Consider the following 101034-nt stretch of genomic DNA (forward strand, 5'->3'; position numbering starts at 1 on the left):
GACAGTCCACTTGTAGCCAACAGAGCCCAGCTTCACTGCCAGCTGAGCCAGGCATTTCGGAACTGGACGAGAAAGACCCCATGGCATGCAGGTGAGCTAATCTTTCTCCACCTCCTTGTGCTTGGTGAGGTCTGTGAGCAATGTACCTGCATTCAGAATAGTGTGCGAAGCCTGTGTGTGTATGTGCATCACTTAGCACCTCTGCTGGAAACATGCTGGCAGGAGGAGAGAAAACAGCCACAGATAGAAGGAACAAGAAAAAACCCTGCAGGTAATAGCGACTGCAGTGTTCATTAGTGGAAAGGGACAGCAGTGCTGTCAGAAGGCAGGCTGCTTTGGGAAAGTTTGCAGGGGAACAAAAGGTTTTCTGGGAAACAAAGCATGAAACAGTGCAACCTGACTGCTGGGCAGCAGTAGGGAAGGAAAAGGAAGGCAGGGGATGAAGACAACATGTGAGGGACTGTGGGATTACTGTTGGAGAACCATTGACCAGACTGTTTTCACAGAGCCCAAAACTGCTTCAGGACAAAAGTATTACAGATAGTAAAAACAGACCAGTACGGATTTTACATGCTGGCCTGGGATTCTCAAATTTATAGAGAGCTGTAAAAGCTCCAGTCTCAAGTTAGTCACAAGTCAATGTGACCCTCTTCCTACATCAGGATTGTTTTTTAGGCTTCCTTTTGGCCATCATGAGCCTCATCCCACCAAAGATACGCTATTCCCCTTTCCCTGTGGCAAATTTTCCACAGGAGAGTCATAAACATTAGAGATCTGCATTCATATCCACTTCTCCCCTTCCCCATTTCTAGTTCCCATAGGAAACCCACCCCCTGAGTCAGGGACATAAAGATCTGCAGAACATTTATAGTCCTAGTGCAAGTCCCCTCAGCTGCTCCATATGTCCAGTAGCATCTGTTATGGCTCAAAATAGGTTTTTGCAGTCTACAGGCTTTGAAAACATTGTCTCGGTCTCCACAACGTTCCCACTGCTTTGCCTGCAGCATGAGAACAGATCTCAACTAAGAGCAGGGAGACTATCAGAAGACACTCTTAGACAGATTGTTGATACATGATGTAACAGGGCATACCCCAGAAAGACAACGTATCTTGTCATGGGGAGGAAGTTGTCAATTTCTCCTCTGCGGGGAAATCAAGGCAAAGCTAAGCATCTGGTAAAAGATTTGCCAAAAGCTGGGAAACTGAAAAACCTCTGAGATTTTGTGGTTCAAAACCTGGCCAGGAGAAGGGCAATTGAATACTGCCAATCTGGGCACACATACCAGAGAGGACAAGGGCTCTGTAAGATGTCATCAAGCCAAACAGTCAAAATGTAGAGCAAAGGGAGAGGGAAATCTTTCACTTAGTTTGCCATCTCCAGGTGGATGGCTGGGCTGCACTAGACACCTCCCCGCGACACACAAGACAGAGGAAAGCAGCTCAGTCTCAAGAGGAAGCAGAGAGATTCAGAGAGATTCCCACTGACCCAGGGACTACTGGAGTCAGTGGGAAAAAAGAAACACAGTGCTCAAGCGGTATCGCCAAATGTTCTGGAAGGATGAGAGCAAAAACCAGCCCCCTGCATCCACCGGAAATGATTAACAAAGTCTGAAAGAATATGACAATTTTCTCTAATAAGAAAATTTCCCTGGAGAAACAGAGCAGGCACAGCAGTCCTGTTTATCTATTTGTACACAGGGGCCCGGCCACATATTTGCAAAATTGGCCTCACCTCCCAGCCACACCCAGGGTGTTAAACCTCAAATGATCCACCATGTGAAAGCCTCTTAGCTTGGCTGATGGTGGGAGAACCTAGAAATCCTTAACTGGAAAGATGTCACAAGCCAGACCCTGCTGTAAGATCCCATACTAGACAACACTGTCTGTACAAGTATCTTTATGTTAAAGTGTCTTAAAAGCAGCACCCTTGTTGCTCAGATTGGGAGGCCCCTCCACAAGACAGTTTAGCACTACTTGCTGTTTCCAGTCAACCCAGCAGGTGCTTATCCTTTTGTTTTCATGTCAACACCATACTTCAGCTTAAAAAGGCTTGGTTTCTTTAAGTCCTCTCAGTTACAGACTGCAATCAGATGTCCTACATGACATGCTGACTAGTTCTTCCCTTTCCCCTGAAGGAAACAGTTGCTAGAAAATTACCACACTTGGGATAAAGCAAGGTGTTGCTACCAGCCTTTAAAACCACAGTGATTACCTGGGTGGGGAAATTCAAAAAGCATGGGAGTAGAAAATCTTTCCGCAGCAGGAAGGAGAAGAGAATTAATTAAACCGTTAATTAGATCCAGAACTGAAAGTCTTAGCGATTTGCAGGGCATGATGTAACCTGTAAAGGAAGCCCTTTTGGGAAGTCTAAGCCCAAAGAACTACATGGAAGCTGGCAAATATGAACAGCTCTGTAGTCCTCAGCATAAGAAGGATGTGGACCTGTTGGAATGGGTCCAGCAGAGGGCCACGAAGCCGATCAGAGGGCTGGAGCACCTATGCTGTGAGGGCAGGCTGAGAGAGTTGGGGTTGTTCAGCCTGGAGAAGAGAAGGCTCCAGGAGACCTTATAGCAGCCTTCCAGTACCTAAAGGGGGCCTACAGGAAAGATGGGGAGGGACTCTTTATCAGAGAGTGTACTGATAGGACAAGGGGTAACAGTTTTAAACTGAAAGAGGGGAGATTCAGATTAGATACTAGGAAGAATTTCTTTACTGTGAGGGTGGTGAGGCACTAGAACAGGTTGCCCAGAGAGATTGTGGATGCCCCATCGCTGGAAGTGTTCAAGACGAAGCTGGATGGGGCTTTGAGTAACCTGGTCGAGTGGGAGGTGTCCCTGCGCAGGGCAGGGGGGCTGGAACTAGATGATCCTTAAGATCCCTTCTAACCCAAACCATTCTATGATTCTATAATAAAAGTTTATTATTTTATCCAGATCATATTATCTGGATCTGGTATAAAAGGGGTCTGTACACTGCATACAAAAGGGTCACTCATTTCAGACCCCTGCACGCTCTGTATACTCAGCACTTGCTGTAACGCCAGCCCCAAGTCCCTGAAGAGCTATGTGGTTAGACTAATGTAAGCATGGAAACTGAATGCTTTCAGTCACTGGAAATGAGTGTAAAGAAGGGTCAGGCTGTATGCGTGGGTGGGGAGGACACAGAAAGAAATAATCTGGACAGTAAAACTCTAGCTCCACAGGAGGTATGCAGAAATGGAGCTTGTGTTCATGCAAATCAAGCCCAGGAAGAAGCCAGGGCTGCAGCCAACAGAAGCCAAAGGAAATGCAAAGAATACACACTCTCCAACAGGAAAGGATACAGCGCTTGTATTCAGTGGCTAGGAGGGTACCCTGCAAATCTGTGACCATAAGCATCCATAGCATCCCCTAGAAAGGACAACCCCATCACCCTCAGATGTCCACCAGTACCTGTTGCTGCCAGCCCAAGAGCAGAACCCGTCTCATCAACTTTCTAAGTTACCAGTGGGACAGAACAGGTGCAGAGTTGGGGGTTTTGGTTGGTTTGTTGGTTGGTGTTTTGGGTTTTTTTGTTGTTTTTTTTTTTTTTAAGAGGAAAAAATCCTAGAGAGAACAAATTCTTGAACATTGTCAAGCATACACAGGGGAATTTCAATTCCCAGATATAAGACAATAGTCTTGGGGGAAAAAAGATGTGCCATCACAGGCTATTCCTCTGTAGGCCTCAGTTCCCTTAAGTTTTTTAAGGTTACATGGTAAGAATAGAAACACACATGCCATCCAATTTTCACCATGTGAACTGACATTCAGTCTTTGAAGAACAGGGCTGTGACTTACTAACATGGAGTATTAGGCCGAAAAGCAAACAGACAATCAGTCCATCAGGAAGATGGTGAAAAGTCCCAAGAGAGAGGCACGCCATTGTCTTTCCTGGCCCAAAGGGCTTGTTGAGGGTAAGAGATGGAGGGAAAGCAACATCTCATTTGAATCATCAAGACAAAAGGATCCCATAAAGATAGAGTTCCTGGAATCAGCCAAGCAATGCTCACATAAGCTCCATACAGCAGGAAGACCTTGAAACACATGTTTATTTACTCTTTTTTTAATCCCAATATCTCTTTTTTTTTCCCCAAGGGGGATTTTGGACCATGGGGGTACAAAACTGGCTAAGTACACATTGCAGTTAGAGTCAAAGTGCAAGAAGAAATCCAAACCAAGTCTCTAACCTAAGTGCCAAACCGGAAGCCATATTTGCTCCTTTAAAAATCTACGTCTTTCCCTTAAGTTTTGCACTCAAAATGGCCATAAAGTGCATGGATGGCTTCTACGACAGAGGCAGAGAGCAAGATCACGAGGCACAGTTATATAAGTATGACCGTCCTGTGAGTGAACATGGTGGAATGTCCCAAGTCATGAGCTTGTCTTGACTCAACTACTTCCCCATGCTGCCACCAGCACTCTCTCCCTTCCATCTGATACTGTAAAAAGGCCACAGAATCACAGAACGGCTGAGGTTGGAAGGGACCTCTGGAGGTCATCTGGCTCACCTCACCTGCTCATGAAGGGTCACCTAGAGCTGGCTGTGCAGGTCATCTTTATGTTCCTAAGCAGCAGTGGTAGGATAAGGAGAAAGTGCCAAAGCACCATGTGCCTGTACTTGTTATCCAACACCTTCACCTCATGACACTTAACCAGGAATGCTAAACCCATCTTTTCCAAATCTTGTTTCAAGGCAAATTATCTGCACAGGTGGAAGACGAAGCAACTTATTACACTGTCTTCCCCTTTCCCTCAGAAATAATATTTTCAGGCTGTGCCCGCATGTACCATTCCACCCAGGCCCCATCGTACACAGCAACATCTGGTTTGCCACAGAGGTATGCCCCCAGAGCCACATGGCAGGCAGTGACTCCAGAGCCACATGTGGCTACCAAGGGCTTTAACAGGTCCACCTTCTTCTCCTGGAACAAACTGCGGATCTGCTCAGGGGTCTTCTCTAAGCCAGACTCTGTGAGGAAATCAGTGAAGGGGATGTTCATCGACCCAGGGACATGACCAGGCTCAATTCCTGGAGGAAAAGCAATACAGATAGGAATTAACCTCTACTGTCTTGGACAAATCCATTGCAAAACCTGTTCTCTATTTCACTGGGGATATTTATGATTTATTGTATGTGTATGGTGTTAAAACAAATACATTTATTTTTGTTAAACTTTGCTTTACTAGATTATTGGTTACTCAGAAAGGATGGCTCTAACCTTTAGGTTACCACATGGATACAATCCTGTCAAGTTCTGTTCCTCCTCCCAGTTCCCTCCACATCTTCCCCGCATCAGAGCAACCCACTCTGATGAGGCACTGACTGAAGCACTTCCACAGGCCCTTCCGAGCAGAAGAGCAGCACCAGTACATGAAGAGACCGATGATTATCTTTGAGGCGTATGAAAGCTACATTCCTCATCCCAGCCCCTCATGAGAAAAAAATAATAAACTGCTTCCCCACTCCTAAATTTTCAAAGAGCTGCACTTGCTAGTCAAAAGGAGAGGAGGACAGGTGGATACACTGTCTCAAGTCGCATCCCATAAAGAACAACCATATTTCCCTTTGTTACCTCTACAGGAGTCAAACTGATGGGCACCTTAAATGAAGCCCCTTTTTATTATGCCATTGTCTCAGGTGGCACATTACCATCTCGGGGCTCTGGCTCTACTCCCCGGAACCGTCCTGCAGCACGTGCATCCACTAGTTGGAAGCGGTGGGAATCCAAGTTATCTAAGACATCCTCATACGTTTTCACCAAGGACTTGTCCAAGGAGGCATGGAACTCGGAGGGAGCGACCTGGCTTTTCCCAGAGCTCAGTGCATTCCCCTCTCGCTGCCAGTTCTTCAAGCCGCCATCCAGAAGGGAGACGGCTTCATGTCCGAAGGCCCGGAACATCCACCACACCCGGGGGGCTGAGAAGAGACCTTGGTCGCTGCCATCATATACAACAACATGGGAATCATTCCCCACACCCAGCTTTCCCACATACTCAGCAAAGTCATCAGCCCTGGGCAGCATGTGATCATAAGGTGAAGTGCGGTCACTGCACTGGTCGATGTCGAAGAAAACTGCGCCCGGGATATGGCGCTCCTCAAACTCCCGCTTTGGGTCACGCTTCATCTTCGGCAAGTACCAGGATGCATCCACGACTTTCAAGGCCAGACCAGGTTGCTGGGATTTGATGGCTTCTGAAAGCCATTTCGCAGACACCAGAGCACGGTAGAGGAGTTGTTGCGACATTGTTTCCAATTCCTGGCCAAGACTATCTGGTTCCTGGGGTTTGCCTGATTCTGCCTGACTGCAAAAGGAAGAAAATCGCAAATTAGCACCCAGCCTTATGGAGAGCAACTGGACAAAGGTGCATTTTGGGACCAAAGACCTGCTGACCGCTGGACCACTGCGACTGACCAAAGACCACTGAGGTGCTGGCTAAGCCTACAGTGATGGGGTTCTGAAATGCGCCAGCCTTGAAAATAAGGAGAGCTCAGCCCAAACCCTGTCCTGAGCGTGACAGCCATGGCAGAGTCCTGCCCTGTGCCCAGCCTGGCCCCTCCACCTCCAGCAACCACCACCCAGCGCTGACAGCAGCAAGAGGGGAGCGGGGCAGCCTCAGGGACCCTGAGCAGAGGGGATCCAGCGCCCCGGGGTGAGGCGCGGCCCCACGACAAGGGGCTCTGCCCCACCGCTCTCACCGCCCCGGAGCCCACCTGCAGCCGAGGCCTTACCGGGGCCCTGCCGCCCCTCCCGCGGGCTGAACTCCCGCCGCGAACCCTCCCGCCCCGGAAGCCCCCAGCCCCGGCGGCGGGGCCGCGGTTCCCTCCGCGCAGCAGCGGGGGAAGGAGCGGGGACGACCCGCCGCGCCCCCCCCCGTACCTCCGTGCTGGGCCTCAGCCGAGCTGCCCTCGCCCTCAGTCGCCGCCAGCCATGGCCGTCGCTAGGGGGCGGGAGCCGGGTCCCTCCCAGCGGGCCGGTCCCGGGCGGTGCCGCCCGCCCCCGCACCGCCCCCTCGGGCTGCTTCCCCCCGCCCCCGCCGCCGCCGCCATTTTGTGTGTGGGGAGGGGGTGTGTGTGCGTGTGTCTGTGTCTCCCCGGCAGCGGCGCCCCCTCCCGGCCTCGGCCCTCCGAGATGGCGCCGCAGGTGCTCGGCAGGGCCCTGGTCACCGCCAAATGGCTCTCGGAGGCCGTGCGGGCCGGGCGGGTAGGGCCGAGCCTGCGGATACTGGACGCCTCCTGGTACCCGCCGCAAGAGCGAAACGCCCGGCAGGAGTTCAAGGAGAGGCACATCCCCGGGGCGTCCTTCTTCGACATTGAGGAGTGCCGAGACCAGTCTTCCCCCTACGACTTCATGCTGCCCAGCGAGTCCCACTTTGCCGACTATGTGGGGCGCCTGGGGGTCAGCAATGACACCCATGTGGTGGTGTACGACGGGGACAAGCTGGGCACCTTCTACGCCCCCCGCGCCTGGTGGATGTTCCGGGCCTTCGGGCACAAGGAGGTCTCCGTCCTGAACGGCGGCTTCAAGAACTGGGTGAAGGAGGGCCACCCTGTCACGGCGGAGGTCAGCCAGCCCGCCCCGGCCGTCTTTAAGGCCAGGCTGAACACGGTCCTGGTGAAGACCTTTGAGGAGATGATCCAGAACGTGGGGTCCCTGCGGTTCCAGGTGGTGGATTCCCGCCCAGAGGGCCGGTTCCGGGGGACCGAGCTGGACCAAGGTAATGGAGGTGGGAACAGCACCCGCCCCCCGCACCAGAGCGTCAATACTAGTCCAGGAGTAACAACTCCTCCCAGCCAGCAAACAGATTTTCCTAATGCACAGGCATGCCTCAGCCTAACTCGTTGATTTACCTTAGGGGATCCACAGTTGAGCGTTCAGATCCCAGTGCCCTCACAGGCAGCTTTTCTTGGAGTGGGTTGTAAAGCTGCAGGAGGAAATAGCAGAAAAGGTCTGCAGTCAGTTGGCTCCGGGATCCCTCATCCCAGGCCCTGCAGAAGTTAATCAGGCAGAGTACAAACACAGGAGGTGAGAGCTCCCATGGGTTTTGTTCAGGGTCCTATCCAACACCACCAGACTTGCGCAAGCTATTAGTATTCATACAGGCACCTCTCACCATAATGAGTGCACCAGCAAAAGCTAAGGTTTTAGGCAATACAGTAACCCAAGGGATGTTTTCCTTCTTGCTCTGATTCCCAGCAAATAGAGAACTAGCTTGAGCTGATCTTTGTCCTTTTGCTCTCTGCCGTTAAATCTAACAAGCTTAAGGAAGAAAAGCCCCAAAACCTTCCCAAATGTATGGGCTGTCAACCTCTGTGTTTTGCATGCCCCAAGTAACAGGAACAAAAATGGATTTTGTTACCTTGGTCAAAAACTGGACACAGAAGCAGCAGGGGTAGAAGAAGTCCTGTGCAACGGGGACAGGTGCAGCCATGTGCCTAGAATGAAATTCAAGTTGTTAAAGGAGGCCCTTGCTGTGTAATTTAAGCCTTGGTATACCCCAGAATAACCTGTCCTTAGAAAGGGAATCACAGAAATGGTTTAAAAAGAAATGCAGAGTTTCAAAAACAGCCGAGAAAAGCACAGCAACAGTTGTTGGGTCTGAGTCGAGCTCCACGCTGCAGGAGTGAGCATGTGGCAAGGCTTCTGTGATCCTGAGACAGTGCTGCACTGCTGCCTCACCTGCAGGTTGTCATTCTGTTCTGGCTGTTTTCTGATGTGCGGGCTGCTGTACAGCCACTGAGTGTGACATCGTGCCCTGAAATAAATTCCTGCGTCCAGATCTCAGGAGCGTTTGGCAGTAAGTGGCTTTGTACGCGTAGTTTGCTGAAATGTCTACAGTGACACCCCTCCCCAAACACACTCAACCTGTACAAGACAGCATACAGGAGAGAGGAAACTGTTGCAGGGAGAGAGGGGGAGTTAGGCTTGTCGATCATTGTGTTTCTTCGCCTACTGCAGCCCATCAAAGTGAAGGTTGAATTTTAACCTCAAGACGTGAATAAAATGCTTCTCGCTGGGAGCTGGTTGGATTTTGTGTTCTCTTTCCCAAAGTGGGAGTTGTCATCAGGTGACAAATACCGCAGCCCCTGACAGCATCTTGAAAACAGATTTTTCCTTTGAAATGAGTCAGCATGGAACAGTTTATTTGTGGTGGTCCAGTTTTGCTTCCCACAGCAGATCCAGCAGGATAAGCACTCCAGCTGCAGCTGCTCATTCCACAGGAGCTTGACAGCCTTCTGAACCAGGCTAGCCAGTAGCTATGCTACAGCCAGCAGTGGGTAAAAGGCAGCACTTACACCTAAAAGAGCAATTTGAAATCAATGCTGATTAATTACAGGGGTCACCCAATCAGGGAAGAGAAAAGTTGCCTGCAATTTAGAGAAGAAAAATGGTCTTGAGGTTAAGGAACTAGCTACATTCTCAGGTGTTTTCAGTTTAATTATTGCCTCAGCTCTTGACTTCCTAATTAAGTCAATTAATCTCTCCAGTTCCATGAACTCCGTCTCTAGAAGAGGCTAATTTCAGCTGACTTTTGCCTCTTTAGTTTTTCAGTTCCTTGTGGTAAGAATTAGTTGTCCCTGTTTTATTTTTATGCAGTAGCTACCTTGCTGGGATTTAGATCTCTGTAGTGTTTAAGATAAGTCATAATATGTGGCTAATTTTTAGTTGCTGGGAGAAGTTTACCCGGGTTGCCAGGACGGAGAAAGATGGATGGTGTTTCTATAAGCCAGGTGTCATAGGTCTTAAATGCAGATATTGCTTTGGATTAAAAAGCTTGGATGTTCATGCGTGGTGTGCAGGATAAGCCCATGGAATGTGCAGCCCTGACCTAGTCACTGAGTGGTTAAAGGTGTCTCTGCACAGTGTTTCTGGAGGAACTAGCAGCTCAGGTCTGCTCACTAGCTGTGATTCAGCAATGGTCCAGCCAAGTTCTGTAAGGGCCTGCTTAGGTGCTGTTAGGGTGCAGGTCTATGAAACCAGCCTGAGCTGAGACAATCCCAGGCAATCCAGGGGCAGAGGGTCAAAATAATTACATGATGGTTACCAGTGCTGACTCTCTCTGAGTATTGGATACTGAAAACTGAGGAACAAGAATTATAGCTGAAAAAAAGCACACGAAGAAGTTGCAAATTTCTGATTTCTTTTGCAGACACCTGAGAAAAGAGGGGAAAGTTGTCAGTTAAGAAATCCGTCATCTAAAAAAGAAAGCAAACCCAAAGTTGTTTTGTGAGCTTCCAACCATTTTTCTTCTCATTCTCAGCCCTTGGGTAGTCCTTGTCTCCCTTGCGCGTACACATCTCTTAAGGTTTTGACCATTTTCCCAGCTCTTGGTCTTCCATGTCCCAAATATACAGCTTTTGCTCAGGTTGAATGTTTAGTGGTAGTGAGAATTAAATGTTGCTCAAGGCATGACATGGAGAGTGAGAGACTTTATCAAAGTCTGTTTCAACCCACAGGAACCTACATTCTAAAGCTGTCCATCGCTGTGATGAGGTTGATAAACATCGGGTGCCAGAATTAGCACCATGGGGCCTTGCTGGTTCTTAGAGTTGACTCTTCTGGCTGTAGATGCACGCAGTATTTTGACATTGGTGGCAAAGGCCTATTGATCTGACTGCTCAGAGGACTTCTCAGGGAACTGGCCAGGACCAAGCTTAAAGTGTTCCTTCAGTGGGTTCATGTAGGTTGGGTGAGATCACTAGTGGTCCCTTCCGAGGCATACAATTTGAACGAAGAGAGAGATAAAAAAGGAGGCAATAGAGGAAACGTTTGGAAAGGAATGGCTATCTGCAGCCTGCCAGCTCCAAGACCACAGGGAGTTAAATGTAGACAAGGCACATCTTTTATCTTTTTGACATTAAGAAATTCCATCTGGAGCTTTCATCAGAAAGGGAAGGGTCTGTAGTTTTAGTTAGATAAATAGCCAACGAAAAAATACATATTTAAGCAGAGAATATTAACAGATGTGGAAAAGGGGATTAAGCAGTGAAGAAGATAACATATTACAGGTTACAAATTTTGAGGGAGGATTGCCAGAAGCCAAGCTGAGTGAGACTTGGCAAAAGGACTTAAAACAAATAACAAAAACTGCTGGAGCAAAGTGAATAAAAAGAGAACAAGGAGAGAAAGAGTAAATAGGGTTGCTATGCAGTTAGCAGGGGTTCCAGATGAAAGATTATTTGTGTACAGCCCTAGAATTATACTGAGTCTATGCTACCGTTTTGTTTTATTCTCCTGAGGACAAGTCTGCAGAGTAGGGGGAGGGGTAGCAAGAAGAAGGGGAAAGAAGCAGAAATGATCACTTCTAAAGAGGGAGTATAACTAAAAGATATCTGTGTACTCAGATTTGTGAGGCAGATGATCTCCATCCCAAGTATGTGTCAAAAATCAGTTATGTGACATTGCAACTCCATAAGGCAAGAATTTAAGAAATTTAATCAGAGCATGGTTCTGTAGGACAGAAACACTAGCAAAGTTTGTATTTGTATTTAGGATAGCAGGTGCAGCACAACCTAGGCAGCTCTTGATCTATTATAACATGGAGATACTGTAAGGCTTTCAAAAAAGTCTTCAATAAAAATTATTTGAAATGAAGGCAAAATTGAATAAAATACCTTGGTAAACTTGCGCTGCAGCCGAGGGCTCTTATTTCCTTGCCAACAGAATTGATTTGCCAGATAAGACAAATGGGAACATGCATACCTTGAAGTTATGTCTGATCTTTTCTTCTAGCCATTGGAAGCACCTACGAGGTAGACTTGTTCCATTTGGACTTCATTAATACTTTGGACATAATATTAGAGGCAATTATTAGTGCAGTGTGAGAAGAGGGCAAATAGCACAAGTACTGTTAGATTCCCAAAAATACTAACTTAAAGGACGATAAGAATAGCTTGTGCGGAAAGCAGATCTGTGGGGCTGGAAGTTGCCATCATGGTCCCATCGTTATGCTTCTGTGTTTTATTTCTTATTTTTCCGAATCATTGTGGCACTAAAAATAGGGAGTTGCTACCGAAACGTGCTGCTGGCGTAGCCTTGGGAAGGTTTAAGTGATCACACTGGGAGTATTATGTGAGGTACCATCTGCAGAGATAGAAGTGATGGGAAATATAACGCTACAGAGAGCAAGGTTGGATGCTTAGTAGCCTGAAACATGTAATTGCTTGTGTTTCTCTTACAAGATGAAGACCCAGCAATAGAGTAGGACAAGACTTGGATGAATTAGTTGGGTGCAAGAACCTCAGATATGATTTGGCCTTGACAACAGCAATTATTAACCTCCTGTCTACTAACCGAGATGCTAGGAAGTGCCGCTTCCTTATCCAGAAGCCTGGTGGTCACCTAGAACTGTTTCTAAGGTGGCCGAGGCAGTGAAAGCGTGTCTAACGAGCTCTTCCTGGGTTTGAGGCCATTGGGAGTGCTGAGTGCTCGCCGTCAGCATGTTGGAGCAATAGCAGAAAGGAAGGAAAGCTATTTCAGCCGCAGGGCAATGTTAGCTCAAGGTTAAATGGTGTACAAACTGACTCTGACAAACTTAACGCTGGAGAATAATATTCCTCCTCATGTGAGCAAGGAGGTGCCTCAGCAGAAAGTCTTATGGCAAGAATCCAAACTGGTTCTGAGATGGATACTTTTATGAGAGGAAGCCTATAAAGTGAAAGCTGTAGTAGCTGGGAGCCGGGCTCTGTAATCCTAGGGTTCCTTCCTGGAATTTCTAAGGGTCTCTGCGTAAATCTGGTGTGGAGTATGCTCTGTGTCATATGAGGCAGGGCAGATGTATCCTCTCCACTGTTCAGATCACAGCTGCGTCTAGCCTTGCCTTCCCGTCCTGCGTTTCTCTGCTCTTGTCCTAGCACTGAGAGAGCTGATAAAACTTCCTCAACCACTCAAGAGCACGTCTTAGGCAGTCCAAGGGATTGTGGTTGTGCAGTGTCAGCTCTTTCTTTCAGTTGAACACCCACGTACATGCATAAATGCAGTTTCTACAGAATTCCCTATCTTTCACTCGCAGAGTCTGGTCTCTGACTCCAACAGACTTTTGAATCTCTGGACCAAGGAAGTCTCCCTATAGATCAAAGTCAAAAATGCTCTAAAATGAGAATGTTCTTTTCAAATCTGCGCAGCTCCTAACTGAACAGTTAAGGATGGTGAGAATATGTCACGGCAGTCTCCAATAAGAGAGGGGTACGAACCTACCTATTCTAACATGTGTGAACAGTCTAGAAAAGCGATCATGACCACAGGGCCTGGGACGCCTAAGAACTGAATCGATGGCCCAGCAAGCTTGTTTGAGCAAGAGCTGGGTCTTCTAGTTCAGCCCCCGGGACTTCTTGATCTCAGTACACTTCCCAGTGCCCCAGGATGCTGTGAGAGTGTTGTTCTGTGGCTCACAGACTTGTCTGTATTGGGGTGATCACCAGTACCGCAGCAGAGCCTTGCAGAAATCCCTTGCCAAATGACAGGGACAGGACCATTCCCTCTGCGGGAAAGCTGTAGCCCAACCCAGGCGTGTAACTTTCTCCAGTAAGAAGATCTGCAGTCTGAGAACTACAAACGAGGTTTGCTCACGCTCATTTTTTGCATTAATTTTATTTCATCTTTGTCATACAGACACTATATTAAGGAGCGTGGGTTTTGCATTTCTCTGTACTGAAGTGGTGAACTGTTGTTTTCTGGAACTGGAAAAGATGCGGGGAAAGCATCAGTCCAAAACACTGTCTTTTTTTAAAAAAAATAAAAAAAGTTAGTCCCTCCAGAAGTCAGCAGTTTTTCTCCTGACTTCTCCCTGTAATGCTAAACACTTCTGAAGGATGCATGAGGTGACGACTAGACAACAATGCCAGATTTCTAAGGCACTCGGGGAGTGAGAAACAAAGAGGGTCCATCTGGAACAGGGAGAGATCTTGTGAAGCTGACTCAGGGCAGCTTTGGCTGTCTTTAGGCTCTCACTCTTCATCCAGCAGAGCAAAGTTCCCCTCCTCAACACCCTGCTAAAACCCCGTTTTCCCATTATGACATGTCTCATCACATCATGACATCACTCTGCACGAGCGATAAAACTGCAGTGTGTGCAGTTGTGTGACGTCAGTCTCTGACTAGGTATACTTTAATCATTTGACCGTGACAAGGGTTCCCTGCCCCAGTCTCTCCCATCTCCTGAGATCAGTTACCCTGATGACTTAGGCAAGTGGAAAGCTGTCAGTGAAACAGATTACTATTTTTGTGACTTTCCTGGGGCTGTTTCATTAAAAGTTCAAACCTAGCAAGGAACTATTCCCTGAAATGCATTTTCAACATAACATATAGTTTCCTGCTCCAATGAGGCTTGATCCAAAACCTCTCAAAGTCATTGGAAAAGCTTCCTCTGGGTGTAACGGACTTTGATTAAGCCTATAGCGATAGAGTTTGAATTTCAAGGGCCTGATGAAAATCTTACCCATCCTATTTTTATATCTGTTTCTCTCTAAAGACCTTGTTCTTGAGATGCAACTTTCAGTTTGCCTGAAGTGGTCAGTTATACCAGTAGAAAAACAGAACCCATGCTGATTTCATCTGTGGAGTGGATAAAAACTGATACAAAATCTAAATTGTCACTTCTTTGACCGGATTGCCCCAGGATAGCTGCCTAAGCAGTAATGTGGCTGAATTTGAGGTTGCTTTACTTTTCTGAAATATGATTTTAAGGTGACACGGGAATAAACTGTGAACAGATAACTAATTTCAAAATTCCACGTACAAGCTATGCTTCTTACTTCTGAAAGCTCTGTCACTACACGCTGCTGGCATGCTTGGGGAAGGTCAGAAATGCACTGCTGCATTCCTCTGCACAAATCCCCTTAACGCCTTTGTTAGGATCTTTTCTGTGGTGGTTCTTTGATTCTTGTCACGTCTAGGGCTTCTTCAGATTCCTACTTCTCATTGCTTTCAGTAGGAAATAGTTTGCTAAACATTCTGGAAGTTTTCACTTCAGCAAAATTGAATAACCTTTGTCCTCCTCGTTTTAGCTTCATATTGCTTTGCCTCTTCATCATCACCTGAAAAAAATTACTATCTTGGAGAGAGTTGCAGTATCTGCAGTGATGTCTCTTTAATGTCTCTTTTGTAGGTGTCTTTCATCACCTACATTAATGTCTCCTTACTCATGTTTCCTTTTCTTGTTCACTCTTGCAGGGCTGGAATCTGGTCATATCCCTGGTGCTGTGAACATACCCTTCCACTCATTCCTAACAGAAACTGGCCATGAGAAGAGTATTGAGGAGATCCAAGAAATATTCCGTGACAAGAAAGTGGATCTCTCAAAGCCGCTGGCGGCCACATGCCGCAAAGGTGTCACAGCATGTCACATTGCCCTGGCAGCCTACCTGTGTGGCAAGCGTGATGTGGCTGTTTATGATGGTTCCTGGTCAGAGTGGTTCCACCGTGCCCCACCTCGCTACAAGGTCTCTGAGTTGAAGCGCAACAAGGCCTAGAGGGAGATTTGTTTCTCGGGCAATGAGATCTAGCAGCTGCCTCCAGCCCAGGTTACAGGGAAAGGGAAGAGGTGGAAGTAAAGAAAAAACGTACTGATTTGTATTTTGCCAATTTTTCTAAGAATGATGAGTAGCTTTCTGTCTATCTTTCAGTTTCTCACAATGAATAAAATCTGCTTCTAAGATGATGCATCTGTGAATATTTCTAATTCTTCTCTGTTGCCTATGACCTGCTTGTGTTGGGTGGGAAAAGCAGCTTTGCAACATGAAGGAGAGTTGCAGTCTTCCCTGGAGACTAGCAGAAATTCCAGTGGTCTGGTGAAAGCTCAGATCCATGGTGGAGCAGAACGGGTGAAAAGTCTGGGGCTAAAATACAGCATTGGGTACTGGACACAGGAGGGCCAAGCTGTGGTTCTGTCATTGACTCAATGTAAGACCTTTTGCCAGCCCACCATCTCCTCTTTTCTAATGTGGAAAATGGGGGCACCTTCCGCTACCTCTCTGATGAGGATCCATGAGTTCATGTGGAGCATTTGGAGATACTAGAGGATCCAGTTCTGGTGAATTGCAGTCTTGTTGATTATCATGACTCCAAGAAACACTATGTATCTGATGAGATCTTCTGGGCACAGGTGTTTCATGAGACATAAGACTTTTACTCTCCTCCTTGTTTGTTTGTTTTTTTACAATCAGCTAGGATGACCCTGATCTCTGCCATGTTTCTTCTGGTTCCCATGGAGACCACAGCTCACAGAGGGAGGGTTGTTCCCTAGCAACCATCTCTGCTCTTCAGCCTTCATCCCACCTCTATTCCTGGACTTCAGGCTTGCCTGGCTTGTACAAAGCACTGTGCCACCACATCAGGGATCATGGACAAGGTGAGAGAGGTAGTTATGGAAAAGGATGGAAAAGGCTTTGCCTCTTGTTAAATCCTGTATCTTTTCTTTGGAGAAAAAGAAAAAGATCCAATGTCATTTTGGCACCCAAGGGGGCTTCTCAGGTCTGGAAAGGCACTGAAATCTTCTCATATTTTGAGGGTCCAGCCAGATGTGGAAAGTATATAAGACCATTCTTGACCATATCTGGTGGCTGGTGAGAATGGCATACCAATTGTTACACCTGTCTGAGGAGGTTAATTTTCTGCCTGGGAAAGACATCTCCTCTTTCTCTCCATGGCTGCGTGTCAGGAAAGTCAGAGTTTTAGTCTATGCTAAACATACATTTTTTGGTTTTTTTTCATTCAGAAAGAAAGACCAAGTTTAATCCTTTTTAGCTCTTTGATCATTTGGCTTAGCAAAGCAATAAGTAGACATAGTTCTGTGGCTTCTGTTATCCTGGAAGATGGTCAAATGGCCTTAAAGTCCTTCTTGGTGTCAAGATGTAGGAGTCTTAGAGTGGTGCTTTGACTTTGGATCTTCAGGCTCAGAAGTAAAATGAACAAAAAGCAATAACAATAACATCATATACATTTACAAACTAGAAAGTCAGAACAGTTGCAGGCTTCAGCATCATTTTGTCCAGGAGGAAATGTGGAAATGAAAGTTACCCATGAACAGGATTTGGGAAATGAGCACATTGCCTCATTACACAGAAATTGTGCTTCACTGGAAGAAATGGGAGGGGAGGAATTTATACAACAGCAAACTGGAAAGTTCTTTCCACTGAATATAGTAATAATAACAAACAGACATGTTTTTGTTTTAAGTAGGAGGTGGGAGTTAACACAGGAGTTTATTTAGCAGCCCAGATTCCTGCACTTTGATCATGAGTAAATGTTTGGCTCTTCTTCAAAAAGAATGAAAAGGAATACAGAAAATCAGCAGATCCTGCCCAGTGAGCCAGGACTGGCTTCCTCTCTTCATCTCTTGTGGCCCTGTTCTTTTTGTGGGAGAGGTTCTGTCCCTTAATACATGTGCAGAGCACACAGCACTGGCTCCTGGAGTCTGATTGATACAGTAACTTTGGCTTCAGGATCCCAGTATTGTACCAGAAATGCTGCTGCAAAGTACTGGGACAGTGTGAAACACAAGCTGCTGGTTCAAGTCAGGCCTGGTGAGTTAGCTTTGAAGCTGTAGGCTTCCTGCCCCGTTGGCAGTTGTGACTTCATTCCAATAACTAGCCTCAAGAGCAGAAAGAAAGCATATGTGTCACGTCGTGAGCTGATTCGACAAATGCAAACATATATCCCTACCTGATCTAGATGCCATTTGCACTGCTGCTAGTGCCAGCAGACTCCAATTGCCATACTCACCACTGTGCGCCATGGCTTCAGTTGTGACCTGTGACGTTTCACATGGGCTAAGCCTGTAGGGTCCCGCTGGAAAGAGGGACACAGACTATCAGCAGGACATGACTGAGGGTTACACAGACATTCCCTCTGCAGGAAAGATACGGGCTTCCTCCTAGTGCAGGAGGCAGTTTGCAAAGGCTGGGTGTTGGATCAATCACATCAGCAGGGCTAGCAAAGCAAACCAGGGGATAGTCTGTCCCAGAATCAGGGGAAAAACCCTGTCTCCAGCCTGTCTCCCTTTCTTTGCATAGCCAGCACTGCACAGACATTTTATGTTTATCACCTCCTGTCCCTATTTTTCTGGCCTTACTTTAATGTGCCCAAGGAAGGAGGTGTTGTAATTGTACAGCACATGACAGGTCTGACATCTCTAGGTGCTTCAGAATAAAAAAAGACATTTTCACTGAAGTTTTTTTTTGGCCATTTTGGCTCGTGTCTGCACCACTGCCTGTAAAAACTCTTGCAGCTCAGTATTCCCCAGAGGCACTCGTTGGCCATGTCCTAGGCAGGCTGTCCCATGTGAGCTGTTAATGTGACATCCTGTACAACGTCTGTGCTTTTTTAACCTGAGAGGATAATGGGTTGTAGGACCAACCATGCAGGCAGGCAGGGACAGCTCTGTCTTGATCTGGGAAGGCGTAGAATGCATTTGTGTGGGAATAATCTATGTCATCTAAAGATGAGCAGAGCCACCTTCCCCTCCCTTCCCATCTCTGAGCCTGACGCAGCCTTTGTTTCTCTTCCAAGGGTGTGGTGGAGGTTCCAGCTTCCCTTACACCTGATGTGGCAGAAAGTCACTATGTGCTGTCCAACAGTACTTCAGGTAAGCAAGATGGAAGAGAAGATGCCTGTCTTCCCTCCTTCAGATGTCCCTCCTCTAGAGCTTGCTTTGCAGCACAGCTTGTGAGGCTGTGTGTCATTCCCTCCCTCCCTTCACACCGTCCAGACTTGCATGTGCCTCTGTGAGTGAAAACTACTCAGACAGGGATCTCCTGTGCCATGGGCTGATGGGTTAAAATCACGCTGCCACAAGCGTGTCTTCCTCCACTGGTGGACTTGTCTCACTACCTTCCTGCTCTAGCACAATAAGCCGCTGATGGGCTGTGAACTCATCAGCAAATACTGATGAGCGACAGAGACTATACGTGCATGTTCACGAAAGTGAGAGTGATCATGGGTTGGATGGGCCCCTAAACATAAGAAAACACAGACCTTTGTGTGCGTGTTTGACCACAAGATTTTTATTTCCACACTTCTGTGCATGTTCATCTCTGAAGAACATTTAAGACTCCTCAGGAACCTTCACCTAGTTCAGCAGGAAGATTGATATAATGCCGCTAGGTTGTTGAGTTTTTTTTCTTTCCCCTTTTGAGACTTTTAATGTTTCTTTTGTTGTCTGACAATGACACAATGACATGTCTGGTTGTTTCCAGCTCCATTTATGGTACCACCTGTCATCAAAACAGTATCAAATTCATTTAGCTATTTTTTTTGTCTTTAAGTGGAACCTGAGAAAGGGGAACAGGAGCATCTTCCAGAAGAATGTCCCAGCAGTCAGAGAACATCCCAAAGGAGCCCCAGCAGTGCCTCCTGGAAGATCTCCAAGAGCCCAGTGGCTCAGGGAACAGCAAAGAATTCCACATCTATTAAATCCCAAGCATCTGCTTCTGCAAAGTGTGTTCAAACTAAAAAACAAAGCAAACAGACTCTCCAGGCCAAAACTCCTCCCACACAGAGTCTTCATTCAATAAGTCTTGAAGAGGAAGGAGAAGAAACTTCTACTACCGAAGACCCGATAGAGGGGCATGAGCCAAGAGGGAGGAACAGCACTTACCACCGATGTGCAATATCTAGGCAGAGGAAGGCAGAAGACACCAAATACATCTCAAATGTCAAACCAGTAGCAGGCCAGCACCAAACACTGAGGTCTAGAGGGCCTGGATCTTCCCAGAAGACCATCAAAGCCAGCTGCAAAAAAGCCAAGGAGACCTGTGGCAGATTAAGTGCAAGAGCATCCTTAGCATCATTAGGGCCAGATGGGAAAGCAGAATGGAAGCTTGTTCTGGAGGAGGGAGACAGCTTGGTCTCTGCCAACAGCAAATATAAATTTGCCAGTGCACGTGAACTTACCAGTGATAAAGAGGTATCAGAGGAAGCTGTTTCTTGTGTCCTTTGTGGCAGGTTGAAGGCTGGTTTTATGGTGTAGCAGGGGACTGAGTGGGTGGGATATTAGCAGTATATTAGCAGTTTCTAGAAGACATGTAGGGGGATGTATTTGGGCTTCACACTACAGGGCAGTGACACATTCCACAGACAGCCTTTCCCATCTCTTTTTTAGTTTTGTTTTTCCATCCCCCTTTCATTTATAAGGTTCCTGTAGCCAGGCCGAGTCCCAGGTCAGCAAGGCAAAACAATGTGGTATCAGGACCCAGTCCAGGGCCCAACACCATAATCCCTTTCTAATTCCCCCCCTTTTTACCAGTCCTAGTTGTCCCATGCAATTGCAATGCCTACAGAAGCCGCTGAGGGAGACTCAAGGACAGAGCCAGGTCCCAGGGATTAGTCATAGCTCAAAGACCTATGCAGGGGTGGAAATGCCAGGAGTCTGCTGCACTTAGGGAGTGTGGAGTAACAGTGGTTTCTTGTTGTTCGTGTTTTCAGGAACGGCGAGCTCTGTGCGAGGCAGCATTAATCATGGGACAGAAAAGACTCAGCGACCATACTGAAATGCTAAACACGTTGAACTCTACATCTTTTGCTGATTACAACCAACTGGGTTTTAACCTAAGATCGAATATCTTCCAAGGTGAGGGGCACTTCTTTGGGTAGAGATCTGACTGTAGGTGATCGTCACTTTCCCCTCTTATTCCTCCTTCTTTCAGAGGTCTCTGAAATGTCTTCCCCAAACCTCTGTTTCCAACATGCCCAGGGATCCCTCTATCTAAACAACTATTGGGAAGTAAGCATTCATCCCATTCTTGTTACTGTCATATCCAAGAAACTCTGAAATAATTGTCTTTGATTCCAGTTTCTCATATACCAACATGAGACAGATTCTTTTCCTTGTACAGTACATTTCATGACAAGACCTTGCTGTATTGAAGACTGCATTGTCCTGGGTTTGTGCAGTCACACAAAAAGGAAAGACGTCTTTCCCCAGGGAGCTGAAAATCATTATTACCAAGGAAAGGGTACAATAAAAAGGAAGGTGAAGAGGAAAGGATGAGAGATTAAAATAAAGCCCCCTCTAATGGCTAAAAGTCAAGAGGGGATAAAAAGAGAAGTCACAGTTGGGAACTATTTGTTAAGTATGGTGGCAGAAAAGGACCTCAAGAAGGCCTGGAGTGGTAAGATGGTGCTTTTTGTGGAGCTGTGCTGCTGGATAGGAGGTTACTCACATGAATGAGAGGATTCAACAGGAGATAAGTGGGCACTTGACTAAAGAAAGGGCCCTGGGATACAAACAGAGATGGTACCTTGTGGCACTTTCTGTGCGTGTCTCATACTTGAGGATGAAAAGCAGATAAATTGGCAAAGACGAGCTCCCTCCTGGGTGATGATGAAGCTATTACTCAGCACCTAGCCACACACCTGATCAAAGGTATTGCAGTCAACGTGTGCCTTTTCTTGAGCCCTTGAAACTGCTGGTGTTGCTCTCCTGTTCAAGTCCAGGACTGCAGTAGGGTGATTTCTCTGTACAGTTCATTATTTGCCGTTCCTTGCAGGTGGCCCACTGGAGAGCCGAAGCTTGATGAAAGATTCCTATACTCCTGATATAATTCAGAAGGCAGCCAGGGACCCCAAGAACTGGCACGGAAGGAGGACAGATGAGCTAGGTATGGCTTCTGCCAGGAAAAGTACATTGCTGAATTCCTGAGATGGGTGCTGCTTCTGTCAAGGACAATGCATGGGTTTGGGCGAAGGTGCGGGGAGACTAGAAGTTGTCATTTTCACAAGAGCGGAGCTAGAAAAATCCTTGAGGGATAATAGCATTAGAAGGGAGGCTGTAACTGAACTATGATTTGCGTTCTTTTCAGGGAAATGGCATCAGAAAAATGCCCTAAATCTTAACTTGCAGAAAGCTCTGGAGGACAAATATGGTAAGAAAAAAGGCAAGCCTTAGAAGATGAAGGCTGAGGATTGGAGGGCATTCAACGAGGGATCTTTTTCCTCAGCCATCTAATAAACCTCCAGATAAAGCACAAACCCATTGCATGCTAGCTGTCAATAGCAGATTCGTTGCTGGTGCTGTCTTCCCCTCTCAATTAGAGTGTCTCTGGGGAGAGCAATGCAAGATACAGCTGAATGTGAATACAAATCATATTGCTTTGTCGGTGCGTGCCTCACACACTAATCAGACCCTTGCAGAGGGAAGTGGTGGTGAGTGGAGGCCATATAGAAATTCATCTGTTCAGCATACGAGGTGGAGCAGGACCTGTGAGTGGTTCAAGAGGGTAACGGTGGGGGGCAGGGGGGGTGCGTGTGTACGTGTGTTTGTGTGCAAACCCCTGTGTGCCAGAAGATTCATGATACTTGAAGGTTGATACTTGAAAGGAGGGTTCTCTGCTCACCACTCTAGTTTTGTTGTTACATCTGCCACATGGAGCATTTCAGGGAAAGCTCTTACCCTGGCAGGGAGCGGCAGTAATGTGCGAAAACAGCTGCCCCAGCAGTCCAGAGAGAAGTACAGAGGATGCACGGGGAATATACCACAGTTGCCCAAGGACCTGAATGCTGGCTACTTCTCCCCACACTGAAGGCTGTAAAACTCCCACTCAGGGAAGCTTCAGAGCTGTATGTACGTAGCAGCTGGGCACACCAGGCAAAGAACCAGCTCCCTGTTGATGCTTCTGAGGTGAATTCAGGCTCTCTTGCCAGAAAAGCAATGTCCACTCAGTAATCTGGGCACAATTTAGTATGATTGGCACCAGATGCCTACGTGGCGGTAGGAAAGGAGGGTTCTCTGCTCACCACTCTAGTTTTGTTGTTACATCTGCCACATGGAGGATTTCAGGGAAAGCTCTTACCCTGGCAGGGAGCAGCAGTAATGTGCGAAAACAATCAAAAACTCACCTGAGAAGAGGAGGCATCAGGGTATTTCACTAAAGCCCATACTATTTACAGGCCAAGCCAATGCAAAAACACACAACTTATCCCACCTAAAGGGAACAGGAAAGCTTCAAGAAGCCCCAGGACTTCTCCAGTCTTCAAATTACCCCACAAGGTGAATGGTCCCTTACTGAAGCTCTCATAAGCCACACTTGCCTGGTCAGTCCTTCCCCTAACTCAAAGATAAATGTCTTTCAGAGAGAAGCACCTGTGTCCACCATACAATCTGCATAATTGGAAGCTCAGAAGGGTTTATCTGGACAAGTAACCAAAGACCACCCAAGGGCTTGAACGATGCAGGACATGCAGGGTCTTTAGGGCTTCCTGATGTGTTTTTCTCACAGTGTTTAATGGCCCTTATTTGCAGGATCCTGCCCTCCAGCTCCAAAGTGTAGTGGTTTGGTGCAGCAATCACAAAGTACGTGTCTGGGAATAGCAGTGCCCTGATCTTTCCCATCTGGTCCCAAGCTTTCACCATTTTAAAAGATTGATGCTTTGCTTCCTGATGTGAACTGTTTGGGGGCAGAATTAGGGTTGTCACTTCACCCTTCATCGGCTGGGGATTAGATAACAATATGCTGACTTCATAAAAGTAGTGAAGTTAAAATGTAACTAATGATAATCAAGTGATAATTGTTTTCCACCAGCAATAATTAACCATTTGGAATTCAGATGTTCCAGGCATGTGTCCAAGTCTTTCAAATTAAGGAGACTGGCCAAATGGCAGCTTGTAGAAACCTCCCTGTGGGTTTTCCTTGTGCATCAGTACCAAGCGGCTCCTGTCTGAGCACACACCACTCTAGCTTCAGCTGAAAACAGCGCAGCTCGCTAGGAACACCCTGTTCTCTGTGTTGCATCCAGCACTGATGACCAACGTGACCCCAGGTACATAATAAATGCTGTCTTCTGAGACCACAACAAGTCCTAATCTGGAAAATATGGGCCCAAAGAGAAATCTACTGACATTGGCATACTGGAAGCAGGCAGTTCAGGGCACAGTCAGCTAGCACACAAAACATAACATGTGGGCTGAATCAGTGTACAAATTTACAAATCTATCTCCAATAGACATTAGAAATAGACATTAGGGCAGGCAGACTGCAGGATTATGGTACAGCTTGGAGCAAATACCCTTTGCTATTTCTGAACGTCTCCTGAAGACACTGATCAGAAGGGAAACAGACTGAAAGGTCTTGCTGGTGCACCACCATACCAAGCCACAAACTGTGGTATTTGCTTCCTGCAGTGGAGTAAAGTAACTCCGTACACTTTTTATGAATTAAAATAATATGTTTATAAGCATTTAAATAATACAAAATATTTGGCATTGTATAATGCACTTAAATGTGTGACAGCTGTTTGATGCCAAGGGGATGTACACGTGACAACCCCCCTTCATCTTCTTCTTTGCTTTGCCAAATGTTACAGCACAGCCAGGGGCAAACGCTTTTTGATGGGCGACACAGTGAAGGCTGCGGAGGCAACTGAGATAGCTTTCAGTGAGACAGCTCAGCTACAGGGAGCAATCAATACCTGAAGTCTCTGAGTGCTGAACAGACTAATTTAGCCAGAACCTTGGCAAGATTACCCTGTGTGGCACTCCAGGTTGACTAGACTGCTTTGGGTACCTAAACATGTGTATTTAAAGCCAGCTTTGGAATCTCCAAATAGCACATCAGATGCAGTTAGACAAGACCAAGGCTGAAATCAGTGCTCACTGCAGCTGAAGTCTCCCTTCTACCTATTCCTCTGCTCTCGGCTTCGTGCTTGTTTGTGCTGGTGCTGACACATACCCACACTTTGAACTGATTCAACCTGGTAAAACAGCAGAAAAATCCATACAGAAGAAAAAAGCAAAGTTAACAGGTTAATAAATTACATTTTCTAAGCAAAACACCTTGTTGCAGACAAGGCAATGAGTGATGGGGTATGCAGATATTGGGGAAGAGGATTGGAAAGGGAGGGGAGGGGGGAAATGGCCTTTCGCTGCCTTTTTTTTCCAATGAGAAATTAGTTGGTCTCCGCTATATTGTCTCACTGAACTCAGCACTTTGCAACATAGGTACCCTGTATTTAAGTGATTTTACAAGGTCTGATCATTGGGTGGCAGCTCTGAGCCAATGTTTTTATCTGGCAGGGCAGAACTTGGGGAAAAAAAATGGGTTGGCTTAGCTAAATCATTCACCAAAATAGCTATTTAAGAACGGGTTTAGTCATCTATAAACAGTCAATGCACTTGAAAAATAGATAATCATACTACAGCAATTTGAAATAGAAGAGACCAATTACATCCAAGCTCTGCAGCGCTCACCTCATAACTTCTGGTATTTCTGGCAGAAATGGGTGATTCCCAGTTTATGCACGGAGACATAACCCTGCAGTTGAGGCACAGATCATTCTGCAGGATGTCACTTTTAGTAAAGATTTCCTGTTCTCCTCCCAATCTTTTTTTTTTTTTTCTTTTCATTTAACCTCCTGACTTCTGCCTATCTCGTGCTATCCTGAACGATTACAGCCTTTGGTATCTCCATCGCAAATGATTTTGAATGGCTCATTTTGAAATGGTAAAAACTGTAAGAACAGTAGATAGCCACTGCAAGAACTCTTATCAGAGTCTTCAGCCTGCTATTAAATTCAATCCTTTATGCTGTAAAGCTTGCACTGAAATAAAACTTAAATTCAGAGCTGCATCTATCCTGAGGTAAACCCAGTATTCCTAGAAGAATGGAGTACTTACTGCTGATCCTGCCTATAATAGGATAAAAGAGAAATCCAGAACTACTTGAAGTGGCTAGAGATCACAAAAGAGAGGGAGCAAGAGAATTTGCTTCAGTGGATTTCACTTTCAGGCACTGGAGTTGAAATATAACTGTGTCTTATGTTTAAGGGTATTTAAAGCACTTATCCATCAAGAGAGAATGGTGTTTTGAGGGTTAGGAATTACCTGTGGTGTTCCGCTTGATAGTGGTAGAGCATAGGAGCCATGGAGCAAGAAAGTGAAAAAAACCAAAACCAAAACCAAAATTCAAATGGTGTGTTCCTCAGGGTTCTCTGGGTTTTGTTTGCCACAGGCTCCTCTCTGAGGATCCTGCTTTGTTGATGTGGGGCGAGCGGTGGACATTGTCTACCTGGATTTCTCCAAGGCTTTTAATATGGTTTCCCACGGTCTCCTCCTAGACAAACCGATGTGTTACAGTCTAGACAAGTGGTGGGTGGGGAACTGTCTAACAGGCTGCACCCAGAGGGTGGTGATGAATAGCTACTGTGCAAACTGGCAGCCTGTCACAAGTGGGGTCCCCCAGGGATCAATATTGTGCCCAATGCTGTTTAATGTCTTCATAAGTGATGTAGATGGTGGGATCAAGTGTGGCCTGATGAAGTTTGCTGGTGGTACCAAACTGAGTGGGGAAGTGGACTCTTCAGAAGGGAGACCCACCCTGCAGGGAGACCCACCCTGCAGGAAGACCTGGATAGGCTGGAAAAGTGGGCTAACAAGAATGAAGTTAAACAAGGACAAGTGTAAGGTCTTGCACCTGGGAAAACATAACCCAGGAGTGCAGCACAGGCTGGGATCTACCCGCTTGGGGAGCAGCTCCGTGGAAAGGGATCTGGGGGTCCTGGTGGACAACAAGCTCAATATGAGTGAACAGTGGGTTGCTGCGGCCAAGAAAGACAACAGGATGCTGGGTTGCATCAACAAGGGCATCACCAGCAGAGATAAAGAAGTCATTGTCCCACTCTACTCAGCGCTTGTCAGGCCACACCTGCAATACTGTTTTCAGCTTTGATCCCCACTACACAAAAAAAGATGTGGACAGGCTGGAGAGGGTCCAGAGAAGGGCCACAAAGACAATCAAAGGACTGGGAAGCCTGCCATATGAGGAAAGGCTGAGAGGATTGAGTTTGTTCAGCCTTTAGAAAAGGAGGCTTAGGGTAGACCTTATCACCACATTCCAGTATTTAAAGCGTGGCTACAAAGAAGATGGAGACTCCCTTTTTACAAGGAGTCGCATGGAAAAGAGGAGGGGTAATGGGTACAAGTTACTCCTGGGAAGATTCCGATTGGACACAAGAGGAAAATTTTTCACAATGAGAACAATCAGCCATTGGAATAATCTCCCCAGGGAAGTGGTGGATTCCCCAACATTGGACACGTTGAAGATTCAGCTGGCCGGGGTTCTATGAGGTCCCTTCCAACCTGGTATTCTCTGATTCTCTGATCTGAAATGTTGAGGGGGCAATGAGGGACTGCAGACAAAACCAAGGCTTTTTGAGCTGAAGCTGCCAAGAGCAGCCACCCAGTATCAGAGGTGGGATCACTGCACTTGGAAACAGTAAGAGAGGTTTAAGAGCAACATCTCCTTGCAGATGGACAAGACTCTCTCAGCTCTGGCCAAAACAGTGGAGTAGGCTACATTACCAAGAACCTTTCAGGTTCTATTGCTGATTTTAGTAGACAGGCCTACCAGTGTTTATGCTGAGTTGCCACTTTATCCCTTTTAATAAAATTCCTTTTCTTTTAAACCCTTGGATTCATTGCTCTCGAGCAGGAAAACTGATTATCCAAGCTCATTATGTGCCCAAGCAAAATAATTTTCTTTTCCTATAACCTGAGAGGCTTGAACTGAAATTGATTACCTATTTTTAGAAAGGAGCCCTAGCTAAATCTGGCTTCTTCCCTTGCCAATCACACCTATCAGGGGAATGCAAAGCAAGCCTATCTAAATGCAGGTACATAGGAATTATGGCCTGTCCCTTTTACCAAATACATTAATATAACTAAGAGAGGGGAAGGGTTGCTTGAGGTCTTTCAGCATGTTGGACTAGAAGCTGAGGAAGAGAGGTGGCATTTGTGGAAAGAAGACGGGATTATCATTTTTCAAGGTTTTGTCTTGGTTATCTAAGACCCCTACTACTCCAGCAGGCTTTTCTGAATCTCGAAGCTGGCTACTTTCGTTGCCACAACAACTTTCTTCAGCATTCTGAAGATCTGAATGACTTCAATATTCTGTGCATTGTCTTCCTTGCCACTGATGGATCCACCATCATGTGCAAGCTATTTGACAATTTTAATGGATTTCCATAACTTATTTGCTCAGTGTGGTTAGTTGACCTTGACTGGCTGCCAGGTGCCCACCAAGCCACACTATCACTTCCTCTCAACTGGACAGGGGGAGAAAAATGTGATGAAAGACTCATGGGTCAAGACAAGGACAAGGAGATCACTCAGCAATTACTGTCACAGCCAAAAAAAAGACTTGACTTGGAGAAATTAATTTAATTTATTGCTGTTGTGGTTTAATGTCACCTGGCAACTAAGCACCACACAACCACTCACTCACTTCCCCCCCGGTGGGATAGGGATGAGAATCAGAAGAGTAAAAGTGAGAAAACTCATGGGTTGCGATAAAGACAGTTCAATAAGTAAAGCAAAAGCTGCGCACACAAGTAAAGCAAAACAAGGAATTCATTCACTGGTTCCCATTGGTGGCCAGGTGTTCAGCCATCTCCAGGAAAGCAGGGCTCCATCACACATAATGATTACTTGGTAAGACAAATGCCATCACTCCTAACGTCCCTCCCTTCCTTCTTCCCCCAGCTTTATATGCTGAACATGACATCACATGGCATAGAATATCCCTTTGATCAGTTGGGGTCAGCTGTCCTGGCTGTGTCCCCTCCCAACTTTTTGTGAGCTCCCAGCCTACTTGCAGGTGGGGCGGTGTGAGGAGCAGAAAAAGCCTTGACTCTGCGTAAGCGCTGCTCAGCAGTAAGTAAAACATCCCTGCATTATCAACGCTGTTTTCAGCACAAATCCAAAACATATCCCCATACTAGCTACCATGAAGAAAATTAACTCTGTCCCAGCAAAAGCAGCACAATTGCCAATCAATTCAGAGTAGGATAATGAGAAATAAAACCAAATTTTAAAAAAACACCTTGCCCCCATGCCTCCCTTTTTCCCAGTCTCTACTTCACTCCCAATTTCTCTACCTCCTCCCCATGAGTGGCGCTGGGGGATGGAGAATGGGGGTTGCAGTCAGTTCATCACGCATTGTCTCTGATGTTCCTTCCTTCTCATGCTCTTCTCCTGCTCCAGCATAGGTTGCCACCCATGGGAGGCAGTTCTTCATGAACTTCTCCAACATGCATCCTTACTATGGGCTGCAGTTCTTCACAAACTTCTCCAGGATGGGTCCGTTTCATGGGATTCACTCCTTCAGGAAGCAACTGCTCCAGCATGGGTTCCCTGCGGGGTCACAGGTCCTGCCAGAAGACTTGCTCCAGCGTGGGTCCCTCTCTTCATGGGTCCACAAGTCCTGCCAGGAACATGCTCCAGTGTGGGCTTCCCACAGGGTCACAGCCTCCTTTGGGGCACATCCACCTGCTCTGGTATGGGGTCCTCCACGGGCTGCAGGGTGCATATCTGGTCCACAGTGGACCTCCATGGGCTTCAGGGGGCAACCTGCTTCACCATGGTCTTCAGCATGGGCTGCAGGGGAATCTCTGCTCCGGTGCCTGGAGCACCTCCCCCCTGGGCTTTGTCACTGACCTTGGTGTCTGCAGAGTTGTTTCTCATATTCACACTCCTCTCTCTCAGCTGCTGTTGCGCAGCAGTTTGTACCCTCTCTTAAATATGTTATCACAGAGGTGCTACCAATGTTGTCGATTGGCTCAGCTTTGGCCAGCAGTGTGTCTGTCTTGCAGCTAGCTGGAACTGCCTCTGTCGGACAGGGGGGAAGTTTCTGGCATCTACTCACAGAAGCCACCCCTGTAGCTCCCGGCTACCAAAACCTTGCCACACAAACCCAATACATTTGGGGATATTTCTGACTCATCTGCACCTTCTTACTGGGTTTTAGGTTGAGGATAGGATAGAAATTGCCCATGGTAGAGGAAAACGGTTATGGTGCTGCCAGGATTAAATATTACTATGTAGTTCTTCAACACAGGTTCTTCAGGAAAAAAACCACTTCCTTTCAAAAAATTTGTAAGGACATTTTTGTGTGTTCTGAATTTCCATGGAGACCTGAAGGGTCTCCAAATGTATCCTGGTGCAATTCAGGAGATGAGGTTGGTGCTTGACCTGATACTGGAACCATGACACCAGTCTTCCCAGGAGAAAACTCATGGCAAGAGTGGTCACTGGAGGGCTGGGGCTCCTGTGAGTCACAAGGTAACTCCCTAGCGGTGACAAGTGGCAGATGGGTGGAGTCGCTGGCTGATGGCAGTGACAGGCTCTCTGTGGTGATGTACTCCAAGGGGCACTGCTGAGGAGATGTGATACAGCTAAGAGCCTTTGGAGATTTCTGCTCTTCTCTTCTCACATTTGTGCCTTTCCCCGAGACTGGTGGGGCCAGTGAGACTTCTTGCTCATGGTCTATGTGACGCATCATTTCCTTCTGATCTGGGGGCAGGAAGGGCTGTGAAGGATCTGCTCCTGGCTGTTCTTGCTTCTGTGGAGCCTGGGGACAGTCTTCTTTTGGGAGGGTCACATACTGAAGGGAAACTGATTTCTCACGGACTCCCACTGGGTCCACTTCCAGGGTCTGATGCACATCAGGCTGGGAGGACATCACTGGGCTATACAAGTATGGACCATTGAAAGCAAAGCAAGTCTTGGGAGCAGTACTTGCGTGAACAGCACTCTTGCTTGGAAGCCTGGCAAACAAGCAGGTTGGACCAGCAGTCTGATTCAATGGGCAGACAAGTGTGGATGATGAAACTGAGCATTTATGTGGCCCTTCAGAAGTCCAACAGGAGTTTTGTGGAGCCAGTGTGGCATGGGAAACTTGCACTGTCTTTGCCTCAGCTCCACGGTACTCTGCTGGACTGCTTTTTGTCATCCTGTTCAGGTGAAAAAACACAGGACTTAGCTGCTTAAATGACAGTTTACTAAGGTGATAACTGCATAAAAACAGGAGATGCTCTAAGGGGGTACACTGTCTTCCAGGAAGCTAGAAGGAACCTTTGGCAACATCTCTTGTACCTTCCTCGGAAGATGCAAGCCTCAGCTTTTTCTGTGACACAGCAAGTGATCAACTGGTTATTGCCAACTCCAACTCGTCTCAATGCCAAGACGTGCAAGCACAAATCAGCTATTGAGAAAAGCTATGTTTTTGCTGTAAATAAAACAGAGCCAGGGGCCATTCTTTGGCCCTCTGGTAAAATGGCATAGAGTGGCTGTGTCCACACTGTATAGCCATGGCAGCCTTCTGGGTGTCCCACAGTGTCTCTGCAGTCTAAAGCACAGCTAAGGTTTTGTGTCTGTTTTTTCGGATCAAAGTGCATGACATAATGTGATGGGTGGGTTACAGCTGTATTGATAGTGTGAAAAAGTTGTGTGTTGTATGGCCTGGGTGCAAAGCCTGCTTGAATACCGTTGAAGGACACTGGACAAAGCCTAACCTGGTACGGTCATGTCCATGTTGCCCCTTGGGAATGGCTGCTACCCTTTGCTATCTCCCAGACTGTTCCAGGATGTTGTCTTGGAGAGCACTAGTTGGCACAGGCCAAATCATGGCAGGAAGAGTGCTGACAACAAAGCAGTATGAGCAGTTACAAGGCAGTGCCTGATACTACATCTTGGCCCTGATTTATTTAGCAGTATGGACTCAGGCAATGTGACTGCTAGCATCAGCGTTTATGCAGGGCTCGAGCTTTCCGTGATACTTTGCAGTTACTTCTTCAAAATGAAGGGCCCCTGTCTCTTACAAGCACTGAATGTGAAGCTAGATAAAGGGAGAAGACAAAGATTACAAAGAACCAACAACATAATCCAACTTCCCTTCACATGACTTACAAAAATATTTATTAAAAAGAGCTGACTCTCCTAAGAGGCAGATAATGATCATGAAACCCAAGAGCCAATTTAATTTGTGTCAGCCTCCCCGACCGCTCTGCAACCCAGGGTATTTTCCTGAACAGAGCACTATGGTCATCTCCCTGCTCTGTCTTTGAAGATCTGACATAAATTTGAGGCTATAGGGACAATTTGGAGCTGTTTCTGATCAGCCACACACTGGCCGGGACCACCGCAGCTCTTCTTTTTTCGCATCCCCCTTTCAAAGTCAGACTTTGCTTCAAGGGGCAAAAAGTATGTCATTTCCAGAGGATGAAGAGATAAGGGAGTATGTGTATTTTCTGAGAGGGAGGTTGTGTTCAGGCAGTCTGGGAGGAATTTAACCAACAAGATTTCCATTCTATTAGGTCATTGCCTTTTATTCAAACCTATTTCCAAAGGAAATGCAGAGAAAGAAAGGGATCAGGTTTCTAGCCTCAAACTTTCAGCCAAGGAAGGCAAGGTTGGCAGCTGCAGCAATTCATTACAATTTCCATAGATGTTTGGAAGGTGTACACAAACTTAGGAAAATTCTTTGTCCTCCCTATCATAATGGGTAACATCCATGCACAGCCTGTTCTTGCACCATGATTAGTAAAGAACCTTTCCAGAAAGGAGTCAGGAGTGGGCTGCTTACTTACCCATCCAGCACTTGAAGGCAGTTAACCTGCTCCACCTCCTCGGAAGCGTTCTGCCCATTGAAGCCCACCTGGCTGGCTGGCTGTTGGCTGACAGCTTCCTGAAGAGAGAAAATTAAGATTGTTACACTTCTGAGAAAAGAGAGATCATGTTGAGGCCAGAAAGAGCCAGGATCCATGGGCACAAAAACGCTAGTGGCACTTTTGTGATAGACAGTGCAAGAACAAGCTTCCAGGCATTCACATTGTATAATTAGTTTTACCAGTATATCAGCCTATGTTTTGGAAGTAATCTTTTCTAAATAACTTTTGTCCCAACAACCTTGCTGTTCCCATTTTTAGGGCCATGCTGTTTCCCCACCTAAACACAGTAGTAATATCGCTACAGGCAATCTTTAATAGATTGACACAGGTTTAAAAAAACTGCCAGTCTGAATCTGTTCCTGGCACCTCCATACCACTTCGATTTGTTCTAACATCTTCTATCAGCTTTTCCCTCCTTCTTCCTTGCTCCAGTCTGCAGATCTCTTCACATTTCAACCTTCATTCTCTAGTCAGAGCAAGCTGAGATCCATTTCCCTTCAATCTTCCAGTTACAGTGGATGGTAACGTGGAAGCAATCCCATGGCTGTGGGTACAAAGTATGTCCTGTTCTCTAGAAGACTATTCTTTCACTTCCACATTGTCTACCCCTGACCTGTCTTTATGCAGCACAGGAGTCAGGGGCTGCTGCAGCTGCAGGTTCCCATCACAATAAACTTCAAACCTGCTGTTTTGTGCGATGCCCACCCTGATTCAGCAGTATAAAAGGATACTCCGGGCAACATTCCACTTGTAGAGCTAAAATGTCTGTCCTTCTGTGCTGACTGACCAGATAAACAGTATTTCCAAAGTTTAGGATAAGGGAATTTGCTACAAGGATGAAAACTCTCAAAACCACAAGACTAAGAACAGAGAGCACTTGTGGATGGAGAGCTGGGTATGACATAGGCAACAAAGCTACTGTGATGCTTTTTAGAGTGGTGAATGGCCTTGTTGATTATTGTGCGTGGACAGAAAAAGAAGTTCATGAAGATTGTCAACAGCCAAATTAATCAGAAGGAACTTCAGAACAATGCCTGATCTGCACGGGGGATTTATCAGAGCCTGCAAAACATGCAGGTGTGCATCATGTAAAGCAGTCTGGTGTTTCACATTTCCCCTATATCAACCAATGACTGGCTGATTGAGAGGAAATATGAGAGACATTGTTCGCTGACTGAATAAGAGGCTCAGAAATACTGAGTGCCAGATGAACAGTTAGCTGAGGACCATGACAGCCCACCATGTGCAGCACCCTTAAGGGCAATGCTAAGACCAGGCATTCCACTTAAAGTGAAAATATAAAATGAGACAAAAGGACTTGCAAGGTAGAGGGTGAGACTGATAGGGAAAACAGGGGTGGAAAGCTAAAAATGTTGCAACTCAAGAAGTAACTGTTAAGTTAATCTTTGTAAAGACCACTCTTCCCTGGCGTCGTGCATCACTGGCTAGCACTGCAGGGAGCCAGAGATGAGATGGAAGTCATTTAGCTTAAGTAGCAGATAAAACACAGTGGCAAAAATAGTATGAGCTCTCTGTCTGTAGAATGGAGATTAGCAGCGTTGCCTTAAGGAGATAGAGACATTAGAGATGTGAGATCAAATACAAATCCAACGGTTCCAGGGGAGACTCACAGATAGATAAGGCTGTGGAATTATGATAGTGAGAAACTGAAACACGCAAGAGTCAGCGCCAGGAAGGAACCTAGCCGCTCTTGTCATAAAACTCCAAGTATGCTCCATGCAGTCCTTCTTTTGGTGATATCAACCTACTGGGATATAATTTCTATGTATCACAAGGTTTCAATGGCCCTTGCAGATTAAATCAGGAAATGGGTGAGGGAGAGAGATGGAAGAAAAAAGAAGCCACTTACTTTTTAAAATGCCTCCAAAGATATGACTGTGCAAATTATACATTTCCTTTTCTTTGCCCTCTCCTTTCTTATACGGAGGAAAATGTCTATGTCCAGGAAGGGTAGCATGTAGAAGGAAGTGTAGCTCTCACACTATGAAGTCAACCTCCAGTGACTGCAGAGGAGTATACAGGGAGGTAATCATGCAAAGACTACTGAAGGTGGCACTCAGGCAACATCCTGGCCAGGAACAGAGAAAGGTCAAGTCTCTCTAGGGACAACAGATTACATGTATGAGGAGTCTGGGAGGCATTTTGGAGGCAAGAGATGGCAAAACTGACCAGATGCATCAGAGGGGAGAGTTGGTTTTCTTTTTCAACTCTGAGACCCTGGACACCAAGGTAGGAAAATAGACAGAAGACCAAAGTCTGTAGTGAAGGGTTTCATGAGGCTCAGACAGGCTTCATAATCCTCCTAGACAGGTCAGCAGTCTGCCCAGTGACAGTCCAGACCCTGAGTTGGCAGCTCTCCCTCAACCAGACATCCCAACACACCCCTCCCTTCTTTCTTTTCACCCTGGAATAACTCCATGTTGTACTTCTCCAGAAGCACCCTTCAAGGTACAATTCTCTCTTACCCGCTGGTAGCTCTGAATCAGGAGACTCTTGCTGGGGTTTGGAATCTTTTCCTCCCACATTTGCTTCTTCCTGCAACAACAACACAGAGTTTTCAAGATTTGCTTCTCACCGTGACTGCAACCAAAACAGACTGCACCTCACACACTGCACTGCCACGAACGGCGAGGCACCACCAAGGCCACGGCACGTCACCATCCAACTCTCCCCCTTGCACAGACACGCACAAGGCTGCCCATCGCACACCAAGGCTCATCTCCACATAGACCTCTCTCTCATGGGGGACAAGGAGTGCCTCAGCCTTTATGCCGCCCACGTGGCCAACACGCTGCCATATCTCCTAGTCACAACACAGACCTACCTGAGGAAATACCTATAGCTGCAATAAGCAGCTATTAGGAAGATGATGATGAGAGCTGGGAGCATCGCTGGGAGAACCACTGGTGGCAGAACTGAAACACAGAAAAGAGCAAAAGGTATCCACCTGCACAGTGGCTGCTTCCCGTAACAGGTTTTTCTCTCTGGTTTCTCTTCATGCAAGCAGATCAGGGAAGCGTAGGTATCATGTCACGGGACAGGATCATGAGGCCTTCAAACTGTTGGGATACCTTCCAAAGTGGGTGTGACCAAGTGTGGCCTGTAACAGATTGCTGCCAAAATGGTTCATCATTTCCTTTCCTGATTCTTTTTTACTTTCCATTGACAGCTTTCCACTCCAATAGAGCTCAGCCTCCTATAGTTTCTGAATATGTCCATAAACACTCCTACCTCTGACCCGATCCACAAATTTCTCTGATTTCACATTGACCCCATTTAATCCTCACAGCATTTAAGTTTCAGTATACTTCAGGCTTGAGATACACAGATTGTGTGTGTGTGTGTGTGTGAGCGTACATACACAGCCAGGAACATTAAAATCAAGTGAGTCACCACAAATTTCTGATAAATCTTGAAGCCAAAAATATTATCAGATATTTTCAAAAATGATAGAACTTTTGGTTTTTAAGCCACTATGTGAAAACTCCTCTATCCTCAGCTTGCTCACACATTTCCAGGCCCTGATCTTGACGCTGACTTCGTGAAGGTTTTCTCTCCCACAGTTTTGAGAACAGAGGGCAGACCCAGCCAACGGGAAGACTCTGGGAGGAAACTTGGCTTGAGTCTACCTGCCACATTCTCACCTGAAAGGATTCTTTTCCTAAGAAACAGACTACTTTTCCGGTCACGCCCTTACAGCCTAGGAGAGAATCCAAACTGAAATATACCACTCTTAGTTTCCCAGGTGAACTCCTTGCTCCATTCACTCCAAGGCCCCTTGGGATAATTTGGGATATTCACCCTTGCACGCATTTTTATGGTATAAGATGTGGATGGCTCCAGGTTCTGCAGGAAGTAGTAAGGCTCATCATTTGTAATGTCTATGGAAAACTGAGGAATAAAAAGAAGAAACCATGAAAGAGAAGAAATAACTTTCCCACCCATACTGCTCACAGGACACCCACAGTCCCATGCATTACATCACCTACCTTTGGCATTTGGCTGGTTTTCCAGTATAGAGCTTGATATGTCTGTTTTATAAAATATTTATCGAATGTATGCTTTGTCCATCTCAGCTTATACTCTTGATCCTCTGTCATTGTCACTGTTACATTTTTAGGGGGTGGCACCTGGACTGGAACACGCAATTTTGAGAAGAGGCATCAACACAACTATGTTCCTGAGTACTCCTTTCCTTCTTATGCATCTTTTTTAGCTTTCCTGCACTAGGTTGTTCAATAATACCTAAAACGTAAAAGATGCAAGAGAAGTGTGCTTCAACTAGCACTTCACAAGAGCATCTTTTCCCTGAAGTTATCTTGCTAATCAAGTGTAACAGCCAGCTCCGCTGAGTTCTTGAGAAAGCTACTGCTTTTCATAACTGTCTTCCTCAGCCAAATCTAACCACCATGCATCATAATTGAAGTATTAAAACAATTTCAGATACATTTAAAAATGTACTAACAAGGACAAAAAAAACATTGATGAACCCGGGCAGTCTGGGGGGCGGGGGGCACCGGGATGTTCAGAGGGGGCTGGACCACATGGTGGATGCTGGGAGGCAGAGGGAACTGGGCTTGTTTAGCCTGAAAAAGAAAAGACTAAGAAGTATCTAATTGTTATTTTCAACTAATAGGAAGTTGTAGAGAAGATGGAGCCAGACTCCTCTCAGAGGTACTTAGTGAAAGGACAGGAGACAATGGATACAAGTTGCAAGTCAAGGTAGTGGACGGGGTGGGGGTGGTGGTGCGCAGAAATTGCCATGAAATTGGCCAAACACTGGGACAGCAACCCAGATAGGGGGTGAAATCTCTGTCCCTGGAAACATTCAAAACTTACATGATAAGACTCTGAGCAACCCAACCTCAATGATCTGCTCTGAGCAGGAGTCTGAACTAAATGTCCTCTGTTCTATGGATGAGTTTACGAGTCTATGATTCGAAGCAAAGCTCTGTAAAATCTGCATATAATCTGTTGCACCCTGAGGATTTCTTTAATGTATCACCATCTCCCTACGCAGATTGCAGCTATACCCCAAATCATTTCAGTCTGACTACTGTAAGGCTGCTGACTTCCTCGGATTTTCTGAGACGCCGAGAACCTGTGCTGTAAGAGATCTTACACCTGGAAGGAAAGACACACTGGACAGCTCTTAAGTGTGGGGTTTTTTTTTCCTGTGATAGTTACTTGTCAGCTTCGTCTAGTCTTCATATTGTAAATTTTTTTTACAAAAGCCATGTCAGTATGTGCAGTTGCTGTCTCTATTCCTAGAGAAGTTCTTGGTCATACTTTGCTATCATGGTCTTTCAAAGAGAAGTATAGGCACAGGATCATCAATGGATGGATCAAAAACATGCTCTCCCAAGGAGATAAAAGCTGCTATGAGGAGACAAATAGGGTGCCTTTTTCCATAGGAAGCAGTAGAAACATTAAACTAAGTGAAACACATGAGAGATAAGACTGGTGGATACTAGAGTCCTATGCCATGGGGCAAAAGGGTTTTTGAGAGACTTTTCAGCCTGGCAGTAAATATGGTCTTTGCAGTGTGGGTGTGATTTGCTCAAGAACTTGTTAGCCATGAGTAGTGAAGACATTAACCAGTCCCTTCAACACCAGTTGTTACCAGTTTAAACAAAATCTATCTTCCAAGATCTGGAGTTTTCAAACGGATTTATTCATCTTTTGATACACCTTTGTTTCTTCTAAAAATTTGCTGAAGTGTGGTGTTAGGGTAATTCTTTCATTAACAACTATATAATCTATACATGCTTGTAAACTCCACTAATGCTCAAGGGTTTTTTCCAGTTCTTTTGGATATTCTTGGTAAGTTACTTACAGACCATGCTCACCTTCAAGGGCACTTATGTGGACTTAAGTGCACAGTGTTTTCTGTTTCAAATTTCTATTCTTATTGCACTATAGGTATGTGTAGCCGGCACACTTGCAGAGCACTGCAAGAGTGCTCACCTCAGCTTCTTTTGGATAGGGCAGCTTTCTCTGCTTTATTAAAAATTGCAGAACTTCAAAAATTATCAGAATTAGTAGACCTTCCCATGCTATGACTCCTCCAAAAGAATAACTGGTTTATCATGTTCCTGTTCTGGACTACTATTACAGGTTTTGCTAACTTCACTTTGACAACTTTCATATGAGACCGTGTAATAAACTAAATAAGTGAAATTATCTGAATATCACAAACAATCAAACAAAACCAAACTGTGTTCTGTTCAAGGAAAGCTTATTCCCTCATCACCAGAAAATATTTCAGTTATGAGCTGGAAATCCTGATGAAAATTCCCAACTTGCACCTGACTTTCCTGGTGCAGATTGTAATCAATATCTCATTGCATATCATAGACTCTCTATGCATTTTATTTTGGTACATGGTTAAATAAAAATCTCTAAAGTGTTTTTAAGGAGTGAGTACCTGGTATTTTCTTCCTTCCACACACTTTTCCTCACCCCCGCTGTCCTCAGCCCCACTTCCCAGACAGGCATTTCTCCAAGAAACAACCAGCAACTCACTGTTCTCACAGGCTTTAATCATTTTCTCCTCCGTCTTGGCCCGGACAGACACATGGTACTGGCTCTGGCTGCTGGAGTTGTTAACAGGGATCTCACAGCTCTGAATCACATATGGGACACGGGGCAAAGCCTTCTCACGCACAGGAGAGCACTCCTCTTCTCTGAAAGGAGAAAAAAGAGGTTGAGCTGAGATCAGGGAAAATGGGAGAAATTCCATGGGAGAGGCGCGGGCATGCTGCCACAGGCAGAGCACATACGCTGATGCTGGAGTGGCCCTGAAGAACAAGCCAAAGAGGACAGAGGTGGTGATCGCTTTCTTCACTTCCCAGCTGCACGTCAGACGATCTGCACCATCGAAGAGGCAGCGAAGGTTCCTGGGCTGAAGGCCACCTTCAGAGAAGAGGAGAGCAAGCTCTGTGACAGGAAAGGCCTGGCTTCTCAGCCAGTGCTTCCACCCCACTCCGTCCCACGGTACCTTCAGGGGTGTCCCATGACACCTCCATGCTCCACTCGCTGTACTGCCCAGAGAAGCCACTGGCCTGCCCGGGTCTGGCTCGCACACGGGCAACGTAGCTGCTCCCCGGCACAAGGTCCTTGTGGTGGAGACGGCAACTTGTGGTGTTGGAGAGCAAGAGGGAGGCAGCTTTCTGTTGTTGGGGGAAAGGAAGGAGAGAGGGGAGGGAGAAAACTGGGAACTTGGTGATAAGTATGCTTAAAATTTAAAAAAAAAAAAAAAGTGCATCCTCCTGGCAGGGGAAGCAGCTTCAAATATATTTTGCCACTTTCCCACATGAACCCACAGGCTCCTGCTGGAACGTGATTTAATTCCATTTGGGAGGCATTCAGGGCAAAATCAATTCCCACTCAAAACCAAGCGCAGTGCTTTTTCCAGTGAAGAACAGATATTTGCATTCAATTCAGAACAAATGGTATTTCACTGGACAAGTCACTCGCAAACAGAAAGAGAGAGCCCCTTCCGCCTGACCTGAAACAACATCTGTTGACTCTCCTCATAGTGCCTGAGAACGGAAAGGCCACTCATTTACACAATGGTCACCACAGGCTCTCGACTGCCCAAGAGGGTGCAGCCCAAACCAGGAGAGCCCGGCTCCTCTGCTCTTACCTCCCAGGACTCCCACTCCTGCTTGTAAGTGACTTCGTACTCCAGGGCATTGCCCAGCCCTTGGCTTCCGTCAGCTGCTTTCCAGGTCAGCAAGAAGTCTCCTGATGTCATCGAGCTGACCGAGAGGTTTTGAGGTGGGAGGGTCTGAACTGGAAGGTGAAGGTACAACCCATGAGATGAAATAGTGAGGACAGGGACACGAAGAGGGGAAGAAAATGCCTGTCTGATGTTCTCAGAGTGACAGTATCTGGATATTTAATAATTTCCCTGGATTGCTACAAATAATCCATGATTGTTTTTCACCACACAGTGCAAACTCTACAAGACCCAGGAAGGATATTCATGAACAGAAGAGGAAAGTAGGAAGAGCAGTGCTGTTGTGCAGCTTTATAGCAACTTTGTGAAAATGTATGCTGTAACTCATGTAGAGCATGGTGCTGAAACAGAAGGCTTTTCTGATGTCTTCCCCCAGTCCCAATCAAGACTGGCAGGTCTACCCCCATTTTTTCCATTGTAGTCATTGAAGATAGACTCATTTTTGTCTATCCTGAGTGCACTGAATTTGAAGGTGGTAGTATGGCCTTATAGCCATTTAAATTCACTCTTGCTTACATTTCAGGTTAAGGGCTGACCTAAGTATCTTTTTAGGATTAGATATTCAATACATTGATCTGAAAAACTTTTAAATAGTCAAAAATAGAGACAAGACTTAGTGGTTCATCTTTACCATTCTGAAACAAGTAAACATTTAGCTCTGCCTGCAGTGTCAGGTCAAATTTGAAGTTGTAGTTTTTTTGATCATATCCGTGGATGTGACACACCCAGTGCATTGTGAAGTTCTGGCAGTCAGCGTGGTTTTCACCTGTGTAGGACGTGCAGGTCATTTCTTTGTTCCTGGTTACACAGAAAAAAAACCATGGCTATCTGAATGGGATGCTGCTAGATGGCCCAAAATGTGGTTTCTGAAACCTTCCCTAGATACCATTTTATCCTGTTTCTAATTCAATGTTTATTACTGCATTATGTTGGCATAGTCCTGTAGTTCATTAAGTGACATGAACAAATTCTCTAATATCAAGCATATCTGCTTTATTCTCTCTTCCTTTCCTCAAAGAAAGATGCACTCACAGTAGCAGTCTTGGGTTGGTAGGTATCTGGGCCCTGAACACAAGCTCTTCCACACCTCCCCCCACAAAGGCTTTGGCTACCCATGTTCAAGCTGTCTGAGATGGAATCAGCCCAACTGAAGGCCTCCCCACCTTCACTCAGAAGCTGCTTTTAATTTCAGGCCCTTGCCTTTGGTCCTTGCCTGAGCTATGACACAGCCATATCTGTATCTGGTGATACACGTTCTTGATTGTGATCCTAGGAATTGGCTTCCTAGCTTGACCTTAACCCTGGCTACTGGATAGGGACTTTCTTAGGGATCTGGACTGATGGCTGACCCTGGTCACTCTCACTGTTCTGCTTTTGTTGTTACCGTGGGATTATGCCGCTGTCAATGAGGTCAAAGCCTTGCTGTCACCCCCCTCAGCTCCTGCTCACCTTGCCTTTCCCTTAGCAAGCAAAGCTTGTTGCTTCCATAACAGTAGCGTCGGCAGTATATATGTGTACATGTGTATGTTATGCCATGCTCACACTAGAGTTACACTAAAGAAGGTAAGCCAAAGAAATGCCACTAGCAGTTGGGACAGAATTTTAGTGAGGACTATGGGACTGCAGACCTCCAATATAAAAACTTTATTTCCACGCAGACCTGTGGAGTGCTTTGTGCCACAGGAACAGTTCTGTGGTTTGTGGACTTCAATCCACAGCAAACTACTGACATTTGGAATGTGATTCAATACTCAAGGGACTGTAAGGGGCAGCTTCTCCATTGACTTCAACAGCTGTCAGGTCAACTCATGAATGAATCCTACAGCTCTCAAAAACAGAACCAAGATAACTTCTTCCTATTCTTATTTCTCATGTTTTCTTCCCACCTTCCAATCTCTCTGCTGTTTACCTCTCCATCTCCTGCTTTTACTATTATTCTTTTTCTCTGTCCCCTGTCTCTTCCTTCGTCTCTGTCGCTTCCTCTCTCTCATACTCTCCAGTTTGACTGTTCTGTTTTCTTCTTGAAAGGAAGCAGAAGTAGCAAAAAGATAGCGCAAGACTTACCCTAGTATCTCTGAAAGGAAACCCAATGAGTCAAACAAACATGTACAACTTCTGTTTTTCTCACAGTTTGTTTTGCAGAATTTATTTCAACATAGCCATACTCTTACTGGCATAAGGAAGAAGACTTCTTAGCCATTCTGATTAGTTATTATCACCACTGCATCTAGTGTAACACATCCTTCTCCATTCAGGTGCAATAATTAATATGTCCTGCCATATTTTGTGTGTGGTGTCTCACAGCAAAATCAGGGAAGAGTGATTGAAAAGATAATGAAAACAACTTGATTAGATTGCTCTGGTTCCTGTTGTTCCTCATCCTGTACAAATACAGCTTCCTCCCTAGCCTGGACATAACACTGGTGTCTGCAAGCTGGATACCATGCTGGCTGCAAGCCCAGCCCACTGTCTTGCCCAGCTCCATCTCTTATGTTCAGCAGCCAAGCCCCTTTAGACCCTTCATGGAACACCAGCCAGACACTTACTTTTCATATGTGATGCTAAAGTTTAGAGTCACATTCAGGAACTCATGAGCCTCTGAACACTCCATCCATGTGCAAGTTGTGAGGGACACATAGTCGTTATAACACTGTAGGGTCTGCACTGGGATGCTCTCTGAAAAGAGGAAACAATCAGAAGATGGATGAGGCTAAAGGTAGTGGAAAATCATAGAATCATAGAATGGTTAGAGTTGAAAGAGACCTTAAAGATCATCTAGTTCTAATGCCCCTGCCATGGGCAGGGACATCTTCCGCTAGACCAGGTTGCTCAAAGCCCCATCCAGCCTGGCCTTGAACACTTCCAGGGATGGAGCACTCACAGCTTCCCTGGGAAACCTGTTCCAGTGCCTCACCACCCTCACAGTAAAGAATTTCTTCCTGATATCTAATGGTAAAATGAACACAAGCTCTGCTACTGTGCTGGAGAAGCAGAGATAGAGAAGTGAGAAGCTGAGTGATGAGATCTACTGGGAATATAGAATCATAGAATAATTTGGGTTGGAAGGACCTTTAAAGGTCATCTAGTCCAACCCCACACACACAACAAGCAGGGACATCTTCAATTAGATCAGGTTGCTCAGAGCTCCGACCAACCTGACCTTGAATGTTTCCAGGGATGAGGCATTTACCACCTCTTTGGGAAACCTGTTATAGTCTTTCACCACCTTTATTGTAAAAAATTTCTTCCTAATATCTAGTCTAAGTCTACCGTCTTCTAGTTTAAATCCATTACTTCTTGTCCTATCACAACAGGCCCTGCTAAAAAGTTTGTCCCCATCTTTCCCGTAGGCCCGTTTAAGTGCTGAAAGGCCACAATAAGGTCTCCCCAGAGCCTTCTCTTCTCCAGGCTGAATAACCCCAACTCTCTCAGCCTGTCCTCATAGGAGAGGTCTGATCCCTCTGATCATTTTTGTGGCTCTCCTCTGGACCCGCTCCAACAGCTCCACGTCTTTCCTGTGCTGAGGGCTCCAGAGCTGGATGCAGTACTGCAGGTGGGGTCTCACCAGAGTGGAGTAGAGGGGGAGAATCACCTGGTTAGCTACAATAACATTTGAGTCACAGAAAGGAGAAAGCTTCCTGACAAGGAAAACATATTTTAAAAAAATCTAGTGGCTACAAAATCTGTGTCCCTCTATCAGTAAATAATCATACCTCATAGGTGGCTTTGCAGAGAACCTGCTTTTCCTTTTTCTTTTGTGAAAAAGTTCTGTGCAGGGAGGAGCTTTGTGCTGAGGAAAGGTCACTCTTAACCTGGGAAAATGAGTGTGCCCTTCCCTGAGAATTCAAACTCCAAGAACAGATGATGGAGTTGTCTCTGCTATGATGGGGACTACCCGGGGTCAGCTTTGTTGAGAGCTCTGTTTTTCAGAAATAGCAGCCAAGAGATGGCGAGGAATGATTTTGCCATTTATGGCAGCCCTATTGCAGCTGATGCCTAATCTTGCAAAAAACACCTGTGCCCAAGCCAAGTCACTTTCACGTCCAAAAAGTGAAATATGCTGCAAAGACAAGATTGTTTCAGTCATTGTAGGGTTATTGCTTGAGACACCACAGAGTTCATGGCATTCCGTCCTGCAAATCCCGTTAGGCAAGGGAGCATAATCTTCCCAAGTACCAGAGATATGTGTCTGTGTCTGGAAAGACAGGTATACAATGGGTACATTTTTCAATACCTTTTTTTTCAACACCTTTTATTCAATACTTCAGACCCTCCGACATTTATGAGTCATGACTAAGTTCCTCGCTTGCACAGGTGCTGTGCCTCTGGTCTACCAGCTGTGTTAGTAACTGGCTCTCAGCTCCATCTCTCAGGAAGCAGCCAGCCCTCGCTCTAACTCTGAAGAAAAGGAGGGTATCACTTGGAGGCAGGACAAGTCAATACACAACAAAGAGACACCTATTATTGAGGGGGAAAAAAGGCAGGATGGGGGAAAAAAAGCTTTCGTTTGGTATAAACCAAAACAGTATCTAACAATGGGACAGGCAAAGTCACAGCTTGTAGTCAAGCCTACTCAGATGTGAAACTTCATGACTAGTCCATTTAAGTAAATATGCTAAAAGACTCTGAACATTTTCTGTTCCATGACGTTTGGGGTCTTGCCTAAATACCATTCACAACTCTCCCATTGACATACATCTGGAGTGTTTGGTATAGCCCTGGTAACTACATTTATGTACACTAACAGGATGTCTTGCTGTCACAAAGACGAATATAGAAAAGGCTAAAAGAAAAGGAAAAATAATAGAAAAGAAAGGAGATAAAAATAGAGGCAGGGAGTCTGAAACTCACCTCGAATAGTTCTAATCCCCAAAACCAAGCATGGAGCCAGAAGAAAACTGATGAGCTCTCTCATCTTTACACCTTTGCACACAAGCATGATCTTATGTCAGGCAACAGCTCCCTGCATCACTGGCTGTTCTTCCTCAAATGCATGCTCAATAGCCACGATTCTTCCTTCTTTGTCAGCAGTTGTAGCTGAAAGCAAAACTCATGTGGTTAGCTGGGAAAGCCTTGGGCCTTCTGTTGGTCCCAAACCATCTCTTCCATCAACACCGATGTGATCTCTCAGAGTAGTTTCATATGAAGATAATTTATTAAGGGGAAAACTTTCTGCCTCTTCACCACAGGACAAAGACAAAGGTTGCTGTTTGGAACTAATGACAGGATTTTCCACCTCCTTCCTTCACCTTGTGAGTAAGAAATAACCCCTAAGTTATGAGAAGGAATTAATTATCGGTGTTGATTCACCCACCTGATCCACACAAAGTACACCCTGCTGTTCCATTGAATCATGAACCTCTCCAAAAAGAAACACTTCCTTGCCTCTCTTACCACTCCTGCTCCTCACAAAAATGTGGTTTTGGTGAATTGAGAGATCCAGTCCTCCTATTTCTTTGCTTTAAGACCTGATTCACAGATCTTTTAAGTCCTCGTTTGTTTAAGGAGAGAAGGCTCCTTGCCAATTCCTTCTCCACAGTAACAACACATTTGCCTTACCTGAATGCTGCGTGGTCTTCAAGGCAGGTGCTTCACAGCAAGTGGTTATTTGACTTTCTCATTTGTCATTCACATGGAGTTGGTGCAAATGCAGCTGCCAGTGGGACACCCGCAGCCCGACCCCTTCAAACGAGCCTCTGCTCTATTTCCCTTTCAGTTGTGCTGTTGTAGTCTTCAGCACCAGAGGCAGGTTTGATTTCTTCACTCCGACCTTCCTGTTTATAGCATAGTTTACAGCAACTAGGTTCCTGATCAGCTGTCATACAATTAATAGGAAGAGGGAAGGGAGTACTTTTCACTGTTCTATTTTGCTTAAACCGTTTCCGAGAACTGTGACTAATTTTTTCCTCAAATATCAAGTAGTGATCTCTTAACAGAGACTGAACTCTGCTGCTTGTTCTCTTTTCTGCTGATCTGCACTCAAAACCTGTCCTTTAAATCATCATTCCCCTTGTGTGCAATGTTTTCTGAAAGGAAAATTCACTGACATAAAGAGTCATTAAATAAAACATTAGCTTACATTGTGAATGTTGTCTTAAAGACACATTGCTATTGCTAAGCCTGACCTGTATAAAACTCTGTCCATCCAAATAGTAGCACTAGAAGTGTGGATTCCGCTTAAACCAAACCCACACTGTTAAGGGATTAAAATTCAAGCCATGCTCTGATCACATACTTTAATTTAAGTGATAATATCACTCTGCATCGGTAGAAGCGAGGAAAATACACTCAAATGGAGACAGTGTAATTTAACATATATTTAGAACTGCTTTTTAATCTTAGAAAAAAAAAGGAATGGGAATGGAAAAAAAGAAGCGAGAGGTGGTGAGTTTTCTTGAGGCTTTCTCTAGCCTAGACTACAGTCTCTGTGAAGACACTACTATAGTTTTGGGCACTACCTTTATCAGTTGAAAGTAGCAGAATTCAGGCAACTTTGGATTATATCATCTGCAGCATACACAATTTCTTATGAATGAGTGGCAGCTGGAAGTGCATTAGAAAAATTTTTCAAGTGCTAAAAGAAAAGCAGAGTAAGCCAAAGAGAGGAAGAAGAAGGGAAAGCTACTTGGCAATAATTTTCAGGTTATGCTGTAAAAGTGAACGTTTCACACAGTGTATAGTCATGAGCTTGAGAACGGACACTTTGTCTTCGTGGGCCCCAGAGGGCACAGATAAAAAAGAGCTGTAAGTTTATCCCTTCAGTTTCTTCCTAACTGACAGAAGAATTATCCCACTTCTATGCAGAGATCTCAGTGAAGAAAAATGAGGATCGGTAGTGAATACCCATACACGATGTCTCTTGAAACTCCAGCCATTCATCAGTAATTGCTTTTTGTTCTTGTCATGTTTGTTAAGCACACTCACACTGTGTGTGATTCCAAGCAATACTCTGTTACTTCTCTCACTTAATTTACTCCAATTAGGTTTTGTCATCCCCAGACACGAAGGATGTACCTGTCAGATGGAGTGCCTCTGCAACAGAGCAATGCTTGGTGAATGTGAGATTGAAGTTCCCTTGGATGGAACTGAGGAACGGCTCTTCGGCAAAGCTGCTACAGGAACTTGGGCTTGCATGGCATGTGACCGGATCAGTAATAGCAAATTCACCAAATTGACCAGCAAATTCACTCTCACAGCAGAGTCTGAAACCATCAGTGACCTTATTAGTTTGCACAGAAATCACCATGCCAAAACATACATATGTTACAAAGGCCTGATGAGCTTTGGCATCAGAAAGCTGAGAGGCAACTTCATCGTGATAATCAGGCTGTGAAGCAATGCCTTTCTTTCTAAAGGCCTCACAAAGGCAGTTAACTAGCATGTTAATTCCCTACCTAAAGTGAAATCCAGTAACCACTTTTAGCAGCAACTTAAGGTAGAGGGTCAAAAAACTCTTCTGGTAAAAAGACCAGATAGAAAGGATGAGTCTAAATTCCTGGATTTCTCCTGCTCTGTTTGCTGAGCCATAGTGAAAGCCACTTTCATGGATATATATAAAAAGCAGCGAGCAGATTGCCACAAATTCAGTGGTAATTTCTTCAGGACTACTGGGATGGGCTCTTTGACCAGAAAGACTTTAATTAATGCTTTCAGAAAACACGGAAACATGAATTGACAAGATGCCAAAAGGCCATTTGTAAATCAGTTGAAATCTTTTATCCCAAAGTGAGATTATAACTTGACTGAATGAATGAACAAGTCAGGCCTTTCAGCTTGACGTGAGGATGACAGGACATGAGGATGAAGCCAAATCATCCTTTAGACACTGTGTGGGTCTTGTCATATCTGTATAGGCATCTATAACATCTCTTGCGCTCAGTGGAAGTTCTGTCTGACATGTGATGTCACTGATTGATATCACAGTAGACAGGTATCCCTGGGTGGTCTGAGTGGACTTCATCTGCTGGATCTGATCTTCACCTCCAGGAGGAGGTCACCTCCCAAAAAGTGGTCCTGGGTGACATGAGTGCCAGCCAACACAGTGCCATGAGTTATTCAATAGGTAGCATGTGCAGCAAAGGCTGATAGGTGTCTTAAGTAGGATTCGCTCCCTTCAGGATCAGGAAAAGAACACCTCCTTCACTTCTAATAAAATTAAGATCATGACGAAGTAAATAAAAACATGGACAAACATTTTACTAGAAAAGATGCGTGCAGTTGAAAAGATGGAATCTAGAGGAATCTAGAATTCTTTTAGTAAGTGCTAAGAAAGACCCAATGGTTATGGCCCTTATGCACACCACCAACAAAGAAACAGCAGGCGAGAGGTCTTGAAAGCAAAGCTTAAACCAGGAGGCTAAAAATGCGGTCCTACATAGTTGCATTCTTCAATGGCCCTGTCTTTATACACTGTGTCAGATAACAGAGGCTCAGTGCATGATTGATTAAACTGCGTAGGGAAAAGGGGGTTATATTTATTGGTATCTGGTACATTTTTGAAGCAGATTAAGTTTATATAAAATGGGTTCCACCTAATCAAAACAGAATCAGTGCTGCTGACATTTAAGATTAAAAATGCTGTGAGGCAATTTTAAAATGAAAACCAAGGAAATCATGCCAGGTGTGGAAAGTAAATTGTTCAGATTGATATATCTGTGTGGTCTGAAATCACAGAAAGCCTATGACTTAGAAAAAATGTTAGAATAGAATAGAAACTAAGGAAAAAAAAAAAAAACAAGAAAAACAATAACCCTGGTAAGCAGAGCATATAAAACTATGCAACAAAATCAAGACAAATGCCCAAATATGTCTATACAAATACTTCCCTTTTAAAATATGGTTTTAATGGCAGAACCATTGGCAAATGCCTTTTTAAAAAAAAACAGCAAATGTAATAGGCATTATGGAAGTTTGATGAAAAGAAGATATTCAGTGGAACACTAATACATAAATATACATTTGTACAAGAAGAGTAGTTTGCATTTACCTGTTAACGCTAAAGAAAGTATAGAGTCAAATAGAGTACGTGTCAACAGTTGTGTTGTACTACAGAATGTCAATGGCTGCAGAATTTCATTCCACACTAAAAGGAAAGGTATGCTGTTAGTGCTATGCTATCCATCACCTGACCAAAAGGAGGTGAGTGAAATGCTGGAGATGACCAGAGGTCCTGAAAGGCAGACAAGCAGTAACAACTGTACAGTCCAATCATACTAGACTAGGAAGACATCACAGTGAACCGTGATGAGGCCATTTCTGCACTGGTACACTAAACCAGAACAAGACAAAGGTCTGAGCTCTGTAATGAGATCATAGACTCTCTTCAACTATTAGCGAACGCTTTGACATGGCTTTTGGCTATGTCAACGAGCAAGCCAGGGACGGTTTTCAATATGAAGTGTGGAAGGGGCCACCTTCTACTGTTGAGGAAAGAGATTGGATACACAAATCTTCCATGACTGCTCCTTGTCAATTGGTCTTGCAGCCAGAAATAGACCTTGGTCTATTATATTTGCTAGTATGGACCTAGTCGCAGATTCTAGTGGATCTCTAGGCACTATAAATGACTGCTTCTTGGAGCTATTTGTGAAAGCACTCACAAGAAAAGAAACAAACTGATTTAGTCCTGAATAATATACAAGACAGTACAAGTTGAAACAACAAAGACACAAGTTTACTACAATAATGTGTTTTAAGGGCATACATAACAAGACTGGCAAAAATAAGCCTAAAAAGCTGTTAAAAAGTTCAAATGTTTGCAGTGCCAAAGGGTCTGTTAAAAGAATAATTTAAAAATTCAAAAGTGAACTTAGGCCTTTTCTAAGTCTACCCATGCTATAAAGGTAGGGTTATTGTAGCCTTAATGTTCTGAAAAAGTAAATGAGGCAAGACATATAGCAAAAAATGATAACTTATAATGAACTTTTCCAGTTAAATCTTTCAGTTTAATAAAACATATTTCCTTTCTTTACAAGCCTTGCATAACCTACGTTCTTACTCAATTGTTTTCTTGTAATAAAATCTGTAAAGGAACTTAAAAATTCAATTGCTGAACAAGTAATCGCAGTAAATAATAAAAGGCTTTAACAGGCCTCAGTATCAGAGAAAAATAAGTACCAAGCGCAAGTTTCTGAGGAGTACTCAAAGAAGAATCCAGGGAACTACTGACCAATCAGACTAGCTTTAGTACAGGATAGGTGATACAAACTATAACAAAAAATAGAAATAGTAGAAAGAAATGTTGTGGGAAAGAATTAACATAGCTTTGGTAGAGAGTAGTCATGCCTCATAAAACTAGTAGAGTTCTTGGAAGAACTCCAGAAAGCAAACAAATACAGGGTTATCCAATTAGTGTAATATACCTAGATGTCTAAAAAGCACGATGAAGTCCCTCAAAAACAAGGTTCCAAGAAACTAAGAGATAAAAGGAAGGTTCTCATGTAGATTAAAGGCAGTTAAAGACAGAAACCAAATTAAATTAATGGTTAGTTTTCATATTGGAGGAAAGCTTTAAGTGAGTTCTCCCAGGTATTTATAATCTTCAACACAATTAGAAATTATCTGGAAGACTGAGTAATGAGAGACCTCACCGGAGAGATCTGGGTGACTGAGAAAGACAAAATTTTATCCAGGGTACTCCAGTCTAACTGATGGAGAGAACACTAAGTTATTAGGTATAAACGGGCTATAAAATTAGAATCTTAGAACCATAGATTCATAGAATGGTTTGGGTTGGAAGTGTCCAAATCCCCCGCCACAGTCAGGGACACCTTTCACTAGACCAGGTTGCTCAAAGCCCTCTCCAACCTGACTTCGAACACTTCCAATGATGGGGCATCCACAGCTTTTCTGGGCAACCAGTTTCCATGTCTCACCAGCCTCACTATAAAAAATTTCTTCCTTATATCCAATGTAAATCTATCCTCTTTCAGTTTAAAACCATTGCCCCTTGTCCTGTTACTTCAGGCCTTGGTAAAAAGTTTTTCTCCATTTTTCTTATAAACCCCCTTATTGAGAGGCTTATATATTGCTATAAGGTCTCACCATAGCCTTCTCTTCTCCAGACTGAACAACCCCAACTCTCTCAGCCGTCTTCACAGGAGAGGTGCTCCAGCCTTCTGATCATCTTTGTGGCCTTCTTCTGGACCCGCTCCAACAGGTCCATGTCTTTCTTGTACTGGGGGACCCCAGAGCTGGAGGCAGTACTCCAGGTGGGGTCTCACCAGAGTGGAATAGAGGGGGAGAATGAGCTCCCTGGACATGCTGGCCACGTTTCTTTTGATGCAGCCCAGGATACAGTTGGCTTTCGGGGCTGAAAGCTCACATTGCTGGCTCATATCTAATTTTTCATCCACTGTTATCCCCAAGTCTTTCTCTGCAAGGCTGCTCTCAGTCAATTAATCAATTCAGTCTTAATAAATACATAGAAATTCATGTGACAAAAAAATAATTTTAACTATACAAGATCAAAGAACCTGTGAAAGGAGACAAATAGTCAATTACTGCAGACTAAATGACATGTTTCTTGAATCCCATATTCAGTTCTTGTCTTCTCATCTCTGAAGGAATACTGTAGAATACTTTGTAGAAACAGAAAAAGTACAGAAGTGTTATCAGAAATATGGGATCTATAGGAAGAGAGACTAATTACTATGGAATTCTTCAGCTTGAGAAAAGAAACAACCAAGAGATGATTTGACAGAAGTTTGTAGCATCTCAAACAGGAGATGGTGAATAAGGAATGACGGTTTATCAATTCTCCTAGAACAAGAACAAAGGAACAACTTACCATGCAACTGGCACAAAATGAGTCCAGGAAAATGTGGGCAGTTTTTTTTTTTAATGTTTTTATTTATATTAAAAAATGATAAATGCTTTACTATCAGACATTATGAAGCCAAAAATAAAGTGGTTTTAGAAAGGAATTAGTTGAATCTCTAAAGGGCAAAGCTGTTAAGTACATATTATCTACAACAGTTTAGATGTAACCTCCAACTCAGGAAGGCTCTGGGCCAGATACCAGGTAAATATATCAGTTAAGGATTTAATTATTTACTGTGTACTTTTCCATGTATACTACACCCTGGCTTTAAGCATCCACTGCAAATATTGGCAGAGGCAGAATACTGGGCAAGATGGAATGACTGCTCAGACCCAATGTGTTAGTCTTATGTTCCTATATAACAGTCTCTGCTGCAAGTAGAAGGGAAGAAAAGGGTGTCTTTAGATGCTGAAACAGCATCATGAATCCATTATGAATCTGTAGTGAATGAAAGAAACTCAAAAACTTGTGTCAACATCATATGTACCTCTGAATGCAGCAGAAGGACAAACAGGTTAGAAGTACACTGCAAGGCTACAGCAGATGCAGAAGCATTCATCTCAAAAGTTTGTGGTGTATGTGCATGCTGTGAACAAGGAGCTGCAAAATTTTTAAAAAGAGAATAGGAAAAGCCACCCAATTGTTTCAGATAGCTTTACATCTACTTTTCTAGACAAACAAACCAGCCTTCAACAACGAAGACCATATGCTCCTCTGCCAACAAACTTGAAAGGACACAATGAATCTACAAAGCTTTTGAGGTAAAGCTGGCTCATGTTGAGAAAGTCTGCAGATGAGTCTGGGTCCACCCACCTAGTGCCACGGTGAAACATCCATCATGTAATATGAGGAGTTGTTGGGTTGGAGCATACGGAATCCTGGCAGCCACTTGGAAGGACTTAAAATGGGACAAAACAAGCATGAAGTAATTCCGCTACTTATTCCCCACATATAGAACATGAGACACAGTGTTTCTTTTCCTGGAAATTTCATCAGGAAGAGCAGAGGGAGCATGTGGGGAGTGAGGAGAAGAGGCAGAGGTCATTCATTGGAGTTGTATGGGAACAAGATGGTGTGTACAAATGTGTTTGGCTGTATGAACAAGAAAATACACAGGGTCTGGCAGGATGGGTTGGGATTGTTTTCCATTACCCTGCAGAGATACAGGGTTCTCATAAATTTTCCAGCTATTGTTCCTTGAGGTCTTGGAGGGCTTTCCACCACAGGCTTCCTTCTCTAGCAAATCATTCAGGCTCATTTTTCTTCCTTACATAAAAGACAACCCCCAGGCTAGCAAAAACAGAACAACAGAGTAGTTCATCATGGATCTTAATTAGAACTATTGAGGTCACCCTAATCTCATGCAAATTCAGGTAATATATTTCTCGTTGAGGAAGATTATGATAAGGGAATAATAGACTGATTACTTCAGAGCAATGAAGAGAAAAGTGCCTGCTGTTAAAACACAGGCAAAATCTTTGATGTTTGAGCATACAGTAAGGAAAGGATTGCAATGATTTCATAACTGTATATTCAAAATAAATAGAGAGTTGTAAAACGTGATTTGCAGTATTAACTGAGATGCCTACCTCTCCTTTTGACTGTATAGGAAACACTGATGAATCATCACTGAGATATACAGGCTGAGGGGCTGGAACTACTTAGTGGGAAGCCCTACAGAGAGGAGCATGTCATAATTGGCTCCTGAATCATCAGAATGATGATTCCTCTTCTGCGTATCGGTACCTAGCACTGGGGAAGGTAGCAGCAACCTCCTTTTGCACAGTAACTTTGGGGCTTAAGCTAGTGATCAGCAAGTTGAAGACTTGGGACTCACAAGAGCTCCTAAATCTTGAATCACCAGGCTACAGAATTGTAAAATGCTTTTCACCACCCCCACTGCAGCTGGACCTCATGCAGAAGAGAACAGAAGATTCATAGGATCAGCAACAGGCGAAGTTTATGGAAGCTTTGACTCTGTAACCCAGAAAGAAGTGGATTCCTCTCACACAGCAGAGATGTAGATTGTGACCCCTGCTTCCAATGTTTATTACATATTTTATTTAATGATGCTTAGGTGGATATTGAACAATGAGTCCCTAGAGCAGAAACTCATTCTGCCCTAAAACAATTGTTATAGTTGCAAAAGAAAACCACCAACAGCTCCCCTCGCCTGACAACGGCATGTTATTCTGCAAGTTTCAGGCTCCTGAGGTGATCTTCAGATCATATTTGCTCTGTGGGATCATATCAAATGTTCGTGTATCGATAAATTCTGTCTCCAAAAGCAGTCTCTGCAAATGTTTGGTGAAGTGCAGAAGGAAAGAAGGAACAGATGTCTCTTAGAGTATTGACCACAATGCAAATGGGCTTCATCCAAAAGTCACTGAGCTGAATAAAAGTTCTCCCACTCACTATTCTTCTTGGTTATTAAAATCACAGCAATTCAAGGCCCAGCAAGGTGATGCGTATCTAAGATTTGAATTCAGATACCAAATTTGCATACAAATTCAAACATCTCCTTTTAGTACATGCCCATATAGAGCACAATCATATAGCTGGGAAGAAATTGTTTGAGTTACTCTAAAAGGCCAAAGAAGAGACTAACAAAAAAATCCATTGATTAGGAAAGGACTAACTCGAAAAACCCTTTAAGTGTTTGTCAATATTCTCTGTCAGAGGCTGCCTTTTGCTGCTTGCCTTTTGCTGTCAAGAACACCAAACGGAATTTGCAGACCTTCCAGATTTAAAATGGCATTTATAAGGATTTAAAACAATGAAAAAACAATGCATTTCACTGCAATTTCTGAATCAGCACTGTCCCATTAACCCAGCAGGAGGAATCAGCTGGCACAAACACAAAACTCCTTCTCATTATCTCTGTCAAATACAGCAAAGTCAGGAGAAAACATCCTACCTCACAGGTGACATAGCTGAACCCACAGAATTTTTTGAGGCCTGATCAGCTGAGCTAATAGTAATGTTATTGTAACCACAATGCTCTTAACATATGAAAGGAAAGATTTATAGGAAGAAATAATATTTTTTATTAGTACAAATTTTATATTTTAAAAAATAAACTTTTTTTGGGAATGCAAGCCTACCTTCAGGTCTAAACCGAAAGCCTTTTACTGATCACAGAGTGGCAGCTCTGAACAAATGCTATTACCTTGCACCACTTTCTTTACAGCAGAACTGAGAAAAAAATGGCTCCTCTTTCTCAACAAAGTTTATTACTCAGAAAAAAAGCCACTAAGAATAAATTACATAGCTAAGATTAATTATATCGTGCATAAACAGCCAATGAACTTACAAGAAAATAATGCAGTACTTCAACACTTAGAAGTAGAAAAAACACAGCAGATATAGGCTTGTGCACCTTCACAACATTTCTTGTCTGTCATTTTCTGTTACCTGCCCCACTCCACTCCTCTCACTGAACCTTACGATTCCTTGGGTTTTCTTTCTGTAATGTATCTCCTTCCCCCATGGTTTTCTACAGCCCACTTTATGTATCCCAGTAGTGTTTCATTCTTACCCTTAGAATACGCCATGATACACTGTACCTTAACATTAAGAAAGGTTTCCTGGACTTCAACAATTTTTTCTCATTTTTTATTTATACTTCTATTACTGTCTGGGTTTTCTTCACCTTAGACAATACATATTTCATGCCGGTAGTGGAAAGGTAGAGGTACGAAAGCTCCTTGGTGACTCTTAGCTCTATTTTATACACACACAAAAGTTCAACAAAATTGCTCTTAAGAATATACGTTTTCTTTGGAAGGTTCCCAAGCGTGTCTTATTCTGATAGCATTTCATGCTGTTAAGTCTGCATTTCCTGCCACAAGTTTTGCCTCTGGCAATCTGGTATTATTGCAAGATAACTGTGATCTGTCGCAGGATTATGAGGAGGCTAAACTGCTCATTGTGGATAAGCCAAAAAGTTTGAAAAGCACCAAAGGACAATATTTGTATTGTCTTGCATGCCAAATCTATGAAGGCCATTGCAAAGGATATTGAGCTACTTCAAGTCTTTCAACATGTTGGACTGGAAGCTGGAAAAGGGAACTGGTGTTTATTTGTTTCTAGATTTGAGGGTTCATTTTCAGCAGATAGTTGCAACCTCTTTCAGTTACCTGTAACTTTGATATTCATTAATATTTGCCCACTTAACAGATTTCTGTGATCCTCAAAGATTGTTGCCAGGAAAAGTAATCATCTGATTTAAGGTTTTTGAAAAGCTGAATAGCCTGCATTTTTGATACATCCTTTTCCTTGCCAGTGATGGCTTCATCATCAGATACAGGCTTCCCAGGTGTTGTCTTGCCTTCAGAAGGTTTCTTGATTTGGTGGTCGTCCTGACTAATATCCATCTTCACACTGGATTTTAGGCTGTGGAAGCAATAGTCACCAACCTGGCAAAGGAAAACTGGTTCAGTGCTGTCAGGGTTTAACACCACCAAGTTACCCTCTGGCAAAGGCTGCTTTCTAAGAAGATCATTTCCCTTCTGTAAGATGGGAAAAGAAATCTTTGTGGGTTCTGAGTGTCCATGGAGACCTAAAGGGACAGTTAGATAGTCTTCAAATGTATCTGGCTGCAATTCAGGAGAAGAGGTTGGTGCTTGACCTGATACTGGAACCATGACACCAGTCTTCCCAGGAGAAAACTCATGGCAAGAGTGGTCACTGGAGGGCTGGGGCTCCTGTGAGTCACAAGGTAACTCCCCAGCGGTGACAAGTGGCGGATGGGTGGAGTCGCTGGCTGATGGCAGTGACAGGCTCTCTGTGGTGATGTACTCCAAGGGGCACTGCTGAGGAGACGTGATACAGCTAAGAGCCTTTGGAGATTTCTGCTCTTCTCTTCTCACATTCGTGCCTTTCCCAGAGGCTGGTGGGGCCAGTGAGACTTCTTGCTCGTGGTCTATGTGACGCATCATTTCCTTCTGACCTGGGGGCAGGAAGGGCTGTGAAGGATCTGCTCCTGGCTGTTCTTGCTTCTGTGGAGCCTGGGGACAGTCTTCTTTTGGGAGGGTCACATACTGAAGGGAAACTGATTTCTCACGGAATCCCACTGGGTCCACTTCCAGGGTCTGATGCACATCAGGCTGGGAGGACATCACTGGACTATACAAGTATGGACCATTGAAAGCAAAGCAAGGGACTGCCACCTGGGAAGCAATACCTGCATCAGCACTGTTTCTCCTTGAAACAGGAAAGGAATGACCAGCAATGTGACTTGAACAGACAACTAGGGCATGCTCTGGCTCATTTAAAGCATGGTATGAGTTCTGTAGGTCCAGTGCAGCAGGGGAAACATCTGTCTTTTTAGCCTGCCCTTCAGAGGACTCTGCCAAAGTCTTCATCTGCCTGAATGTGGGAAAGTTAAAAGTTCCTCATGAGAGATATTATGGTAAACATTAAATATAAAACAAGCTTAGTTGAAAACACACATAGCTAGCTACACATAGGGTCAGAAAAAATACTTCTTGGAGAAGCAAGCTAACCCAGATAGTAAAAAATTTTATCCCTTCCTCAAAAGCAACTTGTATAGGCTTTTTAGTGACAGAACTTTTGATTATTTCCTGCCATGACTTAAGGAACTCTTTGAGACTATCATCCACAGTGTCACTATAATGTGCTGTTCACTCACCTGTCCACAACTTGAAGTAAGCTAGCCTGCTCCATCTTCTCTGAAAAGTTGTATTTGTTGAAGTCCAGCAGGCTGCTTGTTGGCCAGTTTCCTAAATGTACTTTCTGAAAAAGAAAAAGCAGACATGACAAATGAGCAACGTCTCAATGGCAGTAGAATCAAGAACCATACCTTTCTCATGGATGCAGAAAACAAATAGGAGAGCCTACAGCATCTGGCAACAGGGGTACAACATCACTAACATGACTAGAAGGTGTCTTCTGTTCTCGAGAAGACGGTTACTTCAAGGCCGTATTGCCTTACCACTGACCTAACTACAAGTACTCAGTGAGCCAACTGGGAAAGATGCCCTCCTAGACCTGCTATTTGCGAATAGAGAAGGACTCATGGGACATGTGATGGTAGGTGGCTGTGTTGGCCACAGTGACCACAAAATGACTGAGTTCAAAATTTTCTGAGTAATGAGAAAAAAAAGGGACATCAGTGTTGCTACCCTAGATTTCAAGAGAGCAAACATTAAGCTATTCAGGGAGCTACTTGGCAGTGTCCTCTGAGAATCTGCTTTTGAGTGCTTGGGAGTCCACAAGTGCTGGTCGGTTTTTAAGAACCACCTTTTAAAAGCACAGGAGCGAGCAATTCCAGTGTGTTGTAAGTCAAGCAAGCGGGGCAGATGACCAGCTTGGCTGAACAGGGAATTCCCTCTGGAGCTCAAGAGGAAAAATAAATTGTATGATCTCTGGAAGCAAGGTCAGACTTCACAGGAAGATTACAGAGCTGTTGTACGTATGCAGAGAGAAGACATGAAAGGCCAAAGCTCAAATAGAGTTGACACCGGATAGTGTTGTATCAAGTAACAAGAAGGGCTCTTTTAAGTATGGTAATAGTGAGAGGAGGTCTAAAGAAAACATTAGTCAATATTGTTGATGATGATCGCCCGACTAATAGGGATGTAGAAAAAGCAAAGGCATTCAATGCATTTTTTGCCTCAGTCTTAATAATACTGACAGACCTTGGGCTGCCTAGTCCTTCTGAGTCAGGGGACCATGAGTGCAGGAACAGTGACTTTCCCTTTGTGAGCACTGAAATTGTAAGGGACCAGCTGTATCAGCTGAATGTTCATAAGTCCATGGGGCCTGATGGGATTCATCCCAGAGTACTGAAGGAGCTAGTGGATGTTATGGCAGGACCCCTCTTGACCATCTACCAAAGGTCTTGGGAGTCTGGGGAGGTCCCTGCTACCTGGAAGCTAGACAGTGTTACTCCAATTCACAAGAAAAGCATGAGGGAAGACCCAGGAAACTACAGACCTGTTAGTTTAACCTTAGTTCCTGGAAAAATAATGGAGAGGATCATACTGGGTGCTACTGAAAGGCATTTAAAGAGCAATGCAGTCATCACAATTTAAGGATTTTAAGGTGCTTGAATGCATCCAGAGGAGGGCAAGAAAGCTGGAGAAAGGTCTGGAAGGATTGTCTTATGAGAAGCTGCTAAGGACTTTGTGTTTATCTAGTTTGGAGAAAAAGAGGCTGAGAGGGAAACTTATTGCTCTCTACAGCTTCCTGAGGAGGTGAAGTGGAGAGGGAGGTGCTGATCCCTCTCCTGGGTAGCCAGTGATAGGACAAGTGGGAATAGTTCAAAGCTGCACCAGGGGAGGTTTAGGCTGGACATTAGGAAGCATTTCCTTACTGAGAGGGTGGTCAAACACTGGAACAGGCTTCCTAGCGCGGTGGTCGATGGCCCATTCCTGTCAGTGTTTAAGAGGTATTTGGACAATGCCCTTAATAATATGCATTGATTTTGTTCAGCCCTGAAGTGGTCAGACAGTTGGACTAGGTGATCATTGTAGGTCCCTTCCAACTGAACTATTCTATTCTATTCTATTCTATTCTATTCTATTCTATTCTATTCTATTCTATTCAACTTTACATAGCACAGGGGACATGAACTGCCCCCTGAAAGAGCTCATAGAGATGCTGCAGGTTCCTACCAATAAAGATCAAAGCTACTGCTTTGTGCAGTGTCTATTTTTTTCCAGCATCATATGAGGACACTCTGGGCAATATTTCACCTATAGAGGTATAATGACTGTTCTTCTGTACCAGCTGACCAGAGAAACAGAATTACTGGGATGTTTTCAAAATTTAGGATAAGGCAATTCAGTGCAGGAATGGAATCTTTCAACACCATGAAACTAAGGCGGTGAGTGCTTGTGAATGGAAAAATGGGTAGGGGATAGGAAATAAAGCTATTAAGGTGCTTCTTAGAGTAGGAAAAAGTTTCCAGTTTTTACTGTAGAGGTCAGGCAAAAGAAACTAACTTGAGACTTTAGTATAAGCACCAGTTTGTCTTCTGGCACAAGAGAATCCATGCCTAGTCTTTTCCATCTATTTGAAAATTATGTATTAAAACAGGTCATTACAATGAAAGTTCTTTTTACAGCAATGTAACAAATGTTCAATGGTTAACAAATGTATTAACTCTTCACTCACACACAAACATAGATACCGCAAGTGCTCATTCATCGCACACAAAGGCCATGTTGTAAATTATACTCATTGGATTACCATGGATCTATACTTACTGTAATCCATCCCTTATCAACATGAAAGAGAATCAACTCTCATACAAAAAAGCCTGTCTGTGTGTGTGTTTGTGTTGAGGTGGGCACGTTATTGAATTAGCTATTCTTGCAAGAGTGGAAGACTTTTACCACCAAAATCTAGAGATGCCCATACCACCCTTTCCAGATGCTGGGTGTTTTTTGGAAGGGAGGAAGAAGGGAAAGAGATTCTACTTAGACAGCTTTGACCAAATGCTGTCTAAGTGTGTTCCTCGATTTCCAATAAAGAATGCTTGTCCTGGTAACAGACATGCATGTGGTAACATTTATTCCAGAAAATCCAGCTCCTTAAAATAAAAGTTTCTTTAATAGGGCTACCACCCCATTCTAAAAGGTACTGAGTTAGTGTTGCTTCCTATTTCGAGATGAATGAAGGCACCAACTGATAAAGTTCGCTAATGACACTAGATTATTTTAGTCAGTTAAAATTTTAAAATACTGAAAATTTTCTAGCTTGATTTTAAATCACAGTGATGCTGACAAGCACAACACAAAGTCTACTAGTATAAATGTAAGGACACAGTTATGTTGAATATGACCAGAACTTCCAAAAATAAGGCATAGACTAATGAAGATATCTGTTCAATGTGGACTAGGAGACAAGAAGAGCTCTTAAGACTGTTGAAAGTCCTGAATAAGAGAGACAAATAATGCACCCTTCAAGGTACAGTTCTCTCCTACCCCCTGGTAGCTCTGAATCAGGAGACTCTTGCTGGGGTTTGGAATCTTTTCCTCCCACATTTGCTTCTTCCTGCAACAACAACACAGAGTTTTCAAGATTTGCTTCTCACCGTGACTGCAACCAAAACAGACTGCACCTCACACACTGCACTGCCACGAACGGCGAGGCACCACCAAGGCCACGGCACGTCACCATCCAACTCTCCCCCTTGCACAGACACGCACAAGGCTGCCCATCGCACACCAAGGCTCATCTCCACATAGACCTCTCTCTCATGGGGGACAAGGAGTGCCTCAGCCTTTATGCCGCCCACGTGGCCAACACGCTGCCATATCTCCTAGTCACAACACAGACCTACCTGAGGAAATACCTATAGCTGCAATAAGCAGCTATTAGGAAGATGATGATGAGAGCTGGGAGCATCGCTGGGAGAACCACTGGTGGCAGAACTGAAACACAGAAAAGAGCAAAAGGTATCCACCTGCACATTGGCTGCTTCCCATAACAGGTTTTTCTCTCTGGTTTCTCTTCATGCAAGCAGATCAGGGAAGCGTAGGTATCGTGTCACGGGACAGGATCATGAGGCCTTCAAACGTCCAAAGTGGGAGTGACCAAGTGTGGCCTGAACAGCTTATGACCAAAGAAGTTCATTGTTTCCTTTCCTGATTCTTTTTTATTTTTTACTGACATCACAGTAAACAATTTATGCTAATAAAAAGATGGCTAGGTACCTTACTCCACCATGAACAGTAGACATGTCTTCAGGCCTTACTCTCTGCAGTGCTGAAGAGATGGGGTCTCAGAGATTTTCTAAGAGTGAGCTTCCTCTGCCAATGGCTGTAATTGATCATGACCAACATACCAATTTCTTCCTGAGTACATTCATGAAATCTCCTGTCTTACCACTACAAACGTCCTCAGGACAAATCATGTAAGATCATATTAACTTGGGCCCAAGACCATATGATAGCTGACATTCTGCCTCCAAGTCCAGAAACAGCAAACACATGTAAAGATTTTTATCTCCAGTAGACTCTACTGTGTGTTTTATGCAACTTTAGAGTCACTCTGCAAATATAAAAGACTGAGGACTTATATTCTGTCTTCTTCCAATCTCAGGCTCTTCAGTCACTGATAGCAGAATGGACTACTGGAATCAGGAAACAAGGATGATCTTTTGGGCAGGATCTTTGTTTCGTTTTCTGTATGGAAGCCTTTATGGCTGGTTGTACTCACCTTGTGAAGGGAAATAGGTAACAAGCTTAAAAGGTCATTCCTGCTCGCCTCCTTCATTAGCATTGCTGCTGTACTACAAGGATGCGGACAGGACAGCTACCTTGTTAAGTGACCCCAGCCAGCTCATGGCTGGACCGACCTTCAGCCCCAGCTGAGAGAATGTATTTTTCTATAGAGGCGTTCAGCCATTAACAGTCCACAAAACCTTACAGAAGTAGCCTGCATGGAAAGTACCATTATCAGTCTTCCAGGTGAACTCCTCACTCCATTCACTCCAAGGCCCCTCATAATCCAGAGGCGTATTCACCCTTGCGCGCATTTTCCCCCTATATTCTGTAGATGATGCCAGCATCTCCAGGGTGAAGATGAAGGGAGGTTCATCATTGCTGATATTTAACTTCTGGGCAGTCTAGGGAGAAGAAAGAAGCACAAATGATGAAGGCGAGAGGAACTGTCTTTCCAATTTGCCCAGAAAAGAGAAATCCAGGACTCTAGGACTTTCAAGACTTACAGCTTTGTATTGGTTGTTTTTCCAGTACTCGACTTGGTATCTCTGTTTTATGAAGCTATATCTCAAAGCATATTTTGTCCACCTCAGTTCATACTCTTGGTTCTCTGTAACTGTTACTGACACATTTGCAGGTGGCAGCACCTTAACTGGAACACATGGAATGTCTTAGATTACTTATCAACATACTGGTCCAGCACTCCCTTTCACTACTGTGAATAGTTTCCAGAGACTGAAAACAATGTTGTTTTATGCAATGTAAGAAGTCTTGGCTTTTTAACACTTCTTAATTCTCCGCATCTGCATTTTCTAGTCCAATACAATAAACCAGTAGACACATTAAATACCAGAAAATCCATATCCATTAATATTGACAGCAGTCCCTGTGTACAGAAAGGCACTAAAGCAATATTTGAAACGTCTGTACTGGTCCGCCACATTTCCAGAGATTTTCAGCTCTCTTGGGGCTATTACCTGATATTTTCACCCACTACAGGGGCTCTCCCAGCTTTAGTCTGTGAAAAGTAGCACCAGTACCTCCAGATACATGCAGGCAGAGATGATCCACCTGGCACAACTCACTCAGCAGAGGAGTCCTACCTTATGCAGTGTTCCAGGAGCCACTGCACAAACCTGCAAGAGGTCCACTGGCTTCTTGAGAAATCACGCTCCCCACAAACACCTCTCATCACAGCTCCCTGTCAGCTGGGACGCTTATGAAGGTTAGTAACAGAGAAGTCAGCAGGGTGACAATCGCTCACCAAGCAGCTCTGGGTCACAACCCAAATTTCTGCACAGCAGTTTCCACCGCTGCCACCTTCCTCAGAGTAACAAGTGTCACTGAGGAACTCAATGACTACAAGCCACCCCTCCTGGACCTCTGACTTGACACAGTGTCCAGTTCCTTTCTTCATCAGTCCTGCTCTCTTCCTCCTCCCACCCACTTTTCCTCAGCACCACTTGCCCAGACAGACATCTCTCCAAGAAACAATCAGGAGAAGCAAGAAACAACACAGCAACTCACTGTTCTTGTAGGCTTCAATTATTTTCTCCTCCGTCTTGGCCCGGACAGACACATGGTACTGGCTCTGGCTGCTGGAGTTGTCCACAGGGATCTCACAGCTCTGAATCACATATGGGACACGGGGCAAAGCCTTCTCATGCACAGGAAAGCACTCCTCTTCTCTGAAAGGAGAAAAAAGAGGTTGAGCTGAGATCAGGGAAAATGGGAGAAATTCCATGGGAGAGGCGCGGGCATGCTGCCACAGGCAGAGCACGTACGCTGATGCTGGAGTGGCCCTGAAGAACAAGCCAAAGAGGACAGAGGTGGTGATCGCTTTCTTCACTTCCCAGCTGCACGTCAGACGATCTGCACCATCGAAGAGGCAGCGAAGGTTCCTGGGCTGAAGGCCACCTTCAGAGAAGAGGAGAGCAAGGTCTGTGACAGGAAAGGCCTGGCTTCTCAGCCAGTGCTTCCACCCCACTCCGTCCCACGGTACCTTCAGGGGTGTCCCATGACACCTCCATGCTCCACTCGCTGTACTGCCCAGAGAAGCCACTGGCCTGCCCGGGTCTGGCTCGCACACGGGCAACGTAGCTGCTCCCCGGCACAAGGTCCTTGTGGTGGAGACGGCAACTTGTGGTGTTGGAGAGCACGAGGGAGGCAGCTTTCTGTTGTTGGGGAAAGGAGTGAGAATAAGGAGGGAGGAAATTAGGGAGTTAAGGAATGGAGAAGAGGGGTGGAGGGAACACAGGGAAACAGCGAGAGGAGGTGAATGCCAGGCTGCATCTCCCAGCAATCCCACACATGTGATGGTCTGTGCACACGCTGTCGTGCAGTCCTCCTTGCTCCCATACTAAAGGGGCTTCAGCATGCATGCTGCCAGCATGGCACAGGAAGGGTGAGGCACAGGCACTGTCGGGGACAATCTACCCCAGGTGGCAGGCGGGCCAGCTTCTGTGCTTGCAGAGCCCTGGTTGTCTTCAGTACCAGCTACACAAGTTCACAATGCTGGTCAGTGCAGAATTTTGTGGGAATCTCGCCAAGATACGTCTCCTTAAAATTAAGGATTGGGCTGACAGGTACAGAAAAGAAACATATGCAGATCTAAGGAAACAATAGGGCAACGGATATGAATCCTTAAAAATAAAAAAAAAAATAAGAATCAAACAAAACACCCTGCTGGAAGGGGAAGAATCTTCAAATATATTTTGCCATTTTGCCATTTTAATTCCATTTGGGAGGCATTCAGGGCAAAATCAATTCCCACTCAAAACCAAGCACAGTGCTTTTTCCAGTGAAGAACAGATATTTGCATTCAATTCAGAACAAATGGTATTTCACTGGACAAGTCACTTGCAAACAGAAAGAGAGAGCCCCTTCCGCCTGACCTGAAACAACATCTGTTGACTCTCCTCATAGTGCCTGAGAACGGAAAGGCCACTCATTTACACAATGGTCACCACAGGCTCTCGACTGCCCAAGAGGGTGCAGCCCAAACCAGGAGAGCCCGGCTCCTCTGCTCTTACCTCCCAGGACTCCCACTCCCGCTTGTAAGTGACTTCGTACTCCAGGGCATTGCCCAGCCCTTGGCTTCCATCAGCTGCTTTCCAGGTCAGCAAGAAGTCTCCTGATGTCATCGAGCTGACCGAGAGGTTTTGAGGTGGGAGGGTCTGAACTGGAAGGTGAAGGTACAACCCATGAGATGAGATAGTGAGGACAGGGACATGAAGAGGGGAAGAAAATGCCTAGGTAAGCTTCCCCATTTCCAGAGTATCTTATCCCTGCCACACCAAGTAACTCCTGCTTGAGTCCCCCTTCCAGGTCCAGCTGCTCCAGGAAACTTGCTCTGTCCCTTCCCTGCCCCGTCCTCTCAATGCAGAACTCCGTCAGTTTTCACAATGGAAGTGGGATTCACTTCCTGACTGAATGACAAATACAATCTCAAAGATCTGTAATATCGCTGGAAAATGAGAATTTGGTATTTAATCCTTACCATTTTGGAAAAGATCAACATTTAGTTCTGCTTGAAGTATCTTGTTAGGTTTGAAGCTGTAAATATCTTTTACCCCTATTACAAAACCTTCTGTCGTGTTGTGACAAACCCAGCGCACATAGGAGTCTGAAGTCTCATGTGAGTCATTTTCTGTCTGGCGTTTGCAAAACATCTCCTCGTTCTCCCTGTGTATAGAGAAAGTGATCTATGAAGACCTAATTTGGAGACCTATAGTTAATGCAAAATTAAATGCCTGAAATTTCCATCCCATTACGTTATTATAATTTACTCGGGCATTTATATCTCACTGTACCTAGTAGTCCTGTTTTGCATCAGTTAATATGACAAACATTTTCAACCCCAGGGTTTTGTCAAATACCTTCCCATTTCAAAATTGTGCAGCAAAATGTTATCTTTTGGTACCAGTCTATTTTTTGTTAGTTTTCAGCCTAATTCTACGTAATCTCATATTTTTATGTGAGAAATAGTAGGATGAAATATAATGTCATGGAAATGCAGTTTTTACTCAGTAAAAGGCAGTAAAGCTTCTGATAGTCCTTAGCTTCTTGAAGACATTCATTTTGCAGTCCCAGAAAGACACTTAAAAAAAATTCTCCAATCAAAATGTACTTCTGTATCCTTAGTAGTTCTGTTCTGCCAAGGGACCTTACGTATTCATTAAAGACTTCATCCAGAATGTTAATCATCCTTTTATATAGCCTTTCTCCAGGCCAAGGAGCATCATGAAAATTAGAAACAATATTTTAAACTAGACAGCAAGCTTTGTGTGCTTGCAGTAGCCCGAGCTGCTGGAGAGATGTGTTGCTTCTTTTTGTACCCTCTGGAATTTTGTTTGTGCTTATGGCTTCATGCCCAGTATATTATATTGTTCCAGTTCAGATGAGAAATATTAAGTTGTGAATATCTAAGGCCAAATACTGCCTTCCAGGATAGGATGGAGTTTCCCAGCCAACTATATGTCAGCAAGCATTATTCAGCCTTATTGCTATTTTTAAAAGCTGGGGATTAGCAAGGAAACCAGGGATATTCTTGAAGTATGGGTGAGACTGACCATACATGTGTGTACCCTTAAATGAGAGTCAGCCCAAGGGTTATGAAGTCCTGAAGATATTTCTATCTACTCACCAGCATTACGTTACAATTTGGCTTTTAGTCAGCTATTTTGCATCTATGAGCTGACCTTGTCTAATCGTTGGCCGTTTTGATTTCAGCTGTGTGACTGTCCACGCTTAATACCTGCTTGTCTGTTTCCTATGTGATCCACACACTCCATCATGTAACAATGTTCCTGAGAATCCTCCAAAGGTCCAAGTAATTTTATACCATCTTTTCCCAGAAGTATTAGCTTCAAGATCCTGTTCCAAAGACCTTCCAGACCTTTCCTTCCTGTATCCACAGACTCTTAATTCTTTTTCTTCTCAGCTTTCCATCTTTGTCTTTCTCTCTCCCTTGACTATTCCTCCCTCTCTGTTCTTTCTTCTCCTCCCAATTGATTCACTCTGGTGATCCAGTTCCCTTTTCATAAGGAAACAGATGTAACAGAGAGATACTGTCACAAACAGACCAGTATCTCTGGGAGGAAAAGTGATAGCACAGATGAACTTACCAGTTTTCTCTATCTCACAAACAGACGGTCTAGACGTGTTTCTCAGAAGTGATCGAAACCATACTCTCAATGATGCTCTAAATGGGCAAAATAACAGGGGGAATGTCTCCTCCCTTTTAGGTTTATAAACAACACTCAGGCTTACACTTGTTCTGACACCATCTTCCCCACTCTATTGATAGCAACCAATGTGCCCCATTTTTTTTTTCATATCTATGGTCCCACAACCAAATTATGGGAAAATAGTTGTAAAGGTGGTAAAAATATCTCCACTAGCACATTTCAGGTACTTACTCTATAAAATCATTCCTTTGGTAAAGAATCATACCAACGAGGGCATGAGCCTCTGAATGCTCCATCCATGTGCAGGTCACCTGTGAGTTGTAGTCATTGTAGCAGCTCAAGCTCTTCATAGGGATACTCTCTGAGAAAAGAATTCAGGCCAAAAAAGAAGCAGTGATTACAAATGGAAATAGTGAGAGATAGCAGGAGGTACAGTGATTCTGCCAGCAGAATGGGGAAGGCACCGATAACAGTACTCTCCTCATGGCACCAGAAAACGACTCTTAGTGAAAATACGTACAGAGTTGTGTCCATTCTGCACATCTCCACAATGTGCAAGTGTCCAAACCAAGCTATGAGTAACAACAATGAGGTGAGACCATTTCTGCCTGGAAGGCACATAATTCCAGCCAAAGTATCCCTTTTCAAACACTGATTGTTTCCAGGGATTGGTAGATCCCATGGTCAGCAGGCATATGGTGAACATTTCATCTTTGTGTGTTGATATATAGGACTTCTTTGCCACTAAACTACTAGAAAAGGTTATGACACTAGAAAGGCATATTTAAAAGTGAGATGCTCTAGGAAGAATTTTGTTATAACTCACAAGAATGCCCAAACTAATTTTTTTGGAACTAGATTTATGACCCAGAAATGACCAGACCTCTCGGCAGGGATAACTTTTTTTTTTTTAACCTCACAACTGTGAAGTGGGAAAACACATGCCACCCCTGGTAAATTCAGTATGAAGCAAGTTTGTTTCTTCTCCTCTTTATTTCCTCTGAAGGTAATATCTGGCTGCACTATTGGGATGTGACCTTCAGATGACAGAGACGTCAGCATGCAAACATGAGTGAGCTCTCTCAAATAATTCTCCTTGATGGGAACTGCTATCAGCTTGGTTGAGGGGCTTTTTACAGGCACAAAAACCCATCAGAAAAGTATGATGGTGTCTTAGCTAGCAGGCATAAGAGGGACTTTATTTTGATCTTCTACTGAAAACCAATGCAAAGTAAGTTCTATGGCATTCCTTGCATAACCAGAAAATGGAGCACCCTACATAGAAGGGGATGGTCTCACTGTAAGGCTAAGACTCAGAATGCCAAGAGACCAGTTTGAGACACACTGTAACACATTTTCCCTCAGAGATCTCAAAGGGACATGTCCTGCAATTGACCCTGGGCCAGGCAACATAACTCCCCTAGCTACTGTGGACAACAGGCATTGGCATCCGTCTTGGAAAAAGGAGATGTCCATGAGGCACACCTTCTGACAACACTTTTATTCTGACATGTTAAGGATGGATACAGGTTTAGTCTTCATGTAGACACGGTGCATTGGGTGATCCAAGGAGAAATTTCCCATTTCCTGCTCCACCAAATCCAATTAGGTGAAAGAGGAGGGGGGAAGGGGGAAGGGAAGGGAAGGGAAGGGAAGGGAAGGGAAGGGAAGGGAAGGGAAGGGAAGGGAAGGGAAGGGAAGGGAAGGGAAGGGAAGGGAAGGGAAGGGAAGGGAAGGGAAGGGAAGGGAAGGGAAGGGAAGGGAAGGGAAGGGAAGGGAAGGGAAGGGAAGGGAAGGGAAGGGAAGGGAAGGGAAGGGAAGGGAAGGGAAGGGAAGGGAAGGGAAGGGAAGGGAAGGGAAGGGAAGGGAAGGGAAGGGAAGGGAAGGGAAGGGAAGGGAAGGGAAGGGAAGGGAAGGGAAGGGAAGGGAAGGGAAGGGAAAAAGAGGGGAAAAAAAGAGGGGAAAAGAGAAAAGTAGCTCTCTGCTTCAGAAGAGGAAAGACAGTAAACTCAGAAACACCAGCAACAGATACGGCAGATCATCTCTTTATCTGTCAGCAACTCCATAAGAAGAAAATCAGGTCATCTGGATGTTCCTTTGATAGTCCCCACACACTTCCCCGTCTTGTGTCTGTCCACTTGTCTCTACCCCTGTACACTACTGTCTGAATCAAGCAGCCCTTCATTTTCCTTTGTTTTCAGTGTCAGGGTCTATTCCTCCTCCCTATTCACTCAATAACCAGTCAACTTATTCATCTCATCCATTTGTCCAGTATTTCACCTGTCCATGCCACCAACCTACAACTTGTTTGTCTGCACATGCATCTGCTACACACTGGTTTTGATCAAGACGTCTGTTCTCCTATAGCATAGAAGATGGTGGCAGAAGCCATCAGAAAAGCAAGCAGAAAATAAGGAAGAGCATTATCTGAAAGAAGGAGACAGATACAAAAAGAAAGGAAATAATGAAAGGCTAAAAGAGAATATAAATTTAAAATTCACCTCTAATCGCTTGGACTCTGAAGATCAAATCCAGATTCAGCAGAAGGACGAAAATCACTTTCATGATCATACTGTCCTTTGTGCACAAGTTTGATCCTAATTCAGAAGGCAATTGTTTTCATTTCCCACTGGCTACTCTCTTGCTTGGCCTATTGTGGAGCTTCTTGTTTTCATTTCACATAAAGAGAAGTGAAACTGAATTAGGGAACTTCTTTAGGCTTTATGTTGGAGTGACATTCAGAAAGAACTTCTACCAAGTATTTATTATAGGATAAATTTTATGTCTTCTTATTGTGTGAGCTTGCAATATGAGCAAAGAATGAAGAAATAAATGCACATTTCCAAGGAAGTGCAGGAATTCCTTCAGCTGAGTAGCAGCAAGAAACAACCCTAATCTGTGAAGAGAACTCAGCCTTCAAATTCCTTCCCCCTTCTGCTCTTCTTGCTCAAAGTCTTCCTAATGAACCAAAATGGTGTTCTGTGTTTTATCTTTCCTTTAAAATATGATCCTCAACCACATAGCTCCTGGGAGCTATAGGATTGAATTTCCATATTAATTCACTTTCCAATTTCTCTTCAACATGCTACTTTTCCAGCTGCTCCCCAAACAAGTTGCAAGAGATTGAGAGTAGATTGAGTGGTTCAAAGACCATGGACCGCATTGTTCAATACTGGAATTCAAGTACGGTTGGCCATCTCTCATTGCTCTCTCAAAAGTATAATAAACTCACCTACTCAAGTATGTTACAGAGATGAGACTCTTTTCTACATTAGGGGAGCATGGAAAAAACTCCTTTTAAATTCCTTTTGACTTTCAAATTCCTCAATGCCTCTTCCTTACACCAGAAGCAGCTGGTTGAGTCCTTGAATAAACATTACATCTAAGGAATCCCTTAATGATTCAAAAGCCATTATATGAGAGCAGATTCTCTGCCAGGTTGTTTTCCCCAGAGAGAAAGCAGTTCCCTTACCTGGATCCAGAGCTGTCTGTGAGGCAGATGATTCAACCTGACGGGTGACTCTCCCTGTCCAATGTCCCCCCGCAGCATCAGAATCCTCTGATGCAGAAACCAGCAAAACCACACTTCCCTAGAACTGGAGACAGAAGGTATAAACCAACCACAGGATTTTCTTGGCAAGTAAGTCTTCAAAATAACTGCTACATCTTCTATGCACCTCAAATACCACTTTCGACGAAGCAGACCACGCCCTTTCAAGGGAAGTCTGTGTAATTGCCTGTGAAATAGGAAGTCTCTACTTCCTATTTTAGCCCCCCAAAGCACGTACTTAGATGGAACTGTTTAACTGGGAAGGGAGGGGAAGGAAATTTGTCAGTGCCAATCTGTATGGTAACAATTACCAAATCATGGGACTAATGTATTTCCAGAAAAAAGAAAAAAAAAAAAAAGAGAATTGACTGCAGCAGAAGTGAGAAAGGCTAAGAAAGAATTCTCTGTTTTTTACTCCAGCACTGTTTCTTGCTTTACTGTAGGCTAAACAATCTTCAAGGCAGGGATCATTCCGTACTTTATGTTTATTTGTACATATATATATGGGGGGGGGAGAACTACCTTTATCTTTGTAACCCTTTAACTTGAATAATATTTTAAAAAGTAAGTTTTACCGATTTCAACAACAATTAATTATACTACGTAGAGGAAACGCAAGAAAACTTGTGAGAAGAGCTGATCAGAAGTTATCCTGCATCCAAGGCAGCCATGCTGGTTTAAATCCAGCTTTAAAGCTTAGCCCAGTAGCCTTCAATAATAAGATAAGATCTATAGGAAAGTTAGGTAGCCATAAGGGAAAGACACACTCAGATTTGCACTCTCAGGGGTAAACTACGGGGGGGTGGGGGGGGGGCGCGGAGCTAAGATGAGTCCCCAGATACAGAATATGCCTGGCTGTCCTGCACTGCTACTACACCTTCTCTAAATCCCTGTAGTACTGACCAAAACCATAGTGAGCACAGTTAGGCTCTCACAAGAGCTACATCTATATACAAGGCAAAAAAAAATTGTATACTGTGAATAAGGGGAACGTGCAGAGCAAGAAGGAGAATATGAGAGTATCTGAGGAAATTGTGTGTCATGGGGACTCTCAGGAGGTGTGCATTTAAAACCTGCAGACAAGGGAGAAAATATGCGACTTTGCTGGACGGGCAGAATTTACTTTGCATTACAGCATAAAGGCAGAAAGGAATTCTCCTGCTGTGATTTTCAGAGGCCAGCAAGTTTATGTGTGTTCTTCCCCCACCTTTAGAAAAGAGGTTTCTTGTTTCACAGCAGACATTTCCCGTCCCGTTCCTTCCCCACTCAAACAGCTCCTCCATCTTCCGACAGACTTGCTGAGTTGCTGGTTGCACCGCAGGATCCAGCTGTCAGTGAAAATCTTCAGATGTTATTTGCTCTGTTGAACTCCAGGAAGAGGTAACGAGTAATCCTGTGCTCCAGAAGCTTTGCAGGCCGTGCAGGCCAATTAGGCTTCAAACTTACAATGCATTCTCTTATGTATCTCAAGGTGTAAGATAACTAACATGACCGTTGTGTATTGCTTCATCTCCTTCCTAAACTGCATTGCTACAACGCCTTTGAAGTAACGTTTTAGTAAAACAATGTCAACTAAAACCTTCCACCATTGGAAAAAAGGAAGACATAATCTCCGTCTCTTCTGAATATATGTTATCTACCTCTGAAATTTAGTCTGCATGGTTTCTTCAGGTGGAACCTGGAAAGCAGATATGGCCTGTAGCACATCTTACAACTCTTTGGTGACCAAACGCATTTTCTTGTACAAGCCTATACAGAATTGTTATACTGCTACAACTATGCACTTAATAAAGTGTCAAGTAAGAAATGATTTATGGATCCCAATATAGCAAACAATATGCTTATCTTTATATATAAACTCTTTCCTTTATTTCCAATACACATATATGCATAAATGCAGGGCTATGGAGAATAGAATATTAAAGCTTGTGTATATAAATAAGTTTATGTATATACATCAGGAAGAAAAAAAAAACAAAACAGTTTAAAGGATAAGTCATCTTAAATACTTTTATTGTTATTGTTGATCTTATTACCTGATAGCATTACAGGTAACATCTAAGAAAAAGAGAAAACATTGTATTGCCAGTTTTGGGAGGGGCAGGTTAGTTAGTTATCCATCATTAGTTAACTGTTTCTTAGTACCTTCAGATACTTGTTAATCTTCCCTCTTGCCTGTACAAATTTCAGCAGCAGATCAGGGACAAATATTTTTTTAAATGGGGAATTGTAGCCTAATGCCACAGAAACTAACAGTCAAATCCAAAGCATGGTGTTCGAAAATTCTTTTAACTTTTTACTTTTTACTGATTATATTTATACTTGGTATCTTTTTAACATCATGACTGCATGGTAGTTTTAAAATACAGTATTTTAGGTATCAAAGAATTTATGTAAAACATACATAAATTGTAATTCTTATAAGCAGCAGTATATTTGTTCAAGAAGAAAGTATTTTAATTGCATGAACATCAAAGAAATTATTGCAAGATATATTTTTGTTCTATAATGAACTGCTCTTGAAGGAAAGATGAATAGCTTTCAAACTCTTCTTTAAAATTATCTCACTTTCACACAAAAAAAAAAAAAAGAGCAGAATTACTTCATCCCCCCCAAAAAAATTCTTTTGAATAGAAACTGATAAAATATACTCATGTGTAACTTTATTTGTGGAAGAATCTGATACAGTAATTTCTTGTTAGTTCTACTTTGCAATGAGATGTCAGAAAGCAGAAGACAGACAGAGAAAAAATTGCTATTTGAATAGGTATCACACAAATTTTCCCAGAATGCAGAAATAAGTAGTCTGTACAATTACAAAAAGGTCTATGAGGAACACCACAGGTGTACTGGGTTTCATTCACAGAATTCAAAATATTGGTCAGTAGAAAGAAGAAAGCAAAGGTGGGCTGCGATTTCTTCACTGAAATATAAAAAAGTTTTCTTGATGCTTCCAGGACAAGCTCTGAATGCCCAGTCAGACTCCCAAGTAACAGAAATAATTGCACATTCATGAGCACTGGCACACAAACCTTCATATCAGCAAGCTAAGAGAAAATTATGGCAGTCTAGAAAAAAAGCTTATGAAAACATTCTGGACAAATAATTAGCTTTGGGAGCAAGAATAGAGATTAGAGCAGGTCTTGAGACTCAGGACACTAAACCTCTATTGCAGGCTAACACTGACTTGCTTTGTGAATACGGCCAGTGATTTTATTTCTCTGTTCCTCACTTTCTGTGAGCTCTATGTAGACGTCTCTATTACAGAGGAGTGCTAAAAAGCTGAAAAAGCTAAGTAAGTACAGATTTTGCACTGAAAGGTAATATATTACTAAAAATTACTCCTTTCAAGCCTACTTCAAAGGCTTGTTAAAGGAAACTGTCTGCAGAGAGGGATTACAGAAGGACTGTATAGCTACCTACTGGGACATTTCTATATAGCGCTTATGTTGCTCTTACTGTTTGAGTAGCACCTATTCCTGGACTAGTGTTGTAGACACCCAAGTCATCTTTGTGCGTGATGTGCAGCTTCCAAGGGAAGAAATGCTTCTCAGATTGCCTTCTCCTGCTCTGAGACACCATGAGTTCAACATCTTGATCGGAGAGTAGCCGGATCAGATCACCGTCAGGGTCCCGGTAATTCAAAACAATGTCATCTTGGTCAAACTCCCGCCTGGCAGAAAAGAAATGAGTTGATCCCCAGAAATCAAGGAACGCCTGGGAGGTGTTGCATAATTAACAGTAAACTGGCAACCTAATTCCTTCTGCTAAAAGCCACACAAAGCCTTGTGTGTCTTGGCATTCTTGATACGCTAATACTAGAAATGATACAGCCACATTCACGCTGTATTGTGTTTAAGCTAAGAAAACTGTTAGAACCGAGAACCATTTGCAGTAACACCACATGCCTGTCACAATTAATCTGTGAGTTTGATAAAATTCTCATATACAAGAGCTGACTGTAGTTACGACCCACTTTTGCCTACTTATGGTTGCTTTTTTTGAGGGGAGGGCAGGTTAAGGAATGGAAGAATATTAGCACAGGTGTTCTATCACTAACATTTGCTGTTCTAATGTTTTGATGTTCCAACACCAGATTAATCTAGTTTAACACTAGTTTACCAGGTGTTAGAAGGCGGTGTCCTGCCTCCTGAAGAGGTATATTGGATCCTTGCATGGGGGTATGGCTCTGGTCTTAGAACAAGAAATGGAAACTTCTACCCAGCATAATTCAGTTAGAAGTGTGCGGCATCCATCCTTACTGACAATCCCAAGGCAGACTAGCGTCTTCACAGATGGCCCTAGGCCAAGTCAAAATGCAACTTCTTCAGGACACTTGAAAAGTATTTCACACCCAAAACATGGTGATGACCAAGCAGAATGTGGAAAATCTAGGACTGGAAGGAACTTCACAAACGTTTAAATGATGTTAAACATACAACTGACTGCTTGCATTGTACCTCATCAATTCCATGAGATCTTTGAATGATGGAATGCTGCTCAGATCCTCTTCCACTGAAATATCCCTATAACAAGAACAAATCTATTCATTATATATCATGACAAGAGAATTGTTGTCATTTCTTCAGCAGTAAACTGGAAGACTATTTTCTTACTACCTGACAGTGCTCATAGTCTCGTCATGGTAATAACATCGAACTTTATTAACTGTGTCTTCCTGCTGTGGTAAATCTTTTATGATCTTCACAAAAGCACATGGGAAAATCCCAGTGGCATCATTAGCTGTTCCCTGGAATAATAGGAAGTGTTAGAATGAAGAAAACCATGCCAGTTTGGGCCACATGCAGTAAGGTCTGGAATTCAATTAATTTCCATGGAAACAACAGTAAAAATTTTTCTCCTGTAATCAAGAAAACAAAGGCCATGGAAGTGACCTGATGGTATCCCTACAAAAAGATTATACAATCGCATAGTCAAATACAAGGCGGGGAAGTGAAACAGTGTGTAAAAAATTAAAGTCAGATGGTTACCAAGGAAGGTCGTGGTGTTTGAGCAAGCAGAGATATGATATCAGCAAACACGCAGTATGTTCTCCTCATCCTTTTTAAGAACACTGCTGCATTGCCCAAGTTCTCTCTAATCAGGCTGACGTGTGTTGTGGTATGAAGCATGAAGTATATAGCAACTCACCCTGAGGCAAGAAACCAATTAATCGCTGAAATGGAGTTTCCGTCTCCTTTCTGTGGCCTTTTTGTGTTCTAATCACTTCCAAAGAATTTAAAAACATTCCAGCAGAAGCAAATGCAAATGAAAACTGAAGTCTAGAGGGCAGAAAATTGGTAAGCTAAAAACCATCAAGGGAGGAAACAATTTCAAATTTGGAGTCAAGTATTTATTCTTGACAGTAAGACCTGATTATGATACAGTTTCTCCTTGAAAGGGGGAGACAGGTCCCAAGGACTAGGAGAGCCCTTTCCAGTCATGTATTTCAAGATATGCTAATAATTCAGTACCGCTATCGCAGTCTTACCTCCAACCAGTCTTTGTTTACTCTGCTAAGTAGATAGATCAAGTCTCCCTTCTTGAAGCTGAGTTCCATTTTATTGGTTCCAGAAAAATCAAACAGTGCCTATGGAAAGTAATAACACTGGAATTATTAATGCACAGAATTACAAACGTGAATCTTTCTTTCTGTTCTGTTCTTGGGGTAAGAGCATAAAGCAGCACCATAGTATGTACTTTGTCATCACAGATGTATTTCTGGGGAAAGGCCACATACATAACTGTAGTCTATAGTTCCCACAATTTTTTCTCCTACTCATCACACACAAAAATGCCTTGAAGAAGTGGTTAAAGCACTAGGATAAACACGGCTCTGAGGGCGCTACGTGCTAGGATTCTTAAAGTGCAGGACACTGAGCACCAGAGAAATAAATAAATAAATATCAAGACGTTGAAAACACTTAAAAGCAAGTAAATCAATAGAGCTGAAGACAACTCACAACTTGAAAACTTGAAATCCTGAGAACTGAAAAAAAATATGTTTCTTTTCTGGTTGCAGTTTTACAGCTTTCTGCTGCAAAATATCATGAAGAGCCTCAAAAAAAATGCAGAAGGGTTGTGTCCTAATTTAAAGGTAACTAACTTTGGTTTTACATCTAGCTTTCAGCCTGTATGCTGAACAGAGAGATTTGGGAAGTCTGGGAAATTGACATGTAGTTAAAATGGAACTTGGATGCCCGCTTCAAGGGGGGGTGGGGGTGGGAAAGGAGCTAAGCAGATACTACCACCCTAACATGCTGTCCTTGAATAAATAAAGTGGCTGAGTTATCAAAAATGCATATCTCTCATTGTTCTTAGAGAACACGGTAGGCATTTAAATGCTCTTAGAGGAGCAAAAATGAAATGGTGTTCTTTATTCTGTGTTGAGATGGTTCTTTCAGTCTTGTTAATGCCAAGAGTTCTCCTAATAAAAAAAAGACAATGGCTACTGTTGTGCTAGACGTTCATATGTCTACGCTAATAACTCTTTCAAAAGCCTTTTTTCATCTATTGAAAAGTTATGGTAGGTATATTCAATATTAATAAGTTACTAGGTAACACCCAAGACCTGTCATACTCAGTGTAAAAAACAAAATCAACAAACCTCCAAGCACTTGCATCGGGTTTTTTAATCTCACATGGCAAAGTCACGTGTTCCAGGAAGAAAGAACATGCTCAGACAAGTGCTGGTTACAAAGCCGTTCCATGTGCTTAATACCAAGACAATATACAGCAAAAGACAAGGGTATAGGCACTTTTCAGTAAAACACTTATGTTACAGAAAATACTAAGATGCCTCACCTGCAAAGCTTTTAAACTTCTGCTGAAGTCAATGAGACTGAAGCTTGTGCTTGTTTAAAATTTAATTTATGTGTGTCACTATGTAAACGTGGACCATTTGGCAGCAAGCTGTACATTTTTAAGGCCAGGCTGGATGAGGGTCTGAGCAAGCTGACCTAGTGGGTTGTGTCCCTGCCCATGGCAGGGGGGTTGGAACTAGATGATCTTTAAGGTCCCTTCCAACCCAAACCATTCTATGGTTTTATGTCTCTCAGTTTCAGACCTCCTGTCATTCTGACTTCACAATGGACCTTGTTATTACTCAAGTGAGGAGGAACAGAACACTGCTTTCCACCTTTTGTTTCATTCCCTGTTGTTAAAATCAATTGCTTTCCTGTGTCGATTTCACTTTCCCTTCTTTCCCCAAGCTCTAATTGGAAAAGGCAACTTGATCGATGAGACACCAAAGTAAAACAGAGCTTAATCTCCCATCTTATGACAGATTGTGCAGAGTACTCACCTCAGCCCGTGGAGCTGCCGTGCGGTCAGAAATAGGCACTTGAGGTGAAATGCTCTTACTGCAAAGGAAGGAGACAACAGGGAGGTAAGTATGTCTTCCTAGTCATCAAAAATACTACATGATCAGTAGTACGGTGTCTGCATTTTCATTATTTAAGAGGCAGACAAGCCATAGATCACTGGAGAAACTGCATGAGAGAGAATCTGTTTGCAGCACTGAAAAAATATAAATACGGATGCAACAACATTGCCCCAGTTCTCTCTGTTTCAGAGCAGAGCAGCAGCAATCTGATGATGTCTGCTGCTGAGAACAGATGGAATTTTCAATACAGTCAGTATCCTGGACCTCTTTTCCACAGCACTGCTCAGCCCCCCTACTCTGCCTTCTGGGCATCCCTGTTTCTAGCATTTATGGCATCCAGTTCAAATTCTGCCATCATACACACAGCCAGGAATGCAGACACACGTGCAGTTTTTGCACTGTTTGAGGTAAGTGAAAAAGAAGTGGGTCCATCTTTGCTATGTTGAAAGGAGAATTATTTTGTCTGAAGGGTAATGAAGTAAGACGTCTACTTAGCAGTTCTCCAAAGGGGTGTCAATGTTGCTATGTAGGACAGGCCCCTGTTTAGACAAAGGACAGGAACAAATTTAGTTTCATTTAGTGTCTGAACCAGATCTTACTGAATTCAGTGCCAAAACTCACATTGAGTTCAGTGGTGCAAGCCTATGTCCTTAAGCTTGGCCTGTATATTCTGCACATTATAGTAGGTATTATAGTAGGTATTACCATTAAAAAATTATCAAGGAGATAGACCTGAGCAGCATCTTTTTAAAAGCAAGCTATACTCCTATTTTGGAATTTTCCTTTAATGCGAGTATCACATCCACTTTAAAAGTTAGAGATTACTGAAAACAAGAAATACCCTGCATTCACTCTACCACAAAGATACTCATCTTAGGACTTCATGGATTTACTTGGGAAACACAGTGGTGATCCTCATCTCTCCCTGCGAAAACTGGGCAGCACCTCTTACGTCAAGCAATGCTGAAAAAACACATCAATCACTTACACTCGGCGTGTCCGTGGGCGAAGCCGTCTCAGTCTGTGAGGCACCTGTTCACCATCAAAGGTTGAGTGGTAGAAGAACAGCCGGACCTCTTCATCCATCAACACCCAAACGGGTAGGCAGAGTAGGTTCTGTGCCAACAGCAAGTAGGAAGCAGAGTGTAACAGTGGGAGAGACCAATTCTCTGTTTATTTACGTGTAACAAATATGCCTCTCTGACCTACAGAATCACGAAGGATACTCATTACTGCCAGAAATCTCCCTCCTCTCCCTTCTCACTCAGCAGGACACAGCTGAACAGCTGACAGTTTCTCCTGTTTACTCCTGGAGTTGGCCAATGTATTGCTTCACTCTTTTTGTGCCTGATTTACTGCAGAAGGAGCAAATTGCTCTTTGTGTTTCCCTTCAGAACATGAATGACTGTGGGAAGAAGGTAATCTTAAGTACTGGAAGTCTTGGCCAGTGCTTCAGACTTTCACTGATTTAAAGTCAGGTCTTCAGTTAACCTTCACAAAAAGAATTTCTCTCCTCGATGTTACTGGCTTGTGTCTTCACTGTAGAGCAGGTACACCCAGAAGCTCACCTCACTCTCCTAGTCCTGGAGTTTCACCACTTTCTCATACATCTTGGGGGGGGGGGTTTGTAAGGATAATCTATATGAAGGCAGGGAGTGAGCCTTTGTGAACTGCGTACTCCAGCAGATCCTGCAGTCTGAACAATCTGGGGAACAGGACTGTGGGCTGTCCCATAGTGTGGACACTGTGTCGTCAGGAAAAACAATACAGAGAGAAGCAGATACCTAGGAGTACAACAGTACTGTCTCTCTTAGGTGATTTCAGGGGGTAAGTATCTGCAGCGCTCAGCACAATCTCTACCTTAAAATTAAGTTTTACCTTCATGTAGACATTTAGGATAGGAATCCTGTTCTCAGCTATTTCCTTTTTGGCCCCAACATAAACTTTTCCTGGAAAATATAAAACCCGTGACAGTTATTGAAGAAAAAAAAATGGAGTCTGTCAGAGAAATTAAGCAATCAGGAGAAAGTAGGATCTCCAAGTAAATACATATTTTCTAAAGGATTTTAGGTTTCTAAATGAACTTTACCACAAGTGGAGGGACTGCCAATGGAACTTGACTTCTCCATCATCCGCAGCTGGGAACTAGTTCTTTGTCACAACTACTTCCCTACAACGCACTCCTCTTTAGGACAGCCTGGGGCTGAGAAAGCTGCTAGTCATGCACAGATTTGGTACTGGCAGCTTACCTGGCAATATGGGGAGTGTGCAGGTGAAAGGGCTGTTTTTGCTCTCTGCCCCATATCTCTCCTCTAGTTTGGTGTGCAGGGCATAGAACTGACGATAGCGTCGGAAAATCAGGTATCTGCCACCACCTTTAAGCTTTACTTCAATGACAAACATCTGAAACAGAGAAGAGGCATTCAGGCTGATGTTCATACTAATAAATACTTACCAAATGAAAGTGAGACATACAATAGGAACGTAAAATCGGTTCTGCATTAGTGGGAATATTGTCTTAGGGGCAGAGTGTAAATCAAGACTTCAGTTGAGCATCTGCAGGCTCAAGTATCAGAAAACAAGTTAGCACTAGAGAGTGCGGTATATGTGTGGGTTCAGCTTTCCTGTGAATCCTGTCCCTGTGGCTACTTTCTGCTACATAAACTTACAAGAACACATGAAATCACTAGATACTACTTTATGCTTACACACCTTCCCTCGGTCACAAACAAAACATTTTAGGAAGATAAATACAAACATTTTACAGTAGGATGCTTTGGACATCTAAATCTATAGACAAACATCTAAATGAATTGATTTTCAGAGTTGGAGGCCTTCATACTTCTTTTTGACTTTAAAGTACACAGTTGCAGAAATGATGGTCTGACCTCCTCCAACCACTTTCTTATTTCTTATCTCTTGCCAAAATTGCTTTGCTCTAAAGGAGCCCATGATTTCCATGCACTGACCTCCGAATCACATTGCAGCCAGATCCTTCAGAAAACATAAAGACAGAGAAACCAAACATCACTATATTCCAGAGTAAAACCTGGATACTGCAGTAGGAAAGTTTTATGAGCAATGTCTCCAGCAAAAGCAGCACATCCTGCAGAATTCAGACTAAGCTGATCTTATCCAAAACCCCTTTTCAGAAAATCTCACACTGCCTTTCCCTACTATTCCCTTCCTCTGTGCTCTTTCATGATTTATTAATATGCTACCTTCTGTGGAGATGGAAGCGTCCTAACTTGCCAGTACCATGCAATAATGAAGACCCTGCCCTTCTACCCTCTTTGAATTCTTTTTCCACTATCTTCACCAAAGGTGCAGCACTCTAACAGTAAATAAATCAGAAATTAGGTAAGAATTTAGAAAACAAGCAATGTTAGAGGATACCTCTGTCACATTTAACCCAGACAAATTTTTAGACTAAATCTGTGATAGACCAACCTCCATTTCAGAAAAAAAGCAGCACTGAGAAGTTCTCCGCATGGAACTATTCATGCCAAAAAGCAACTACACCAGATTAACTGCATTTTGCTTCCCACAACCAACCCAGTCACAGATGAGGGCATATAGAGACAGGATAAATCTCCCTTCTTACATAATAATTAGAAAAGCCTTTCTTCTCTTCAATGTCTGCAATGTTAGCTGAAACAGGTACATCATCTGGAAGCTGGTCAAAATCACTGTGAAGCAAGAACAAAAGATTTAGGTTACTTATACTGGCACCAGCCTTTGGAGGTTTCTATGCCATACAGAACAAAGATAGTTAGGCAACTTCACATTGTCTAGTGTCAAAACCAAGAAGTTAGAAACTCGTGGTGTCTTTCTTTTTCTCTGAAGATCTGATCTTGAGATGCCAAGTTTCTATAAGTTCAGCACAAGTCAGTGACCGTTGTGAAGATTCATCAAGCCTGCAAAACATCCCTATCGTTCCTAGGCTTGCTGGAATAGCAGGACTACAAAAGAAATACTTGATCTGGTAAGTTTTTCCTGAGAAACATGATGAACTGTGGATGCATTCTTAATCCTTCCTACAGGATCTAGTAGTCTTACAATAACTCTGCAGCAATATCTCTTATTCTAAGGAGATCATCATATACCATGATTTATGCTGTTATTATTACTGCATTACTGTAGGGAATAGGAAACAGTTGTGTTGTGCTAGGTGCTCTAGAAACTGCCAGCACAAAGCTAATTCCTAAAAACCTTACACTCTACGTGTAAGATGCATACAATGTACCTTATACATATAAGAAAGAAGGATAAGCACAAACAGAAAAAAAAGCAAAGTTCTGTATGTTCTATTAGTTCTATTATGTTCTATATCATAAGCAGTGATGCCTGCATCAGCCGTGAAAATGTTGTCAAGCTTTCTTGTAAATATCACAGTAAAGCACACTCTTAGAGAGGCTTTGAAAAAAAGAACAAGTAGCCTCGCAAATACTTACAGGGAGACGTCCCAGTCACAGCAGATAAGCTGAAGCAAGCACAAAGATAATTGTTTGAAAATGTCAAAAATGTGTGAAGGAACACATGATAGTGGGCAAGGTTAGAATAAGCTTTACTGATCCCAGAAAGTATTGGATTGGAAGCAAGAGAGAAGGAAGTATCCCCGCGGGAACACCCGAAGAGCAGCCATATGACCACACTCTCATGTTTCTGGACTATATTGTCCGCACAGTAAACCAGCATGGATTGGCACATGCCTTTTCCTCGGGACCTTCTACCTCTTTGACAAACAGAAACAAAATCACCTTTGCTTAAATCTTAGAACTCAATGTTGTTAAAATGGTATTTATATTAACATTTCAGTAAAAAGGATCAAGAATGAAGGAAAAAGGATAATAAATGAGGTAGAGAGAAAGAGAAACTTTAAAATGGATCATCTAAGAAATGCCAAGCTGATGTGATGTTCAATATTCTGATAATACAAAAAACACAGCAGTTGGCTCAGTTTATTCTGCTAGGAGAATATCCCAAGCAGGGGCTTCCACAATGCGTAGCCCATCTGGAAAGCTGAAGTAATGATGCAAAGTCTTGCAATAGCTTGCTGTACGGGGAGAATGACATGAATCAGCACCACCCACAACACCCTAAATACTGCCACTTACTGTGAAGAGGGATGTGGTTATGGAAATCAAGAGATATAATTAGTCATATCACAAACACTCATATCGCAAACCCCAGTAAAAGGGAAATTGTTTGCAGCTATGAAGAGGACAATGACACACTAATGTCCTAGGTAGTGAATTTTCCCCAGGAAAAGAAGAAAGAAAGTCCACTCCAACTTAAGAAATGGTCTGCTCCGCACTGAGCAGCCTAATAGTTTGGAAACTACGATAACAATAAGCTGTTTAGAATCATTAAAGAAGCTTGCATCCAAATTAAACGAACAGATCGTAGCAGTTACATGGAGGCTTGTGGGGAGGCAGGAGGAGGGAGAGACACACTACCTCTTTTCTCGCAGCTGTCGGGGAAGAGACATGGCTTTCAGCTTCTTAAATCCAGATGGCTAAGCTCTATTCCTCCACTTCTTGGGCAGTTCCTGGTTGAATAGGATCAACACGGTCAAAGCAATTCTCCCTGCGCGAATCAAGACTCCTTTGCAAGGCCTCAGAGATCTTTATTTTAATGTTTCAGTGTGGGATGATTTCTTCTGTACCTCCCCACCCCCTTGAGATTGAGGAAGTACTAGAGAAAAAACAGTCATAAAGAAAGACTCTTTTGTGATGTCTGTCATGTATTGAAACTGCCACAGTTGAGAAACCAAAAGACCAACAAAAAGCAGAAACTGAGAGCCACGTATTCCGTTGTCCACCTCTACACCGAAACATCTGCCTCAGTGGAAAACCAGTATGAGTGGTCTCAACAAATTCTGTTTTGCCCCAGCCAAAATGTCACCAAATACACCTCTACACTAATGTTTGTAAAATAGGATGAATACTTCTGATCCTTCTTGAGGCTCTGTGATTCCCGAGAAACCTACTTTCCATGGAGCAAGAGCCAGGAGGTGGAGCTAAAGAATAAATTTTCAAGTGGGAGCAGAAAGCACGTTCAGGAAATTCGACCTTGTCAAACATACAGGTCCAGGGTATCAGGCACAGCAGATTCAGAAATGAGCTTTGAAGAATGGATCAATGCAAGTAAGACATGAGTCCTTGAAAGAGGACTCTTTTCAGCTTCACGTGTTGAAAACAATCCACATTTGCCACCTACAAAGACAGGGTAATATCTCACCCAAAGAGAATCCCGACTGTCCTGCCTTGTACACAAAGGGTAGTGATATAGCATTTGTATAACAACGGTTGACAATCTTTCAAGCAGAAAATAAAATGACGAAAGTGAGGAGGAAACCATCATTTCCGAACACTGCAGATAAGTTGCAGCATAGCTTATCTGCCCTAGTCAAAAGCTGTCATGCACAGTATCTTTGCCTCCCCATTTCAGACTTTGACTCTCTTCCATTTTCATGTTCAATACATATTTGGTTCCTTCTTCTTCCGCTGTCAAGTATAAAAATTCTCATCTGAATGGAGCCAAAGTCAACCAGCATCCTTCAAAATAAAACTCTATTTACAACTGTAATCATCAGCCTTGAGAGTAAACTGCATTTCAATGCAATTTAATGAAGTAAATTCTTTACCATCTCTTTCCTGTGGATAACTGAAGGCACCATTGTAGAATTTGAGAGAGGATTTAGTGTCTTTTAATCAGAAGGGACCAGGAGAAGCTACAAAATTCTGAACTGGATTTTCTGTGCTGCCCACACAGACTTAGCAGAGTTGTTTTAAGTGGTGACATTGGATGTAAGTATTTCCCCAGACCTTCATATTCTGTGTGTATTCCATTTTCTTGGTTAGGCCTGCTAAATGTGCAGTCCTCATCTACCCTGAAGTCAGGCTCATTATTCCCTTTGCCACGAGTGAGAGAGACAATAATCAAGTTTTCTAACTGCAATCCTCTTGCTTTCTCCTGACATTCAGAAGGAAATAGGAACAGATCACCTTGACCAGAACTCTTAATCACAAGATCAATATATATGAACTCATGAAAATTCAGAGGGGCCCTCCTGACACATGCAAAAAAGATTGTAGAAAGCCCAAGAACTGCACAGACTTTAATAGAAGTGAAATAGAAAGGCTGGAGGGGTGCTTTTAAGGCAACTGGTTATATTTGACACATATCATAGTTTTGACAAGAAAATTGTAAAAAGGATATTCAAATCTTTTCAAATCTCTTGGAAGATAATCTAGATACAACGCAGATACATCTTTTAAGAGACAGAAGATATGACACAATGCAAAAATACTTGCTTATTGTTTACCTGGAGGCATGGCTTTTCAAGAACAAGTCGACAGACAACCTCACAGACAAATTGTCTATGCAACTGCTTTGCTGTAAGATGAGTAAAACTAATTGAGAGCTGCTCCTCAATTCCACTACGCTCTACTAGAGATTATAGCCAGAAATAATACTACAGACTAATGCTAAACCTGCTATGAAAGTCTCTGATTCTGCAATATTTTCCTGTTCTGAACTAAACCAAAACCAAGACCTTCTTTTCTGACAAAAAGGCAGATTCCTACCACAGAAGAGTGAATAGCTGATTGGTTAGAAGGCTCTCACCTTGAGAGCCAAAGATTTGAAATACTGCTTTGACACGTTCTTCTGTGCCAAATCAGTGTCTCGACTATCAGGTGTTTTCTCTCAGTTTCTACTATTGTGCAGAAATAGTAATTTCTACTATTTGGGCTGAGGAAATGAGCTAGGTCTAGTCAAACCCACATTGTCTCTCTGCTCAAATAATAACTTTATTATTGATGAATTAAATAAAAGTCCATTACAAAATCGATACCGTAATGACAGTATCCATGTCAAGAGATACGTCTGGACTAGGAAAATATCCAATTTCATCAGCTGACATACTCAGCTCTCAGTTTTAGCAAACCCACACATACAGCATGGGCGGCGTGGTCATCACGGCACTGTGCATCAACCCTTATCCATGTGCATGAGAAAGCAGGCATCCAGGCGCAAGAAATACTCACACATTAATTAATTAAAGGAGACTACTAAGAAAATCCTCAGATGACTGAATCAGGACCATATGCTGACACTATTACATGCCTTTTCGCAGTCCAGCACCCACTATGTTATTTTGGCCGTGTGCGCCTGTGAGCTGTGAAATTCTGGCCTTCTGTCTAATGCACACACTGTTAGAAAATACTTGTACAAGGATACATAGCACCTTGGAAATCAGAGAGTATCAGCTATAACCAAACAGCCAGAGCAAGCATGGAATTTTAATGGAAAATGGGAATGTAGCCCCTGGAAGTGTTCAAGGCCAGGTTGGATGGGACTTTGGGTAACCTGGTCTAGCAGAAGGTGTCCCTACCCACAGCAGGGGGGTTGGAACTGATTGATCTTTAAGGTCCCTTCCAACCCAAAGCATTCTGTGATTCTATGAATTCACTAAAGATATGTGAACCACTAATAAAAGGTAAATCAAAGGAATATAGCAAATACACTCAGCTGAATCAATTCTGATGACGGCACCACATACCATGTCCTCGAGGGCAGCAGCTACTCTATCGTTTTGGCTGTGCGTATCTGTATGCTCTAGAATAATGGCTCCTCTCTGATGCACCTGATCTTAGAAAAAGTGCTGCATAGTTATGTTCAACCACCAGCCATAGAACAAATTTGTTAAGTGACAGAATAAAGTGAAAAAGAATAATATTCTTGAAAGATGTCCGGTCTCATCACAGATTAATCTGTAAAAGAAATAACCTTTTAACAATCACTGCATGGAAGTTAAACATCAAATAGATAGATACTTTCATTGAACCTACTGTTTTCAGAAGATATGTGGAATATTTGTTTCTGTAGCATAATACCCATCATTAGCAGTTGAGTGTCTTTTCTCCTGTGGCTGCTTTAGGCTGAACTGCAACTGATAACACTGATTTGGGAAAAGTGATTTGGGGCTATATGCCATTTTACAGTCATATTACATACCTATACAGATTTTGCTTTTATGGTAACCATCAGCTTTCCAGAATGTTTTAACACATTTTTACAATATTTATTTTCAAATACAGTCATATTTAAACTGCTTATCGTTATTACAATAGCTCATGAATAATGGATTACAGCTCTGCAAAATTTGTGGACAAAAGTTACATAAGATAAGGTACTCATGTCTGCCCTGTAATCTTCAGTGCTCTTTTGCAGGCAGTGCTACAAAATCCTTAGAAGGCTGTTGGTCCAATGGCAAGTAACAAGACTCTTTCTTCAGTATATGCTTTCAGGACAGCTGAAAACAAACCCATCCCAAAAAAAAAAAACAACAAACCCAAAACAAAATCAGAAGTTGTTGGAATTTCCTATCTTTGTGAACTTCTCAAAAAAACAAAGAGGAGGTATGCTGAGCTGACTGGTTTTGTATTCTTCATTAGATAATGGCTCAATCCGCATTGGTTGAGTGCATGGATACTCTCCCTGTCACACATTGTGTTGGGAGGAAAAAAGGCACAGGGGTATAGATAAATAGAACTTCAGAAATTTGCTTTGATTTACATCTGGACACAGTTTCCATGAATCCTTGTTTAGGATGAAAAGTAACTAGCAGGCATTTGCAGAAAAGGACTATGATCATGCCCTGCTGATACAAACACAGCTAAACAATCCATCGTGAACTAAAGAAATTTAAAGGTCAGCATCTCCTGCTGCTCCTGACAGTGGAATTTGATGGTGTCATTTCTAGAATAAACTACTACTCAACATGAAAGGACTTCACAGAACCAAACAGCAAAGAAACAGCAGCCTTTTTTTTTTAATCACATTTTTCTTGGAACATCAAACCAAATCCCATAACTGAATCTTGGCTTTGGCACCTCAATTGCTTGAGCAAAACAAGGAACGAGTATTACAGGAAAAAATACCCAGAAAGTGAGGTTTTTCTTTAGCTATTTTGGAAATATGCATTCAGCAGTGTCATTCTGGGTTTTGTTAGTTTATGATGCCATAGCCAGATCTTGCCAGCTTTTCTTATGCAGAGCAATATCACAGGCAATATTGTGATATTCCTCTCTGTGGGAAACAATTCTTCCTTTACAATAAATGTGCTTCCTTTAAAAATCTTTTAAAACAATACAGGATTTCTCTCTGATATAGTAGGATCACTTAAGATTGGTAGAGTTAGAGGAAGTCTTACCAGAACAGTAGTAGCTTCTCCTTGATGAGCAATGGGACTCTTTTTTCTTGCAGAGCTCAGATGGATATTGATGCCCAATACTAGGCTAAGCGAGAAAAACGGAAGCTCAGAAACAGCAACAGAACATTTCTTCATCCAGATAGCATATTACTTCCAGAATAAAAAAGGCAAACAGAGAAGAAATAGGGCAGAGCTTGCTGCTGCTACTGTGTATGACAGATGTGAGCTGGAGGTGGACCTGTATGCTCCAGTCAACTACCAATGTCAAAATCTGGTAACTGTCCATTCCAGACAAAGAAGCAGGATAGCTCCATCCAAGAACTCCTGAGAGAGCTATGCCTACAACCATTCCTCCAGAAGCTTACTCCCTAGTTGTGTGTGCATAGCAGCAGTGACCCTTTGTGGCAGGAAAGTCTCTGTGTTTTAGTCTCCTAATCATCTTGAGAGTCAAAAATTTGTTGGAGTTATTGCTACTCAAGACAAATAAAACGCTGCTTCATCTGTTTCGCAAGTTCAAAAGACTTGTCAAAATTACTCAAAAAAAAAAAATCACTGAACTTTCCCAAATCTCAAAATAGGGCTGGGATTTGCTAAAATTTGTGCAGTGATGCATTCAAACCATCCTACACTGTTCCTAATAGTTTAATTTCCCCATCCATTTGATGAAATCCTGTGACCAAATTCCTTTTACTTAATTTAGAAACTTTAGATAACTGCCTTTAGTTAAGTGGAAGTTCTCTGAACAGACAGAGAAGAGAGACAGGCACTACTGGCCAGTAAATCAGACCTCAAGTGGGCCAATTCCCCCTCTGAAGGTTTTATCTGTCTCCTTGGAATATACATGAATTATAAAATAACCATATTCCCAATTTTGACACCTCAGGTTCCTAATGTTAAGGAAATAAATCTGTGCCTTACTGTGGACCTAGTTATTACTGGTATAAAGGTACCTTCCCATTCGGGACTGAGCTATATTTGGATATGCACTTTTACACTGGTATAATTGTCTTTACCCTAGGGGAGTTGTACTACTTAAGCTACACTGATATAGTCAAAGCAGCACAATTTTCTGGTGCAGACATATCCAGTCTGCTTATTATAGAGAGTTTACAGCTCATTTTATAATCGTTCATAAATTAGGACAATATTCCCTAATAAAATTGGGGGGCAAGGGGGCTAGAGATTAGGATAGGCAGGCAAGTGGCAAATATAGAGGCAATAAGTATCAAGATCCTGTGATTTTCAAAGTTCTGTTCTGTCAGTATTCCTCACAGCGTATACTTATAGCCTGCCTCACCTGCTGCCTCACCTACTGGTCTTCTATTACTTCAGCCTTTATTCCTTGACAGATAAACTTGTGGAATGAGTCCATCAGCTTATTGTACCAAAAAGCAAACTGTTCTCAAGCCAGCTGCCAGTCTGACCGTTTCACGTGTGGAAGGCTGGAATTTGTGTCTCCAATACCTCAAGAGACAGAAGGCTGCCTTGTTACCTGAGGCCGGGTCTAAATAAGAGACTTCTCAATTAACTGTATTCAGTTCAGCCACTGGCTTGCTACGTGACTCCTTGTGCCTCAGCTTTGCCATCTGTAAAATGGGGCTGACAGTAATACTTTCCTCATGGGCGAGAGTGAGAAGGAAAAAGGCTCAATAGAAGTATAATTCTTTGGGAAAGTCAGGTGAAAAGTGAGAAATTACAACTATTATCCTTAGCAACCCAAGCCTTAGCACTAAAATTCACCTACAGTGCAAACTGAAAACAATATAAATATGTAGCTTTTTAAAAATGTACCAGTAATGCTCTGATGCCAGGCCTTAGAACTGATTCCGGAACCCTTAGAAAAGAACGTAGTTGCTAAACTATCAGATATGTTGAACAGCAGAAGCCTGCCCTACTATGGAAAAGAACAAGGAAACAAAATGAAGAATAGCCGTCTGTCTCAGAGCAGTATCTAATCCAGGAATACATCATCCTGCTTGTGGATTGCTACAATAATCTGAGACAAACAAAGGTAATGGGGGAATTTGAAGCTGTGATTTCAAGAAATGACTATACGGTGAGAGTATCAGCTTAGGAAATTCCCTGTCTTCACGTACTCTTGCTTTTTCCTGCCCCACTGGAAGGCACGTCTGACGCTGTGCTGCAAAACACATCAGCTAAGTGGTCCAGCTGTAAAAATATTTTTTTAAGCCACGGATCAATTTCCCAGCCCAGCTCACAGCACAGAAATCAATATGGAGAACGAAAGGGAAGGAACACATTAAACCAGCATTGCTGCCTGATAACTTTGTCTTACAAAAGCATTCTGACAACACAGTGGATGTATGTGTGTACATGTACATCCCCAAACAATTTAGGCAAGCGTACAGTTATGTCTCTTGGCAATCCATCTCCACATACAGATGCTAATGCAGCCTCTCTCATGCATATGCTTCAGGGCAATCTAACACTGTTGTGGCAAGGATTTTACTGCTTTTATGATGTAAGGAAGGAGCCAAAACACACCCTCAAAGCGTGACCTTTTCTGTAACAGTTTTTTCTGAATGAGATAGCTGCTACTGAGATAATATCTAAAGAATCTAGCCCTTGAATAGCTGCTTCTCTCTGCTTAAGTGCCTTTGCCCTGTTTGCCAGCACCTTCTTTAGTTTTCCAGATTTCACTACAAACAGCTTGTGTAAGCTATTGTAGAATTCAAATGTAATGCCACTACAGTGGGTTTCTCACCAGGAATCAGACCACAGGAAGGTGGAAAGGAGAGCAGAAAACTGTGTGTCAATAGGACTTCTTCATGAGCTAAAAGTGATTTCCTTGAAAAAAGAGAAAAAATTAATAGATCTTCAGAATAAAGAGCAAGTGAAGGGGGGAGAGAGGAAGAGAAAAATCAAATATCCCTGTTACTACGACATGCAATAAAATCTATTTACTACCCAAACAATCTTTGCTCCAAGCCAGCTGGTTCTGACACTCTCAGATGTGTCTGCTGCAAAACAGTAGAAGGTAGAGGGGGATTGATGTCCCATTCCAGTTCTTTCTGTTCCACCTCTCGCCTCTGAGTTCTGCTGAATGTGACATTTTTCCCTGGCGCCTAATACACAGAACTCTGCTGCTAATTTTATGCACAGAGTTCTCATGCTGTGTAATTTGAGGCCAGAGACTCCTCCAACAGCCTGCCAGAGTACACACCCTTCACGCTGTTTCTGCTGCAGAGAAATGGGGGAAGGGAGAAGGAAAGGAGCCAAACAAGAAAGAAGCTTCCAAACTTGTCCAAGATGTTTGGCTGATTTTTGGCTCTCAGATCTACCAGGGATCTATCTCCAGCTCTGCTTGTCCTGTTTGTCAACAGAGCGGTCCAGTGAATTTGCCAGCAATTACAAAGACTCAGTCAACTTAAGGCACTCGCTTTTGTCCTTTTTTTTCTCCACATTAGATTCTATCTGTCTGCTCTAGTACTCAGTCAGGCTGTTGGCCACAAGGCTCTTTCAATACTACCCTGAGACACAATAAGAAGTGATTTCTGCAGGATTATAATCAAGGGTTTAAAAGAGAAACTGGTGCCTCTTTCTCCCCACCTTCATTAACATCTCTGGATCTCACAGAGATAAACTGCCCTGAAATATATTCCACTAAAAAGAGAATGGACAAGTAACCTTCAAAACCTGGCCTGATCATACTCAAAAGAGGATTGGACTGGATGTATCCCCATTAACTGACTAGAAAAGCCTTTGTTGCCAGACATCTTTCTTTGCTTCCAGCTAACTGGACCAAAGTTTGCTGAAGTCTTTCAGTGTAATCATCACTTTCCACAGTAGAGAAAATCTTGAATTAGACCCATTTTTGATACTACGTACTTCTACCCTGGTGCTGATAATGCCAGAAGGAGAACACTCCATACCACTGTCTTCTCCCAACTCCAACTTTTCTTTCTCTGGACTGCATCAACCAATAGACAGTGAGGAAACTACAGGTTAAAAAGAACTTTGATAACAGAATTACATCAATAACTTCTACTGCAAACACTTTACACCAGAACAAAAAAATAAACTGCACTGCCTAAAGATTTCTTTGCATGGTACAGCATCCTCCTCACTAATGCTTCTTCTCTTATAATTATGTTGACCAGCAGAATTAAGACCAGACCTGGTCTTAAAAATTACAGATCTCAGGCCTTGCTGTACAGCAAGTGCGATTATAGCCCACAGACCTATCTGAGACTAAATATAATCTTTCTTGAGAATTTGAGAAGAGCTGGGACTTTACTGCTGTTCAGCTGCAACAGAACATTGTGAGCTTTGACACGCAGAGAACTTTCGTTGCAGTGCCTCTCATCATGAAATATGTGCCTACGTAGACAGAACAAGGCAGGGGAGGAAAGACTGGGAAGAGGAACGTAATTCTTTATTCCATTTCTGGGGGGTGGGCTACACAAAAGATTAGGCATAAAAGTGAGATAAGTTCATATACTGATCTGTCACAGCCATCAACATTCTCAACTGGAGAAAAAGAAGAAAATGAGAGGAAAAACAAGGACAATGCACATGACAAAAAGAGGAACAAAAAAGATAAAAATAGGGATGTGTAGAAACAATCAAATGTAAAGAAGGATTGGGAAGAATCCACCCCTCCTCTAAAGACATACATTGCATTTCCAAACTTGACCCACATGTGTCTGGCTATCTAATTTATGAGAGACGTGAAGCTGACCAGCCAGCAGGCTGGCCATAAATTATGTCTCTTAGATAAGCCAAAATGATTTACATTAGGAGAGGGGAAGGGAAAACTGACGAGTAAGAATCTTGCCCTCGTGGGCACTGCCTGGGATATACTGTATTGGCACTTAAAATCTGCAGGTGTCCTGAGGTGGCAATATTCCTTGCCAAGACCTCTCCATTATAAAAGCTGATAGATCAGAGCCTTTTTTACACTGCCTGATAGCATGGCTGCCTAGCACAACTACACTTTCAGATCCCTGATACTTGCAAGCTTTGCTCAAATCCTTGCTTTTTCCTCTTCTTTCATATAACTTCATTGTTTATCTCCTTTATTTCTATATATATATGTATGCACTTTTTTTTTCTTTTTTTTTTTGCATTAACAAAGCAGTAGCCAGTAGGTCAAGAGAAATTATTTTTCTTCTCTACTAAGTGCTTATAAAGCTGTATCTGGAATACTATCACTAATTTTGGAGCCCCCAAAACAAGAGAAATATTGACAACCTGGATAAAGTTCAACAGAGGACAAATAAGGGTGGAGACAAGAATCACAAGTCGCAACAAGGCAAAGATCTCCTTGGAAATAAGAAAAAATAATTCAACAGCACACTAGAACAACGTCCCAGAAAGGCTATGAGGTCTCCATCCGGGGAGATTTGCAAACTTTGACTAGACAAGCTTGATCTTTTATATTAGCCCAGCTTCGAGCAGGCCATTGCATAGATGATGTCCAGTGGCCCCTTCTAACATTATTTATTCTATGTTCAGATACCAGATGCTATCTTCAGCTAACCAAAGTCTCCATCAGAGTTACTGGTCACTTTATCCAAGACAATATGCTTGCCATAAATTAAAATCTCACAGGCATTTGGCAACTGTGAACGTTTCAGAAAGTCTATGGTACAGTGCTATAAAATTAAATTTCATGTATAAAAAGAAAAAAAAAGGAATGGGAGGAAACACAAGTTCTCCTAAAAACAAGACTTCTAAAAATATTAACTTTAATAACTTCATAGCGAAACATATTGGTGGATATTCAGATTGGATTGACAGTAAGAAGCAATCAACTGACCTCTGTGCCTTGCTTATACTACCTACTTCATGCACCTACAAATTCTTTTCTCTTTGAACACCAACTTTTCCCTCCTCACCATTCCCCCTTGTGGCACTCATCCCTCTCCTAACCTATCTTCCTCCCCAACCTACTTTCCTCTCCATGTCATGTTTTTTTTGTCTTTTTTTGATCCCTATCTCACCCTTTATTCTAGTCCTAAATCTCTGATCCCGAGTCAGAAAATAATTCTTCAAGGCACCTCCCCTAAAGAGCAGCTAAATATTTGGCTTTGGGCCCGTTCCTGCTTTGTCAGCTCTCTCTTGTCAGCAGGTGTATCAAGTGTGTGAGGAAGCTTTGGAATGACCAAGAAGCCCATAAACTGACCTGGTAATCCCAGGGAAAGCCTGGTCTGCATTAATGATCATGTAAAATAAACAAGAGAGTTTGATGCCTAAAGTACCATGGAGCAGCCTTCTTTAAATGGTGTCTGACGCATCAAGTATTCGGTGCTTGAAATGGAGGGAGGAGGGGAATTTGGCTACCATGAAAATGGGTAGAGAGACTAAACTTATGCACCACACAAGCACTAGACCTGCAGTAATTTTATTAGCTATAAATATAGTTCTTCAGTCTTTCTTTTGCCTTAATAGCTTGGCTCCCATTACCTTCAGTCTCTTTATTCTTGTTAGTGCTGTGACCTTTAGACATCAAGAGTTTTACTGTAAGAAATAGATTGGTTATAGAAACTTAGCATGCCTGCCTATATGTCTGACAGTGAAAAAAAGGATGAAGACAAATGTACACAACTTGAAATTGGACTCTTAAGACCATTAACTAGTGAGCAATCAGAAAGGCTGCAGAGTTATAAAAACATGTCTGGTTCAGAGAACAAGAATCACAGAAGATAACACTTTCACCACATAACTACATAAGTCCAACTGGTATTTCAGAGACATAATTTGAAAATTCAGTGTAATTTTGCTCTCAGTTACACAAAAGTCACTGTTCATGTACGCTTACCAGTCCACATCATGATGTAACTATACAAAGAGTTTATGAACATCAGAAATCTTTATACTAGAAAAATTGTTATTTTCTCTCGCTCATGATTCATCAGAGCTGACCTGTATTTCTACTCTGAATACTTTCTTTCCAGTAGTGCTTTATTCCATATGTTGCAGAAAAAAAAAAAAAAAAGAAAAAAGAAAAAAAAAATTGAATACAAAGCACACTTCCTTGCCATGGCAACATAGTTCACATTTTTACTTCTGCTGGTGATTGTCTTATGCTTTCAAAGACCACCAGATTTAGCTAGGCAAAGAGCAGATACTCTGCTTTTACTTATAATCCTTCTTCAAATCTCAATAAACTCTTTGCTGAAATAATAGCCATCCAGCTGCTAAACCCACAAGATAATTAAACACTGTGAAAGGACATTTCTTTTTAAGCAGATTTAAATTTTATCAAATGATTACTCCATCTTAATTTGAATAATAATTATTCAAATACTTTTTTCTTTTTAACCTTTTCTCACCTAACTCCTTTCTTGGGCCCTTGGGCAATAGAATGTAAAAATGTAACTGTGGGACAGCAGAAAGCTGCGTGAAGAAGGCAAGAAAAAAAAAAAAAAGGCATGAAATAGTTACTGGATTCTCATTTAGGCTCCAAATCTGGCTTCAGATGGACTATTCATAGTTTAAAAGTTAGGCATAAAGCAGAACGCTGTGCAAGATCACAGTGCCTTTGACACAAGAATTGTTCCTTGCTACGAGACATCGAAGTACAATACTTAACGAAAGGCCTAAGTGACAGCTGGGTCTACAAAATGTGAAGCAATATGAACAGAACTGAGAAAGAAGCACTTAGGAAAAGAAGCTTCTAGTGATTTCTAATAGGTCTATTCTCCAAATAAATATCTGACTGAGTTTTCTTGTGTTGATTTGGTTTCAGTCTGCATTTTTGGCTGCATATATGAAGTACTGGTCACTTTACTATCCACAGAGTGTGTTAAGAAGATGTGGTAGCCACGCTTAAGAATTCAGACTTGAATTAATGCTGCCACAGAAGTGTAAAGACTTTATCTAAACATGACAGTCTATGAAAAAAAGATGTAATGGGGAAAAGGAGTTAACAATAGCTATTTTTTATGGTCTAGCAAACTATCTAGAACTACAGGAGAAGGGTATTTGCTATATGGTATTACTTCCAATCAGGATATCCTTTCCTTCACTTTGTAAAGGGATCAACTCTCTTAAATACTTACACATCTGGTTTTCTTTCTCCAAGTGTCTTTATCTACAAAAATCCCTTCTCGCCTGAAAGCAACCTATTTATTTCTCTAAACTCTGGCTGTATGGTGTGCTACCATTCTAAGGGAGACTTTAGCAGATGTTTTTGTTTTGCTGTCTCATCTTCAGGCTCCTTTTAAGGAGCTATTAGTCTTTAAGGATCCCTAATCCCCCAACTAAATTTATCAGCAGTTGATTGCAGCCAAGAGTTAGTTAAGCTAAATTAAACTTCGAAATCCCTGTACAGTGTATCAGATGCACTTCTGGTAGGAGAGGTGGAACAGAAAGCTCCAAGTGTTCCACTTACCAAGAGGTAGGAGAACCGTGCTTTTCTCTAAAGGTTTCTCAAAGCTGCCACACATTTTTCAAGATCACCACAATCTCCCTGATTTTATAAGAGCAAGAATTGAACTATTGAAACAACTTGTCCTTTAATTCCGTAGCAGGTGTGTGCATGTATACATGTGCATAAATTCACACAGAGCAACTTGTCCTTTAATTCCATAGCAGGTGCGTGCATGCATACATGTGCGTAAATTCACACACAGGTACATACATTCCGCTACAAGTGTGTATATTATATATGGAGGAGGTATATGTACACACACACTTAGGTTAAGGCTGCATGCATGCCGAGACATCCATTCCAACTGACACACATGTGGTGAAAAGGTATTAATCTACATATATCAATATATCTCACATACGCACATGTATCTGTTCCCCAGTCTTTGTCCTCACACTATCAGCCAGTCCCTTGTTTGCTTCTCTCACTCACACTCATAAATAATTATCAGAACAGATATCCCTCCTGCTCTCACTCCTGCTTTTAGTGAGTAGTAAAATACAGTGTCTTAAATAATTTGCGTGTCAACATCAATAATTGGTCAATTTTGATTACAATATATGATAATCCCTTATTATTCCAGAACTGTGAACTTCTATGGCTCTTCTATGTCACAAGGAGGACAATTATATATCCCTACACACACAAAACAAACAAACAGACACACAAAACAGAACATAAAAAGGGACAATCCAGTATGTACTCTTCCTTAAAAAGAAAAAAGCACATAGAAAAAACATGGATGCTTAAGAGGAAATGGCATAAGATACAGATTTTTTATGTGTGGGAAAGCAATTGCAATCTAAACCATCAGTAGTTTTCAGAAGGCACTGATATATAACAAGAGATTAGAACCCACATAGACCGATATTGTCAATCAAATTCCTAACATATTGGGCTTCTCTCTACAAGGTAATTATTCAGTGGTACTAATTGATCCTTATGTCTTTGCAATTTCTGTAAAAAGCTCTAGAAGAGGGGCCTGGTGAAATTTCTCCATTAAAAACGGCAGAAAGAGTCCCAATGACAAATATGGAAGATGGCTCAGGTCCCAAAAAGACAACTGAGTTGAGACTACAGCTCTCTGGATGTAAAAGCAATTCTTGCAAAGCAGGTTACAGTAAACTGGTGAAACAAAAACAAATTTCCTCTCCAAAGACTTCATAGCATTTACTCTGAGGACACATCAAAGATATGTTTCCAAAATCATTTGTCTATCATTTTCACCAGCTTTTTTTTTCAGAACAGAAAGTGTGTGTGAGAAGTGTGATTTCTGATGTCTGTATCCCCATGGCTACTAGAAACAGCTAGAAAGGGAATTGGGCACATCACAGCACACAAAATGTCAGGTTAACAAATTCCAACACAACAGCTCAGAGAAACAGACGCTTGCTTTCTCCCACCTTCATCCTCCCATATCACACTAAAAGAAAAGGGGGAAAAAAAAAAAAGTCAACAACAGAAAACTAGCCAAAGCCATGTAAGGGAATCAAATATGTCCTTCAGAAATGTAAACCTCTCTAAAAATAGGATGAAAGGCTAAGCAAGTTGCTTGTTTTTACTCATAGCAGTAATAAAGGGTCCTTGTAAGGGATTCGCACAAGTTCTGTGCTGTTACAGTAGCATCTGTCTCCTCATTGCTGGAGAGAAATGGCGAAGAGGATTTAGAGCGTGTGTAACCTGAGAGAGAAATCATCTGTTATTCCCTCACAGGGCATTAGCAAACTTTCCCTCTCCTGGGAAAAGCAAGAGCCACTCTCCTTCCCCTGCCTCTTCCGATTACAGCTTTAAGCATTATTCTAATAAATTCACTTATGAATAATATTAATAATTAGAAAAAATTTAGCTCTATTAAGAAAGGGTAAGAGAAGCCCAACTGAAAAGAGACAATATTCTGTGCAATACACAGGGTGAACCTGGTAGCAAAGAAGAGGTCAAGTAACAAATGGATCCTCTCTGTGAAACGGATGATCCCGCTGCTGCGGGCAGTGAAACTGCTGTCACAAGCTGTACTTCTCACAATCAAGATCTAGAGCAACAAAAAAGAAGAGTATGGTCCACTTTGGAAGATATTATCCCAGGACAGGATGCAAGATGCAATTTCTTGTGCCACTCTATCGTGTGGTCTCATGCAAACTGTTGGTTTGTTGGTGTTTCGGTTGCCTGCCCTTTAACAGGAGAAAGTGTTGTTGGAACAATAAATCCCAAGACAGTCAGACAATAGTAATGGAAGACATGGAGGTACACTACCTCAGAGATCAATGAGGTTTTTAGTATGCCCTGCTACTTGTTCTTTCTTTCCCAAATTAGAGGGTAGAAACATCAACAGAAGTGCAGAAAAATAACAGAGATGATACATCTCAGCAATGTGCCCTTGTGGCCAAGAAGACCAATGGTACCCTGGGGTGCATTAAAAAGAGCATGGCCAGCAGGTCAAGGGAGGTCATCCTCCCCCTCTGCTCTGCCCTGGTGCCACACCTGGAGTACTGTGTCCAGTTCTGAGCTCCCCACTTCAAGAAAAACAGGGAACTGCTGGAGAGAGTCCAGTGGAGGGCTACGAAGATGATCAGGGGACTGAAGCATCTCTATAACGAGGAAAGGCTGAGAGACTTGGCTCTGTTTAGCCTGGAGAAGAGAAGACTGAGATGGGATGTCATCAATGCTTATAAATATGTAAAGGACGGGTGTATAGAGGATGGGTCCAGACTCTTTTCAGTGGTGCCCAGGGACAGGAAAAGGGGCAACAGGCACAAGCTGGAACACAGGAAATTCCATCTGAACATGAGGAAAAATTTCTTTACTTTGAGGGTGGCAGAGCACTGGAACAGGCTGCCCAGAGAGGTGGTGGAGTCTCCTTCTCTGGAGATATTCAAAACCCACCTGGATGCGTTCCTGTGCAACCTGCTCTAGGTGACCCTGCTCCGGCAGGGGGGGTTGGACTAGATGAAGGTCCCTTCCAACTCCTACCAGTCTGTGATTTCAAAGAGGCAAAATGCTGCCAATCAGCACATCACTTGTACCTTGTGAGTCTCTGTTTCATCCAAAAGCAAGATATTAATGATCAATTTACTGAAATATCTCATTCTTTTTCAAGACAGCAGCTTATGTGTCCCACTGATATCAAAACTCAAATATCTCCTGATATCAAAACTCAAACTGCTTCATACAAATAACTGCCAAAATCCCATAGCATGAGTTTAAAGTGCTGTTGCGTATCATTTAGATCTGTACCACATGCCATGTTAATGCTCCACTTCTAGATTAAAACATGTATTTTACCTACACAAGGAATATTCACAAAGTTTTGAAAGGAGTGCAAAAAGTCCCTGCAATAAGGTGATTTATGTAAGAGACCACCACTGTGAACCTTTTTAGGAAGATGAAACAATACAAACATCCAAGAAAAAAAAAAAGTATGCCCATAATAAGCATCAATTCAAATGTGCAGAATATAGAAAATGCAAAGTAAGTTTCTATAAAATGGGTTAGTCCAATAAAACTATTTCTTATTTTGCAAATAATGTTTTAAAACATGGGAATAAACTCTTTTCACGTTGCCTAGGAAAAAAAAGAAATCCCCATACATAAGATTGTGAACAGGGTGATAAGATGATTATCAGAACGAATATCTAAAAGGCAATTGTAAGAAGTTGTGGTACACAGGTAATAGCAGGGAAAATATACTTCCCTTAGGAATACGCCAGTGAGTCTTTCTTTAATAAAATTCTCTCCAGAAGACAGAGGATAAGAATGCTACAAAAGATAAACTCAAATTTTCAATTTGACATTTAGCTCAGGGAAAACCCCAGATGCAGCAGAAGTGAATGCTGCTGAACAAGCTAACGCTTGAATGTCCGTCCATTCTCTGAAGAAGTTTAGCATAGGTAACAAGAGTAGAAATTTCCTTCCTGCAGTTCTCCTTTTAGGCAACCTAAAGAGATAAAGAAGAGAAAGTACTGGAAAATTCAGTGTTTGGGTCTGATTCAGGCTGTGAACTACATGGAGATATTCTTTTAGTGCAAATAAGTTTGTTTTGTGTCTATCTGTTTATTAACAA

At 43.1% G+C, this 101034-nt stretch overlaps 6 protein-coding genes across 12 annotated transcripts; 2 read left to right on the forward strand and 4 right to left on the reverse strand.

Moving 5' to 3' along the window:
- Positions 1-4051: 4051 nt before the first annotated feature.
- On the reverse strand, positions 4052-8885 carry MPST (mercaptopyruvate sulfurtransferase). Of its 2 annotated transcripts, XM_074579677.1 has the most exons (5): positions 8699-8885; positions 8379-8454; positions 7870-7943; positions 5671-6323; positions 4052-5049 (listed from the first exon to the last, which is right to left on the reverse strand). In XM_074579677.1, the coding sequence occupies exons 1-5, from the start codon at positions 8710-8712 to the stop codon at positions 4751-4753; spliced, it is 1116 nt and encodes a 371-aa protein (XP_074435778.1). In that variant the 5' UTR covers positions 8713-8885; the 3' UTR covers positions 4052-4750. The 2 variants fall into 2 exon arrangements, with proteins under 2 accessions (XP_074435778.1, XP_074435788.1); XM_074579687.1 differs by lacking the exons at positions 7870-7943; positions 8379-8454; positions 8699-8885 and adding an exon at positions 6899-7033.
- LOC141740695 (thiosulfate sulfurtransferase) lies at positions 6905-15677 on the forward strand. The gene is made up of 2 exons (XM_074579787.1): positions 6905-7736; positions 15191-15677. The coding sequence occupies exons 1-2, from the start codon at positions 6950-6952 to the stop codon at positions 15487-15489; spliced, it is 1086 nt and encodes a 361-aa protein (XP_074435888.1). The 5' UTR covers positions 6905-6949; the 3' UTR covers positions 15490-15677.
- Positions 15678-16182: 505 nt separating this feature from the next.
- On the forward strand, positions 16183-21978 carry CIMIP4 (ciliary microtubule inner protein 4). The gene is made up of 6 exons (XM_074579800.1): positions 16183-16367; positions 18527-18602; positions 19282-19922; positions 20441-20585; positions 21505-21615; positions 21817-21978. Exons 1-6 carry the CDS (start codon positions 16359-16361, stop codon positions 21900-21902), a joined length of 1068 nt encoding a protein of 355 aa, XP_074435901.1. The 5' UTR covers positions 16183-16358; the 3' UTR covers positions 21903-21978.
- Positions 21979-29524: 7546 nt separating this feature from the next.
- Positions 29525-45226, reverse strand: LOC141740718 (cytokine receptor common subunit beta-like). Its single transcript, XM_074579879.1, is given in 14 exon segments — positions 29525-29782; positions 29784-29874; positions 29877-30736; positions 32372-32469; positions 34939-35008; positions 35298-35388; positions 36202-36364; positions 36463-36608; positions 38999-39388; positions 39474-39645; positions 40122-40270; positions 40849-41015; positions 42764-42893; positions 45069-45226. Coding segments are annotated over 14 exon segments (2724 nt in total). The 5' UTR covers positions 45157-45226; the 3' UTR covers positions 29525-29673.
- Positions 45227-55249: 10023 nt separating this feature from the next.
- On the reverse strand, positions 55250-71164 carry LOC141740706 (cytokine receptor common subunit beta-like). Of its 6 annotated transcripts, none has more exons than XM_074579834.1 (14): positions 70896-71164; positions 69925-70087; positions 67655-67784; positions 65734-65918; positions 65267-65415; positions 64237-64408; positions 64019-64151; positions 63762-63922; positions 62741-62886; positions 62464-62638; positions 61352-61442; positions 60993-61062; positions 57692-57795; positions 55250-57408 (listed from the first exon to the last, which is right to left on the reverse strand). In XM_074579834.1, the coding sequence occupies exons 2-14, from the start codon at positions 69992-69994 to the stop codon at positions 56211-56213; spliced, it is 2784 nt and encodes a 927-aa protein (XP_074435935.1). In that variant the 5' UTR covers positions 69995-70087; positions 70896-71164; the 3' UTR covers positions 55250-56210. The 6 variants fall into 6 exon arrangements, with proteins under 6 accessions (XP_074435935.1, XP_074435944.1, XP_074435965.1 ...); XM_074579843.1 differs by having other exon boundaries at positions 69925-70084; positions 70896-71110; XM_074579864.1 differs by having other exon boundaries at positions 69925-70020; positions 70896-71007.
- A 1805-nt stretch (positions 71165-72969) lies between these two features.
- NCF4 (neutrophil cytosolic factor 4) lies at positions 72970-84045 on the reverse strand. The gene is made up of 10 exons (XM_074572730.1): positions 83817-84045; positions 81962-82046; positions 80607-80760; positions 80236-80306; positions 79346-79473; positions 78277-78334; positions 76465-76563; positions 75593-75723; positions 75434-75499; positions 72970-74646 (listed from the first exon to the last, which is right to left on the reverse strand). The coding sequence occupies exons 1-10, from the start codon at positions 83846-83848 to the stop codon at positions 74418-74420; spliced, it is 1053 nt and encodes a 350-aa protein (XP_074428831.1). The 5' UTR covers positions 83849-84045; the 3' UTR covers positions 72970-74417.
- Positions 84046-101034: the final 16989 nt, after the last annotated feature.

The sequence above is a fragment of the Larus michahellis genome, chromosome 1, assembly GCF_964199755.1.
Source record: "Larus michahellis chromosome 1, bLarMic1.1, whole genome shotgun sequence".
Lineage (NCBI taxonomy): Eukaryota > Metazoa > Chordata > Aves > Charadriiformes > Laridae > Larus > Larus michahellis.

What these genes read in the sequence shown, in the direction of transcription:
- LOC141740706 (XM_074579814.1), bottom strand. Translation starts at nt 69,994, where the DNA reads ATGATCATGAAAGTGATTTTCGTCCTTCTGCTGAATCTGGATTTGATC. An exon ending in GGGAGTGGGAGTCCTGGGAG is followed by an intron (nt 64,409 to 65,266) that starts GTAAGAGCAGAG and finishes CCCCAACAACAG; the next exon opens with AAAGCTGCCTCCCTCGTGCT. An exon ending in AATTGAAGCCTACAAGAACA is followed by an intron (nt 62,887 to 63,761) that starts GTGAGTTGCTGT and finishes CATGTGTTCCAG; the next exon opens with TTAAGGTGCTGCCACCTGCA.
- LOC141740695 (XM_074579787.1), top strand. Translation starts at nt 6,950, where the DNA reads ATGGCCGTCGCTAGGGGGCGGGAGCCGGGTCCCTCCCAGCGGGCCGGT. An exon ending in GGGGACCGAGCTGGACCAAG is followed by an intron (nt 7,737 to 15,190) that starts GTAATGGAGGTG and finishes TCACTCTTGCAG; the next exon opens with GGCTGGAATCTGGTCATATC.
- NCF4 (XM_074572730.1), bottom strand. Translation starts at nt 83,848, where the DNA reads ATGTCTCTTCCCCGACAGCTGCGAGAAAAGAG. An exon ending in CGCCCACGGACACGCCGAGT is followed by an intron (nt 78,335 to 79,345) that starts GTAAGTGATTGA and finishes CTTCCTTTGCAG; the next exon opens with TAAGAGCATTTCACCTCAAG. An exon ending in TAAACAAAGACTGGTTGGAG is followed by an intron (nt 75,724 to 76,464) that starts GTAAGACTGCGA and finishes CTATTATTCCAG; the next exon opens with GGAACAGCTAATGATGCCAC.
- CIMIP4 (XM_074579800.1), top strand. An exon ending in AAGATCGAATATCTTCCAAG is followed by an intron (nt 20,586 to 21,504) that starts GTGAGGGGCACT and finishes CGTTCCTTGCAG; the next exon opens with GTGGCCCACTGGAGAGCCGA. An exon ending in AAGGAGGACAGATGAGCTAG is followed by an intron (nt 21,616 to 21,816) that starts GTATGGCTTCTG and finishes CGTTCTTTTCAG; the next exon opens with GGAAATGGCATCAGAAAAAT.
- MPST (XM_074579677.1), bottom strand. An exon ending in TCAACTGTGGATCCCCTAAG is followed by an intron (nt 6,324 to 7,869) that starts GTAAATCAACGA and finishes TTCCTTTTGCAG; the next exon opens with TCAGGCAGAATCAGGCAAAC. An exon ending in AGAGCCAGAGCCCCGAGATG is followed by an intron (nt 5,050 to 5,670) that starts GTAATGTGCCAC and finishes CTTTTCCTCCAG; the next exon opens with GAATTGAGCCTGGTCATGTC.